This window comes from Anguilla anguilla, chromosome 15 (assembly GCF_013347855.1).
Source record: "Anguilla anguilla isolate fAngAng1 chromosome 15, fAngAng1.pri, whole genome shotgun sequence".
Classification (NCBI taxonomy): Eukaryota; Metazoa; Chordata; class Actinopteri; order Anguilliformes; family Anguillidae; genus Anguilla; species Anguilla anguilla.
This window is the reverse complement of record NC_049215.1, coordinates 30943727-31087905: the sequence shown is the minus strand read 5'-3', so window position 1 is coordinate 31087905 and position 144179 is coordinate 30943727. Positions and strand designations below refer to the sequence as shown.

Below are 144179 nucleotides of genomic sequence, written 5' to 3'. Positions count from 1 at the left end.
AACAACAAATATTTAATCTCTCTCAGATGCACTCTCAGAAATTTTAGTTTTTTAAGGAGCATTTCCAAACGCACCCTGAAAGTACAATAATGTTTTATTTGAGTACTAATAAGTACCTTTTACAAGCAAAAAATGTACAAATAAAAAAATGTATTGCTGCTATGGGGTACAATTGTATGCACTTATAGGGCACCTCCCCAGGTACTCTAGGTACTTTTTCATACCTATTTTCTGCATAGGGGAAGGGGGGGGGAGCACTGAGAGAGACATTACAAGGCTGGGGGGAGGGGGGGGGGGGCACTGAGAGAGACATTACGAGGCTGCCTATTGTTGTGTATTTCTGAAAATATTTACGCTTATCCTCTCATTTAACCTGGCTATTTATGAAGACAGTCACAAATATCTTGTGGGTGTTTAATAGTTATCGGGTATTAAAAATAGTGTTCAGATTCTTTGTTAACTTTTTTTTGGAGTCACACAGAACTTTCATGTGAACGCATTTGTGCCAGGCGAACGAGTGCATTCATACCTACTGCTGATGTTCATTGTTATCCCAGTATGTACAGGAACCACACTCATCATATTCAGTGAAAACAGCCATTACCAGAATATGCTCAATGAATACTAAAAAGGTCGCATGTACGCTTGTTCCTGGTTTTGGTTATACACTTTGTTGTACGTCGCTCTGGGTAAGAGCATCTGCCAAATGCCTGTAATGTAATGTAATACTGTACGTCTTTTCCCTTAAAGGACACTTCATTACTATTTTCTTAATTTCATTCTTCCGGCTAAGCCTGCACTGCAACATTGTCTAATTATATCTTAATCTTATTATACACCTGTCATTCAGTTTTGACCTTTGGATCACTGGAGCAATAGAAAACACAGGGAAATGAATTCATGCAATTATTGTCTTTGCCATGGTTAAAATTTAATCATATTTTCTAGTTAATTCAAAAGTTCACATGTTTCAAAATAGCCATGATAAATTGTGTGGATTTCTTTTCATATTTGTTATTAATTATTAAAGTTAAAAAATATTATGATGGAGAATGCAAACACATATGGAGACTGTACACACTCCATTGAATCTTTAGATTAAAATCAAGCCTTGTGAACATTCATCACATAAATTAAAATGTGTTCACTTTCAATAATAACCTTTTCAGCTGCAAATATTATATTCAGAACCACCCTCTGAGTTGAGGTGAGCTCTATGATTCTAAGGCCTCAGGACCAGGAAAGTTACATCGATGTGATCCTCACTGAAGAGCTCCGATTGGCTGTTCTCCCATATGACCTACATGATGTCACACTGACCCTCCCATATGACCTACATGAAGTCACCTGACCCTTTGTCACTCAACAGATTGCAAGCGGCAGGTGTAGTACGGAACTGGTCTTGTAGCCAAAAGGTTGATTCCTGGGTAGGACACTTAACCTGCATTGCTTCAGTATTATATGGATGCAATGTAAACGCTATATAAAAATTGTGTAAGTTGCTCTGGATAAGAGCGACTGCTAAATGCCTGTAATGTAGCGTAATGTTATGCAAGCATGGCAAACTGCTATGGTGGCATCTCTCTACCCTGTGGTGTAATGAGAAGAGTTTGGGACATGGGATCCAAACCTCCACCTGTTTTAACTGCTTTTCCTGGATGACTTGTTGGAGGCAGGATTACCCCTGCTTAATCACCCCTGAATAATCATCCAGACAGTCACAAATACCGCAAGGGTGTGCCAGTCCCATGGATGACATCATTAATCATCTTTTATTCCACTGTCCACATTCATTGGGCCATGCCCGAAGGGACATAATATATTAGCTGCATACAATAGGCACAAATGACAATTATTTATTGTTTGTAATGTTAAACTGCAATAAAGATGATTAATGAGTTAGTTCTCAGTCACAATGGAGTGTTTTGTTTTTGTCTGGTTTCATTCAGAGCACTTGTGCCTCAATTTACTCCACAAATCTTCTCCTTCTGCAAAAACATTAGAAAAATATTGTTGCTCTGTATCATAAATAAATAAGAGATACACTATGCTGAGAACACGACGACTCTATAATATGATGTGATGTGACGTTCCATTCATTAGAATTAATTGAAGAAATGCATACATTTGCATGTGATGCATATCGCACATATTTTAAAGTCACGGCCATCATGACCTCTGAGTGTAAATTCAACGTCAGAATGTTTTACGAGCTGACATCTTTCATGCTCTGAAACTGATTTGGGCCGACAGAAAATCTATCGACCCAATAAAAACAGGGCACGACAGCAACATTTGTTATGAGCCCACGAGCCGAAGAAGATTCGGCCGTTCAGCTTGCTAACCGATGCACGAGCTGCTCGTGCGACAGGCAACGTCTTCCCCAGGGAAACACGCCTGATGAGATATACTCAGACTCACTGAGAGCCTCTGTTGACTGACCTAAGCATGTCAAGCCCGCTGTGCCAAAAGACCTTGGCATTAATGGCAGAAGTCTGGCATCTCTCTCTGGCTGGAGATTTCACAAAGGACATCTCATTACTGATCTGATGATCCGACAACGAGAATACAACCTCATTTTGTTTTAACTCCTGGCTAGAGATGAGAGACAGAGACACAGTCTCACCACCATCATTCATTTTTTATCTTTATTAATTATGGATCAGGAACGGAATGAGCCATACCACATAATGGTATGTACAAATTAATTATGCATGGATTTATTTGATCTAATATTTATCTCTGACACAAACGCCCCATGGACTGCTAAAGCACAGGTCTTGACATGGTGTTCAGTGTTTATGTGGTATTGGTGTATAGCGTAACTCTGTCCCTATATTGAATATATTTAATAAGAAATATGGCGGAGAACATATCTTGAAACTGACGTGTTCTTAATTTTCACTGAAAAAAAGATTCATTTTCACTTCAGAAACTGACTCCACTCCAGTGGCTGGCCCTGTCAAGCAGCGCCAAAAGAAGGCAAAATCTTAATCCATTTCAGCAGAAACTGAGCCCTGTCTCCTCCCTCAGAAGTCACACTCAGCCACTTTGGTTCCTGTCCTTGCCAGTCACTAACAGATGAGAGGAAGGAAATGCCTCTTTCATTTTAACTTCCCAGAATTCCCCTGCGGATTTAATCTGAACAAGTCCGCAAACTGTACAGAAAAATATAATTTTTTTTTTTTTTTTTTTTGAAGTTCAACCACCAACGAATGTTGTTATTGCACGTGACATACGTACTCCTTGCTGGATTTTCCAGACTTTTTTTTTTTTCCAGATTTCCTCTCCGTGTGTCTGGTGTAGATGGAAAGGGCCTACAGCACTGCGCCCGGGCATTTGCGTGGCGCTGAGATTTATGTGCGCGTCCGAGTTATCGCTCTTCGGCTTCCCGAACATTTCCCTGCTCGGGGCGACACTGGCGCCGTCGTTTTCATGCTCCTCTTACGAAAGGTTAGCTCCAGGAAGATGATGGACTGAAACCTGGGGGAACTGATGAATCACCTGCGTGTGGCCTGGTTGTCATGGCAGCCTTCAGACTCCACGCTCCCGATACTCCGCTCTGCCAAGGCCGTCCCGGAGACCACATTCTTAATGCTCTAGGTTTCCAGTGACAAATGCACATCATTACCAAGAAGCATCGTCGGTTGATGATTTGTTATGCTCTTCAGTGACACTGAGTTTTAATCATTAATATATGATGTAACAGTTTAGATAATGCCTGGTACTTTTTTATTTTATTTACCGTGTTCATTTTTAGTTTCCGACTTGACATCTTGCCAGTGCTGTGAAAATAATATTTGCTTAAGCGGAATGGATTATAACAGCATTAATGCCAAATCATACCCTCTAAGGAACACGTAAACAATTTAATTATTGATTTTTTAAAATGTATTTATTTATTTTTTTTAGTTTGAAGTTTACTTCAGTTTTCACATTGAAAATGCACAAGTGCAGGAAGAGTCTTCTCACTCAGTGCTCAACAGCGCACCTCACGGCTGCCCAACCCTGCTCCAGGAGATCTACCATCGTGTAAGTTTCCATTTCAAACCCCTTATTTGGCACGCCTTTGTCGACTAAACAGCAGCTCAACAAGCTCTCTAGCTGTTGAATGAGGCGCGCTTTGCGAGGGTTGGAGTGGAAACCGACGGGAGCGGGGTTGGGGAGCCCTGGTGTACCTCCTAAGGATGAGCGCTCCCGAAAGGATGCCCGAAAACAGACGTTACGCTAACACAAAAAGAGACGGGGCTCACCAGTACGCAGAGACACTTCAGAGGAAGAAACAGTTATTCGTAAAACCGAACCGTTTCTACGTCACTCACGGACAGTTGCCTGTCCCCGTCCTCTCTGAGATAGCCGGGTTTCTCATTAAATGCGGGTCTTGTTGGGTGGCTGTTCCGTAATGCTGGCACATCCAATGGGAACGACGTTTTTCGCAATACTCCATCTCTGTCATTGTTCTGGGATAACTGCAGAGTTCCTCCTTCTGGGAAGCTTTATGCACTATCTCGCCATGTTTATTCCCACTGCCCTTCTTTGGCCCTTTAATGAAAAATGCGATTTATTTTTGTAAGAGAACTTTGAAGGCGTGTGAATGAGAGGGCCATAAACTCAGAGAGGAGGGGGGAGGGGGTTTGGAAGGGGGTGCGGCGGAGGGCAGGTATAGTGGGGCGGGGGGAATATAAATGAACTCCCCAGATGCTCATAATTTGGCTTGGCGCCCCTGTCGCTGACATTAATCAGGCATTGGGGGGCTCTGGCACGGCACGATAAGCTCTGAAGGAAAAGACTTATTGCAGCCAGCCATGCCAGGAAGCTGTCCCGCAGAATATAGGTGCAAAATGCAGGTGCCACTTGAAAGCAGGACTTTTATATTACCCTAAAAAGTATAGCTTTCCAATGACACATTTGCACTGAGGCGACAGTGTAGACCACGCCATTTTTCAGCCGCACATAACATTAGCAGACAGGAGGAAAATCACAGGGGTTTGAGGCGAATACGTTCACAGGGAGCTTTATCAAGGCCTTGTAGTGCAATAGGGCTCGTAGTGCTTGTAGAAGGATTGCATTCAGAGCCAGCGAAGGTGAATAAAGCACTTTTTTTGAAGCGGTGAAATGCAGGGGTTACTGCACACTCATCTCAATGCAGATGCGATGCTACTTCAATTGTGACTTGCCAAGTTTGGCTAACAATTTCGCTGACTGTGGCCCATCGTTTCACTCCAGGAGAAAACAGATGTGAACTTCGTTGGGACGCACTAACATGGCAGCGGCTAAAAGAGAAAGAGCGGGTGTCTAAGGGAAGGGAAGTCCCAGCGCGCCTGTGAATTACTTAAATGCCTGAGGAAGTAAATACAGAATCACTGAAAGGCAAAAGCATCAGGAAAGGAAGCTCTCTCTTGGACAAGCTGAATTGTTTGTGACTGAAAGCAAACGGCAACATCTTAATCATTTAAATTGTTTATTGATCGGAATTGTTAGCTATACTATAGGAGGATCATTTATAAAATACAAGCCACTCTCAATTTGGAGCTAAAATATTTAATTAAATTAAGTAACAATAAAACCAGTAATAGGCAATGGGGATGTTATTAGAACACGTATCATTTTTGCCTAGTTGGCTTTCGGAGTGGTGAATTTCCTTTTCAGAGATCGTCTTGAAGAAGAGCAGGCTGTGAAGGGTCTTCTGTGAAGCTTAGGGACGGTGACGATGAAAGCAGAATCCAGCATCTGAAAAAGTCCTCTCAGACTCCCATCCGCAGTACCAGGGCTGAACCCAGACATCTGAGAACTGAAAATTCTCTTATGCTAACCCCGAGCTCCCTCCTGTCAGGTCGGCCCTCTCTGTTGAGTCCTTAAAGTCCTGGTTAAAAGTTCATTTTTATTCTATCGCGTTTGAGTGTCCATGATTAGTTTGTTGTTTGTGCACGTGGTATGTGGTGTTTTTGCATTTCCATTTTATGTCTGTCGTCTAATTATTTATTGGTACAGCTGTTTGGTTCACTCTGGTAGTTTTTAAAAATGTGCTTTATAAATAAATTTGATTGACTGATTGATTGATTAATTGATTGACACTAAACTGTCATTTCCTCACATTTAAATATAATGGTGTTGCTGCTGTCCACTCACATAGTTTGTATTAATAAACAGCCAGATAAATGGAAGAAATGTTCCATCCCTGCCTCCATCAGCACTGTCCTTAGTAGTTTTAGTAGTGAGTACATTGCCCATTCAATACCACATGTCTGAAAGTATCAGTCTTACTTTACATTCCTGAAACGGTGTCTGGATACTGTAACACAGCGTTATAAAATCACAGATTTGAACTTGACACTTTTATTCTGTGTTTACCATCAGGAAACTCATCTGCAGTCACTTAAGAACTCATGTTGTGCATTTTAAACTCATCTACCTTGATTGGAATTGATAAAAAAAAACGAGACGAACTTCTGTCACACATTAAACTCATCTGCTACAAGAGAACCGTGGAGATCTCATTATCCAGCATGCCCGGAGAACGCAGACTGGATGCGTTAAAGCCGCCCCACCATGACTGCAGATCTCATGTGCAGAATGTTAATCTCTGATCCTCCAGACTGAGGGTACCTGCATCGTCCAGGTGGACGTGACTGGTGTAAAGCGGGGATGGAGGGGGGGGGGGAGAGCAGGGGTGCGGGAGCAGAGGCGAGGGGAGCAGAGGGACTGAGAACCCCCCCCCCACATACCGCGACGGCCGGGCGTGAGGAGAGAGAGAGGGCCGTGATCGATCAGCGTTTGGTCCGCACCTGGAGGGCTTCCCTGCGGGGGGACTGACAGTCCCAGCTGTTCCAGCGCCTCTCCGCCCCGAAAGGGCATCTGGACGCCCGCCTGACGGACCCGTGCGGCTCCTGTTAGAATATTCATCACCTCCGCGGCGGTTCCGCACGCGCGAGCGAGCAGAACCAGAGGGGCCCGGTGCCCTTCGTCTGAACCGCAGACACCCCCGCGTAAATCACAGTCAGTTCAGATCCGTACAGAGAAATGTGGGTCCGCCGGTAGTCTACCACAGAGAGCAGGCCGCAGAGATCCGCAGTATTACATTCGGTCTCTTAAATCAATTCAGTTCACCTCGTTAAATCGTCAAAAGCGGTATCAATTCACCCATGAAATAACGCACAGTTAGATATTCATTGAAAAAAATAGTGCTAAAAACTCATTTGCTTGAGTGGCAGTTGGCGGCAGGTGCTTTAAGCACAGCGCACCCTGCTTTTAGCTCTCTTGCTGATTCCAAGTGGCTTTAATCAGGGAGCTCCTGATTAGCCGCCGTAGTTATCTCCCTGCGGGTCTGCCCCACGCCATCCAGCTCAGCGCTGTTCCTCTGGGACTGCCGGCAGAGGAGAGGAGAGGGAGCATGCACCTGCTGCCCAGAGGAGGGGAGGAGAGAGGGAGCGTGCACACCTGACGCCCGGAGGAGGGGAGGAGAGAGGGAGCATGCACACCTGACGCCCTGAGGAGGAGAGGAGAGAGGGAGCATGCGCACCTGACGCCCGGAAGAGGAGAGGAGAGGAGAGAGGGAGCATGTGCACCTGATGCCCGGAGGAGGAGAGGAGAGGAGAGGAGAGAGGGAGCATGTGCACCTGACGCCCGAAAGAGGAGAGGAGAGGAGAGAGGGAGTATGTGCACCTGATGCCCGGAGGAGGAGAGGAGAGAGGGAGCATGCGCACCTGACGCCCGGAGGAGGAGAGGAGAGAGGGAGCATGCGCACCTGACGCCCGGAGGAGGAGAGGAGAGAGGGAGCATGTGCACCTGACGCCCGGAAGAGGAGAGGAGAGGAGAGAGGGAGCATGTGCACCTGACGCCCGGAGGAGGAGAGGAGAGAGGGAGCATGTGCACCTGATGCCCGGTGAAGGAGAGGAGAGAGGGAGCATGCGCACCTGACGCCCGGAAGAGGAGAGGAGAGGAGAGAGGGAGCATGTGCACCTGATGCCCGGAGGAGGAGAGGAGAGAGGGAGTGTGTGTCTGTGGCCCAGCTGAAATATGGAATGTGCACATCTATCTGAGGCGCAGCTGAAATATGGAATGTGCACATCTATCTGTGGCGCAGTTGACATATGGTGTGTGCACATCTATCTGTGGAGCGGTTGAAATATGGAATGTGCACATCTATCTGTGGAGCAGTTGAAACGCAGAACACGCACATCCATCTGTGGCCCAGTTGACAGGTAGGCAGACTTGGCATATTAAGAATTCGAACGCCCACGCGCGCTCCTCCGCTCCCAGTAATGCCGTCTTATTCCGAGCGGCGTGGCCCTCGTCAGATCGCTCGTTAAATCGCGCCGTTAAACGGCAGCTGCCAGGCGTCCATTGCGTAACGAAACGAGGAGACAACGTCTCACGTTGGCTCAAATGGGACTTCTAAGCAGGAGCGCCCTTTAATCCGCAGTCTGTCCCCCGAGCGTCACGCTGCCAGGTCTGAAGCACCGCGACCCCTGCCAGACCCCTGCCGCGATCTGGGGGGCTGCTTTTCGGACAGTTGTAACCATGGTGAAGGAATGTACGTCACACTTAAGTCTCATCAGTAAGTGTGTGTGTCGTACCTGAGACAAAAACTAATTTCCTAGCCTGACATTTATTGAGGCTTTGATGGCAGCCCCAGGGGATAGACAGGGAGAGAGCCACTGATCCAAATGATTATACATTTGAAATTTAAATAGAAAATGTGTGTAATTACTTTAAAACATTTGTTATCATTTTTATTTAATTTTATTCTAAATTTCATTATTATTGTAGTACTAGTAGTAGCAGTAGTAGCAGCAGTAGCTGCTGCAGCAGCAGTAGTAGTAGTAGTAGTAGTAACATCTATTGAAAGAAACATCCCCAGCAGATGTTATATATCTGCTGACAGTCTACTGAAACAAACATTTAAAAAAAAAAACTTTTTTTTAGGATCAGAGTTATACGTAATCGCTACAGAATAGAAAATATGAATTCTTGTTTCTGTTCATTTTTCTCATTAAGATCTCTTTCCTGTATGTTCGCTGAGCAAGAATTCCAATTTTACCTAGTTTAAATTTGAATCTTGATATAAAGAATTCCAACTTAAACCAGTGTGACAGAGCAAGGGGCGTGATCTTGGAAGGCAGATACAGTGCTACCTGACATCTTGGCTCCAGGCACCCTCATGGACAGCCTCGCCCCTCGGTGTGAACGCCTCAGCAGTGTTGCTAATCAGCAGGGAGGGGTATAAGGGAGGGTGTGGTGGAGTTTGTGGTGGGGGGGGGGGGACAAAATATGTGCTTTGTGTTGAAGACAGACACTTATTTTGTGTTAGATATGTATTTTGTGTTAAAGATAGACATGCATTTTGTGTCAAATTCAGAAATGTATTTTGTGTTAGATATGTATTTTGTGTTGAAGACAAACATTTATTTTGTGTTAGATATGTATTTTGTGTTAAAAATAGACATGTATTTTGTGTCAAATTCAGAAATGTATTTTGTGTTAGATATGTATTTTGTGTTAAAGATAGACATGTATTTTGTGTTAGATCTGTATTTTGTGTTGAAGACATACATTTATTTTGTGTTAGATATGTATTTTGTGTTGAAGACAGACACTTATTTTGTGTTAGATATGTATTTTGTGTCGAAGATCAGACACTTATTTTGTGTTAGATCTGTATTTTGTGTTGAAGACAGACACTTATTTTGTGTTAAATACACAGTATGTCTGATTTCTTTTCAGAGGCATGTACGCTTTATTTTTAGATGTTTCATTATGCCCCCCCCCCCCCCCCAATGAAAAAGACAGCATGCTGAAATTATGATAATTAGCATCCCAATGACCTGCAAAGCATATTTGGGTCAAATTGACCTGCGGCATTATAGGCAAATTGTGTGCTTTTTTAATCTAAACAAATAAGAATTCATGTTTTAATGGAAGTACTCAAGGAAGTACTCTTGGAAGTACTCAAGTACTGAAAGGAAAAAGTATGAACAATGGCCGCTTTCTCAGTTAAATTCACAAAGCAAAGAATAAGAAAATGTGTCTCTCTGTGAAGCCTGAGGGCTTTTGGGTGGAAGGGATCTTTTTCTTAAAACAAGGAAGGAAAAAAAAAGGAAGCTATAAAGTGCTACAGAAATTAAATTAACAGTCAAAGCATTACTGGATGTTTTAAAACAGTCGTCTTCTGGTATCAGGTGATAAAAGAAGTTGAATTCATTTTGGGAAAACTGTGTTGAATCATTTTTATCGAAGAAGAAATTCAGTTTTGTCAGCTGAATAAAGTCTAATCTAAAAAATAAATAAAAAAACATTAAAATAAATATATTTGTTGTATTTTATTGTAAATTATTAAATTATTCTTTTAAAAGAAATGACTTGCAAAACAACTTTTTCGTTTTTAACTGTGTTGTTCATTGTGAGCAGACTTCTTGATTCAACTTTATCAAGGTTGTGAATAAATACGCAGGGCTCAGTACGTGATAATAATGACGGTAAGATGCGTCCAAAATACTGAATACTTTGTTAGCTAATTCATAGCTAGAACATAAGAACGTAAGATTTGGGGGCCATTCCCATGTTTTCTGAAAGCTAGGTGCCGGACCATACCAGGCTAATTTCCTGTCATACTGACAGTTGGTCATCTATAAAGCGTGGTTGCATCTTGAGGAAATAACCTCTCCAAAACTCTCCAAATCCATCAGACACCACCCTCCATGCCAACGGGCTTTTTGGAAGCACTGTCTGAAAAGTCTCTGTTGAGGGCAATCAACACAAATGACCACTGAATTTGGATAACAGTACCGGAACTATATTTATATATGATACTATAAATATAGTTATAACTACATTATAACAGGGTGTAATTATCAGAATAGAGCAAAAACTGACCTTCTGGGTCCCACACGCCAGCTTGTTGAAAAGGATGTCATACCGCTGATGAATTGTGGATTTTTGAAATATATCCTTGATGTCCTGGGGCTCCTGTTAAGGTCAAAGGAATAATAAATTCAGCAAGTATGCTTTTGGACATTTTGGCCAAGATCATGGCTCCTCCCTCTGTGAGGAAGCTCTTACTAGGGCACAAATGAATCCTTTGGCAAGACAACGATCCCGAGCAAACCTAAAAATCAACCAACAAACAGTCACCTGACCTAAAAAAAAAATTATCATTTTTCAATAGCCCTCTCAATCTCTAAACTTTAAGTGGACGGAAAATGTGCAGCTTGAACGGAAGAGAACAGTCCACAAAGCCCAGCCTGAAGGGTCTGAAAGCATATTGAAAGGAATGGTCAAAGAGCCGCCCCACTCCCCAACATGCTCACCAATATTGGCGACACTTATTATTTTTCGGGGAAATAAATGTGTCATTTGAGAACTGCTATTTTGGTTTGAATGTTTTTTTTTTTTTAAATGTAGCATATTTTCTACATCTCTAACAATTTAAATATAGCTTAGTATTTTTATTTATTTTATGCAGTTGTTTGGTTCATCTTTATCAAAGATGGAGGACATGGGAATATAACCAACAGCAAAGTGCGGAAAAGTTTGGCTTATATCCATTGACACTGCATTCTCAGAGGTTACAGTGTTTGGTCCAATTAACAGAGAGGTTCTCTAAAGGAAAGGGGTTGGCGTACTAAAAAATAAAAAAACTTACATAAATATACAGACAGCATTCATTTTTCAAGTCAAATAATTTCATAAAAATGTGGAAATTGAAAACAAACAGCAAATTTGATTTAAAAATGTACACCTCCTGAAAACCAGCAGGCACTTCTATAAGGCCAAAATATTCTTCTAAATACACTTCTAAATAAGGCGGAAATATTCTACGAGCATAACAGTTAGGGCACCTTAAGACATATGTTAATTCAGGACCGAAAGCTAATCAGCCAGGAATAAAGAACTTAGAAACAGGCCCTCTAATAGACACACATTAACATTTTCAATCCGTTTAATAAGTACCCATAATCCCACAGGGATCCTGTCCTCATAACAAGTATGGTAATTCACAATTAGCAAACAGGTCCACATTTTAGGCCTTTTATTCCTGCAGATTCATTGGACGATGATCTTTCAATGAAGGAAGCTGCTTATTGGACCCTCACAACCACAGCCTTCGATCTCCACTCAGTCCTAACGGGGGTGGGGGAGAGGAACGGGGGCCAGGGGAGAACGCACTGAACGAATTAAAGAGTGATTTTTATCAACAGCCCCGGACCATCTTGCTCTAATGCGTCACAGATATGGCCTCAGGAGATGAGATGGCGCTTTGAAGGACTGGCATGCTTCCTTCCCGCTGATTACAGGAGGTTGGTACAGAGTTCCGCTTCCCACAATTCAACTGATTGCCCTGAATAATTCATGAAAAGAGAAGCAAATAAAAAAAAAATTAAAAATAACATGACGATGTTTAGACAGCTTTGCCAACCCCGACCACCCTACCCCAGCCCCCCCATCTCCCACCCGCCACCCGACCACCACCACCACCACCACCACCACCAGCCCCCAAGATTTCCAGCCCCAATGTTTTGTGTTTGTTTACATCCAATCGATTAATGAAAACACTCCAGTGAGCATGGAGCTCTTTGGAGGAGAATGTGCTTGCCTGGACATCTAATTTGACAGAAAGCCCCCCACTCGCCCCAAAACACATCTTGGGGTTCAGTTGTGCACCCCCCTTCCCCCACCGCCCCCCCCCCCCCCCCCCACACACACACACACAGTACACTGGTCTTCTCTCAACGTCACATTGACTGAAGAGGGGTGGACAATGCCAGGGAGGTGGACTCAGACTCATGACCAGTAAGGTCAGGATTATATTTGAATCCCTGGTAAGATACTAGCAGCCCTTTTTAAGGAGTCAATATCCCTGGACACCCTGGACACAGTGGTGTAATAATCAGACTACTGGCATCTTGCTCTGGAGGTTGAGGTCAGAATGCTAAGTGGTTCAGTGATTCAGCTCATTTTCCCAAAGGTTGTCTTGCAGATCTAAAGGCACTGATTAAAGTGGAGTAGTGAGTGATTTTAGGACACCATGGACCACATGATATTAGTGACACTTTTTAAGATGTTAATTATTCATGAACTACACGGTCATGAATAATTGTACTTGGAACTGTACTTCCCTCTAGGGTTTTCGACACACTTGTTCCTTGTTATGGTTAAACACTTTGTTGTACGTCACTCTGGATAAGAGCGTCTGCCAAATGCCTGTAATGTAACAAACTACATATTTTTTCCACATTTGTTGATCTTCATACGGTGTCATACGGTGAGAATGTTTGCTCACAGAATCATTTTGTCCAAAATTAACGTTAATAAATGTCATAATAGAATTTTTTTAAATATTAGAGTAATATTGGAGTTTCCAGAATGTGAATGAGCAGACCTACAATCAGCAGTGCGTGTGTATTAAATATACACTCCGTTTTTCAGTGTGGACACACATTTATGAACCTCACATTCTGTTTATCCATCAACAAAGCAATATTCAGTGGCGTACAACGTAGCCGTGAGCGCTTAATAAATATTTATAGCTCGACCGTTTTCCAACGTGTTTCCAAGGCAATTCCACTTTCCTGTAAAGAGCCTTTGTGACAGACAACATCTCTGCAAAAAGTACCACCATAAAAATAAAATCAAAATGAGCCAACGGCAATAATGGAATTTCAAACATCCACTGAAACGACAGTCAGATATTGTGGTTCACGCAACGGCATTAACCCATAAATACTGATGAGCTGTTTGTGTTTGCTCCGCACACCCGCATTAAAGTGCCTAAATTGCATTGCTGGGACATATTTACAGTCACGCCTCTGTGGTTTGTAATTGTGTTTGCGGGGTTATATAGCTTAACCTTACGTTGCCTACATTCAGGAATACACAGAGGTTATTTGAAAGATGACAGCCAGGATCCCTGAACAGAGGAATAAAGCTGACTGCTTATGATCTGGAGGCCACATCGATTATAGGTGTCAGCTAAACACTGTGTTTTTCTGTTCACAGTGATGTAAAGATGAGGCGTCTGTTATGGATGGTCTCATAATAAAGCAAGTGCAGTTATTGTTTCATGTGTGTTGAAGGTGGGGGGGGGGGGATGAAGAAGAAACAGGCAGCACTGTTGTTGAAATGTAGGAGCACATGGGAACGCATTACTTTGAAATATGGTTTGTTAATATCTGTGAAACATCGGTAACCGTTTAGGTGTAAATGTGGTTTCATATATATTATGTTTTGTAATTGTTCCAATGACTTCCACTTTGCACTTATTGCACATCGCTCTGGATGAAAGCGTATGCCAAATAAATGTAAAGCAATGTAATGTATATTATGATTGATTACACTCATTCAGCAGATTTATAGTCAATATGTGTAATGTTAATAAACCAAACAGTTTGTATAGTAACAAAAGTAAATACCACTACACAGATAACCTTCACACATCTATATAAGTATCATTATCATACCAAAAGGAAGTCCCAAAGAAAGGATAGCTAAGGGGTCAGGGAAGTCATGGAGCCATCTGAAGAGGTGGGTCTTCAGATTGCCTCAGAAGATGGCATGCTTTGTGGTGACCTGACTATAACAGGAAGCTCTTTCTTGCACTGGGGGGACCAGAACAGACAGAAGATGTTACCTGGAAGTTCAGGCATGCAGGGGCGGGGGGAGGGGGGAGGGGGGACGGGGGTGGCCAGATGCCCAGAGGTAGCAGAACAGATGGGTCTGGCTGGTGTGTAGGATCTGATTATCTTTCGAAGAGTCTTATAATAGAGTCCCTGTCCCTTCAGCTGCCCGATGGGCTAGCAAGGTCTTGAAATTGATCTGAGCTGATATAAGTAGCCATGGGGAGGGAGATGAGGAGGGGAGCGACACGACTGAGCGGTTATAATAATTAAGTTGGCTTGAAAAAGTCAACTAACTGTTCACCTAATTATTTCTTCTTCTTATTCGAATTCCACATCAATATTCTGAACACTACTCCACCTAGGGCTTTAGGGGTTAAAACAAAAACAAATTAGACGAGGAACACCTGCTGCTGGTCGCCGCAAGAGCAGCGCCCGTCCTCCTCTTCAGCCAGATCTGCCAAATTTGGCCGGTAGCATCACCCAGAATGGCATTGCGTAGCTTGAGCCATGTCCATTTCTCTGTTAGCCGTGGAAGCCTCACACTGTAGCTCCCTGTAGCTCCAAACATATTAACCGTTAGCCATGGAGGCTACGCACTGTAGCGTCCTGTAGCTCCAGACATTTTCCTGGGCTGCATAAATTCCGCTTCACACCGTGACGGCCAATGGGGCTGACCAAATCAACTGTGAAAGGACCAGGCGCAGCTGATTTTCTGCCCTAACAATTTCAGCAGATAAAATATGCTTCTTTTTTTCACCGATCAAATCACTTCAAAGCAGTGTATATCGTAACTGTCCATATAACACATACAGAGGGCCATCTTTGAACACAACGAAAGTAAGGGTTTAATGAAACATACTTAACGTCGTTAAGGGCATGTGCAGTTCAAACTAAATCAGACTTGACTGGATTAATCTGGTGCCATGTCTCACAGTGATCCGCTTTGCTTTGCTGTTTCTCAATATGGTGCCAGAAGAGTCTTCTGCCAATTCAAATGAATTTTTTACCAGTTGATTGACATAAAGGATTGCGTCAGGCCAGCTGGCATCATATCAGGCTCAATATTCAATCCTAATCTGGTACTGAAATGTGGCATTACTTCAGGGAGTGAATTTAAACCAAACCAAAGTAGAGTTAATAGTCCTGATTAATCTCTTGTGGGTGGGAGTACAATTAGAGTGGACAATTCCCAGACAAAATATTCTTTAAATAGTGTCCACACTGAACTAACCCTAGCCTTTACTTGCTATAGTAAATATGCTATATAATTATGTAATGGTGTTTATATAGCAATAGTGCTGAATGATGTAGTGGTGTTTATAATGGGGTATTGGTGTTTAAAATGATGTAATTGCATTTTAAATGAGGTAATTGTGTTTATAATGGGATATTGGTGTTCATAATTATTTAAGTGTGTTTATATTGGTGTGCCGTGACCACTCAGTTTTGGACTGCCTGTGTTTTGAAAACTATTGCATGGATCTGGCATCTCTTGAGGGGGAAAGAAAAAACAATATAAATAAATTAAAATCCATGCTGTTCATGATAATCGACAGTGCCCCATTGCCTGCAATACCTGCAACTACCCCCCCACGCCCCCCCCCCACCCCCCAAACCTCTTCCGCCCACCCACCCCATCTGTAACCACGGGAAAACTTCCCCTGGTTTGGCACTTTTTTTTTTTTTTTTTAGTATTCCAGACCTCTGTGACGCTTGGGTCACCTCCCTCAACGTGGTACTTCACGTTCCAGCACCTCCTGATTTACAGAAGCAGAACCGGATGGCTGTCTGTACACTCAGACCATGCCACTGCGCAGAGGGCTTCAACAGTCGTGCGCGCCTTCACAATGAGTAACCGCGCTCCCGCTGTATCAGGCATAAAACACACGAGCGTCGAAACACGCGTCGGAGCACACGCTCGTAAAAAAAACCCAGCCCAAACACTGTCACCGTAAGCTTTAGCCAGAGCCATCTTTGACCCAGATGAAGAACGAGGGACGGAGTTTCCACGCTAGCCTTTAGCACGAACACCAGCCAGAATCCCAGACTGTGCAACGGGATAAACACAGAAGGGCCAGAAGATGGAAACATTTCAACATTATGTAAAAAAAAAAACGCTTCTGTATTAAATCATTAATTTAACACAATTCACAAATATATAACACAACAAAAGTACATCAAACTTGCCATAACAATTTTGTGGGTTTTTTTTGCATGATGAATGACTGGTCAGTTCATTCCGTACGAATCTTCTTCTATTTTTTTAGCCCACTGTATATGCGCCATAGCATAATTTGGCCTGGTTCAAATGGTTTGCTTTGTCAATAACTGGATGTTGCTTGAAGAAAGCACTGAGCTGGCTTTTACTATACAATCATGGTCTATAATTTAACATTTGTTTCCAAATAATACTACAACAGTAGAACAAATGTTGATTGAATACAGGCCACACAGTGTTTTTTTTTACAGGGAAGTTAACGCTGTAGAAACAAATCACAAATCTCTTTGTGTAGACTCATGTACAGTACACAAAGATTAAAAATACTTCAGCAGGAAGAAAATATAAAACAACCTATTTTTAAACCCGTTAAGTTTTGCGTGTTCATATCTGTAAATTGATTTAGTACCTCTGACATGCAAAATTGTAAAATGAAATAAGTGTGTGTGTGTGTGTGTGTGTGATTTAAACAGTGAGTTTGAACCAGTGCCAAATTAGAATGTGTGTGTGCGATTGAAAAAGTGAGTTTGAACCACCACAGTAGGCCTGTTTCATAAGCAAGGAAATCAATTGAATCAGTATAAGGAGAAAAAATAGCATTTCTGGCAGATCTCCAACACTATTTGTTAAAAATGTTGTGGTTCAGTCTAGTATTCACAATTCAATGAATATATTACCTATGCAGATATATTTTATACTACTACTTCTCAAAATCCACACACACATACACACACACATGAATAATGTTCTGCAGTGCACAGTGCGTGTAATAAATAAAACAAGTCCCCATTCTGAAGCTCGGCTCATATTGAAGTTATATTTTAAATTTCTGTAATCGTGAAATATGACCCCAGATCCCTCTGTTCATGGAAGGACGCTAAGTTTTCATTAAATAAGTTCCACCCAAACATAAAACAGATCTGCGATAGCAGCAGCTAAGCTGCAGCTGGTGGGGGGGTGGGGGGGAAGGCTTTTATGGCTCTTTATTCTTTGCGGGGGAAAATATGTCCAAGGCTATCTGACACAGGAGGGATTTCTCCATGCACGTATATCATTTAACACAGGCTCTCAAGTTAAAAAGACACCTGAATAATTGATCTCCTTGAGTTCCTGTCGAAGTGACTCACCTCATCGTGTGTGAATATTTGCGTATTAATCAACAAACTGCTCTGCATAATGCCTCCCCTTCCACTCATTTAGATGGAAAATGCATGCAGATGACTTCTGAATGACAGGATGACTGATGGGGTTTCAGTCAGCGCAGAGCAGCTCAAAGTGTACAGTGTCATCCTAACAATAGTTAACTTTGTGCTACTGTGTAATTAACCGAAAAAGTTTTTAATTTCTCCCCCCCCCCCACCACCACCACCCCCCACCCCCCACCCCACCACCAGCATCCCAACATGAGCCTTTTCAAGTGTGACATGACTCTTTTCGGCTGTCAGACGTCCCGCTTTCTCTTGTCAGCGTCTGATAGATTTCACACCCACAAGTGTGCTGCACAATAGGGCTCTCCGCACACAGCCCACAGTGCTGCGTGCGTTATCTATCTCCTGACAACAGCGCAAAGTGAGTGCGATGATCAGAGCCAGCAATTCACTGTAGTTTTTATTTTTATTTTTATACAATCCACACTGAAACTATTATTGCACCTTATTGCCCTGGGTGCATGGCCTCAACCACAAACCCTTTCATTCTGAAATATACTTGTAATGGTAGTAGTGGATGTAGTAGTAGCAGTGGTAGCTGTAGGTGTAGATGCAGTAATACAGTACCCGTTAGTGGAATTGTAGTAGCAATAGCTGTAGTAGTAGCAGTGGTAGTAACTGTGCTAGTTGCAGGAGCAACTGTTGTAGTAGCAGCAGATGTAGAAGTTTGGGGTGACATAGCTGAGGAGGTAAGAGTGGTTGTCTGGCAGTCGGAGGGTTGCCGGTTCGATCCCCCCCAGCTCTGGGTGTGTCAAAGTGTCCCTGAGCAAGACACCTAACCCCTAATTGCTTCCAACGAGCTGATTGGTACCTTCCATGGCAGCCTGTCACCGTTGGTGTGCTGGTGGGTGTGTGCGTGAATGGGTGAATGAGAGACATCAATTGTAAAGCGCTTTGGATAAAAGCGCTATATAAATGCGGTCCATTTACCATTTAGAAGTAATAGTAACTATGGTAGAAGTAGATGGCTAGCTAGCGATCTGTGATAACAAAAATGCTGTAAGACCATTGAGAGAGGGACTAGTAAGACATGTTTGTAGCTAAAGGGTTTGGGATATTTGCTGGGATATTTAATTAACGTTCTCGTTGCAGAGGAATCACATATTTTAACACGCATGCATTGATTAACGTGAACGGAATAAAGCAAATATATATTTTGAAAGACATGTTTTGATTACAATTTGTTTGTTCTTTTTGTTGGTAAGTTGTTGTATAAGCAGAATAATGACCGAGGGCTAATGACCATGTTTTTCTCACATGCAGGGAAGCTTGTCTTGTGTGTCTGTGTGAATGTGCCAGAGCATCTGATGGTTATTCTCATATAAGGTGTCAGACAATAGACATGAGATAACGTTCCATTATCTGGACATTGATTTCCAGGCCTTTCCCCGACACGGGATCGTCTGTCGCCTGTTATCAAAGCTTATCGTGGAGCTGACATATAAGCCATAGAGCCATGACTTTCTGCTACTCTGTCATAAAGCATTACTGCTGTACCTTGTGTGTGTGTTTGTGGGGGCATAAGCTATGGTTCCAGGAAAATTGCAGGTCTTATTAACAAAAGCTATAATTAGCATTAATGCAACTAACTGCTGCTAGGCTAGTGAAGGAAATAGATTCCCTTACTGCATCAACAGAAGCAGTTCAGCAGGTTACTGCTAAACCATCAGGCAAGAAAAACTAGCCTAAATCTAAAACGAGAAAGAAACACGATGAAGCAACACGACCATGGTGCAAGTCTTTTCTGTAGAAATAGTCAAAAGTTTAGAGTGTCAGTAGCAGCCAGTGGCCTGTGACTGTTGAGTCATGTGTGTGTGTGTGTGTGTGTGTGCGTGTGTGTGTATGTGCATGTGTGTGTGTGTGTGTGTGTGTGCGGGGTGTGGGGTGGGGGGTGGGGTCCATAGGGGAGGTCCACAGGCTGTTGCCAATGCTGTAACTCTAAGCTGGGCAGAAATTCAAAGGCAAAAACGGGTCAGGATTCAATCAACATCCACTGATCAACAGTCCAAACCCATCAGCTTTCAGACCCTGAACAGACCAGGACTCCAACACCTCCCTCGTGCCAGAGAACAACGGAATCTCATCAAAAAACATTTAATATTCACTGACTGGAGAGAGCAAATGTGGAAAACTGAAAATTGGCTGGAAATTTTTTTTTTTTTTGCCAGCTTGGTAATCAACAGAAATATAAGCCATGGCTTGTGGGACACAGGGCAATTTGAAATTTAAATTATTATTATTTTTTTCCACAGATAAGTTCGTCTGGGGGATTTTGGCAAGCTGGCGAACCGTGTGGAGGAACAGAAAATACGACACATTAATTTATTTGCAAGTCAAAGTTAAAGAGAAGCAGTGACTGAATCAGTCCCGGCGGCTACTTGTTACTGTAAGATATTCGAGAGACGAGACGCGAAGTGACAGACCCTCAGAGTATCGCATTGTCCCGTCTCAGCTGTGCACATGGACGCACGCATCTCAGTTAAAAATGAGACCTACGCAGTGTGCACTCTTTCACATACAACTCACTCATACGGTTCAGGTCAAGTACCCTACTTGAGGGCACAATAGCAGCTCTCTAACGTGGGGATTCAAAAATACAACCTTGGAGTTATAAGCTCAGAGCCCTTTATTGTGCTACACTGCCATTCAGCCCACAAAATGTCATTTTCACAAGCTGAGCACCAAAATTATAGCCGATAGAATGATAATACTATGCATGCCCAGAAAAAACATTATTGTTACTTATGATGACACCATGTTGACATTTTGCGCGTGAACCTGTGTTTAAAAGCTGTCATATCTGTGGTCCATAAATAATGTTTCTTACTTCATTTTGCATTCATGGCGGATGCCGTTACCCCCAGCAACAGTCACATAGCATCCATTTATACAACTGGATATAAACTAAAGCAGTTCACTTTAAGTACCATGCTTAAGGGTATAATGGTGGTGTACACGTGCACACAGACTCACAGAGCAAGGGAACGTAACAGCTTCCTTGGAAGAAAACCCTCGACCTTTCGGGTTACAAGCCCATGTCCTTGACCATTATCCTAGAGTAACACCCTTGCAGTTTGCTTTTACATTTAATGTTCAGCTTTCTAAGCCTCTCTGTGCCTGAGTGTATTCCTAGTCCTTGATTTGGATCTGCTTAGTATCCCAACCCTATATAATTGCCCTCCTATTAAGACACTTCGTATCAGATTACAGGCATTTAGCAGACACTCTTATCCAGAGTAATTACATTGCTTGATATATACTGAAGCAATGCAGGTTAAACACCTTCCTCAACAGGAATCGAACCTGTGACCTTCAGAGGTTATAAGACCAGTTCCTTACGTATTATACTATACTTTCTACTATACTTTTGTATATTAGAAAATATTTTCATGCTGCTGTCATCACAGTGTATTTTAGCAGTGAAAGTTTTTTCTGTGCACCCATAGCCAGCCTTACAGATTTGAGGACACAGCTGTGCAGAAACATATTTCAGCAGCCGGACCTCAAAAAACAGCCATGATGACCATTTCGATTTATGCAAGAGCACTACGGAGCATTCACATTCCCTCCCAACCCCACCCCCCCCCTCCCCCCCCCCCCCACTTTGCAACAAATTGTAATTTTATAGTTTAGATGACAAAACTTTGGATGAGAACTTCCGAAAAGTGGACATACAAGGGTTTGGCATGAAACTGACAATATATCCATGTCTGCCACACTGACAAAACACATTGCGTGTTGCCTTTAAAGCCAACCGAAGCGTAAATTACCTCTTTGCAAAGGGAATTGGATGTCGATCAAGGCCATTAACCCCCTAAGCCAGAGGCCAGCTTCCATAAACTGACTGGGCTGGAACATGCAGGTGCCAGAATAAGACCTCATTTTTCCACTGCCTTGGTCCAGGCACCGTCAATGGCTTTAAGAGAGCTTATATCACAATCAACCCCAACACAGCTTGTACGCAGGTGTCTGCTAGCAACTACCAATCAGACGCAGCCATCCAAGAGTTCTTCCATGCATGAACACAAGTTCAATGTACAAACAGCATAGGTTTGGCAGGGGGAGACAGAGACATCCCCCAATATTTTCATATAAATTGACTGCTAGACCAGTAAGTATGCTTGCGAGTTAGTATGCTAGTCTTGACTACGCAAGACTACAGGGCGATCCACAGTCCCCCTCCCCAAAGTTTAAATGAAACCTACGTCTATGTTTATACTTATGTATGAATGTCACCTAAATGATGGTTGCAACAATATAATGCTAATAATCATGCTGTCTTTCCTCTTGGTGTTTTTATCCTAAGCCAACCTCCAGCACCACTATAAGAACCTTTCAAGAAGTTTTCATGACGAATGGGTGCATTTAGTATGCATTTTCAGTCTTAAAATCTTATTTTTTAGATTTTGAGAGCGCGGTGCTAAAATATTCACTGGACCGGAAACATTTTCTCCCTTTGACATTTTTAAATTTCTATTTATCTTTGCTCAAGATGAGAGGAAATGGCTCCTTGTGATTTCCCTGTTGCTGAAAGTCGCTCAGAGCACATTTCCGCCTGGATTGCAGCAGAATAAACAGTGTTTGGCCGTTCTAACACCAGCCTCGATTGCGAAACACCTTGTATCTCTCCTGTCCTCAGCCACTGATGAAGCTTTACTGGTGTGTTATTAAATGTTTTATGTGCGTAAGTAATTTAATTACTTTAAGGTGAAGAGTGAAATAATGTCCCTTCGGCAGTAGTGACCAGAAGAAGCGAGGCAGGCAGGGAGTGTAAGGGATTGCAGCTCCAATCCATGGCTGAGGAGTCTCAGACAGCCATTTGAGTACAACGCCGGGACAGTGAGGTCAACACCACCGCCCTCTCAGTAAGGCCCGTGGGATCTTTGAAGATCACAGTGCGTCAGGAACTCCGTTTAAACTCTTCATCCTGCCTTACTGCACAGACAGAGGAGCACCCCACCCAGCAGGTTCAACGACCACAACCAGCCACCATCAAAAAAAAACACGATCTTCCCAGGAGGTCTACTGAGCTCTGAACAAGCACAGCCCCGCTTTCCCTGAGCTGTTAGTCATTCTGGCAGCCGGTCTGGAAGCAATTTCTCCTGGGCCGAACACTGCTTAAGTGGCACAGCGCCCCTGAACCAAACACACTGCCAAACACCCATCTCTCCATCCCCAAACCCCTTATATAAACACCCTGATAATGATTAGGATCATTATTTAGTTAGTTAGTTGGTTAGTTAGTTTAAACAAATCTGTTTAATTTATTCATGTAGTCGTCCAGTTATAAGATGTCAGGCAAGCCTAAAATGAAAGAGTTCACCACTTGAACGCAGACATGAACTGAAATTAAATCTGTGTTAACTAAATATGATTTCACTTAACATTATTTCATGCGCAGTTGCATTCAACCCCACTTAATTAAAAGAGGAGAAAAGGTACGATGGGAACATTTATGGTAACATGTTAAATTGTTCCAAGTTTGACAGGAATATAGGGTGGAATGCATTCCTGGCTATTACAGTATGGAATTGTGAGAGGATTGCTGAAGTATGAGTCCATCAATGTCAAAGACAGTGGTCATGCTCATTCAGAAGTTATGAAATTGAAATATATATGGAAAAAAAAACTATCCAGTCGCTGCCTGTCAGCTTAGCTCAATCTCATATCTTGGCAGAAAGAAATATTTCAGAATAAAAAAAACATCTTTCCATGTTCAAACAAGACATGGATTCAGACAAGAAACAAGTCAAAGAGCAGCACATAAATTGTGTAAAAACCCCCCAACTGATCCCACTCACTGGCTCAAACTAGAACTGCTGTGGTGCCACAGATGTCAGAACACTTCGTTCTTTTTCCATCAAACAATTCCCTTTCACTTACGCTTAGCTCTATGTGAGGTTTCATGTACAATATATCAAATTATACAGTTTGGCCAGAAAACAGCTTTAATGTGGAGAGGCCATTCACTATTGCACAATATCAGACACAATCAGCCAGTATTTCCCCCTATATATCAAATGGTAAATGGACTGCATTTATATAGCGCTTTTATCCAAAGCACTTTACAATTGATGCCTCTCATTCGCCAGAGCAGTTAGGGGTTAGGGGTTAGGTGTCTTGCTCAAGGACACTTCGACATGCCCAGGGCGGGGTTTGAACCAGCAACCCTCCGACTGTCAGACAATCGGTCTTACCTCCTGAGCTATATCAGAATATAGGCTGTTAACACTCCTGTAGACTGAACTGAACTTCCAGTTTAAATGAATGTTTAATCTTAGACAGACCTCTTCTTTGAACACTTTCTGGATTCGTCAAGCATCACTTCTGTTGTTTGAACTTTCCATTTTTCCCTTAAAGAGGTTTATGGGCACTTATCCAAAAAGATCTTTGCTTTTCCACTTTCATCAGAGCAAATGTGAATTAGTATAATTTAAAGAAATGTGAATGACATAATTAAAGATTCAAAGAGGCACAGATATTCATTTTTCTCTGCAGAACAAAGACTTCACTTTTCAAGTATTCTGCCAATCCAATATGTTGATGCTCTCTTAATGAATAAAATATGCAAAAATAAAATAAAAAACTGGGGGAAAAATAAAATTGAGAATCTTTATATCTACCTAATACATACCAATACCTTACTTATGGATGGCTATGCGATAAGGTTAATGCCTGTGAGAGATCCATTAGCTGTTACAGCTGGCTTTTCCCTTTTTGGCTTCCCTGCAAAATTCTCCGAAGTGTCAGGACGCATTAAATCTGAGACATGTCAGGAGTCCTCCTTTTCAGAGTCGGTATCCCTAGTCCTCCCACCTGCTCCATCCTGCTAAATGATAGTTAACAAAGGGCGACATAGCTCTGGAGGTAAGACCGATTGTCTGGCAGTCGGAGGGTTGCCGGTTTAAACCCCGCCCTGGGCGTGTCGAAGTGTCCTTGAGCAAGACACCTAACCCCTAACTGCTCTGGCGAATGAGAGGCATCAATTGTAAAGTGCTTTGGATAAAAGCGCTGTATAAATGCAGTCCATTTAACTACATGTCGGCGAGTAGCTTGTTTGTGTTTTTGCAAGTCAATGGCTAAAGCAGAATAAATCCTTAAACTTTAAAAGCAAAACATGAAAGGAATAATGGCAGAATATATCCAAATATGTTCCCAAAAGTATTTACTTATCTGGCAATACAGTTTCTTAATCTTGCTCACCAACCTGTTCAGGGCATTAACAAAAGATTTTAAAAACGACTGTACTTGCCTTATACTGATAAACACATAATCACACAGCTGTACTTGCCTTGTACTTATAAACACAGAATCACACACAGCTGTACTTACACTTCACTTAAAAACACAAAATCGCACTCAACTGCACTTGCTTTTGCCCATATGCACCTCTCTATACTCCACATCCTTTAACAGTCGGATACCCAGAATGCTGCAGCGAACACAGCTGGTATCAGGGGGCAGAAACCTTGGGGCAGCAGGATTAAAGAAGCGGTCCCACGCAGACCTCTGCCACACAGGCAGGGGGAATGCCCTCCCTGCCAGCCAACAGATGGCACGTCCACCGTCCAAACGCAACAAACACAGGACAACATGCAGGCGAGGACGGGAGCACCAGCCTGCCTGAGCCCGTCGCTGCGCCCACGATAAGACGAGTAAATCTTTCGCCTTGTTAGATTTCCCTCTGATGCACCCGGGGTACTCCGGCTCCACCGGGAAGCTATCCCACGCACCAGTGGCCTTGTGCTAGCGAGAAAAAGAAGAAGAGAAGAAGAAAAAAAAAAAACACTATGCAGGCGGAAAGGACTTTTGATTTAAACTTTGGATTTGTGACCTGTTCCCTGTGGACATTCTGAGGTTTGCACCGCCATGTGCGTAAGATGATACAAACATCCAAGGGATTATGCATGCTAAGGGATAAGGGATGTGTGGATATGATCCCCCGCTGTGACCTCAGTCTTAATCACCCGAAAAACAGCTCTTTTCTGACACTGGCTCGCCCTCATGGGAGCTCCGTCCTTTCTCCTGTCTTCAGAGATGTTAAGAATAAGTTAGGAAAAGTGTTAAGAAAAAGTTTTAATATGACTTCATCATAAATAAACCAAAAGGGAAATTTAGCCACTGCCAATGCTGCCAAGTACAAACCAGAATGTTGTGCAAATGACTGAAAAAGGTACTCACACAGGGGAAATAAGTGATTTCCCATAACCTGTGGATAGATTAAATGCTCAGAAACACAGACAGGCGTTGGTTCAACACAAAATGCACGAGTAATATTCAAGCCATACACAAAGGGGTTCTTGGGAAACTACTGTATCTGTTTGGGCAAATTCTTGATGCATCTGTAGCAGCCCTTTTGTGGGGCAAAAGTCACTTACTGTAATGGTCACAGTCACGGTCAAAGACTGAACATACAAGCATCAAACTGGAATTGGTTCAACAGGGGGTGTCCAACAGAAGCAACAAAATTGTCTTCACAAGTAAAACACAAACCGCTTGTGAAAATGTACAGTATAGAGTCAAAAATCATGTCAGTGCTGAGGAATCTACAGAAATCCCCTTAAGAGAGAAGAAATAAAATGTTCACTTTATTTGAAACAACACCAAGGGACTGACAGAAAATACACCATGTCTCCTCCTGATGACTTCTCTTTAAAAAAAAAAACAAACAAAAAAACCAGTGCCTGCATACACAACGGCCTGCATTCCATCAAAATGTCTCTTTAAACCTGACTTACAAGTAAACGCAAGCGTTAGGACTTCTTTGCAAAACCAAGTTTGGCGTATCAGTCTAAGTGGATGTTGAACTCTCCAAAACCGTGTTTGTTAAGGGGGGGGGGGGCGAAGAGAACTCGTTCCCTTGAAGAAGCCGCATGCATTTAGAGCAGGCATCTCGGGAACATAAATCTTCGCCGGTCCGTCACCCAGAGTCACATACCGCCGGGTGATTTAGCGTCCCCTCGGTGACGTCGGGAGCGCCGCGCCTCACCGTCCGTCGGCGTTCGACCCGTTCGTTCAATTAAACTATAATTGACGAAACCGCGGAGCGGCGAAACGAGGGCCGAGGCTAATGAAACGTGGCGAAGGCGGATCTTCCACAGGTTATAAACTTCAGCCTTCTGGAGCTCGTCTGCGTCGAGAAGCGTACCGGATGCTCCACCTCTCGTTATTCATGCCCCAGACAGGGGCGTTTTCCGTAGTGGGGGGGGGGGGGGGGGGGGGGGGGGAAGTGGGACTGACTACCCAGGGCCCGAATGGGGGGAGGGCCCTCGAAAAGCCTGGAACGATGCGTGAGAGACATGGATCAAGAGAGGAAGAGGGGGCCCACAGAGACTGCTTATGTATAGGGCCCAGAATTTCGTGCTACACCCCTGGCCCCAGAGGATGATGTCGCCTGCTGCGGTGGATGTTCCGCGACACAAACACGAAGCCATCCCTGCGGAGAGTTCCCGCTAAGACCGGCTGGGATTCTGAGGTGGTGTAACTTGGTTTAAGCCGTGGTTTTCGACACTTCAGGCTGATCGTGGCTAGTCTGTGGCTGGTCAAAACTGGTCTCTAGCCAGGCAAAGCTGGTCAAGCAGGTAGATGATAGAGTAAGCTGGGTAGACTATAGCAGTGGTGGACTAGCTATAGGCCGGTCAGTCGGTGAACAGCTAAAAGCATCAAAAAACACACTGTAGACCAGCTGGACCGGTCTGTTTAAAATTTTCAGCAGGAAAGTATTTTCCTTTCTCACTCGTCAGATTGAATTGAGATGCGGAGCAACATTCTGTAAATAGCACATTGATTTTATTTGAAACAGACATCAGTGTAAACTGCACTTGTTAATCACTTTTCTCACAAAGGTTTTGCTCCCAAGCACTTAATTGCACTACAGCATAAGTTGACAGCTGCGAGAGAGGAGAGGCAGTTTGTCAAACTTCCCATTTCCAACATCAAACCCCCACCCACCGCCGCCAAGTTTGTGCCTTTCCACACGCAGCCATTGTTTTTTCGGAAGCTCTCGCACGCTTAGACTGCAGCAATATCTATCCGAGCAGAGCCTCTGGAGGCAGGGAAAGCTAAGCTAAAAGTGACATTAACAGGAAGTCCATGTGGTTGTACAAGGGAATAAATTGATGTAATCTCACCTCTAAAGTGAGAACACAGAGGAAGTAACCACTTATCCCTTTGGCAGACACTTACCCCTTTGACAGCAGGATGGTTTCCTGGTTCACACGGGACAGTGCGCGTGTGTGTGTGTGTGTGTGTGTGTGTGTGTGCAAGTATGAGTATGTGTGTGTATTTGCATTGATGTATGCATGTGTGTTTAGATGTGCGTGTGCTTGTGTGTGCGTGTGCTTGTGTGTGTGTGTGTGTGTGTGTGCTTGTGTGTGTGTGTGCGCGCATGTGTGTGTGTGTGCATGTGTGTGTGCGTGCATGTGCGTGTGCGTGTGCGTGTGTGTGTGTGTGTGTGTGCGTGTGCTTGTGTGTGTGTGTGCGTGTGTGTGTGCGTGTGCATGTGTGTGTGCGTGTGTGTGTGCGTGTGTGTGTATGTATTGTGGGGGTCCAGCTGACAGAATGACTGATGTGTTTACCCAAGGAAAGCGTTCCACGTCAATATTTTCATCAGCCCTATCAACCCGGAGAAGAATAGCCCAATTCTTCCATCACAAACTGAAAACAGAATGGATGATCTCTCTTTCTCTCCCTCTATCCCTTACTCCCCCCTCTCTAGGGACAAAGCTGTGCATTGATTGAGCAGTGTGTGTGTAGAGGGATGAGGCCCTGTCACCAGGCATGTTTACACTCCCCTAACAGCTACCGTTCAGCGTCTGTTGACACGCTCGGCCTCATGGGTAATCCCACATGCTCTCTATACCCTACTGAGGAACCTGCAGAGAGAATGGGGCAGGTAAAGAAGGGATGAACAGACAGAGAGAGAGAGAGAGAGAGAGAGAGAGGGAGAGGGAGAAAGCCTGGGAATTAATGTCACCTGTCCATGATGCCTGTCAGGCATCACAGAGAGAAAGGGGTGGAGGGAGACAGAGAGAATGAAAGAATGAGAGTGAAAAAGAGATGAGAGAGACAGCAAGAAACAGATTGGGAGAGAAAAAGAGAGAGACTGATAGAGATAAAGAAAGAGAGAGACTTTTGATGTTTCATTATTGAAACACACTTTCTACAATTACCTTAAAACCTATCCCTACCCCTAAAAACCCACACCAGCCCACCCCCCTGAAAAAAAAATAAAACAAAAAAAAACCCCCACTACTACAGTATATCCCCCACCACAGTTAACCTAAACATGTGTCAATTTCCTCTTCATTCACCATACAAACGGCTCTCCGAATACACCAGATTCCTTCTAAACGTTTGTGTCAACCTAACACGACACAAAAAGGTGTGACATCGTTTCTCGGCCTGCGCAAAAAGGGAATCCTATCCCCACCCCAGGATCAACACGAACCAGACACACCTTAGTGGCCACAGCCGCATCCTCCACTGCAGGTCTCCAGTCCTCTTAGGGATGGGGGCCTTATACAGCACCCTCCACCTGTACCCTGCCGCCGTCTGGTCACCCAGCTCCTCCTGCCACTGAAGCTCCCTTTAATCCCCTAGAGCCCTCCTGTGCCTGACTTTAACACACCCCACATACAGGTCTCTCCCCTTCACCTCCTGAAACTTCCCCAAACCTGGAGAAGTGAAAGATAAAAGCTTCCCCTCCTCCTCCTCCTCCTCCTCCTCCTGCCATTCCCCAACTGCTGCCGTCACGGTAACCGTGGGGAACTGGGGAAGCTTGTGTCCAAGTGCCTGCCTCATCACTCCCCTCTCCAGCCCAGGCACATCTCCCAGAATCCTCTCCAGGACCCGAATGGAGTACTGCACCCCTGTGTAATCAGCCAGGCTCTGACCCCCCCCCCCCCCCCCCCCCAGTTGATGCTGCCACAAGAGAGAGACTTGAGAGAGAGAGACAGACAGAGAGAGAAGGTGCCAAAACTTTACACAGACAGTGTACAAGGCCCTCTTGAGAGAGAGACAGAGAGAGAGAGAGAGGGAGGGAAAGAGCGCTTCTACTACAGTCAGCAGAAGTATAATTTCAGGAGTAAACTGCTGAATTATAACATGCAGAACAGAAAGACAATCTGAAAAAAAAACAGTAACTAATCAAAGTAAAATTCATTTGTGAATTGAATAATTTTTGTTTTCCCTTAGTGGTGTAATTAATTGAGGATTTGCGTTTCAAAGCTGCTGAATCAGGGGAAACTGTCACCATTATAAGAATGGGATTTTAGATGTATTAACCTTCAAAAAAATAAATAAGTAAAATGTAGGCTTACCAAAACCAATTCCGCCAAGTACAAATTAGATCAAAGGCTTCTTTAATGCATACATACACATCTGACAATACGTTCACAAATGTGTACACACACACACGCATGCACACATACACAACCACACACATAGAGAGGACAGGAAGTCATTAGTTAAAAGCATAAGGCTCAGACAGTGCATGCAGTACTCACCATGGCGACAGACAGGTGCCGTAATTATTTTATAGTTTCTTTTCCCATTAAAAGATTAGTCACAATCTCTTGTTGTGAACTGTGGAGGTTTTTAAGATCTCTGTGGGTTTTTAGGATCTGGTTCTGCGGCAAGCAATTCCCACAATCCTTTTAGAGGCAGAGGGTTCAAATGCAGAGAAAGACAGATGTCCTGTAAAAGTACACAGTATTACGACCCCAAAGTATAAACAGTAATGGAGGTGTGTCAAGGACAAAATAGCTGTCTGTCTTAATCCAACTCACTCAACGAATACCTAAAGGACACACCTGCACTGCAGGGTGGCAATTTACTAATTTACTAGCGCAAATGAAAGTTGGCTATGAGGAGCCACATGAGGACAGAAACCAAACACGCTGATGTGCCAACTGTGTCGGCCATTTTGCCTCACTCAGCGTCAGGCTAATGCCAACTGATGCCGCACACACATAAAGACTGGACAATCACCCACCTGCCATGCACAAAGCAAGCAAGTTATGCTAAAAGCCCACCTTGTGACCCCCCTAGTGAAGCTAGTGGTATAATAGTAATGTCATAGGCATAGCTGTGTTAGGATAGATTTAGCTATGGAGTGGTATTAAGCTTCGTCTACAATGCAAATTGTGGGTTTATTCAGCTAACTTTGCACGTATTGATAATAAATAGGCCTTCTGTTCCTTGGTGATGTCACGTGTCTGTTTCCCCGAGAGCAACGCTGTGCATTGCTTTGGGTAGGAGCCACCGTTAAGCAAACGCAATGTCGCAAGGTGACGCAACCACGCAGCAATGCTTATTCAATGCAAAAAGACAGTGAACGTTTAAATGCTCCGGCAGCAATAGAGAAGTAGGATCATAAATAAAAAGGAAAACTCTTTTGTGCTTTTTTGGTGCTTTTTTCGGGGCCTTATTAGCAGGCAGGCAGACCTGTGCAGTAAGTGCAGGCTCCAGCAGGGTCTCTGCGGCTGGTCTTGTTATCGTCTGTCGCGTTTCAGCTGAACAAGGTAACAGGTGCGCCACCCGCACCTGCCGTTTCTGAAGTTTTTCATCTAATAAGACGGGACGGGACGCTGCCATCCGGAGCTGTGGAAGGCGCTGTGCATAAGTTCCGTTTTATTCGGCTGTGTGGTACTTTCTTAGATGCTCGCGATTCATTCGGCAAAAAACTAGCAAACGCCCCTAATGTGTGTTGCTTGCTACAGCTTGTTTGCTTGGTGCCCGTGTTCAGAAAACTATTGTAGTATAACATCTCTGTATCTCTAACATCTCTTATTGGCTGTCATGTACAATACACATTTTATTTGTGAGGCAACGGTCTCCCCCTTGGATTACAATGTAAATATTCACATTTCTTTTGTTTGTGTGCAGTGCTTTAACCAAATACCTTAGGGATTCATCCGGCAACATTTACATTTACTAAGCGATAAAGAAGAGGGGAATAATCAGTGCTGGACTGAGACTCAGTATTTCTACAAAAAAAAGGGGGGGGGTGGAGAAAGTTTCAGACACTACCATGGTGGATTTGAACAGGGGGTCCACACAGATAGCTTAGGGGGGCTGCGGGGACACGCTCAACCCCCTACCCCCTGCCCCCTGCCCCCTGCCCGCTACCCCCTACCCCCTGCCCCCTGCCACCTCCCCAGTCCACGGTCACAATCTTAACCCAACCACCTCCCCACCCCAACAGCCCCCCCCCCCCCCCTTCATGCCAGTACAAGGGTCACGGTGCTACTTCTGAGCCAGGGTGGGGGTCCCTAAATTAAAACCGGATATAAATCCTCCATACAATGCCTTGCACTGAGCAGTTACACACAGCAGTGTACATCTCACACCCCATCATTAGGACTGGAATTACTACCCATTACTACCCATGATGCACTGCTCCATAAACCTTTTAAGTACTTAATATTCCACTGTTCCCCCCAAATTTATGGACTACATTCTGTGATAATTACATATATGGACTACAGTATGCAATGAATTATATAACTATATAACGTAACTCTTGTGACTCTTAGCTGAACTCAAAGTGTAGGCATTAATTCTGATAATTAACTGCAGTCTGTAATGAATGCTTCCAATAACTGTAATTACTCCTAAAAATGCAAACAGCACCTATTCCCATAAAATATCGACCTTCATCACCTTTTCCCAAAAATTCAGGGCTTACCAATTTTAAAACATGAGTCTCATAAAAAATGTACACCTCAATAAAGGTTCACATCCTTCCTAACAGAATCATGATATAAATTATTGAAGAGGCAGTTTTTGACAGGGTTCATCAATGTGGCCACACACTTGAGTTTCCGATTACATTCAGAAATCTTTCCCCATCTTAATATCATCCCCCATTATTCATTTTTCCTTTAGATAATAATGAAGAAATAAACATCATAGCAAAAAAACATCATCTCCAGGTCGCAGGTGTACCTCTTCAAAGCCAATGTAGAAATCACTTTTTATTTTTAATCTTCTGTACACAGAAGAGGATTTTTTTTTTTTTTTTTTTTTTTTTTTTTTGCAAGAGGAAGTAATTTCCTCTCCGGAAATGGTCAAAGCGAAACCAGCGAAGGGCATTTAGAAGTACCCCGAAAGAAAATTACTCAGACATCCTGCATTCCCCCAGCTCTTCAGCCCTTCGGCTAAATTTAGCTCCGCCGTATTCTTTAGGCATCGTTGGCAATGTTAAAATTGCCAGAGTGCCAGATGGAGTGCAGCACAGTGGGTAAGGAACTGGGCTTGTAACCGAAAGGTCGCAGGTTCGATTCCCGGGTAGGACACTGCCGTTGTACCCTTGAGCAAGGTACTTAACCGAAATTGCTTCAGTATATATCCAGCTCTGGATAAGAGTGTCTGCTAAATGCCTGTAATGTAATGTAATGTAAAATAACCTGAACTCTTGCTGCTTCATGCTTTGTTCCATTACACAGGCAACTCAGTATTTAGCATCTCTGATGCGTACAAAAAAATACGACAGGGATAGACAGGTGTCTGAATGAGAGCGCTGATTGGCCGGGCGTGCTTTGCCCCGGTAAAGGGTCTCGTACTCTCAGTACCGGTGGGCTTTCGGCGCAAGGCTGGGTCAGCCGAGCAGGAAGCGAAGGAACGGAAGGTAATTACCGCTCCATCTCGTCGTCCCGGGTGAAGTATATTTCCGCGGCGATGTTGGCGGTCCCTCATCAGCGAGGAAGGAGGGGTTACGGGGGGGGGGGGTGGGGGGTTTTGGGGGGTGCGGGGGGACGTGGGCGGGACAGCCGGCGGTCAGGAGGCGGAGAGTTATCCGATGAGAGTGGCGAGGGGGTGACGGGCGCGCGGTCAATTACGCTCTAACCCGAGGCACGTCGCCAGGAAGATCGCTTATCCCCCCGCCCACCTCCCAGAGCATTAGAGAGCGTCTCCGCGCTCACTTCCACAACCCCCTTTCCTCAACCCGTCAGACAGCAGCAAAGCCGCCATCTACAGCCAGGGGCACCATGTCAATGCGTCAGACTGCTCTAATACCGCCATCTACACCCAGAAGCACCATGTCAATGCGTCAGACAGCTGCAATACCGCCATCGCCACCCAGAAGCACCATGTCAATGCGTCAGACAGCTCCAATACCGCCATCTACACCCAGGGCCACCGTGTCAGGCCAGAGGAACAAAGCATTGAGGACGCATTTATGCCACACAGTCACAAAACTCCTTTCCGTTTAACCCTAAATGCCTCTTTAAGCCCCGAGAACAAATGTAAAATCGTATCTTAAAAGAGCAGCCAGTCTGGATGTACTGTAGGTGGAGAGGCCTGGTCACAGATTAAGAGGCAGAGCCATAAACGTTGAGTACACTTGGCACTAACTGACTGAGGTAAACGGGCAGAACTGCCACATCTGTGACCGCGCTGGGACGTGATTCATACACAGGCAGATGAAAACTGACTGAGGGATTTTTTTCCCCCCTCCGCTGTGAGGTGTAGATTGAGCAAAACGAGGTTAAGGGAGGAATTTGATCTCCCTGCTCACCCGTGCATAGACGCGGTAACGTGGGAGGATTCCTCACTAACAATAATATTACAAAGGCACTGAAAGCTATTTGGAGGTCAAATTATTCATGTTGTTTGGGAGCCCGCGGGCCGAGGTGTTTTTTTTTTTACTTTTTTCTTTTTTTCAGAAGGGAAAAAAGCGGCTCTCACAAAAATGTTGGGCTCTAAGCTGAAAGGAACATGAAACAGGAGCATGGAAAATAAAATATTTCAACATTTTTTTTTTTTTACAAAGGGCATTAATGTAGGGGAACTCACCCACACAACGACGGTTTGATAAGTTGCCTCTTTTATCTTTGAAGTACCACAGAAATCTTGTTCCTCCCAGTTCACCTCTACCTGAGCCCGGAGAAGGCTGCCAGCGGTGTGATCACACTTTCTGCCGTTTGACATTTCTCGCTAGGGCTGCTTCTCCTGACTCATGCGACAGAACGGCACCTGACATCGACACGTTCTCAGAACACGATGTGCAAATCTCAGAATCTGCCAGATTCCCCGAACACACACAAACACACGCTCGCAGACGCATGCACATAGACACACACACAAACACACACACATGCACACACACACACCCGCACATACACACAAGTACACACACACACACACAAACACACGCTCACAGACGCATGCACATAGACACACACACACATATTCACACACACATACACACACACATGCACACACACACACCCGCGCATACACACAAGTACACACACACACAAACACACACTCGCAGACGCATGCACGTATATACACACACGCGCGCACACACACACACAAACACACACCCGCACATACACACAAGTATACACACACACAAACAAACATACACGCACATACACATACACACACATAAAAGCAGAAACACACTCACACAATCACACACCCGCACACGAACACAAAAACAAATACATACTCACACACACACACACACACTCACTCTCTCTCTCACTCTCTTACACACACACAAATGCACACATACTCTCTCACACACACACACACACACATTCTCGCCTACACACAAACACACATGCACATTCTCTCACAAATGCACGCATATGCACTCTCTCTGTCACACACACAAACATGCACACACGTTCTTTCTCTTTCACACACACACACACGCACGCAGGCACACACACACATGCATGCACACACACGCGCATGCACACACACAGACCCTCACTCCATTATAAACAATGTGCAGGACATTTGCATTTCTGTATTATATTTTATGTTGGTCGTCTCATCGGTGGTGGAAGCGGGGCTATCCATTCTCTGGATGTTGCTGTGGAGACTCTGATTTTAAATAAATTACCACATCAATCCTTCCTGGTGGTGGGCTAGAAATGCAGGCTGGAATGCCTGTGTGTGTGGGTAACGCTATTACTGCAATGCTTCTGATGTAAAGCCAGATAAATCCTGCAAACAGGACGTAGGCTTACGAGAGGAGTGCGGGGAGGGACTCCGTCTGGATTAACACTCATCAGTGAGGTGTGTGCAAATGTACATCATTCAACTGCAAACTTCCTCTGCATGACAATGCAGATCTAAGACAAAGCAGTGCCAGCGTCGAAGCACTGAATGTGCTAAAGGGAAGCTTTGGAAATGTGGAGGAGGAGGAGGAGAAGGAGGAGAAGGAGAAGAAAAAGGAAAAGAAAAAGAAGAAGAAAAAGAAGAAGAAAAAGAAGAAGAAGAAGAACTTCAGTGACAGTCCACTGGTGATGGGGGGGGCAGCACATGTGTGAGTCAGAGGGTAAAAACGGGCAATTCCAAACTGGGCTGAAAAAAGGGGGTTTGACACTCACTTCTAAAATTATTCCTGTACTGCTCTGAAATACACACAGAGGCCCACTCACAAACTGTCCAGACTGTTGTATTTATTAGAGAGAAGAAAAGGCTGAATGCTCTGATCTCTTCGCATCCCACCTGGGTCAAACTGCCACTAAGTAAATATCTGCCACTGAAGACGAGCCATTTCCCAGTTTCTCCGGGCCTCTCCAGCTAGCTTAAGAACCTCTCCAGAATAACACCTACGAGCATAGTCATATAGCCTATGAACTAAAATATTACAATTTATACAGCGGCTTGGCTGAATGCTCAATTCTGATTGGCTGGGTAGTGCGCATAATTCTTTTCCATATACACCCGGCTATGAAGTAGCAACGACAAAAGCTTAACAGTTCTAAATGAATGCACATAAATGGTCTGACTTGATAAAACCAACATGGACAATGATTATTTTTTGCCATAAAATACAAGCAAGCCAACTGTTACAATTATCATAGTCATTAAGGGATATGTCTAGCCACTGAGAACTCAACGCTTGTTGTCCATGAATGACCGTAGAGCGTAGCTAGGCTGCTTATAACTTAATTTAGGGATGCCAACTGTCTCGTAAAATACGGAATCATCATACGGAATTGGACAGTTTAAGAGGCGTCCCAAATTGAACGCGTACAGGGCACATTGTGTTCCGTGTCTTTGGGAATGATCGCGTTCGCGGTTTAGCCTCTGTTCTGAATACGGGTGATTCGACAGTCGCGGGGGGGGGGGGCACTGTCCTCGGCTTTGCGACGGGTGATTTATGAACCCAGGCATCGAAACCGCGTAATGACCAGCCCCGCCCACGGTCATTATCCCTCCCATACCGCAGCACGTATTAATACAGCGGTGGGAAAATGAGCGGTCACGGAAGCAGCGGTGCGTGCTAAGAGTATTTCAGCTCTGCGAACTCCGCCCCACGTCCGCACGGCCAGGCCAAAACCAGGCGAGAGAAGCTCCCGGGTGAAAGAGTCTATTGGACGGTAAAAAAAAAAAACACACATGAGGATGAAGGAGGGGAACTGACAGTAATAGATGAAAGAGGGTGGGGGTGGGGTTGGGGGGAGAGAGAAGAAATGTCTGTTTTTAGATCTTCTCTCAGCAATTGTTTAAAAAAAAAACTTTTCAGACCGTCTTTGGAAAAGCTTTGGAAACTCGACTACAAACAGAATTCAAAGGTATGGAAATGAACAGTCCGACTCAGCCTTCATCACTGAGCCCAAAACGCACATTTCCATTTTCCAGGTTTTCTGCTTTTAAATTTTTTTTTTTTTGCCAGACTTATGAAAACCATATGAAAGAGCATAAAATAGAATGCTAATTAAAGCAAATAAACACCACTATATCCCATCAGCGTGGACAGACAGCTCCATGCATCGCGGCTGTACGTTATATCTGTGATTATGGTAAATGGTAAATGGACTGCATTAAAGCCGTTACAGCAATACAACTGCATTATTTTTTTGTTTTGTTTAATGACTGCCTCAGTTACGCTGCAATTATTTATTTTCAGCTCTAATGGCTAGTTTCTGAGGTCTGTTTTTCTCTCAGTAAAACGCAATATTAAGGTTGCTGGGTGGCTCATTCAGTTGAGGGATCAGCTTGTGGAGCCTGGACCAGCGCCACGGTCTCGGGTGGATTCTAGACCGTGCGTGTGAGTTCACGTTTGCGCGCGTTCACATTCGTGCGAGTTCACGTTCGTGCAAGTTCACGTTCGTGCGAGTTAAAGCGTGTGAGTTCATGTTCATGTCAGTTAGCATGTGTGAGTTCACGTTCTTGTCACTTAACGTGTGAGTTCACGTTCTTGTGAGTTAACATGTGTGAGTTCACGTTCTTGCGAGTTAATGTGCGTGTGAGTTCTTGTTCTTGTGAGTTAATGTGCGTGTGAGTTCACGTTCTTGTGAGTTAATGTGCGTGTGAGTTCACGTTCATGCGAGTTAATGTGCGTGTGAGTTCACGTTCATGCGAGTTAAAGTGTGTGATTTCACGTTCGTGAGTGCAAGTTTGTGTGAGTTAACGTGTGCGAGTTCTAGCGCGTCTATTTGTCTTCGCAGCCGTGAAAGCAGCTGAAAATGCCCACACTCCTAGAGCAAGTGCGTTCATTACTGTTCCCATCATTTATTTAGTTCTGACTCATTTTTATTCATCTAACAATAATCGCCTGCTATGTTTGCTGCTGTTATTGTTTTAATCACTTCCTCACTACCTCACCACCCTGCCCCCCCACCCCCCCCCCCCCCCCACCCCACCCCACCCTCAAAGCGCTGTAATTAAAATGCAGTCTTATTGCTTTTGATATTGGCAAATAATTAGACAAGATGCATTGAGCAGCTCTGTCGCCAGTGCCATGCCATTGTTATATTGTTCCGTCTCCCTGGGCTCCCTCCACTGCGCTCCTGGAGTAAAGCCAGACATTCACATGGGTTCGTCAGAATATGATGCAAATCAAAACTGGGAATTACCGGTCCCACCTGGAATGTTCACTTCCTGCAATCCTGAGTCACTCAAAGTGCAGGTGGGACTGGGTTAGTGCTGGGCTTTTGTCAAGAGTCACTTTTGAAAGCAAGCATATGAATTTATCACTTCCTTTTTGCTAAGAATCCTGCAGCAATATGTACTGTGCACATGGTATGCAAATGTATTGCAGCCCGATGCCCTTGGGTTTGTGGTACCAAGGCCAAGCCAAGTCTCAGGTTTGCTTGTCTGATTGCCAAGTTTGCTTGTGAACTGTCTTCTTGAATCACACCTGTAACTGCAAGCAGTCTGCCACCTTCCAGTAGAGCTGGAGTTTGTTATTTGTTTGTGCAGAACTTGAATTGTTGCATTTTCATCACCTGAAGATTAACATTTTCCTCCAGGGGGGACAACAAGAACAGGTGTACTTGCTTTGGCAGACAGGTTAGGTCAACAAAGTACGAGGTGTCCAGAGTTAAAATTCACCTGCGAACATGCCCAGCGGTTATGGTAGGTTCCGGTGTTGATGGAGTTAGTCTGTACAAGCTGCTGTGAAAACCTTGCACCCCAGCGTTCTCACAGGAAAACAAAGCCTTGCAACTCCCTGCTGAAGCAGTTTATTTCTGCACCGTCTGTCAGGGTATAAGCGCAGCCTCTCAGCCTCTCCGGGCCCCAGCCCAGTAATCTCCGCCAGTACATCTGAAAGCTGCATCTGGCCGGGTAGTGAAACGTCCTTAAAAGTATCCCAAATTCAAGACAAAGCTCCCACAAGTTTTTAGGGATTTTATGGAATTTTGGGAAGAATGTGTGGAACCCGTGAAACATTCCTGAAGAAATCAATTCAATTCCATTCAATTCAATTCGACTCAACTTTATTTGTATGGCTCATTTTACAGAAACAGCGTCGCAAAAACAAAAAAACGCTTTACAGTGTGAATGGAAACAAAAACTGGGCAAAAGGCCAGGCCTGAACTCCCAAAATGCAAGCCTGGATGGTTTGTAATTTGGTTTGAAAATGAAATAAAATTTGCTATTTTGGGATGTGTAATAACAACAATTCAACTTAAAAAAAAAAAAAAATGTGCATAGAGCTTTTTACAGAGAACAGTCACGAAGATGCTTTACAGAATAGCAAGGCAAGAGGCAGAGCAAAAAGAGCAAACACCAGGCCTGAACCTCCCAAATAGCAAGTATATGAGCTAAAAAAAATAAATTAAATAAAAACACAGTGGGGAGAAAATGGTGGCAAAAAAAAACAATGTTGATACAAAGTTGTGCGGCTGGGTAGGGCTTCGCCCATTTCGAAACACTAGCTTCATGATTGACGGCAGTTATGATTCTTTACATCTAGTTTTAAGTCAAGTTCCAAACACTACGTAGAGTCCCTGTAATACCCATCTCTTAGAGTTACTCTATGAATATAGTATCAATCACCACTTGATTTGTTGTATTCAATGTTCCAGATGTCTCAGTTCATGTTTCTGCAATTCTAGTTCAGTTAGATGGGAGCTGAAGAATGTCTATTATTGATCGACAAGTCTGGTGAAGTGCCCCGTTTGGGGACTAGTTTAAGAAAGGTTCTTGGCCACGACTGTGGAATTGTAACACAAACACTATGGGAAAACAGCACATCAATGCACAGCATGCTTTAAAGCGCTAAATGCCTTTCAAAACCTCTCCCCCACTCTCTCTGGGCACTTTGAAAAGGAATAATAAATCAAACAAATCATAAAAGGCCTTTTACCACTGAAGAACTGGATGTGCATCCATGTTTTGTCTTGTATATTTATGATGGTACTTAAACATTTTGGGCTTGACTTAGCAATGGACATCAACCGGCTATGAGAATATTACACTTCGCCCTTCCTTTTTTCGTCCTTTGTTTGTTGGATACAAAATCAATTCGGAGCGCGTAGGTACCCGCAAATAACAAGCAACTATGTGACTTTCCCAAAGAGATGCAATGTGTGTGTTTAGTCTACAGTGAGTTTAGCCATCCACATGGTGTGCAGCTGCTGGTGTGGTGCATAATTAAAGCAGTTTTTGCTTGGCTCTGTCACTGGCCAGTTTGGATGTCCTTTGATGTGCAGGGCGGGGGGCGTGTGCACAGATTTCAGAGTGCGTGCACAGATTTCAGAGTGTGTGCACAGATTTCAGAGTGCTCACAGACACATTGTTGTGGTGGGGTAGTACAGCAGGACAGGGATGTGGTACTTCCCGTTACAAATGGGGCAAGAAGATGACCGCTACAGTCGAACAGCTGATAATGACACATGGGAAACAAAGGTTGTCCAGAACTCTTACAAGTTCCTTTGACCGTGAACTTGAAGGCATCGTTGATTGGAATCCTACACTTACTGTGATATGGATGTTTGACAACTTTTTTCATTAAATAAATGAAATAACTTTTAAATCTGTTTTGTGTATACTCAGTTTTCCTTCTGAAGCCATTCAGTGTGACCAATATGCAATATTGGCCTTTACTCTCATTTTGTAGCTACTAACCTTAGTTTTAATGAAATGATCTCTTTGGAACATTATTTCAAATAATAAATTTCCTTTTCAGTCCTGCTATTGTTGGCCTCTTAAATTTGATTTTGTTCCATCAAACACAGTTGAGCCTCCAAATGTTTTTTTTATTTATTTATTGGCAGTGCTAAGACAAGCCCCTTGCATAGTACTGCCAGTATTCTGAATGAGTGAAAAAAGTGGCACATTTCTGTTTGGCACTTGCACTTTCCCCAGTGATAATAATGATGGAAAAAGCTGCTTCCTCTACTTCATACCCATTCAGTCGCCTGGTCAGTCCATAGCTCTCAGGGTTTTATTCCATAAGGTTTACTATATAATAAAAATAATTCATCATCATCATCATCATGATAAATTATAGTGCCACTGGAAAAGTCTAGAAAAACTTGTTTTCATTCCAAATCCTGGAATTATGGAATCTGTAGGATCAATGATTGACAGATCTGAGCAGTGATCAGGCAGGAAGAACACCTGTCAGAACATCCTCATTAATTTAATGAATGAATTAATTAATTAATGTATGCGTGCATGAACGAATGAACGAATGAATGAAGATCCAGAAACACTCAATGTTCCCATATTAGCACACTCACGTTGTTGTTTTATATATAGACACGTCATTTTCAAAAAACAAGAAATAATGAGTGACAAATTAAAAACTTTTCCAAGTGATTTCTGCTTTGCTGAGCAGGAGCCATACAAAGGAGAAAGCTATTAAGGGCTTGATTGCCATCGTGAATCTGCTTGAAAACCTCATTCTGTGTGCGTGGGTGTGTATGTGAGCGTGTATTCGTGTTTATATATAAAAGTATTTGGCCACCTGTGACTTTAAAAAAAAAAAACATAAAATTAGGGAGAGAAGAATTCTGTTAATATATGCACATTTATTGAATAACAAACCAAAAGTATTAACTTTTTCAAATTTCTACCTATCTTTTTATCTAATTTCTACCTATCTATAAATTTCTATCTCCAAATCAGCACAGTAAATTATTTCTTTTCAATTTTGTGTATCATTGTCTGTTTTCATTGCTTTATGAATGGCAACCTTCAAGCTTATGATGTGTGTTTTTTCCAGCGCAAACAAAATATCAAAACATTGAGATATTCTTTATGAAACATTAAGGGTGTGAGTTAGGATTTACGTGCATCCCCTGCTGCATTTTGGGCAAACTGCAGCAAAGAAGGACGTAATTAGAAACCCATTTGGCGCTTTTTACTGTCGGATGCAAGGCCGAGATCCGTGTGCGTGTGTGACATCTACCATACCCTGCACAAAGGAAATGGAAGTGCCCAAGATGAAACATTTCCACGGCTATAACTCTGACACTGCAATAATACTCCCGTAATTGAAGAAACAGAATGTTCTTCCAAACAAAAAGTCTTTGGCAGTTATGTGGAAGGGCCTGTAAAATATGAAGCGCTCTAAGGGCACGAGTTGCTAAACATAAATCAAGGCATAGCCATGTTTTACGGGACGTAACAAGCAAGTAGTTTAAAAGAAAAAAAAAAAAGATGATGGAAAACCGGAACTACACCACATACATATAAAGTACTCAAATCCCATCTGCTGGGTACTCAATATTTTATATTTCCCATTATGAATTCTGATGAAATGTCCAAGTAATGTGGAAAGTGTTACTCTAAACATAACTGTTATTAGTGTGAGGTGTAAGCTTCCACTCGTAGGTCCTTAATGGGAAGTAAGGCGTGTTCTGTGCTTTCATCAGTACAGGAAGTACCCACCTGCATTAGCAGGGGAAGGGTAATATTGTGATGTAATTTAGGCATGACAACAGGCCTTTAAATTTTACGGCCAGACTGCAACTAACTTGTCATGCCTAATCCGGTTTTAGGGTTAGCTAAATGTGCTGAAGAGGGTCAGGGCGGTGGAACCAAGGTGTAATCTGAAGAGGTGAGTTTAAAAAATCTAGATTGTTCTAGAAGAGGTCCTGTAGAGTGACTCTATGAACACAGCAGTTTTATGACAGACACCCAGAGGCAATCTCTGGTTCAGGTAAGAAGAACATAAATTATTGGTGTAAACATTTTCTAAACGATAACAGTGTATTGTAGGGCGGGTCGAAATGCTTCATGTCATGTCAGCTGTGACCTTTAGAATTTGTAAGGTAATATTTGCCTTTTATTTAGTCATTGTGGTCGCTCATCTTGCAGTAAGTGTAAGGGATGTTTTATATCAGAACATGGGTGCAGTCACATCTCAAGGTTCCACCACGATTGCAGGAGGTGGAACGACATCGAGTCACTGCTTTGGCGGAGTTACGTCTCCACAGCATTAACTGCGCTTAGCCTGTACTTTAAAGTGCGCTTCTGCCGCTCCGGGCCCTCCGTGCGAACGTACGCTCGTTGACATTTGCAGTGATTATTTTCGACCTCTGCCGCAGTGTTCCCACCCCAGACAGCCTACCCACCGAGCAGACGGACATCGGCGAGGCGCTGAGAAGGTCGGCGGGAAGCCCGCGCTCCCGCGCTCCGCTCCGGCAGTCGGTCAGATGCCAGGTGTCGCCGGCATCGGCGCTAATTACCGCGCCCGCCCCGGAGGGGAGGCAGGGGGGCGAGCCGAAGAAGCCCCGGCTGCGTTTTCCTGTTCCATCCGGACAGGATCCACCCGGCCTCCAGGCCACCGCAGCCTCTCACCACAGGGTTCAATGCAGCTGGAGCTGGATATCCAGCACTGTGGTAGTGTTGGATCACCAGTGTTCCATGATCAGCCCTCTGGTAGTGTTGAATCACCAGTGTTCCATGATCAGCCCTCTGGTAGTGTTGAATCACCAGTGTTCCATGATCAGCCCTCTGGCAGTGTTGAATCACCAGTGTTCCACGATCAGCCCTCTGGTAGTGTTGAATCACCAGTGTTCCATGATCAGGGTTGAATCACCAGTGTTCCATGATCAGCACTCTGGTAGTGTTGAATCTTCAGTGTTCCATGAGCAGCACTGTGGTAGTGTTAAATCACCAGTGTTCCATGGTCAGCACCCTGGTAGTGTTGAATGATCAGTGTTCCATGATCAGCACCCTGGTAGTGTTGAATTTTCAGTGTTCAATGATCAGCACTCAGCACTGATCAGCACACACACGCGCACGCACACGCACACACGCACACACACAGACACACACGCACACACACGCGCACACACACACCTCGGGCTGCTTTGGCGCACAGAGCTATGTAAATTGCATGACTCACACGGCGTTACCGTGGCGATGCCTTGCACTGCAAGTGCTGACATCATTCTGGAGCCGTTAATGTGAAAACTGGCTATTATTAGGCTCTCCCCTCGCATGCCATGGCGGTCCGCTCTGACCGTGCCCTCAGTCAGGCCCGAAACTGACCCGTCACAAGCCTGAAGCCAAACATCGCAATTTCCTCCCCTCCCAGGCTTCCTGAAACTCTGACCCGCCACGAACCTGAAGCCAAACATCGCAATTTCCTCCCCTCCCAGGCTCCCAGTTCCCAGCTCATTTGATGAGGGTTTAGATTGGGGAGGGAGGGGGAGAGGAGGAAAAGCACTTTGGGCAAAACGCTCTACAAACATGACTTGGTCAAGAGGACCAAGCCCCTGATTCTCAATTAACCATTTTTTAAACTGTGTGGTCACAGCACAAAATCCCACTACTTGAGGAGACCCAAGCTAGCCCAAAACAGATCCAGTGTTTCTACAGGGATGTGCTGATTTGGAGATAGAGCTATAGAGTAATAATAAATGACAAAAATCTATGACAGATTGCAGATAAATAAATTTATGTAATGTAAAATGAATATTTAATATACGATACTAAAAGATAATATTCCATTTTTTAAAATCATGTTACAGACGGTACTTTGTCAGATACAATCCGAGACCATGGTGCATCAGAAGCGGTGCTTTTACCGAGTGAGCCACCCGGCAGTCCCACGCGCACACTCGTACACTAGTGCCTGCACAGACACACACATGCACTCGTATGCACATAGACATACACTCCTCTCTCCCTGTTACAAACACACACACACACACACTTTGCAAATGTGAATGAAAATTATTAAGAAATGCAATGTAGTAGCACTGAGAGTTTTGTTTTATTTTTTATGCAATTCAAGGGTATGTGTGTGCTATCATGGCTACAGAATAAGTAAAACAGTAAAATTAAAATGAACATTAAACATGTTCATTGGATTTCAGTGTTAAGAGCAAAAAAGTTATATTTAAAACAATGTATTAATCTATTCTTCAATTCTAGTTGCAGAAGGAAGCAAGTTGGACAGACTGATCAAAAAATGGTGTTTAATGTTTATATGGCATTGTTCCTAGGTTTTTAAGTGCTTGCACCTAAATTCAATTTAGATAATACTATGTCACAATAAATGATTTGCCAAGAAGTCTGAATGTCATTCAGAGAAACAAGCCATTCAGTAACAATGAAATAAAAATATATATTAACCATTTATTCCACCAAAACATCTGAAGACAATCACTAGTGATTGAACAATTTGCATTTTAAAATCATTTTTTACTTATCTGAACTTTTTTCACTTATCTACTATAAAATGGGTAACTGACTCGACAAAAGTAGAGACATTTGCAATAAAATTATTCATATTCATATTTATTAATTGTAATTAATTTGTTCTTATATGGAAATTTGTCTATTATAACAATTTCCTATTTGTTTGATGGTGGATTTTAGTAGTATTTACAATAGTTCTTGAATAAAAAGGACAAGGAGGCATGTTAACTTTTAAAAGTTTTTAAAATTGTTGCTACTACATCATTCATTTTTTGACATTTGAAAACTTAAAACATCACTTAAAACCCAACACTGAAAGTTTCCACTTTGACTGTTACTCTGGATTGGAGCATCTGCTACTAATATAATGTAATCAAACTTTTGTCCTGCTGTGTTTCACAAACGTTTATAACCCCTTTGTTTTTCTAAGTATTCAGAGAGAGATCGGAAGCTCTTCTACTTTTTAACTTCCGTTGGTAGGTTTGTGAACACTGAGGTATCCTGGGGTCACTCTCCTTTCAAGATGTGCTAATTGCTCGTTACCACTCCATCTCAGGAGTTAATGAAACAGTCGGCGCTGCAAAACGGAGAGGAAAATAAACTCAATTATCACCACCGCGCGCAATTCAGTGGTCTAATGAAGCACAACACCCACCGCGCACCAAGAGGGCTAACAGCGCAACAGCCAATGAAGAAAGACTGATTGCCGCACACCCCGAAGAGCTTTTCTTCCATCTCCCTTTGTTGTTGATAAGCGTCTTCGCGTCTTAAGGATCCGTCTTCCCATTTAGGTTCATTGAGCACGACTTATCCGCTAAAGAATGCGATCCGCGCGGAACTCTCTCTCTCGAGTAACGCATCCTCAGATCCCTTTGTGAAGCCGAAGCTCTTCAGAGAGGGCACTTGAATTTTTAAAAATTGTAACAACTCCTTTTATTTAACTCGGGCATATGTCCCAACCAAGCAAAAACGAACAAACCTAAAAATAAGATAAAAGAAAACAAAACATAAACAGGACAAACCAAAAAAAGGTTTAACTGCACTATCAGTAATCACCCAAAGGCACCTGCCAGTATTAACTCACCACCCACTCACGGAGCACACTGCCCCTTGGAAGCACCAAACAGTTTTAAAATCCTCAATGACGCTCATAGCCTTATAGTATGCTAAATCGACTCTGACTCTTGCCTGCTCTATCCTCTTTAAAAGTGCCACTGCCTCTCGCCCTGTTCTCTTGCTCCATTTTGTTTCTTCCTGCCATTATACACTGCCATTTTTCAGAGAGAGAAAATTGCCATGAGGCTTTATATGAAGGTGCTCAGAGACGACAATCTGATGTTACTCTCGTCAAAGGCAGGGAATTTAAGGTAAAGCACTTTGAATGAGAATCCTAATTTTAGTCTTTCTTTTTTCTGAATTTTCTTTCTGAGTAGCCAGTGATGTTGCGGAGGAGAGGGGGGCATCTCTCCACCCCTCCCCTTGTGTGCTAAACCATGGGGGGGGGGGGGGGGGACTGTAAGATCTGCTAGGATGGAGCTGCCCATCCCTCTTTTTTTATCTACAGCCCTGCAGGTTTTCATTTCAGCCCGAACTTGATAAACCTGATTCCTGATTACTAGCAGCACGATGAGATCTCTAGCTGTGGAGGGAGGTGTACTCGGTTTGGGTTGGGGTGAAAACCCACGGGCCGGACGGGAGAACAGGGTTGGGCAACCCTGTGCTAGACCAAGCAGGAAGCGTGACGAGCAGGGAGTCTATGACAGGAACAGTGGTAAAAATCCAGTGATGAACTGAGCCCTCAGTAGAGATATGTAGCTTTACCCTGGACTCTCTCAAACAAGGTCTGATTTCATCCATCTGGTCTGCAGAATCTCTTTATGACCTGGCACAAACCACCATGCCTTAACTGCTATTACCTGCCATTTGCCTGACCGGTATTTAACTTGCTGTCCATTTGTTCAGTGAGATATTTCTAGGTATAATGGTAGCGCCCTACCAGACATATTGTGAATATGATCATTAACTAATTGACTTATTACAACTTAACACTGTACATCTCACGTATGCTGTAAATGGTTTCTGCATTTTCTGTTTTAACAGTAGCTGAGGTAAAGAACCTCTTAGGTCAAGAGTAGAGCAGCTCTGTCCCAACAGGATTTAAACTCTTTCTACTGCTCTAACCATTCGTGTGCAGAGCAGCTTCAGTAGAGGATCAAGTGGAAAAAAAAAAATGAAAAATGTTCAAAGACAAGATATTTTTCAAGAGTCAACATCTGTGAATCAGATTCATTCATAAGCACAAGGCCTTGATCACAGAACGAGAGGATTACGATAATTCAAATGCAAACTTGATACGAACAAAGTATAGAACGACATGAAGGACAAGATGACGTGACTGAAATAACCATGGCAACAATGCTGGAAAAGAAACTGTGAAACTAGCTTGCATCCAACTCGGTGCGATGAGGTGTCCTACAGAAGTCCTCTATCAGCCTGAGGAGGCAGGATACTCCACATGCAGACGCCACACATGAAGCAGAGTCAGTAAGCCCTGTCGATGAGGGCAACTAATGTACCCCAGGCGCATTCCTCAGGAAACAACCTGACAATTTGGGCCAGTCATGCTACAGTACATCAAGAAGCTCACGGAGAACATGCTGTATATGGCAGAGATCACAGTGCCCTCCTGTGGCGAGATCTGGAAGTGAAGAACAGACTTCCACCTTCCCCAAGAATTGGTGCAATTTTTATAACCAAACAGAAGGCAAATTAATACGGAAATATAAGAGCAGACCGAACAACAAGAGTAAAGCAACAATGTAAATCAAAGGAGGATTGCAAAACAGAAGCCAGCCGACACAAAAAAGAAACTGAGGATGACAGAAGCCAACCTTCATAAAAGAAACCACATGTAATGAAGAAAAGGCATAAAACTAACAACATCCCTGCCCTATAAGAAACACGGGACAGGTGGGAGGGACCACACCCAAACGCAACTCGTCCAATCAAAACGGCAAACAGCAGCATGTGACAGTTATTTTAAGTGTGTTTGTAATTATAGCCATTCCCACTGATGTGAACACAGCAGCGATAGACTGTATATATATATATATCACACAGCATACGACAAAAAAATAGTTTACAAAAGGAAGTTAATCAATAACACACACTTGTGAGATACAGGTAAAAATCAGCCAGAAAGCAACATGACCGCGACTCATTTCATCAGAATTCAAGAGCAAGCAGAGCAAGGCCTGCATCACCTATTCCACACTACCTTGGAATAATCTGATAAAAATGGGTAAGCGCTGAAACCTGCTCATTTTCATCTCAGAGACGGACAGACACTACGCAGTTTCTACACGGTGCGCAGAAGCCTGATGTTGTAAGAAGCAAGACGGTTTCCGCTGGTTTAGCTCCTTCAGAAATTACGCACCCACCCCCACCCCCACCACTTTGTCCTCAGGCACGTCATTCAGAACAATTCAGAACAAATTGCTGAACATTCTAAATGCACAATCAGAGTAATTATCCCCAACACGTCGGCCTAGAACATTGCTGTCTTATAAACCCAGACAATGGAAAAGAGAAGAACTTCCTGGAATCCGGAAATGACAGAAAATTGAGGACAGAGGGGGTGGGGGGTAGGGGGGGGGGCATTACTGAGAAGAAGGGTAACTCTTACGCATTTAAAATGAATTTCTGTGCTCCTCCCTTTTTTAGCTTATGCCCATTCAACACATTGCCTCCTAAGACATATACACTCACCGGCCACTTCATTAGGTGCACCTGTACAACTGCAAACTGCACCCGTTAATGCAAATATCTAATCAGCCAATCATGTGGCAAAAACTAAATACATTTAGGCATGTAGACATGGTCAAGACGATCTGCTGAAGTTCAAACCAAGCATCAGAATGGGGAAGAAAGGTGATTTAAGTGACTTTGAACGTGGCATGGTTGTTGGTGCCAGACGGGCTGGTTTGAGCATTTCAGAAACAGCTGATCTACTGGGATTTTCATGCACAACTATCTCTAGGGTTTACAGAGAATGGTCCGAAAAAGAGAAAATATCCAGTGAGCGGCAGTTCTCTGGGCAAAAATGCCTTGTTGATGGCAGAGATCAGAGGAGAATGGCCAGACTGGTTTGAGCTGATAGAAAGGCAACAGTAACTCAAATAACCACTCATTACAACCGAAGTATCCATAAGAGTGTCTCTGAACACAAACCACGTCAAACCTTGAAGCAGATGGGCTACAGCAGCAGAAGAGCACACCGGGTGCCACTCCTGTCACCTAATGAAATGGCCGGTGAACGTATATTCATTTTATCACAAGAACGATCCAGTTTGTTCTGATAGCATTTTTACCCTCTTGGGCTCAAATTACACAATCCAATTTTCAAAAAGCACAATTACATTTCTGTTGGATACAGCCAAGCACTCAGCATTCTTAAAAGTTCTGAACGAGGGACCTGAATAGAACTGCTTACCTGATAAAGGCTTTTTGGTGACACAAATGTGATTCCTAGACCTTCTACATCTCATATAGATAAGGTTTCAAAGAAAAAAGCACAACATTTGCCGTTTAAATGAGCTGAAGTCACCAAGCCATAACAAACAGACTAAAAACGTCATGCGTCATATATTGCCTATCCTTTGATGATGAAAGATACACGTTGCTTAACTTTGAGAACAAAGACGAGGCACATAACGAGACTCGCCAACAAAAAATACATGCATTTGTGATACGAGGATTTCCCATTTAGAACGACTCATCTCCATTCAGCACAATTCATTACACGTGAGCATTTAACGTGTGCAAGTCTTCATGCCGAATGAGGGGGTCCTTATTCCACGTGTGCGTGCTCTGCAAGAAAACTCTACTCCTTCACTTTGAATGATCACCTCCAGCAGGCAGGCCTTCCTTCCCAATGAGCATCTTAATAAAGGCATTAATCATCCCTCTGTGGTGCTAGCAAAGCAGGCAGCGCCAGCTTTTTACCTGGATACAGGTGCCCAGTGGACACACCCTCTTACTGCCCTGCCCTGTGTGGATCTTAACCGCCAGAAACACCAACAGTATTTTGCAAACTTATTAGTTCATATTGCATATGAACTTTGCGATAAATGATGAAGACGCAGATGGTCCTCACTTCTCGTAAATATTGCAAAAACGAGAGGGTATAACGATCGCATCTGTTCTTATTCTCTTGTTTAAACTGTCACCACTGACATAAATCTTTATTAGCTGCCCATCCAACAGTCTCGTATTATAACTTACAGCTATAACTTGTTCAACTGGTGTGTAACAAGCTAATGAACACATTATACAGATTTACAGTTAACAAATATCAAAATAAACCCAATTTATGCTGTATCTAAATTCCCCCTCTAAAAATTCATCGGAGTGAACAGAGCGGAAGGGATGGTTTTCTCTACGACCCCCAAAATGACTGAAAACAGCCGCAACCTTGGGGAATACTTACTCCACTGGTCTATCAAAAGATCTTTTAACATGAGTTTCCTTATTATTTATGTATGAAATGGCCCAGTGCTTTGACAGTTTTGACATGAAAAACCCACAGATTGAAGCTGCAGGAGATGGTTGTAATGTCATTAATATTGGCAACACATCCGGGGCCCGGGGGGGTTCGGGGGGGTGAGTCCTGTCAAGGGGGGACTGTGCCCATCTTGCACAAACTGAACTCATGTTGACTGGCACGAGGGGGCAGTTGCCTTCCAGGTTCAAAATCACATTCCTTCAGTCAGCCTTTCCTGCCCTCTGCCAACACCCAACCCTTAAGCAGCAGTTCCTATCCACACAGGATGCCTGAGTGACACAAATATGCCAATAATGAAACAACCATGCTCAGGAGTGTGTAAGTCTTATAAATATCAAATTACACAGCTCACTTTTACCCTTTTTTTTTACATGCAATCCATTCATACAGCGAAGCACAGGTTATGTGCTTTGCTCAAGGTATACAATGTCAGTGCCCCACCTGGGAATCAAACCTGCAACCCCTGCAGCTGCAAGGCTCAGTTCCCCCAGCCAGCGCCACGGGGGGTTTCTCCCGTCTTTTTTTTTTTGGCTGACTGACCGCCGTCCCCTTGACTCTGAAGGAGCCGCAGTGGAACTTTACAAGGCAGAGCGACGTGTTTCCCCGCTGAAAGGGCGCCAGCCGTTTAGCCTCGACGGTAAGCTATTTAATCAGGGCTGCCCGGGCCGCCCAACCCTGCGGCGGAGGAGTTTTAATAATACATGGCCCCCCCCCCGTGTCCTTTTCCTGAACGGTTCTTCATTAAAACTGCCCTTTCTGGCAGCTTCAGATCTCCCGGCGATAAATGAATATTCCCGCCTTCATTACAAGACGGGATATTAACGCGGGCAAGAACCTGGCTCACCCTGCTGAGGGTTCTAACACAGAGAGCGCCTCATCGGGCATCTGGTGTATTTAAAGCCTGCCTCCTCTTATTAGTGCTATGACTAGCAGCAGTAGTAGTAGTAATAGTAGTAGTAGTAGTAGTAGTGAGGGCTTCTGTGCATAACGCCCAGGCCTGGGCCAAATTCATCCCTGTGTAACCACCCCCTCCCCCCCCGCCCCCGGCCCCCCAACACCCATCCACCAGCCAACTGCTTAAAAAAAAAATCCCAGTCATGTTTGTGCACAAAATCCATCAACGTAGATACAGGATGCATTAAACTTGTAACGTACCACATAAGGAAGATGTTTTCACACTCCAATACAGCACCCATGAACTGAAATAACAAACACGCACACTATCAACCAGTGGCATCAACGTTTTCATCACACTTCAACAACCACGCCATCTTTCAACAGACTTATCGTCTTCCACTGTGTGTGGACTGCCGTTATCTAACCTATCGCCAAACAACAACACAAAACTCATAAATCACCGTGGCAATCACGTAAAGCTGCGTAATTACTGACCAACATCATAGCCCTGGATTCTAAAACCAGCGCTTGAATTGTGTCTTAATGATGCTCAGAGCCATGTAAGTATTTTTCATGGTCGTTTTTTTAAGTCCACGACAACACCATTGTGGGACCATAGAACAAAGACCCATTACATTTACATTACATTTATTTGGCAGACGCTTTTATCCAAAGCGACGTACAAAAAGTGCATTTCATGGTCAGAGACAACTACTAAACACAGCTTCACTAAGACCCAGTTTGTGTCACTCGGAATTCTGGTGTACACGAGGACCTCTGCTTGGATAGTCACATTCTTGGAGCTTTTATGGTTGGAGTTTCCAGACTCACAGCTTTCAGTGGGCTCTTTGTTTCTTTCATAAAACAGGAACACTCCCCACCCGACTCTCCACAGCGAACAGTACTCCAGAGAAATGGAGTGCAGTTCCCTTATCTTGCCACAGGGGGTGCATGCATATGAAAGCCGCTAGATTAGATTCACAGTTGACAGATGGTTTTTCAGGGTGCTTCAACTGGAGTGACCCAGTTTCATCAATAGCAATGCAGCTCTTAAACTAATTATTAAGATTCACTTTGCTCTGTATTCATCTTTTACATGCGTGTTGTTATTTACAGATTTATAGATGGGAGTCCGCGGACGATGCGGCTGATTCTTATTCCATTGTGCTACGTCTCCATCTAGTGGCCACACAATGACATTGCATCAGAGAACCAGCTTTTGTTGATCTTTCCTGGCACAGGGTGCTGCTTTTGCAGTCGTGGCACAATTGTGAAACTAGTAGTAACTCATGAAAGTGTGAAATTAAAATGCGTCCTGCTGAACTTTGACAATATCTTGTGTAGAGTTTAGGGCACCTAACTATTTTAGGTGGAATAAATGACAATAAATGACTATTTTAAGTGGAATAAATGACATGTGGGTGTAGGCTGTTTCATTCCCAAAGCTTTTAACTGTATGTATCAGTAGTAGTGTGCTATAGGTGGTGTGATATACAAGTGTGCTATTGCAGTGTGCATACTTCTTTAACCCTGGACAATCTGACATGTGTAACGGTCTCTCTCAGCAATAAACAAAAAAAGTCTTCAGTGATTGCTTGTATGCCCAGTATGTTCAACATTCATGTGTGCATACTGGTTACATCACTAATGTTCGTATTCAACAAATATGAATACGAATTGCACATATAGGTACATATGGTTTATTACTCAATATTAAGTTTTTACAGCACCAAATCTGTTTATTGACACAACCCCCATTTTGCCACCCAACCCATGTTCATGCAAATGCCTTTATTGCAGACCACGGAATGACCAACCTGGACAAAGACAAAAACTACTATGTCTGTGCAGGACAAAATGAACAATCTCACTAGTACTTGCAGCATGTTTGCAGAACCACTGTGCCCAAATTAGGGACTGTAGGGGACATTAAATCGATTTTTGGAGCAAAGCAAAAACTGATCAGATGGAACCATAAATCTACAGTACATTCTTAATCATTCCAGCCACAAATATATATACCAAAGACCACAAATTAAAAACATACTGCAATGGGAAATTAAACGAAGGAAATATTTTACTGAAAATCAAGCAGACTATATTGCGATTTTAGTCAGCTGTCAGATTCTGGCACAGGCTGAAAATTGGATGGGCTATTTAGTGTGGCACAGGAGAAAATGTTACATAACTTATTTTAACGGTATAATACTAAATAGTAAAATGGAATGAATGAATTACACTATCTGCTTATGTATTTGAAAGGTAGAAAAACAGCTAAATTGCTGCTTGTACTGCGTTAAATTAGAAGGAGCCAAAGCATGCTTAATTGCTCCCAACCGCTGAAACTGAACAGAAGGCATTAGTTGGCTTAGATACGGCTTAAATATCTGCTGAGATGCCCTCGAGGTTTACTCTCAATTGTAAGCACTTAGGACCCTTCAAAGTGAATGGCATGCATTTAATCAATACAAATCCTAGTAATGGATAGGGCATCCTGAAAGTGGTCTGATGAATAAAAGTAAACGTTTTATTATATTTATTCTATATTTATAATTCACTGCAGTGTGGGGAAAATGCTGCATTGTGGGTGAGTGGTGCATTGTGGCGAGTGGTGCATTGTGGGTGAGTTCTGCAATGTGGGTGAGTGCTGTAATCCAGGGGACAGCTTTCAGTTCTCAACCTCAGCACTGGATGTAATGTCGCCCCCTGCTGGTATCTGTGATTTTTGCTCAAAATGCAAGTTTCCCCATTGGGCTCCATTCATCTTTGACAGCAAAAATAAAACATGTCCACTCAAATATTGATGTCAACTCCATGCATAATATTATATTTTTCTGAGGTAAAATATTTTTTTCCTACCACACAGTCAAAGATATGAATTTTCTATTTATTATTTACTTTAGCCAATGTTATCCCTATCCTCGTTGTACACAAGATTTAGGCATGTGACCAAGGACACAAATAAGCATGCCTGTTCACTGAAAAAACTACTTCCTGGTTCTGATGTGCTCCCCACAGGTTTCTATTGGCATCGCTGTCTGTACATATTACATACACTAAGGCTGTAATATGGGTGAGTGCTGCATTGTGGGCAAGTGTTGCATTGTGGGTGAGCACTGCATAGTGGGTACGTGCTGCATTGTGGGTGAGTGCAGCATTGTGGGTAAGTGCTGCATTGTGGGTCAGCTTGATGTCTTTCTACTTAGTAACTTCTTTTCTCCTCAAGGCAGTTACTCTCTGGCAAAATGAATCAGTTATGTCAATTAATTATGCAATTATCCTCTGGCTTCGCCAGAAAAATATGAACAAAAACACAAAGTGTTTCTTAAGCCAGAATAAAATAATGTATATTTACCTTTTTCCCAAATAATATAATTTTATTTAGACAAAAATATTTCTGAACATCATGAATCATGGGCTAAATTCACCCCACGCCACCCCAAATATCACAGGCCACACAACCTTATTGAATATCTCTGTCTTTATTTTCATCTGAACATAATTTTAATAACTGTTGCTGTATTCTTCATTACTTTTCAAAAGATCATGACTCATTTGATTGTTTATAAATTATTTCATCAAAGTTGTTTGTAAAAAAATTAAAGATAGGTACCGAACTAAAGCATCTATCATATTACAATATACTTGTATAATAATAATAATAATAATAATAATAATAATAATAACAACAACTATACGCCCTTGACTTGATTTCAGACACTTGATTTTAAGGGCCTGCTAATAATGTTAACTAATGAGTAATGGTATGTATTATTGCTTTCAAATGAAGCATATACTCTTGGTACACACCACAGGTTGCTGTTGACATAACATTAACAGGTGAATTTACATCACGAAAAAACGTACAAATAAAAATCTGTTCAAACGAGCACAGCATCAGCCAATATGCTTCAGCCATTCAGGCAAAGTCAATCGAACAGAACTGTGTTCAGGGATTTCCTATCTCGTAGTTGGTGTGTGACGATGACGCCAAGTTGGCACTTGTATATTTACTCGTCAGTTGACATCACGAAAGCCGGCCCTTAAAATGAAGCATGGCCCTGTTCAAAGGTTCGCCGCGTACACCTTTCGCTAAAGATCCGAGGACGTTCCCATTGGTCAGTTAACCTCAAAATATTAAAAAAAAAAACAAAAAAAAACACTCTGTCTACTGATTGTTGAAAACGGTCATTTTCACATGAAAAAATAAATTTTAAAATGAAAGAGAAGGAGACAAACGTATAGCAGAGCTCTGGTGACGTATTTACAACATACGGACAGGAGTCACAGCTGCATAGATCCACAGTATTTAGAACATAACAGTTTTAAAAATCCTGAAATTTCTCAGCCATTGATGACAAAGAGGGTGGCGCACACACACACACACACACATTCACACACACACTTATTTTTAAGTGAATACAACTCATGTTGGGGTTACAAGGAAAAAGACCATGTTTGATTGTATTTTTATGTCATTTGCACTCATTAGTTACATTCACTGCTAACACAGTTCCTATTAGTATCAGTTTTCCTCAAAACATAACTGCAGTATATTAATGTGGTGTAGTCACGATATGAAAACATCACATTTTAGCTGGCACATCACCTGCTTAAATTATGTGCAAATCATATCTATCCAATATGGCCTCCATCCACCTGCAAAAGACTGAGCACTCCTAGACCAGTGCACGGCATATACAGAAATGAATGCCTTCTTAATGAAAGGAGATCTCATAACTGCAACAGGCTTTCACTTATGGAACACGAGGGCTTTGAGCATACAGCGCAGAATTTCACCAAAATTGGTGAAATTAGATGTATGGATGGGGACTCCACGAACAGGATTTTTAAAAAATGAATATTTTGTTTTTAATACAATCATAACTGATTAGTGACCCAACCATTTCTTGCCCAGTGCAGTGCATTTGCTAAGATCTGCATCTTGACACAGCTGGTTACTCCCGCTAACACCACTGCTTGTGGTATATATGATCACTTATTTCCCCTCAGATCGTCCAGTGCACGACAACCTTTACCTGCTATATGTGACAACCTAATGTACCCTCCGTATGTTTTCAAGAAGAGCACAATGACAGCATCGCAATAAATTGGAATTCTCTGTATCCTCAGTTGGCTAGTCTCAAAAATTAAGCGTTTTAAATCAAGTATGGAAAGCAACAACAACAAAAAAAAATGACATTAATTTTGCAAACCTCTTATCCACAGACCCTGTCGGTGAATTTACACCATTCCTATGTGCACGTGTGTAAAGAGTGTGTGTGTGTGTGTGTGTAAATGGAGTCGTACTGAAAGGCAGAGGACACGGTGGAAAATGGCTCCGTCAACAAGAAGAGGCCGAGAGAAAAGGGCTCTGAATTTCACACAAACACACTTACGTAAGTGGAGAGCACAGGACGTGTGAGCACCATACCCTTTGTTTAGACTACCCCAGAAGTACGATCGCGCAGTCTGTGTCTGTGAAGAGTTAGGGAAACTGGAACAGGGAAGGCACACACGTATGCCAAGGGTTAAAATAAGAGCGCAACAGTACAGGTCCTGTGGTTAATTTGAAGCCTAAGGACAGTTTGATTTTGTGGTTTTCGGCTGGACCGCAACAGTGGGGCCAGCCCTACAAACATGTCTATGACTGAGTGACTGAGTGATGAAGTTACACCATTGGTCGGCTGAGTTATGAAGTCACACCATCGGCCGGATGCATTAAGTGCATTAGGTCCAGCCATATACTAGGTTTTGACCTGGTCCTGTTCAAATATCATTCAGTTCGACTGTATACTTTTCACTGGTCCTGAATGTTGTTCTGTGTGATAAAGGATATTTTAGATATTTACTTTAGTTTCTGATGCCCTGCTGGGTCATGGTGTAAAGCACGAAAGTACACTTCAAGTGACTCCAAAGCTGCTTCTGCAGTGACACGAGGCCTCAGGAGGTTGTATGCACATTTTTTTTTTAGCAGATTATTCTTCAAAATATTTGTTGAATCTTATTTTTGTCTGGGACCTTTTCCTATGGTGCTTGCAACCTGAGACTGCTGCACTCAAGGAAAGAAGTAGTGGCACAATATGAAAACCAGGATTTATGTTTATGATTTTGAATAAAGGCCACAACGAACAGCGCCTGGAAACATAAGGCCATTGTACAAGCTGCAGTGGAGCTACCTCAAGTGTATCTTCTTGCTTTAGGCCCCAAACACTGAATTCCCAAAATACCAGCCATTGCAAGCCAGCCAGGTCATCAGAAACTTCTCCAAGTATCTAGAATATGCTTCAGTGCACATAAAAACTGTCTATATAAGTAATATTTTCAAAAACTCGGAACGTGGACTACTCCTTTAAGGAATATTAATAATGAATGATAGACATTTATTAAAATTAAAAATTAATTTTGAGGCAGCCTAAATCTCCTTCTGAAAATTAAGTATGCTTCTCATAAATGACATCATTTGGGAAAGGGAGTGACAGAAAAATTATGAGAAACTAATGTATTAATTTTTCACTGACATTTTCTCTGATGTTCAGTGTGGGTTCTCATGGCATGTGCATGCATTGTCCTGGAAGCATCATGGTTGTTAGACTTTAATTACACGAGACAGAGAGTGATCTGTTATTTTTCCCTCACTACACTACTCATTTTCCCAGACTGCCACATGTGGTTTTTACATGGTGGTGGGAAATAGATAAAGAAATGCACTATGGGAGATTGTAGTTTTAGTAAACTGAAGAGGAAGATGCAAGAAAAAAGTAGTCTAAACAAGCTTGAACAATTTGAAAAAATATGTTTTGTACAATTTGTATAATAAGGATGAAGGCAAACATTAAAAATGTAACATAATTACATGTTTTATTCAACATATAAAATTCTGCACTATAAGGTAAATGTATCTGTGGATATAAATCCCCTTTCCCCTATTTTTTTAAGCCTCCCTTGTCCACATCCTCATCCCACAGGTATTTCACAACCTTCAAAACAGTCAGGTTACACACCCGCAGTACCAACCCTAACCACTGGGCGCAGTCTCTTTTATTCCGACCCGGAATCGAATGCAAAGGACAAAATGCATCCACAGCATTCCTGCCCAACGCAAGACTGCAATCTGCAAGCAGTGTTTAGGCTCCCAGGTTCTGATGTGAATGAAAACCCTCTAGTCACTTTACCTTTCTTTAACATTGGCTGATTTGATTTGCTTTGTATGCTTCCTGTTAAATGTTAATATTTCAATAAATTCCAAAACTGCTGAACATAATATGTGGAAAGATTTTTTTTTTAAATTACATTTAGATTGTCTTTTGTTCTGCTCTTCAAAAGACAGTACTTGCAATAATTACCACGTGCACACGCTTGTGATGGCCTTCCTGCACCTCTCCTTATTGGATATAAACATGTATAAACATCTAATTATACTGAATACTGCAGTGACAAGCCTGCAAAAGTAAGGGGTGTCTATATGCCGTTTATGTGACTTGTGTGTCTAACAGTCCTACTCCTGAATTATACAGTTAAGGCAAAAAAGCTCAAGGTTATCTACCTAAGAACATCTACAAAATGAATTACGAAATAAATGTGTGACTGAATAAATGACATTTACCCCATTCTCTTTAGATTGTTTAATACACCAAATAATCTGTTTACCAACACACGCAATTTGCATATTCCATCAGAGATGGAAATGGTTTTTGGACCATGATTAATTAACCATTTTCTGATTTTCTTAAACCCACATTGTTTTAATCGAATTAATTTATTTTATATTTTCGCGATCCGTAAAATATTAGCCCGGTGTCTGTTCAACACAGATTAGCGTGAGAACCTCGGGCCCGCTCAGAGTCAAGCAAGGCTGTAGATCTAAATTATTCACAGCTCCAAGGGTACTAAAACCATACTCGCAACAAGCTCTGGAGTCCTACTGAATAACCAACAAAGAACAGAGAAGATGGTGCGTGTAGCAGCTCATTCGGTTAAGAGGACGAAAGGCGGATCGGGTGGTGACAACAAAATTAAATAATACCATAGTGTCACGATTTAATTATTTCAAAAACAATACACACATTTCCGTTTTAATGTTGAGGTGAACATACACTGGAGTGCTAGAACATACATTTGCTTGTGTTTGAAAGAGCCGCAGACGTTTTTATTTTATTTGTCAAAACAGTACTAGTAGGCCTGCCTGGTAATTTGAGCATGAACCACACGTTGTGCTTGGGCTGAATGAATGACTTATGCATCCAAGATCTGGAGTAAGTTTTGCGTGGACTCTAAATGGCTTCTGTTAGTCTTGATGGGAATTTGAACTACATGCATTTTCTCGAACAGTCGGTAAGTTATAGCGTTTTAATCATAGTTCATTTTATGATCACAATACTCGTTTTCAATTAACCAGGTTGCAGTACATTGGAAATAAACATTCACTCTAATGGAAACGTACCTTTTACCGTAAATGGAGAAACACACCCGTCTTCCAACTCTTCCATTTTAGTTTATTGTTGCTAGTTTAACAAACGGATCCGAGCATCACAACCACGTCCGCCCAAGTATACTGCGCAAGTGCGTCTCGCTTTTACGTTCCTTCATAACGCTATTTAAAAAAGGCTTCCGCGTGCGCCTCGACCACACCGTATAAACGGAAAAGAAAACGCCATACAATCAATCCTTACTGACCGTTTCTGTTCACTCGCCACATAACACCAAAGCTTTTCTCCTCTACCCTCTGCTGCGGTAGTTTCTCTGTAGAGGGGGATTATCAAAAAATAAAGGCTGCCAATTTCACAAGAGTGTCTAAAGCTACATGCATATCTATAAAATAAAAGGTGTGCCAAGGAGAGTGAATGTGTAAACGTTTTGTAAGCCCTTTCTCAATGCAAAATCCTTAAAAACCAACCAAAATAACTGGCTACTCCCATCTACTTCTTGGATTTATGGAGGGTTCTATCCACAGGTCCTAATCTAGGACAGTAGTTGAACCTTTCTCCATTTCTTAGTGGATGTGACATGACATTAAAACTGACACATAGTACTCTGCTAGACTTTCAAGCGAAGGCCCATGTTTTTGTTTTGAGTAGCTTCTCAAGTGGACTGAGAATTCTCCCATTTTATTCTCATATGGAAGTAAACTGGGTTGGGACTAATGGCTGGATACGCTATTGGGACCTTCAAATGCAAACATGCGAGAGAAAACAAATAAGATGAAAAAAAAGTTATTGATTGAAAAGGGGTTTCTTTTTCAAGCTCTTGTCAAACTGGACGTGGACAATGTCTGGTATTTACTTGTGACTGGCTCCCATCATCCACCAGTCTGTTTCACCCCTCATTTCCTGCAGTGTGTGGTTCCACAAGAAGTGATGTCATAATAACCGTACATGCAGAAATCAAGGTCACAGAGGATGTCAATAGGATGTGCTTGAGTTGGTTGTATGTCAGTGTTATATGAAACATTCAAGATTTAACTCTCTCTCTCTCTCTCTTTCTGTGTGTGTTTGTGTGTGTGTGTGTGTGAGCTTTCACATGATAAAAACAACAAAAAAGGACACATGGGGATATACAAACACATACAGACATTTGTTTGCAGGTGTACGTTGGCTTCCTCAATCATATCCCAAAACCACCCTCTTACCCAAAGACTTTATAACAAACAGAACAAGCAAAGATATAAGTGTATTTTTTTTTCTTTAAATAAAAAAATCCTGTAGCAATCTAGTGCAAAATAAATCCAAACTGTCAAACGCAATATAGAAAAATGCTGTGAGAGAACTCGGTTCTAAGAGAAGCCTTTTTGTTTACACTCCACAGGGGCAGCGATGGCGTGTTGTTCGTTTTCGTTTGCATGTCTTTGTGTCTGTCTCCCGTTTTCCCTCCCCGTTCGTTACCCAGAAGGCTGTGCGGGCGTCACGCAGGGTTCGCGGCGGGGCGGCGGGCTTTAAATGGCTCTTGGGGGGGAGGGGGGTGGGGGGGTGGGGGGCTGGGGGTGGGTGGGGGCGGAAGGGGGGGGGTCCCCCCTCACTCCTCACTGGGGGAGGCCTCCTCCATAGGGGAAAGGGGTCCCAGGTCCAGCCCTGTGGAGTTGTGCGCGGCGCTCAAAATGACCACAGTGTGTAGGAGGACCAGGACCAGCACGCACAGCTTGAGTCTGCTGCTGCACAGGCGGCACGCGCCCGAGGTGCTGACGGACGTCCGGTGGAGGCAGGAGGGGTGAGTCCTCTTTAGCGCCCCCGCCCCGGGACTCCGGCTGTCCGGCTTGAGGCTCCACCGGACGTCGCAGCATTCCGTCTCCACCTCAGCCGCGTGGATTTCTGAAAGCCCTGCAGTTCGGTAAAAAAAAACCAAAACAATAATAATATTTATAATAATAATAATATTGGGGGGGGGGAATAAAAATCCCCCAAAACATCAAATAATTAAAAGGAATTTTTATTACAGATGCATACAGCTGGGAATAACAGCAGGGGTGTGCTTAAAATAGGGCAAAACAGGGGCTGATATCAATATCCCATATAACAAATAACAAAATATTTCAGCTTTGTTGTTAAACAGAGCCTGAGTCTGGAGAGTCTCCGTATTGTAAGCTTTGCTTTTGGGTTTGGCCGTTAAAAACTATAAAACCAAATAACAAATAAGAGGCTCTGATGACTATGATTGGGCTTTTTTGAGCCCTCTCTCACACCTGTCTCGTGTAAGTACGCGGTTCCGTTTTAGTAGTCACGCTCTTAGTGCGTTAGCCTTTGCCGATACGCTAGCCCCGGCATTACTGTGCACCCCAAACGAACAGCCCCAAAATCCCAATGGCTGCTGCAAGCCAAGCGTGGGAATAGCGAAGCCCAGCGGCCGCGACAGCGTTTCATTTCATACCCGGCTCTCGTTAGGCTGACAGGCCTTTGTTGCGAATGCAAATGCGAACGAGGAGCCGTTAACCATCGCACAAAGATATCCATTAAATCGTCAATGTATTAGCAATTAAGCAGCATGAAAAGGACCGCTAATTACACCTTTGACATACTTAAAAAAATTTTAATTGGTTTTATTTAAGCGCGCCGCTTCCCCTTCCGTCGTCTCCGAGGAGTCCCATTACCGCGGCATCCGACAGGGCAGTCGGAGCTCTCCGCGAGGGGCGCTCCCTTAAACGGCGTCGTTAACCAGAATTACAGCACCACCCAACGCTGAGAAATGAGTCTCAGGACCCCCCCCTCCTACCCCACCGCCAACAACCCAGGCAATTAAACTCACTGAGCTCTGGAAATCAACATCGCCTGTTCTAACCACCGCTGGCCACTAGATGGCGCCAAGAACACGTTCATACTCAAGTTCTAAGTCGATGTGTTCCTGCGTGTGTGGACAGACGGGCCGTACCTGTACAGATGAAACTGGGACTTCCTCCTTGAATGAGGTCATCGTTGTCCGGCAGGATGAAGGGGCACCTCTGCTGGACCTCCAGGCAGTATTGCTTGCACGGGATCTTGTTGCTGCAGTGCATCTGTGTCGTGCGGAAGTGCTGCGCACACACCCACGGTTTATACACGGCCTGAGAGAGACAAGGGCCAACCAATCAGAATCCGGCCTCAGCTCGCATTAGTGTTACACATCAGCGTCGCCATTAATCAGCCTGCACACTAGCACACTCACTCACACACACACACTCACACACTCACTCACACACACACACACACACACACACACACATTCACTCACTCACAAGCACATTCACTCACACACGCACACACACGCATTCACTCACAAGCACACTCACTCACTCACACACTCACTCACACACACACACACGCGCATTCACTCACTCACAAGCACACTCACACACACACACTACACACTAACACACACACACACACACACACATTCACTCACATGCACACTCACACACTACACACTACACACTAGCACACACAAACACACTCACACTCATGCACACGCGCACTCACACACACTACACACTATCACACACAAGCTCGTGCATACACTCACACACAAACTTACAGACACATGTATACACACACACACATACGGGGCGACATAGTTCAGGAGGTAAGAGCGTTTGTCTGGCAGTCGGGGGTTGCCGGTTTGATTCCCCGCCCTGTCTAAGTGTCCCTGAGCAAGACACCTAACCCCTAATTGCTCCCAAGGAGCTGATTGGTACCTTGCATGGCAGCCTTTCATTGTTGGTGTGTGAGTGTGTGTGTGAATGGGTGTCAATTGTAAAGCGCTTTGGATAAAAGCGCTATATAAATGCAGTCCATTTACCATTTACATACACACTCACTTACACACACACATAGATGAACAAATATGCAGACATGCGCACACACACACACATGCACAGAAACAAACATTCATGTACACAGCACACACTCATACATACACGGACACACACACACATACACACACTCACACACATGCACACAAACAAACATTCACGTACACTCACGGACACTCACGGCCAAATCGTTTATATATGCATGTCGGGCAATTGATAACAGCTCGGGATGCTGTGTTGCAAATTCATATCAAAATGTTCCGCTGTGGTTCTGCTTCAGTCAGTGCCCAGCCCCCCCCCCCCCCCCCCCCCCCCCCCACCCCCCAACCCCCAACACCAACGACCAGTGTCCTCACTTCCCTTGTGCACAGTTAGAGAAATGGCCATGATTAAATATTCAGACGTGCTGAAATGGATTATGGGAAGCCCGCGGAAGGAAACACAAATTAATAGCTTTTTTTCTCCCACTCCTCATGTCACCAACTAAACGACATGATATAATTTGCATTGATCATATCCATGTTTGCTTATTTATGCAGCAGTGAGGACTCTGGAGGTGTGTGTGTGTGTGTGTGTGTAGGGGGGGGGGGGGGGGGGGGGGTGGTTCCCTTAGTCTTGGGGCGATATTATCCAAGTGCCGTTCTGAGCTCAGATTCGACGGCCAGCTTCGGGTTCGGACCGTCCCCTCGTGCCAGAATCAAGCCCATAATTCGGCCCTTAAACGTCTGATGTAATTACGAGCACGATGGATAATCTGCCCGTCCGGGACATTCGCCCGAAAGCCAGTGTCCCGTCTCACCACCGAGTACGCCATCATAGATCACGTCTCCCTTTCCTGGGCACCTGAATTATTGATGGGGCATTAGCCAAAAGCGGAGCCTCTTCAGCCACGGTCCCATTTAGCCGCCGTCCGTCTCCGAAAAAAATCCCATTTCCACTTTCTTTAGGAGGCGGTTAGATTGCGCGGGACAGATCCTCTGCCGCTGCGCGTTCTCCGGGTACCGCGCTTCCGAAAACCCCTCCACCGCGCCAAGGGAGGACGGGATGTCCCGGGTCGAAGTGATTAACACACCGAAAAATAAACCCCGTCCAGTTTGATACTGGCCCTTACCTCAGCTGAGGCAAGCAGCGGCTGGTGGGCGTGTTTAAGGCCTGTGTGCGGTGCGAGACGGACGCTCAGATACTCAAATATGTGAAAAGCTATACACATTCATATATAATTATATATATGTATTGTTTTGTTTTGTTCTTGTTATTATGAGATAGAAACTTATCTCGTAAGTATATATATATATATATATATATATATATATATATATATAAGAGGCTGCTTGGGGCACTGTGACGTGTGTGTGTGTGTGTGCGCGTACATGCATGCATTTGTGTGTGTGAGTACATTTCTGTGTACATCGGTATGTGTGAGTGCACGTATGTAGGTATGTATGCAAGCGCATGAATGTATGCACGCATGTGTGCGTGTATCCGCGTGATTTCTGAACATTTCCTGAATAGGATGGCGACACTGTCACAGTGACATTTGAGTTGGCGCGTGTTGACATTAATCCAAAAGTCATTTGCCTCCGCACATAGGCAAGCCATCACAGGCCAGGCAGAGGATAACGCTAACTCCTCCAGATCTATACAGATTACTGCTCCGTTATCGCAAACAAATTACACCGAAAACAAAAAGCTGTCACCGCGTGAATGCCACATCACTCTCTTCCCCTTCTAATCTGTAGCATCAGCGAAGTTTTTCCCCATCAAACGTGCGCACTTAATGGGAAATAAATGTATTTTCCGAAACGTGAAAGAAAGCATCTCAAGCTCCTTTGAAAAAAGAATGACAATCAATGATGAGTATTTAGGTGGAAAACGTCAACAAAGCTTTGTCCTTTATGCGGACAAATTCAAAGCAGCCTTTCATTTTTTATGATCCTCACTAATAATCGTAAGGAGGGTGTCGCTGGAATTCATTTAAAAATGTGTGGGTATTGAGGAAATGTGACTTTTGCTGACATGTGAAGGCATCAGTTAAGAAAGTAGCACCTTAGTGCTTTTATTGCCTCCAAAATGATACAATTCCACTGGAATTTAAAAATTGAATTTACCGTGGTTCTTTGAAGATAATTGCTTTGTTGTGCACAAAAAGAAAAAAGAAAAAACACCCAGCAGGACAGGTTACAAATTGCTTTGCTGAAGAAGTGGTACAGTATCACTTGAAACGAGAGCTCAAATCTCCTGACGGTGACTTGACGTTATAATACACAGGAGATAATTGTGTACAGTATGTTTTAATGCTGCCAAAGGGTGGGGTGAAATCAGTGGCACTTAACTTAATCTTCCTGCTCCCCCATTCAGCAACAACCCTTCTGCACCCTGTCAATCTACAATTGTGTGTGCACTGAAGTACGCTAGTTTGATTCGGAATTTTTAACCCCTCCAAAATGAATTCTTGACTTCTGCACTGACGTAGATGACAACTGCTGCTCTCCAAGCTAGTACTGGCAAAGGAAGTCCTTAAAATCTTGTTGAACATAAATGCACATTTTAATTTCTTTCAACGTTACTTTGTTTTCTTTCAACGTCAGTTCACATCTGTTGCATAATGTTTAACATTCATATCTGTATCATCACACAGCCATGTTTTCTTTTCTCTATAATTAGCCCTGTGCACCTTGTGTCTCTGCCCGTATTCCCCGCTTCACCACAAGGTGGCAGCACAGTTCAGTTCAGTTGTCCACAGTTAGACTCAGACTTCCTGTTGATGTTTTTTTTTTCTGCTCTGGGTAATACCTCCATTTATACTTCCAATGTCAATGTGGATTTTCCTTCGTCTTTTATAGCAGCTGGCGAGCACGTCTGCACCTGCGTGCTGAAGATAACTCGCATGTACAAATGAGATCAGAAACTATTGTAGAACCGCAGAATGTATTAATATAGTTCAATGGGATTATGGTTGAAATCATACTTTCCGTAAGCATAATGACACAATAGCATTAGCATTTTTCATTCCGTTGTTGAGAGCGCAAGCAAAAAGCATGGCGCTGATACCAATATAGTGATGCAGGTAGCGAGGAAAGTAGTGTTAAAGGCAATGGTGCTATTAGCACTAGTGAGGCAAGTAGTGTTATTAGCAATGCTGCTATTAGCACAATTCAGGCGGGTGGTGTTAACAGCGATGGCTTGACTCTGCTGTACTTTGGCCTACTTACAGGCAGGAACCACACAGATTGCTGCTAAAATCAGTCTCTGTCAGTGTGCAATGATAAATTACGGCATTGTTTGAGAGAGACAGAGAGACAGAGAGCGAGAGAGACAGACAGAGGAAGAGATAGAGAGAGAGAGAGAGAGATGGAGAGAGGGAAAGAGAGAGAGAAAGGCAACGGGTGTAGAGACACAGAGAGAGGGAATGAGAGTATCTACCTCTCTTTCCTGCACCTCCTGTGCAGCCAGCCCAGCCCCTCATTTATTTTCCACCACAACTTGTCGACTTTAACGCCACAGAAGGAACGCACCTGTCTCAGAACACACAGCCTCATACCCCCAGGTAACCTTCCTCTAAGTGTTCAGGTCATGGGGTGCTGCCAACCCATTTATTCCAGTTACCCACAATACTCTGCTGCACTGACTCTGCTGTTTAGCTTAAATTGTCTGCTACAACTTAACTTGCCATAAAGAGCACATTTCAGTGCAGATCCCAGGCAGTTATTTTGCCAGGTCTGAGCTGTACTGTATACTGTATACCTGAATACAAAAAGATGCTATTACACTGTGGCAGGTGGAGAGAATACAGATTGGAAAGCAGCTGAATGTGTCGCCTCATTGTACAGCACAGGTCCAACAGCCGACACTGAACATCCAGCGAGTGTCTGACGACTGAAGCTCAACTTCCACAATCTGACAGTTGAATATACTCTGCCTTCCGACCAGCATTCGTCACCCAACAACAATTTCCACAGTGTCAATAAAGTTTCACCAGACAAATTCTAGACGTTGACCGTTGATACAAAAATATTGCCGCTCCTAGAATTACTTAGATTATGAAACATTGTTTTCTTCCTCTCGTTTTCATTAGTTTTTCTCTCTTTCATTCTTTCTTTGTTCTGCGTTCTGTTTCCACACTCCCCGGCCTCTCCCTGTGGATTTCACCATTTCACTGTACGGCTAATAATACTGTAATTGACTGAGGGCTTTCACCAGCGTCTCTGCTCTGATTGAAGCCCTGAAGTGTCTTGTTAGTAATTTATCTTTGCGGCTTTTCGCGTCTCTAAACGCTTCCCCGTTTGCTGATTCAGCTCAATTTCACATTTTCAACTCCACGCTTGTGTTTTTCCCAACCGTGCATTTCAACATTTAAAGCATTTCCGACTTTGAAGGCCTGTTCCACATTACGCACATCCACATGCTTAAGCTTCAATGCAAAATGCAAGATAGTGCTTTATTCTTTGCTCTCTGTCTAATCACAAGTCACAGTGTTCACATTGTCTGACCATCATTCACCTCTAAACTACTGCAAGTTTAAAGTTGTCTTGGTACATATTCCTCTGAAATGTATGGCAGTGCTGCAGTGTAACCTATACGGTCTTCTTGAAGGTGGAAGCCATTTTCCACCGGAAAGTAATTGCATTTAAAGGACACTTTATTTTCCAATTTGTACACAAACAGTACTGTGGCAAAGGTTGAAAGGTCAAAGCTGGTGATTCCCTGGACACTGCAGTGTAAATGAGCTGCTGATTACCCAGGATGCAGTGGGAATATTGACCACAGCACCCTGCAGGACTCTGTGAGAGTGAATTGCAAAAATAAACTCAAGGTCTAAAGTCAACAGTTTTCAAACAGTTTTTTTTTCTCGAACATGTGCATGGCCACAAATGCAGTCAACAAAATCTGTCAAAACTGGAGAAAATGACAGGCTGTCCTAGGACTCCTTCAGGACAGATGAAGTATGAATGATGACACTTTTCAACTAAAAGCCTTTTCCTAACAAAAAAAGTACAATTAAATAACACATTTCACCGCACTTTCCGACAATGGCAGCATTTCATTCGTAAACATCTACATGCGCAACCGTATTACAGTGTGGTAATGGTGGTTGAGAAACCGATGTGAAATTTGAGAACAGTAGATTGGATTCATGTCCTGTGACAGTGAGCACCGACGCCCCACTGCTCACCCTGAACAATGGAAACCGTAACCGAGTGCTAAGAGATACTCCTCTAAAAACAAACACAGCCAACGAATCATCTTTCTCAGAGTTCTTAGGCTGTCCTTCACTGAATAGACTGCAATTGGAATTCCAGTTCAAGTGCTGACCTCAATATTCAAAACCATAGCATAGACCACCCATAGATGGTACAAGGACCGACTGATTACTTGAACTGGAATGGTTCTTCTGGTACTAGGGAATAGATTGGATAGTACTGTACAGTGCATGCCCCCTATGGCCTACCCCTTCCTCCATCCCCTCCTACAGGATATAGAACATCCTGGCAACTGCTGGTATAGTGCTAGCCCTCTGAGTGCTATGCTAGCCCCCTTCCATGCTATGCTAGCCCCCTCTGTACTGTTGCTTGCTAACCCTCTGCTTGCTATGCTAGCCCCCTTCCATGCTAAGCTAGCGCTTTTCTTGCTATGATAGCCCTCTTTGTGCTATGCTAGCCCCCTTCCATGCTATGCTAGCCCTTGCTTGCTCTTGCTTGCTTTGCTAGCCCCCTTCTATGCTATGCTACCCCCTCCATGCTGTCTGTATATTCTACCATTTTGTAAAATTGCATGCACACCTGATGCATCCTTCATCCCCAAAAAATGTACCTCCTTTCCTGTCTGAAGGGGACTTTTATGCATTCCTGGGAGCTAATGGAACCACAGTTCAGGAATGCTGTCTGTCTGTGTGATCCAGGCAATATTCCAGTAACGCAAAATATTGCAGAAACAAACTGAGCAGAAAGATGCATCACACTTACACTGTCTCAGTCTCATTCAGCACCACGGACAGCACCCAAAGCTCCTAGTGACAGGACAGGAATATTATTGTTGCAGATACGGAAAATATACAAAGAAAATAAGCAAGCAGGAATACATTTGGTGCTTCTGTGGCTTAATCTCAGTACACTGTTGTCGCGTATGTGCTGTTATTATTACTAAAGTGGTATTGCAGAAGGTAATTTCAGAGGTTAGCAAATTAGTCTCCTGTCATCTCTCTTGTGATACATTCAGTCAGATCCACTGAGTCACTTAGATATGCAGTCAGAACTATCGAGTGTGTGTGTGTGTGTGTGTGTATGTGTGTGTGTGTGTAAGGACACGCCACAAATGGGCGTGTTCTTCTGGTAGGCCCATGTGAAACCACCCCCAACTCAATAAAGCTGCACAATATCAAGATTGCATTCGGTCCTCCGGCTCTAAGCATTGTGTGAATCAATGCCTGGCCAGGCCTTAGACTAAAAAGATAAGAGAAACACATTTGCCCATTAATGTGACAGTGGAGAGCGGGAAGACCCCTGGAAAGGGAGCAGAACCAGAGAATCTGAAGCCAGTCCAGTAACATCGTCAAGTGGTCCTGATACGCATATTAATACAAACACATTCAGAAGTTAAACTCAGGCTAGCAAAACACTCCAAAGTACCAAAACTGCTCAAAAGCATGGCTAAGTAACCAACAGCAATCATACTTTGCATTATATAATATTTGACAAGCCACAACATTCACAATATACTCTGTACTGTATATCCAATGCACCTGCGTTTGACCTATTATATATAGCCTAAGTTCTGTATACCAGTAAACAACAGCTGCTAACACAACAAGTATTTGCGATTGCCACAGTTAGAGTACAGTATAACACACAGAATAACAGTATAAGTTACAGAATAACACACATCAATGTAAAAACCGCATTAAAAAGTCATTAGGCATCCAATACTCACTCATGACTGTATCAAAACTTTCAATACCATCAATGTTACGTAGTCATATAGCCACAATAACTTCATTATTTTTCTGGCAGATACAGACTGAGTCTGAGCCTCATCTTAATGCTGGAAAGCGTACTGATCACTATTTGTCAAAATCCTGCATGCAACTTCCAAAATGACATTATGATTGAGTAACAGTTTTACATGATTAATTTGCATTCAGTATTAATTTGATCATTCTTCAAAACTACAGCCACCCAAAAGCCTATTGCACCTACAGTGTCCCCTTGAACTTCTTCCCACTGTGTTTAAGTTCCTGTTACACGTTAAAATTTGAATGCATTAAAATATTTTTACCCTTCCTCAGCACAATAAATGAACACATTTATGATGCAAAACTATTTTACAATTTCACTTCTTTTCGGAAACAAAACAGATGAGTTTAGGGACTGCATTTAATCACATGCACTCATTTGTCCTTAGTTCTGACTTCATATTTAATTATTCACAGCCGAGTTTGGCAAGTTAACTTTGCAAGTGAAAGTCAAAGTTAAGGACAACTTTTGATTGAATCACCTTAAAACAACGACATGAAAAATGGGTTCAGTAGCATTAATTAAAACACGTGGATATGTGGAATCTGGGAAAGCCAAGCAGCTCGGTTGGGGGGCGGTTCCAGGACCAGGAACAGTGGACCATTTTTTAAGTGCGCCTCCTCACCGGGCATGCACCCCCTCTCCTGCTCTCCAGTCTCTGACTTTCTCTGACTTGCTGCAGAGAGGAGAGGAGCAGGCAGCTTTCTAGCACGCCAGATCCCTCGGTGGAAATGCAGTCAGCACTGCTACAGCTAGCAAGCAAGTCCCGTCACACTTAATACACACCATTAGCTGTGCGACCTTACCAACATACAGCTCCTCTCACGCATGTAGGAACTATATAGTGCTGGGGGGTGCAATGACATCAGGGGTTTTGGGGGGGGGGGGGGCGTTGCAATCACGGACTGGGACAGTGGGGGGGTGGGGGTTGCGGCTGCGGACCAGGATGTGGGCATTGCGATCACAATCCTGCTTGTATATGGGGTGCTGGCAAGCTACTCCATGCCAAGCTACCCCTTTCCTTCCTATGCTACCCCCTCCCTTGCCATGCTAGCCCCCTCCATGCTATGCTAGCCCACTCCGTGCTATGTTAGCCCTCTCTGTGCTATGCTAGCCCCCTTCCATGCTATGCTAGCTCCCTTCCATGCTATGCGAGCCCGCTCTATGCTATGCTAGCCCTCTTCCATGCTACGCTAGCTCCCTCTATAATATGCTAGCCCCCTTCCATGCCATGCTAACCCCCTTCCAAGCTATACTAGCCCCCTCTATGCTGTGCTAGCCCTCTACATGCTATGCCACCTCCTCCATGCTGTCTGTGCCCCCTGCACCCCTACCTCTGTCTCATTGATTCCACTGCATGAAGTGATCCCTGTGCACTCTCTCCACTGCAGCGCTGCAGCAGCAGTGCGGAGCATACTGACTGTGCTCACGCAGGATGCTAAACAGCACTGACGGGCATATCCTGGAATGACTGCCAGCTCCTGCACTGCAGGGAGGCACACTGCACAGGCTGTTTACTCAGGTCTTGAAAGGCACTGCTGTAGACCGTCACAGTGGAAACGTAGGAATCTGCTCTCTCTTCACAGTCAGGGCTTCCATGTGGAGAGCTGGCCGGGGGGGGTGGGGGGGGGGGGGGGGGGGGGGTGGGGGGGGCGCTGCTTTTTTCTCCTCCCCCTAACCCCCCTCCCGCTAGGAGAGAGGGGGATACAGCACCGCAGGATGCCCCAGCGCAGTCTGCCGCAGCAACGGCGTGACAAACCGCTCCACAGCAACGTAACCGCCATAACCGCCACCTCCGCTCAGCCCACTCAGCCCCCTCAGCCCACTCAGCCCACTCAGCCCCCTCAGCCCACTCAGCCCCCTCAGCCCACTCAGCCCGCTCAGCCCCCTCAGCCTGCCAGCCCACTCAGCCCACTCAGCCCCCTCAGCCCGCTCAGCCCCCTCAGCCCGCTCAGCCCCCTCAGCCCACTCAGCCCACTCAGCCCCCTAACCCACTCAGCCCCCTCAGCCCCTCAGCCCCCTCAGCCCCCTCAGCCCACTCAGCCCCCTCAGCCCCCTCAGCCCACTCAGCCCCCTCAGCCCCCTCAACCCACTCAGCCCACTCAGCCCCCTCAGCCCACTCAGCCCCCTCAGCCCCCTCAACCCACTCAGCCCACTCAGCCCGCTCAGCCCGCTCAGCCCCCTCAGCCCGCTCAGCCCCCTCAGCCCACTCAGCCCACTCAGCCCCCTAACCCACTCAGCCCCCTCAGCCCCTCAGCCCCCTCAGCCCCCTCAGCCCACTCAGCCCCCTCAGCCCCCTCAGCCCACTCAGCCCCCTAACCCACTCAGCCCACTCAGCCCCCTCAGCCCACTCAGCCCCCTCAGCCCCCTCAGCCCGCTCAGCCCCCTCAGCCCACTCAGCCCCCTCAGCCCACTCAGCCCCCTCAGCCCACTCAGCCCCCTCAGCCCACTCAGCCCACTCAGCCCCCTAACCCACTCAGCCCCCTCAGCCCCTCAGCCCACTCAGCCCCCTCAGCCCCCTCAGCCCACTCAGCCCCCTCAGCCCACTCAGCCCACTCAGCCCCCTAACCCACTCAGCCCCCTCAGCCCACTCAGCCCCCTCAGCCCACTCAGCCCCCTCAGCCTCACCACACCACACCACACCGCACCATACCACACCACTCCCCTCACACCACACCACACTGCACCACTCCCCTCACACCACACCACACCGCACCGCACCGCACCACAACACACCACACCACTCCCCTCACACCACACCACACTGCACCACTCCCCTCACACCACACCACACCACACCGCACCATACCACACCACTCCCCTCACACCACACCACACTGCACCACTCCCCTCACACCACACCACACCGCACCGCACCGCACCACAACACACCACACCACTCCCCTCACACCACACCGCACCACACCACACCACACCGTACCGCACCACACCACTCCACACCGCACCACACCGCACCACACCGCACCACACCACACTGCGACCTTTCATAGACAAACCGTTTAAAAATGCTGCTCCGATGTTACCCCTTTGGTTTACCTGGTTTTCATTATGCAGTGACCCTGCTGGTATAGAGTAAAGAGGAAGGGCTGTGTCAAGTTGAGCGTGCTGAATAATGTTAAGCCTGTCAGAGTAATGTTGATGTGCGTTATGAATAACATGCCACAGTGTCAGCCCCTGGGGTAGGTTCTCAGAACCCCAAACCGCCACCCCGCCACCCCGCCAGCCTCACCGCTGCAGGGCAGGAACGCCAGAAACAGCCACTTCCCGTCACTTCCTGTCCCCGCATGACTGTTCATCACAAAAGCTTTTAATAAAACACCATTAACCATGTATTTCACATTAATGATTCAAATTTAATTACAGCGCTTCCGAAGATCATTAGAAAATATCAATGGCAACTAATTATGTGTGAAAGCAGGTAGTGCGGCATCACAGCTGTGATTAAGTAATGACAGCTACGGTCCGGGTATAACTGCTCATTAACTGCTCATGCATATGCATGACGCTACAGCTGTAAAAAAAATTTTAAAAAATAAATAAATAAAAATACAAAACGGATTTGTCCGTCGATTGGGTATTACAGCCATTTTTCTAAGTCTGTAGAGGATAATTTTTGCTTTTCATTTAATATTTGGAGGGAGGGCACATATTTACATACCCGCTTCTTGTAAGGCATAAACAAGGTCAAGAACCAAAACAAACTCCATCCACCCATCAGTAATCCGTAACCTCTTATTTTTGGTCAGGGTCAAGGGAGGTGCTGGAGCCTATCCCAGCATGCATTGTGCAAGAGGCAGGAATACAGCCTGGACCGTACGCTAATCCATCACTGGGCACACACGCAGGAAACCCATGTGGACGCGGGGAGAACACGCAACCTCCACACAGAAAAGACTGAGATTCTAACCAAGGACTTTCTTGCTTAACCAGCCCAGGATAGCCATATGATGCCCATGATGTCATAGGGGTAGGCATGTAGCCATGATGTCATGAGGTGTGGGTATGCAAGTTAAAAACAGATGTGGGTGATTGTGATGACATCAAGGTAGGCAGGGATGTGGGGCATGCAAGTTATAAACAGGTGTGGGAGATTGTGATGTCATAGGGGTTGGTAGGAGTGTGGGGTACGTAAGTTATAAACCATTGTGGGCGGTTGTGATGTCAAATAGGTAGGCAGGGGTGTGGGGTATGCAAGTTATAATCAGGTGTGGGTGATTGTGATGTCATTGAGGTAGGCAGGGGTGTGGGGTAGTCAATGCAAGTTACTATATAAACATGTGTGGGTGATTGTGATTTCACAGATGTAGGCAGCGGTGTGGAGTATACAAGTTATACTGGACCACAGCTCCCTTTTTTGGTCTGACAGGCTCCATATCAGAAGAATGCTCTTACCATGGCACGGCATGTGTGTGCATTTAAATACATCAATTAAGTCAAATTATACAGGATAGATTACTCTGGCTCAAAAAATAAAATGTGTATGTGTTTAACTTTACATTATAATCAGAGGATGTTATGAAAGAGTCTGCCAGTTCCTTGGTGGCAGTCAGCATGATCATGTTCAGTAAGGCACTTGTGTGTGGGTAAATAAGTGTTTTACACACAGAGGTGCGTACGCATGTAGGTCAAGCTGCAAACTCACACTCTTCCTCACACCCCACACCCCACCGGGACACCCCTCCTCTTTTCCCTGTACAGTCGCCACGGGAACAGTCCGTCTTCCGGGAACAGACGGCATGCGCTACCGCATTGTTTTTTATTCCTAATTACCTGCTTTAATTGAATGTCGTTTCCGTGGCCACGGTCATCTGCAGGGAATCGTTTTGTGAAATTAGATGCGCTGCCTTTTTTTTTCTAGAAAAGCCCGCTGAATAGGAGAATAGAGACAGGAAATTCCACTGGGCAAATCTGAATTCCTACCAAAGCAGCACCGCGTGTTTACGGCAGCGCGAGCGAGAACGGCGTGTGTCGCAGTCACCTCAGCGGCTCGCACGGCTCGTTTAACCGGACTGCTTCCTCGCGCGCGGTGGCAGGACACATCAGAATGGCACTCCGGAGTATATCCGCTCATCGAGCGACTGACGTATCCAAGCAGGAGGGCTATTTACGCGAGCCGCGGAAGAGAGGACAGATTAATTATGCTAATGCGAGAAACGCTAGGCTCTTCCAATGACAGAGACGGACGCGGCAGGCTGCAATATACTGCAAGACGCACACAGTCACACTGCCAGTGGACGATCTCTCAGAATCAGCAACTGCTTAGCATCGAGAAGAAATCACATAAACAGAACTGGAGTGAAAATTTAGGAAACCCAAGTACGCTACAATATGATAGAATACGTGGATGTTAAAGATGATTTCAAATTGGCCGAAAACAATACAGATACTGCATCCGCTAGGATCACTGGATAGAGAACTAAAACCATTCCCATAGCTGCACCATGTATGCTACACAGCGAGAGCATACACTGTGTGCAAATGAACTCATTTAATGGAAAACAAATGTCTATAAATGATGGTAAGGCTGCAATTCCCACAGTGATTTGTGTGGACTCACATTGACAACAGTTCTCCAAAGCCAACTGCTCCACAACTTCAGCAATGAGAGCAAGCTGTATAAGGGGAAGTCAGATGAATAAGGGGAGGGTGCTTTCAATCAGGTGATTTACAGGGGAGGATAGTTTCAGAGTCAGGTCAATTAAAGGGTAGGATAGTTTCAGAGTCAGGTCAATTAAAGGGGAGGATAGTTTCAGAATCAGGTGAATTAAAGGAGAGGGTACTCTAAATCAGGTGGATTAAAGGGGAGGATAGTTTCAGAGTCAGGAGAATTAAAGGGGTGGGGTATTTTCACTGCTGCTCTGTTACACAAACTCTAGTTTAAGTAACAAATGCGGACAAAGAAGGACCTTTCAAATGATGCTTGGATGCATTTCTAGGATTTTGGTAGATAGAAGGAGAGAAAAAGCAAAGTAAGGTGGTCTGAACGTTGGCTCTCTTCAAAGGTACTGAGTTGTGGATAGAGGAACAGCTTTAATTAAGCGAGATCTTAATTAAACGAGATCACCTCTCATTTAGCTGAAGCCCTTCACTGCCGTGGCAGAACTCTTAAAGATCATATCTCACACCAGGGGCCCTGAATATTCATACAACGGAAATAATAGTCATTTAGAACCATGGCATAATGAATTCATGTACACATAAAATATTCAGAGAGAATAAGGCTTTTGCAAACAGCCATACATATTAAACAGGAAAGGGGTCAGACAATCAAATGAAAGAGAACTCTAAATATGCACATATTCGACTTGTCAGTGATACAGAAATAGAACACAGCCCACTGAGGAGATGAAGTGAAAGAAGAATCATAGAGGAAGAGAGAGAGGGGAGAGACATGGGAGAGATAGGAGAGAGAGAGAGACGGGAGTGACAGGGGAGAGAGAGAGAGAGACAGGGGGGAGAGAGAGAGAGGGAGAGAGAGACAGAGAGAGAGAGAGAGAGAGACAGGGGAGAGAGGGAGAGAGATTGAGAACAAGAGAGAGAGAAAGAGAGAGACAATATACGGGATGCACAGGGAAATCAGGAGTTAACCAATGAGCAGAACAGTGCATTAACATTCCATGTTCAGGTTTATGGACAAATGAGCAGCTCCTGTATGAGATGTACAGGTTGCCCCCAACCTTGTGTTCACCCTGCTCTGCTCCAAATGAAAACTGCAATAATATTGTTCATAAGAAAGGTTGCGGCAGCTAAGTATACTGCAATGGACCTTTTTGTGAAACAACTCAGGGGCACAGGGAGATGTTCAGTGAAAATGCTATTCAAGCTAACCTTCAAGAATCGTGTGCGGTAAGACAAAAAAGTTCCATCTTAAGATGGCTCTCTGGGTTTGAATATGTGGATCATGGAACTGCAACAGTGTTTCTGACTGGCGTGCGACTGTTCGCATGTTTACTACTTATTTACAATTGCCCTGGACTTTTAATTGCATTGGACTCCATTTAGGGAGCGTTTCTCTGTGGCTTTGATCGACTCTAAGGCTCAGCTCGCCGGGTCCCTCAAGCCAAATGCACCCAAACAACAGCCAGGGTTGCGGCATCCCTCCACACAAACAGCACTGCATTGCAACACCAGCCTTTTAAGCAATGGAGAATCAATGTGTCTCCGGGTTTAATTAGCCAATGAATAACTCCTAACCAAGGGGGGGTATTAATGATGACATCCCTGCAGTTCCAGCACTTTACGTTCATCAGCTCTTGATCCATTAACTCCTGTGCTGCTTTGGCTAATGCACCTCTCTAACAGGGCATCGAAGTGCAATCTCTTCCTGTGGTAGGTGGCGTAGCTATCCCTGTTTATTTATTTATTTAAAAAAAAAAACTCAGATTAGGGTCTTCCTCGCATATTACAGTCGATTGCAGACGGCGGATGAGTTGTTTGTCCTCCCGATTTATAGATCGCTCCACTCAATTCCGCTCGCAGATAGAAAAAAAAAACAAAAAACACAGGAACCTGTTGCTTCCGCTGGAATTGTCACTTTATTCCACCAAAATATCTTGGCATCTAAATATCTGATGTGATCTCTTGTTGGACATTTTTGGGCTGTGCAAACATGTCGCTGTCTGGACCTCCTTCAGAGCTGTGGGCTGAAGCCTCCCCCACAGCCCACCCGCGCAAATGAAGAATTAACATAAGCGGCTCCTGTACTGACAGTAACAGGCTAAATGGAGCAGATTCATGGCCACATTGCTCAAGCGAACGCTTAGCAGGCTGACTTATCTGGGGCGACTCATTTGCCTCTTATGTTTCATGGAGCCCGTCGGTAGACTGGTTTGTGCCGGATTCGTCTGGCCGGAGAAGCGCACTTCCGTCGCTGCTGTTGCAGCGTGCAGCACGATGAGTTCTGATGGAACCCAGGGCTGTGGCCCAATCATGTTAAGGCTGCCAGGGCTGTGACCCAATCACACGAAGGCTGCCAGGGCTGTGGCCCAATCACACGAAGGCTGCCAAGGCTGTGACCCAATCATACGAAGACTGCCAGGGCTGTGACCCAATCATACGAAGACTGCCAAGGCTGTGACCCAATCACACGAAGGCTGCCAGGGCTGTGACCCAATCATATGAAGGCTGTCAGGGCTGTGACCCAATCATACGAAGACTGCCAAGGCTGTGAACCAATCACACGAAGACTGCCAGGGCTGTGACCCAATCATGCGAAGGCTGCCTGGGCTGTGACCCAATCACACGAAGGCTGCCAGGGCTGTGACCCAATCACACGAAGACTGCCAAGGCTGTGACCCAATCATACGAAGGCTGCCAGGGCTGTGACCCAATCACACGAAGGCTGCCAGGGCTGTGACCTAATCACACGAAGACTGCCAAGGCTGTGACCCAATCATACGAAGGCTGCCAGGGCTGTGACCCAATCATATGAAGGCTGCCAGGGCTGTGACCCAATCACATGAAGACTGCCAGGGCTGTGACCCAATCATACGAAGGCTGCCAGGGCTGTGACCCAATCACATGAAGACAGGCTAAAGGTAAAGTAACATTTGGATGTGATCTAGTGATGTGCAAGTAGTAGATATGATGCTGTGTTTGTATTGCAATGTTTAAGCACAAGACCAGGCACACCTGCTTAAAGCAAATTTGTGCATATTATGAATCCCCCCCCCACCCCCATTACCATTTTGAGTTGCCTGACCACAAATCCACACTGCCAATTACAGCAGTTCTGACGCAAAGACCCAAAGAGCACTTTCACAGGGATCCTGTCAGCTGACTACAGCTGTTTTGCACTGACTACGCACACAGTTTGGAATATGCAACATGTTTATATTCAAATTCCATAATTTCATGTGGATGCAAAACTATATATATATATATATATATATATGTATTGATATCTTTTTGAATAACAAAAGTATTGTATGAATGACACTGCTACTAAATGACATAAGCGCACACATGCAGATGTGTGCTCATTGAATGTAGGCCAACTTTGTACTGCAAATCCATTTCCTTTGCAACGGGCTCGTCTCCCGCAATTCTCAGCTGAGAATTTCTCATTGACTAGCCAGCTGGAACGAATGGAATATTCATTGAGCCTGCTTATAACAGGGCCTCAGCAGGACACTGCCTATCGTGGTATACATGACTGTGTGTGTGTGTGTGTGTGCATGTGTGTGTGCAAATGCCTGTGTGTGAGCGTGCGCGAGAGACAGGGAGAGAGAGAGAGAGAGAGCATGCAAATGTGCGCATGTTTGAATGTTAGCAAGTGTGTGTGTGTGTGTGTGTGAGCACGAGAGAGAGAGAGAGCATGCAAATGTGCGCTTGTGAGTGTGTGCGCATGTTTGAACGTTAGCGAGTGCGTGTGAGAGTGCGAATGCCTGCATGTGTGTGTGTGTGCGCGAGAGAGAGAGAAAACATGCAAATGTGCGCTTGTGAGTGTGTGCGTACGTTTGAACATTAGCGTGTGTGTGTGTACATGCACACGTGTAAGTTTGTGTGTGCATATGAGGAGGCAATCAGAAGGCACGCAAACACGGTCCGTAGTGACAGCTCCGGAACGTACGGGGTTCAGGAATGCTGCTGGTTATCATGGGGTTCAATGATACTTCAGCAAATGACTGAGCATGGATGTCAAGCATAGGCCATGTCAAAATGTCTCACTGAAAGACTAAGGTATTGGATATTCAGGTTTGCACGGTTTGGTCACTGGCCATTTATCATAAATAACAGATATGTACGCACATTTTAAACAGTGCAAGGATTACCTTTTTTTACTGAGGTGATGTCAAAGTAAGCCACAAAATGTCAAAAAACATCTTTGGATTTGAAATTAAAGCAATAAACAAATAAATATATGTACAGTGCTGATCTCAATTACTAGGAAGTTGTTTCCATCTATAACACATTATATCAGACCGGTTCAGATTAGCCTGGATCTGTTTATACAACAGATGTCACATCATGGTACAAATACAAGCACAGCACTGAAAAACATGATTTTGTTGACAGTTGAGCAGCCCATATTACATTACGCACTCATGGGAATTACTATTATTTCATTTTGCTTTTTTAAATTATTTTACTTGATGCTAGTGCTAAGACCAAGAGAGTTCACAAATAATGTAGGGCGCAGTGCATATTTAATTTCTCCAGATTTTCACTGGACAGATGTCATGAAGCTCAGAAATATTTTGCAGTTGACGGTCAATCCTTATTTTGGCTCCAACTGGGTCATTTCTAAAAGGTTTACTGTACTTTTGTGAGGGAACACAAATTAAAATTCAGATGTGTGATATCATCCTTAAAACCATGTTACTATTCAAAGTGTTTCCTGTTTCCCAGACATAGATATACCCCCAAAACTTGGAAAAGAGGAGCAAAAGAACACCTAATTACAAGACCCTCAAGACTTCTTAACCTCCCGACACCCAGCAAAAGAAAAAGCTTTTTCTGACAAAATACAAAGTGTCTTGAATGAGAAAAACATGAAAATACTTTCAACAATAGAATTTTTTTAATTTATAATGTCTCTTGTAGACCAGAGACTCATGTCCCCTACAGGGGACAAAAATGAATTTCCGTGTCTCGGGGGGTTGATCTGTACTCCACAGACCCAGGGAGCACACGATCCGGGAACACCTTATTACTGTGAAAATTGGGAGAAATATTTTTGGCTTCAGACTCTCTTATTAAAGTATTATCCCAGTCTAAACAAGCACAGGGTGACGCTGGAAGCCACCGTTCCTGTTCACAGTCAGGCAGGGACGTAGCTAAGGTTGGGGGGGGGGGGGGTTAAATATCCACGGCCCCCCCACCACCACCACCACACACACCTCCCAGTCAGCTGTGTGTCTGGCATATTCAGAGTCAAGAGCTCATTGGTTCTAAAGATGATGTGTTCATGTACATTCTTCTGGGGGGGGTAGTTTGTGGTTCAGGAGCCACTTCCTGGCATACAGAGTATCCAAAACTGAGCCAACAATGCAAGTAAAGCAAGAGTCTCTACCCTCTACTACAGGAAATGCTGAAAAAATGATGTGCATCACATTTAATTGCCAAAAATGTCCCGACATTCTGCTGACCAACACAAAAAAAAAAAACCCAGAGTCTGTCTCCTCTTTCTAGTCCTGCTAAAATACTCTTTTACATGACTGGTTTTGTAAATGTTTCACTCTGTTCAAATAACAGTTTTACCCTGGGATGTGTCTTACTGTCATCTTTCATTATTACTTTTATTTATCATATTTATTATTGTTTATTATCGTTTGCCCTGCGCAATGCACATCGTGGGTTTTACTCACCGTGAAGCACTTTGTGCTTGAAATGAGCTGCCTGAATAAAAGGTGTTATGACATTATTATTAAAAAGCCTCCACTGGGAGGGAGAGGGCAGATGTGGGGGTGTGTCCGGGCACTGGGAGAGAACCTTCCAGATCACAGCGAGCGGTTCCATATGGAGTCCTCACTCTCCACAGGCGCACTGTCCTCAAATCGCCGAGACAGGGCGACCATCCATTTTTTAAGCAGCGGGTCTCGTCCTCTCCCTGGTGCCCTTCAGCGCTAAGTGCGTTAAGGACAGCGCACCCGCAGCGCGGGCCGCACCTGCCCACGATGCTGCCGCCTGCCGCCTGTGCCTCACACCGGCTTAAACCCAGCACACGGCTACCTCAGGCCCGATGCTGGGCTGATCCATGCTAATTACCAAGGGCAGTGCTAGCACTGCGACTTATTCACGCTAATTCACGCAAGCTGTGCTAATGTTGCTCTGGTTCATGCTAATTACCATAGAGCAGTGCTAGTATTTCACTGACACATGCTAATTCACGCAAGCTGTGCTAATGTTGCTCTGGTTCATGCTAATTACCATAGAGCAGTGCTAGTATTTCACTGACACATGCTAATTCACGCAAGCTGTGCTAATGTTGCTCTGGTTCATGCTAATTACCAGAGAGCACTGCTAGTATTTCACTGACACATGCTAATTCACGCAAGCTGTGCTAATGTTGCTCTGGTCCATGCTAATTACCATGAGCAGTGCTAGCAATGCAATGACTCACGTGAATTCACGCAAGCTGTGCTAATGTTGCTCTGGTCCATGCTACATACCATAAGCAGTGCTAGCACCGCACTGATTCATGCTAATTCACACAAGCAGCACCAATGTTGCTCTGATCCATGCTAACTGCCACGAGTTGTGCCAATTCTGCTCTTGTTTACAGGAGCCATGCCAACACTGCTCTGAATCATGCTTAACAAGATGAGCTGTGCCAACTGTGCTTTGATTAGCACTTAAAAACACGAGCTACGCTAACACCCATGCGCTCCCCGCATGTTTGCACACGCAGTGCCAACTCTGCTCTGATTCGGGCTGATTTGCATGTACAGTGCCGGCATTGGCTGGACTCGTGATTAAGAGCCTGATACGCACCGATCACTGCCCTGATTCCCGCTGACTTACATTAACAGGCTTTGAAAGGGTCAGGGGTGCAGGTGCCTGTTCATCACGCCTAGCTGTGATTAATGACTTTCACCTTTTCGAGAAGATTGGCTTCCTTCAGCACTGCATTCAACTTTTTTTTTTTACAAGACAACCAAGAGAAATGCTTCCCTGTCTGTCCATCTTCACAAATCCAAAGAGGATCTGACATGCTCTTAAACAGGCAGCTGCATCTCAAACGGGCAAATGCACAAGGAGTACAATGTTGGGATATTTTCCAGTGAAGCTTTCAGTGCGATATCACAGGTTTTACTACATCTTTGCGGAGTAATTTTAGGTGTTAACCTACAGCGGGGGGCGACGGGAGCGGAAACAGGGCGCTCCGATGTTAACGCCGCATTTTGAGAGAAATGTCGGACGGCGCCCGCAATTCTCGGCCTGAATCGATGTCGCCATGACAGCGGGTTTTCACCCTCATGCTCGGGAAAAAGCTTCTGTCAGGTGAAAGGCTTAGTCGCCCGAGCCTCGCTCTCTCTGTTCTGAGCGTGTGCCACATTCCTTCGTCTCACGCTGCGTTTCAAACGCAGAACCGCCCGGCACAAAGGTACGGCACGCCATTTTTGCGATCATTATAAACATTATGAGACGTTGGTAATGCTAAAACGTGTGTCGGTATTGGTCTGTTACCCCTCATTTGCCCTTCATACCCGCCCCATGTGGTTCTTGCATGTTGTCCCCTATCCACCGCAATTAGGAAGTAATCAGTATTAGTAATTGCTTTTAATCGACTATTAATCTACTACACAGTGAGTTTAAGCATACTCAAACAACCCCTCCAAAAGGCACGGACTGGATCAGATACACCGCAGCAGCATTTAAAAGTGTGCTCTTAAAAAGCACTGCTAAAAACATCCACCTTGTTTCTTAAAAAGCATCCATTGCTTAAAAAACACGGCTAAAAACATCGAACTCTTTTCTTAAAAAGCATCCACTCTTAAAAAGCACTGCTAAAAACATCCACCTTGTTTAAAAGTGTATTGTTAAAAAGCACTGCTGAAAACATCCACCTCATTTCTTAAAAAGCATCCATTCTTAAAAAGCACCGCTAAAAACATCCACCTCGTTCCTCATAACCACTGCTGAAAGGCAGGTGCCAGGGAGGGAGGTGAAAAAGGGACAGTGGATAGTGTCTGATGATGAGACAGGTGTGACAGTACATGTTTTCCTCCAGATTTCACAGTTTCTCGGTTGAATTACACCAACTCAATAAAGTGATGAGGCTTCTGAAAGAACAGACATGCGATTGGGAACTACGTATGATGTAAAAGTAAATAAATAAAATCAATAATCACAATGATTAGGCTATATACCACCAGTTATGTAATAGCATATTTAAGCTATCCAATTCATGTAACACAATAACACAAATCAGACAAAAAATTAGGCTTAGTTGTCCACATTTGTGCCACAATGACTTGTCCCACGCTCAGCGGAAGCAGCTGTCATCTATAAGCCTCTCCTATGAATTGGTCTGACTCTTCACCAAAAGTATATATATTTTTTTGTTTTATAATGCAATATTTTGCTAAGAATGATTTTTTCCTTAAAAGCTCCATTATTCTCAAACACTTCATACACACATCACTAGTTTTATCAAAATCATTTATCTGAGCACTGGATGGAGACCTCTATTGCGATGACATGCCCTTTCAACACCGAAGATTAATGCCTCAATTTGTACTTCAGGCTTTTTCTTTTTCTTTTGCTAATAACTGCAGCATTCAAACCTCTAGTTGATGGAAATTATTTATGTTTATTATTAATCTGAAAATGACTTGTGTGAGTCAGACACAAGTTGCGTCATAAGAATGAAAGATGAAAGGGAAAAAGACCCACATTCAGCTCAGATACATGCGTAACAGGCCCGCACCTTCTCCCTTTAATACTGGGATCATATTAATCCTTAGACCCTATTCAATACTGGAATCATGCTAAGCCATAGACCCTATTTAATACTGGAATCATCCTAAGTGTTAAACCATATTTAATACTGGGATCATATTAATCCTTAGACCCTATTCAATACTGGAATCATCCTAAACCATAGACCCTATTTAATACTGGGATAATCCTAAGTGTTAAACCATATTTAATACTGGGATCATCCTAAACCGTAGACCTTATATCATACTGGGATCTTCCTAAGCCGTAGACCTTATATCATACTGGGATCATCCTAAACCATAGAATTTATATCATACTGGGATAATCCTAAGCCATAAACCTTATATCTTACTGGGATCATCCTAAACCGTAGACCTTACATCATATTGGGATCATCCTAAGCCGTAGACCGTAAATCATACTGGGATCATCCTAAACCGTAGACCTTATATCATACTGGGATAATCCTAAGCCGTAGACCTTATATCATACTGGGATCATCCTAAACCGTAGACCTTATATCATACTGGGATCATCCTAAGCCTTATACTCTATTTAATACTGGGATCATACTAAGCCATAGACCATATTTACTGTAATACTGGCATAATAGTGACCCTAAGACCGTATTTAATTCTGCGATTACACTAAGCCTGAGCCCTTATTCAGGCACACACTGGGACCACAAGACAGCAAACAGTTCATCGAGGAATCACGCTCATGTGGTGATTGTGCTTGTCAAGCAAAAACTAAAGGGGTTGTCAAATATTTTTATAAGGAGACAATTGAAAGGCTGCCATGGTAAACAAAATGGCTGACCCCAGTAAGCATGTTACACATTTTGATCATCACATTAGCATTATTTTCTGCTGATCTGCAACACCAATATTTAATGAACTGTGATCATTAAATATTGACTCACTTCCTGTGTAAATATCATGCCTTTCTCCACTCACAGTACTGCTAATTCCCATGGGAGGTTTTAAACAAGCGATTCTAGCTCTTAAAACCCTATGTGAAGCTCTACAGAGTACCTTTCATTGTGTTCCTGTCTATAATATTATTTTTAAATGAGACATGGTTTATTCTCATTCTGCATGAGTTTTAATTCCAGGGTTGCCATATCTGTTTATATACCACCAGCTCTCACAGAAGTGATTAGATGGTTTAACTGGTATCATATCTGGCAACCAAAGATTTGACATTAGCATAGTGGATAACTCATGTTTGAGTACACTGATGTTCAACTCTTGACTAGTTTTTTTTTTTAAATTTACGATAGAGCAAACAATGTACTGTAGTTCCTGGTTCATACCTACACACTAAGAGTAAATTGATTTCACCAAAAACGGTGCAGTGACAATAATGTTAATTAATTGTCATTGTTTAAAACCCGAAGGTCTATTGAGCATGATCACTGACACATAATTGTACTTGCTGGCCTTTCTCAAAATATGACAATGTATTCAGGTAAGATATCACTCTATTTGAATAAAAAACAATACACTGTCAGAAATGGCAGACTGAATTTCTTGAATAGGTCTGTTGTGTTCAGCATCAACCTGATTCAACTCATAACCTGATTCAAAATCATACTCAGATTCAAAACCATACCCTGATTCAAAATCATACCGATTCCAAATCATACCCAGATTCAAAACCATACCTGATTCAAAACCATGCCCTGATTCAAAACCATCAAAACCATACCGATTCAAAATCATGCCCTAATTCAAAACCATCAAAACCATACCCTGATTCTAAATCATACTCTGATTCAAAACCATACCCACATATATTTTCTTGTTTTTTTATATATTTTGTTATAACAGGGGTACAGTTGACATTCATGATATGGTTAGTGGGCACCTGAATTGAAGGTGAACTGCATAATTTCACATTTCACAAGTGATCGATTTCATTTGGCTGGACAAGCAATGAAGCGTTCCACAGTTAAGCACCAAACTCATGGGTGAACAAGGGATCCAAATCATCCTGGGGGCGATATAGCTCAGGAGGTAAGCGCGGTTGTCTGGCAGTCGGAGGGTTGCCGGTTCGATCCCCCGCCCTGGGCATGTCGAAGTGTCCCTGAGCAAGACACCTAATCCCTAATTGCTCTGGTGAATGCGAGGCATCAATTGTAAAGCGCTTTGGATAAAAGCGCTATACAAATGCAGTCCATTTACCATTTACCATCCTGCATACTCTCAGCCTGCATCAGAAACCTAATGCATTTCAAGAGCGTTTGGCACTGGGTGAGTCAATGCCTTAGACATTAACCTCTACATTCAGGAATTTAGCAGCACACTTATCCAGAGTGACTTACACAGCTTAAATTCTTTACATGCAATCCATCATACAGCTGGATATTTACTGAAGTGGTTCAGGTTAAGTACATGGATCAAAGGGTACAATGGAAATGTCCCACCTGTAACTTGAACCTGCAACCTCTAAGGGCACTAACGCACAGCACTGCTGGGCAATAAAACACCATCTGTGCGTCCTCACAGTCCGGCACAGAGAAGGGCTGTGTGTATGCGCTGTGTGTATGGGCTGTGTGTATGCGCTGTGTGTATGCGCTGTGTGTATGCGCACTGTTTCGCCAGCATGTGCAGTAAAGAGAGCTGCCCATTTAAGGCTGAACAGAAATGCAACCCAAACCCATCAAGTGCCACACAGCTTCAGCACATCGACACAAATAGCAGATCATTACAGCAGGCAAGGTCAGCAAATGCTGTACAATCACATTCAACCCCGACCCTTGACCTCTACTCCCTGCCTTCTGCCCCCTGGGCTCTGACTAATGCCCTCTGACCTCTACCCCCTGCCTTCTGACCCCTACCATCTACTCTCTGTCCCCAATCATCTGCTCTCTGCCCTCGGACCAGTGTTATCTGACCTCTCCCCTCTGACCTCTACTCCCTGCCATCTGACCCCTATCATCTACTCTCTGTCCCCTATCATCTGCTCCCTGCCCTCTGTCCCCTGTTATCCGACCTCTACTCTCTGACTCCTGCCCTCTGCCCCCTACACTCTGCTCCCTGTACTCTGGCCTCTGCCTTCTGTTCCTTGCCATCTGACCCCTGACCTCTGCTTTCTGTCCCTTGCCCTCTGACCCCTGACCTCAAGCCCCTAACCTCTGACCCCTGCCCTCTGAGCTCTACCCTACCCCTGCCCCTTGCCCACTGACCCCTACCCTCAATCCTCTGCCCTCTGCTTCCTGTCCCCACGTCTTTGACTCTTACCCTCTAATCCCTGTCTTTTGCCCCCAGCAAAAATCATCAATGGCCGTCAATCACCCAAATATCAGAATGCTGACCTAATGGCAACAGGTAGGATGCTTCAGGTAGTACTATATGCATATTTTGTAACTGATTTCTACAAATAGGAAAGGACAAGATCAGTATATATTAACTTGTCAAAAATAAGATAGATAAAGTTGGCAAAACATAGCACAACAGTTATGTCTATGGCAAAACTGTATTTGAATTCATTAGTGTTTAACGATGCAAAAACAAGGCCTTACATCTTTTTACATTAAGTGATATGGATAGATAGTGTAAACTTAGATGAGGTGGCCCACACACGGTACAGGCAGCATGCTATAATTTCATGCATGGTAACCTTTGTTTTACTACGGCCTTTGTCTTTACCACTTGTTAAGGGCAGAATCTCACAATGGTTCCCAGTGTATGCAGTTGTCAGGATTATTCACGAAAACGTCTTTGATTTTCTCCGTCATTCAGCACAGCGAGTTCATGAATTTATGTGAATAGCAAAATCCTTCTACTTTTTTTTTTTTTTTTACAAACAGCAAAATACTACAATCCATTTAACAAAAGTTGGAGGCTATGCTTCACTTCAAATGGGTCATAAGTAGCTTTATGTAACATCTTATTCTCCGCAAAATCCTCTTAGCACTCATGAATATGCGCACGTCCCCCTGAACGCTGCCGTGGCGCTCTGTCGGGTTAGGACGACGCACGGGGTTCGCTGCACTCTTTCTACAGCGCTTGTAATAAACGAGTGTGCATATTTATGCGTATGCTAATAAAGGGTATTCGTGAAGAAGGAAACCCGCGTGCAGTGCAGTTTCCCCATTCAGCCACACCACAGAAGATTTTCATGGCCCAGTGCTCCACACACAGAGAAGAGCGACTCACACAACCCTCAGAGACGCCAGTGTGGCTAGGCTAATAGCTAATAAACTGACGCCCGTTTTCTCTCATTCGTCACTTCCCGTGATGCAGAGGTGGTGGACACGATTCTCTCTCTCTCTCTCACCTCAGCACAACACATGCTGGAGATCCCTCCCACCACTGCCAGCCAATCCTATTTTGCACTAAAACAATGTTTCATTGGATAAAACTAAAAGTTTGACTTTATTTTGTTGCAGCTATATTTTTAGGTTTTCTCAATTGAACATTTTTAGATTCATTTGAATGAACCTACATTTTTTCACTTGAGAAAACCTTAAAAATATATGTGTAACAAACTGAAGTGAAAATTTAGGTTTATTCAATGAAACATTTTTTCACTGTTTTTTATGTTCTCCAGCAGTGCAATTCTTGCTATGCACCCTATGCAGGTTCACATCACGATTTTCTGTCCAATCAACTGAAAGAGGGTAATTCTAGGACGAAAGACTCTCCTGTCTTATTCCGTTTCGATTTTGTCCTCCGCGTCTTCGCGCGACTCCGATGACTGCCGCCATGTTTGGCAGGGAGAATTCCTTATGAACGTGCATTTCATAGGCCTTCGGCTGGGCTGCGTCAGCGCTGAGCAAACCCCCGCCTGCTCTCAGCAGTCCTTAAAATCCGAATGAAAAGAGGAGATCGAGTCACGACTACGCCATTCTTTAGTAAATTAGACAGAATGCTTAATTGACTCATTTACGACGTTTCCTCTTCGCTTTGGTGTCTCCACCCCCAGGCGCACAGACGCGCAAACAGATTTAGCCGTGTTTCGAAAGGAAAGCCGCAGCGAGGCAGTTATCGCGAATCGCATTCTGACGGCGGTTTCGACGTCATCTGACGTGGATACTGTGACCCCGTGGTACCTGCATATGGACCGGGAAAGCATTTGCTGTCCCTTTTAGCTAATCTGGCCCTCAGTACATACTGTGTAGTCGAAGGCAAGTGGAAAAAACCCCCACAAATCGATGATTTTTTCTCCAGTGAAACAAACTGAACCAAACTTTGTTTGAGACTGAAATCGTTTGAAAAGACCCCAAGGCATAATCTTTACTATATATGCTTTCGTGTGTGTTGCTTATTAGAAGTAGTACCTTTATGGAAGGCCTCTTAGCCGCTGATCAATGTGGAATCAATCAGCAACTGAGCTAAGCTCAACCAGGAGCAAGGTCATTACCGTTTACCTGCTGATTTTACAAAGCAGGAGCAACGGGGTGCAGGGGGGGGGGGGGATGAAAATGTGGATGGAGTTGATCATCCACGGGGTCATCGGCCAGTATTCTATTTTCCGGGTGATTCTATGGAAGGCCCAAAAGACATATGTAGCTATCGCTCCATTTCAGAGCGGCGTACAGGTCTGAAGAACAGGGGACAGAGTTTGTTACTAACAAACTTAACCGCAAAAAGTCATTTGTAGAGCGCCCTTTATCTAACATTTGAAGCACAAAGCATTAAAGAGAAAATGATAGTTATGTAGATTAATGATGATAATTATGCCACCAAGATGTAACCCCTCCACGAGTAAAAATTAAAAATCTGGTTTTTAAAAGAAACCCTATTAAAACAGTGTTAAAACAGAGATTGGATAATAAGATGAAACAAAACACACTGATTTTGTCAGTTCATTTCCTGGCTAGGGCACTTGCTGTAGCTCCCACAATTACTACAGAAAATGCCAAACTGTACAAACAGGCAGCAGTCCCTTTCCCCTAACGCCCCTCTCCCACATTCTAGCACTCTCTGATTGGTAAAACATCAAGCAGTTTTAGTACACGGTGTCCTGCACGCATTTAGCCGAATAAATTATCCGGTGATTTTAATTTAATGGAGTTTTGATGGCACGAAAGGACCATTTGAATTCCAGGCTCAAGGTTGTCCACCCTGAGTTATGAAATGTGTAAGATCTGTGTCAAATAATTCCTGCAGTCTGAGAAATAATGCCTACGCTGAGTGCAAGCAGGAGCCCTCCTGAGGGGCTGCAGCGGAGAAAGATGGCTGATTAAGGGTTTGGGCCCTTGAACAGTGGCATATACAGGTAGATATAGGACCTGAGGAAGCTCTAGTTGATGTTCTTAAAATGTCTGCCCTGACTGTCAGGTAAATTAAACAGTTAAGTGCTTATTTTATGTGAGCTATGCAATGTGGTCTCTCTTATTGTAATATATAATTTGCACGCTTCAATTTAAGGCACTCTCTGAGATGCTGCTAACCAATGAAGTGGTTCTATCACAGCTGTCCTTTCTGATAGGCTGATTCACTATGAGGGCCAGGTGCTAAAGACCTGTTTTCCAGGACCTATCCTCTCCGAGTGCTTTTACTTGCAAAGGCAAGACTGACTACAAACATCCCCTACCTGCCAAGATCAGTAGACCAAGCTTCCTTAGATCAAGGCTCTATCAGGCCTCAGGCCTCTATCATACCGCAGCCAGAGATTTAAGTTAATGTCAGCACGCGGCCCACACACACACCGGAAGTAAGACTGGGGGTCTCAAACTCCGGTCCCGGAGTGCCGCAGTCCCTGCCGGGTTTTTGTGATTTCCCTTCGACCAGCAGCCATTTCAGACCATTGAGAACAAGGCGTGCAGACTCTTTAGCCAATCAATGACTTAAATTAAGCACTTAATTGCAGGAACAAATGAAAACACAGCAGACACACAGTGGCCCTCCAGGATTTGAGGCTGAGTTCCTGATGTAGATGGATGTAATGGGAGTTGTTTAAGTCAGTTTAACCAACTTAATCACATCCCTCACAGGGATCAACTTTGCTCACCATGTGTTTTGAATCTTTAGCTTTCTGTTTAAATCAGTGCTGACAGTTCACTAGTAAGAAATGAAATAAGAAAGTAAATTGGTTGAAAGATTCATAATTGGCAAGCTTACAAAGTTTTTAACTTTATTTGACTTTGCAGTAAATTGACACAAAGCTATTTTATTCCCCTTTTGGTGTTATTCAGTTTCCAAAAATCCTTTCCCGACAAATCAGTCAAAGCTATGACGCAGTGCAGTCAAAATATACACCGACGCTGGCAACAGTGTTCACTCTGAAACAAGGCCAAAAACAAAAAGAGCCAAAACTGCAATCTGGCATCTTACAATAAGCCAATGAAACACAAATAAGGCCATTTGAACTTAATTCTCTGTGCTGTTTACAACTTGTTTTTATTCACACAATTTCAGGAAAAAAGCCAAAAAAAAAAGTACATCTCATTACTGCGTTGCAAAAATGTGATGTCAGCAAGTTTAGCTGATGGGGCTGCAAGACAAGACCAAGAAGGATGAAAGCACAGGCGTTTCTGTCTGAGGATTTTTCTGGAGAATTCCACGAAACACCAAAACAGTCGATCCACATCGTCCTCTCCAACGGAGAACGCGCTGCAGTTCCTCTGATTACCAGCCAAAAAAACCGGCTCTCGACTCCTTGTGAGAGGGTGCTGCTGTCCGTGGTGCTGAAGTCTCTGGGAAAACAGAGCCAACCTCTGACAGCAGCCAACGAGGAAAATTATTCCTCTCCTCCGAGCCCCCGCCAAGCACAGCTCCTGACATCACGATATCATGAAGCACTTTAACCCTTGTTTTGCCCTGAAGCTGAGTTTGTAAGACCACTGAGAAAGGGGGAGTTATTTCCAATGAACACAATACCAAACCTTGGTGAGTCACCATTTTTTGGTTGCAAATGATTTTAACGTGGCACTTTTGTGCACGTCACATGTCACACGCTTACGTGATGTCATAGTGAGTGACTCTGCAGCGGCAGATTCGTGCACGAATGGCCGACAGCGGCCCCTTAAATCAGGCATCGCTGGTGGAGAGCACGGGGGCCCTGTTCTCTCCCTGCTCTGTCAGACAGCCCTGGGTGTGTGGGCTGCTGAGGAGAAATCGATAGACAAGCCTGAGCAGCAGAACCCGGCTTGGAAAGATAATGGGAATGTGCTAATGACGGAGCCCCTAGGCTTACCCTATAGTGCCGCTTCACCGTTCCCACAACATACAGCGACTCACAACATCCTCGCTCCCTTTCAACATCCTGCAATCGGACTCCAGAAACAGAGCCGTTCGGTGAACTCTGACCTTTGGCTCTGAAATACAAATGAATGAACCAATAAATAAAATTTAAGACAGTGTTACTGTTATAACTCTCCCTGAAACTGAAGATCCTCTCGATTTCTTTAATACATTATCGAGACATGAGATCAGGCTAAGAAGAGCTTTCATTCCTCCAAGCCTGGCCTTTTCTCAGTTGTGTGTGTGTGGGCACAAGTGTGTTTGTGAGTGTATCCATGAGTGTATGTGTTGTATGTGTGCATGTGTGTGTGTGTGTGTGTGATTGTGCGTGTGTTGTATGCGTGTGCACGTGTATGTGTGTATATGTGTGTGTGCGTACGTGTGTGTATGTGTGTGCGCGCGTGTATATGTGCATGTGTGTGTATGTGCGTGTGTGCATTCATGCTGCGGTCTGCATGGCCTGTCTGGTCTCATTTATTCCATGGTTTAACTTGAACCACCTGGAAGTTGGGCTGCACTACATGGGCATTTCCCCTGGTTCTGTAATTCAGCTCAGATCCTTCCACCTCCTGCCAGTCCTAACGACTGAATGACACCTGAGAATCTCAGCGCTACGGGGCGCTCCGTACTTCACATTCCAGCCCAGCCTCCACGTGTGCCTTCACATGTCATCGTTCGATCAAGGGCTCACAGCTTCATTGCCGGATAAGCAGCTCCGACAGCTTGCACACCGCGCCCATCAGACAGACCTCAGCCAGGTACGGGCGCAAACTGAAGAGACTCGAGCCATTACGGCGATTCTGACAGGCAATTCTCGGCAGCCGAAATAAACTCCGTCCGTAATGAATATTCAGGGGGGAAATTCTGTTAGCAGAAACGGGATTGGCCCAGTTTGCGCTTCCTTGGAATTCTCGGCGATCCCGCGCACGCTCTGGAGCGCCGCCTTCTTCCGGGGATTTTCCCAACCCCCTCCCATAAGGCCCCCTGAGTGGGTGTGCCCCCCCCCCCGATTAAACCTGCCATCCTGCTCTTCCTGTCACATTCCTACTCTTGGTCCGGCCAATACACGATGTCACAACAGCCCAGTTTAAATTAATTCATCAATTTTGGCAACATTTAAATTACGGCGATATATCAAGTTTTTTTTTAAATTACGATTCATTAAGATTGAACCACTTCCTGTTCATATTATCTGATGACTGATATCATTTAATTTATCTCCCCTTTATGGGAAGCATATTGCATTACAGTGTGAAGGAATTCATATCATTTCACAATAGGTGCAGGACTTAATTAAGCCTGCATGGGGCCGGGGGGGCCGGGGGGGCCGGGGGGGGTGGGGGTTGCTGGGGCGTTGGGCCGCCTCCTCTAATTGTTTCAACAGAATATCAATGAGAAAATCCAGGGGCGAACATACACAGGACCAGCAGAGTCTGAGCGCAACACGGAGACACAATAACTCCACTAATCCTGAAGGAGCCAAAAACAATCGCCTGCATCACGGATTACCAGGTCACAAGGAAATTAATCATTTTTATTCATTCATTTTTGCACTGCATGATGCTTTTTACAGCTAAAAGCTCATTTCCAATACCTGCCCTACCCATCATAATATATTAAATATACACTGTACATTAGTAAGAGATTATTACTGTAAAAAAAGTACTGAGAATAGATATTATGACTGATGTTGAGAGAAGTACACACTTGACTGCATATTAGTTCACAGTAATTTTTAATGTTTAGAGGGCTTTTACAGAAAACGCTGATCAACCAAATTTGGATACAGATACAGTATAATAACAGGAGTTATGAGCTTATTTTATCATGACTCAATGGCAGGGAAACCACCAGTGACAATATTCCATACCTTATACTGTAGTCCCTTTAAGAGTGGCCATTTTTATTCAAAAATCTGCCCTTCCTGGTCGGCTGCCCAACCATTCTGAATGAGAACTGTTTATGACTCAAGTTTCACCTGATTGGCCAGATCCGATGATGTCACAATGTGGCATGCCAAAAGATGAGAGATTCTCACTTCCTGTACTCCCAGCCGTCACCCTGCAATCTTCCCCCTTCTGTCCATCAAAAGCGTAATTAATGAATGAGGAAGGACTCATCTGTGCTGGTGACCCACAGAGGTGCTGCAGCACAGGATCCCAGGGGTCGGTTCCAGGAAGTCCATAACGCTCGCGAGCAAACGGACGCGGCTGTTACCACGGTACCCAGATGCACGGGGAAGAGTGCGGCCTGATTGGTGTAAATGGATATCATTACATAACCCTTTTTCTCCCTGAAAATCATATTCAGGACTGGCGGAGAGGGCCACAGCATTGTTATTGTTATTCCCTGGCAGAAGGAATTGCTCATGTTATTCATTAGAAAGAGCACAGGCTGAATCCATCCACACAAAGGACGCAGGAGGAATTATTCAGACACCTGATGCTTTTATGTAGTTACCTGTATAGGCAGCCTCTCCTTTACAGTGTGCAGTATGCAAACATCATCATCTACTATACCTGTAACATGCTGTGTGGCTTCCCAATCAGTCGGATTGATATCAGCAAAGCTTGTACAGCTGCATTGTACTTCCTTCAAAAATAAATTAAACTAAAATGATTTTTAGTTTCGTAACTACAGTGCCGTGAAGACGTATTTGCCGCCTTCCTGGTTTTCCTGTCATTGCATTGCATTTGTTCCACAGAATGGTTGAAAAATCTTTCGACAAAATATAATTTTAGAAGGGCAACTGAGTATACACAAAACACATTTTTTAAAATTATTTCATTTGTTTACTGGAAAAAGTTATCAAACACCCATATCACAGTAAAAAAAAAGTATGCTTACCCAGGTTCACTTTGTCTAATATCACATTGTCTGAAAATCTGACTAATATGCAATAATAGAGAAAATCAGGAAGGGGGTCAATACTTTTTCACAGCACTGTATATATGCACAATAACTTTAAATTGAGTTTTTAAAGTTGCCTGATCTTGCTTTCTGCCTAGTAACAGTTTTACTAACATTTGCCAGGGCTGACAGTTGGCATTTCTGGGATTCACTGTAAATGTTACAGTGTCAGAACACATTGCTAGTACACCAATGATCAGAACTGAGTGCGTGGCAGAAGTTAGCTTAGCTTAGCATAGCATACAAAGGTACTGGTCACCCAGGGAGAGTGGGGTAACTCAGGGCAAGCGGGGTAACTCGGTGAGAGCGGGGTAACTCAGGGCAAGCGGGGTAACTCGGTGAGAGCGGAGTAACTCAGTGAAGGTGGGGTAACTTGGTGAGAGTGGGCTAAGTGGGGTAACTCAGTGAGAGTAGGGTAGCTCAGTGAAAGTGGGGGTAACTCAGTGAGAGCGGGGTAACTCAGTGAGAGCAGGGTAACTCAGTGAAGGTGAGGTAACTCGGTGAGAGTGAGCTAAGTGGGGTAACTCAGTGAGAGTGGGCTAACTCGGTGAGAGTGGGCAATGTGGGGTGACTCAGTGACTCAGTGAGACTGGGGTAAATGGGGCACCTTAATGATTGCCTGTCTACAGGGCCTCAGTTGTTGAGAGGAGTAGAGGGCACACTAGAGAAAGCTGAAAGGTACACTAATAATCTACTGACACCACAGCACCACTCCTCCCTGAAATCTGTGCACATGTGCCTGTGCATATTTAGACTAGGAGGTACACTCCCAGGTTCTGTTAACAGCCAAATGATTCAGAGATTGGCCACAAGCCCACTAAGCTGGTTGAGGTTCCTGATCCGGTGGTAGGCGGCAAAGGCTTATTTATAACATGTTTATAACGTGTTGATAAAGCATTGGTCAAATCTCAGGTAAAACAGCCAGTTCTGTGCCTTCATTGTCAAAGGCAGCGCTGTCAATGTTGCATAAGTGCGTCTTGAACCCGGAACTTTTGTGGGGGGGGAGTGGGATTCACGCACAGAGCGCCACCTGCCCTTGGAAAAGCGATCCACTGCAGAGCGAGTATTTGAATCACACCCTCTGCAGTCAGATAGTAAAAGAGCTCATTTTGGATTCCGCCCACATACAACAGACCGAAAAAAAAAAACCACAGCAGTGGATGCCACAAGCCACCACAGCCAATAGGAAAGAAGGCTAGGCAGGAAAAATAATTCTGCCACTGCCAATCACAGAACGCAGACTGATTTCCACAGACATCAAAGCCTTCTTCCTGTTTAATTTCTACAGGTGCCCAGGTGAATTCATTATCGAGACATTATTACTTTTCAGCAATACGAGCGAAGTAATAAATGCCTTCTCTTTTCTTTTCAAAGCCAACATCTTGTGGGGAAGGATGTATTATCTAATACCGGTCTGTGTTATTAGTGGTGCTGTACAGTAAGCAACCTGTTTCTTCCCCCGGTTCGGTTTTGATGCCTGATATGGGCGAGCCTGCAGGAGCAAGCTTCGGTCCCCGCTGGGTTAACACCGTAAGCTCCTCGGCCCGCATAACGAACGGCCGAAACAAACCCCATGCCGTTGCCATGGATCACTCCTGCTACTCTAATTATCTTAATGCCCGAATAACAAGGGAAAAAAACCAGGGCCTCGGCTTCGCTAAGCCACAGATGAGGAGACACACACGCGTGCGGCTGACCGATACGTTATTATAAAATCGCATTCGTACAGCACGTCTCGTGCAGCATTAGGGCCCTGCGCTGTGGGTGTATTTGCAGAGCTCTGGAGCAGCGGGTCACCTTCGTAATCACACACTCCGGCAGGCCCCCGTCAGGCTCGCTGTGGGCCGTGTGTAATGGCCGTGTGCATTAGCCCGTGCCGACTTAAAGGGGCTGAAAGCAACGCTGTGGCACGCTGCGAGACACGACAGCGCGAGCGTCGAAACCTGAGGCGCGCGCTCACTTCTCCCGAGATGGTCAAACGTCGGACAAATTCCGAGCTGCTCGGTCTGTTCCAAATAGGGGAACTGCATCGCCATGGCCCGCCACAGAGTTCTTCCGTACACGCGCACGAGAAGTCCAAAGGCGCACGTCAAAGGAAAGCTCGCGGACGCTTGACAGAAAGCCGCGGGTGACAAAGTCAACTCTGTGCATTTTTTTTTGGCTCCGCACTGCCTTTTGCAGGAAGTGATGTCACAATGGCAGTCGTCCATCAGGAATTCCCCTCCCCAGAAAAATCCACAGGTCTAGACTGGAGAGCACGTAAAACGTCCAGCTCCTGCGTAATGGTACCGAGGCTAGATCATGGGGTCCGAACAAACTGGAAATGTGGGCCATTGAGCGCAGAAAACTGCAAAAACCACTAAAAACAGATAGTCCTGTTAGTTTGGCAGAACTCATAGATTTGGCTCAAAACACTAACTGGGGCATGTGCATGCTTCTCTTTTTGTGTTTTATCTGTAGTCTTGCAGGTTCATACATATGCAGTGGGTTTCCTCTTGGCCGGTACACCCACACTAAAGAGATATTAATCTCAATGGGACTTCCCTGCTGAAAGGATAAAACATAACGTATAACAGACTGTGTGCAATGCACTGCTGCTCTTTGTAAATGTGCTTTAGACTTTAGATTTGGAAATCTCAGTGGACTGACTCTGGCCACGACACCTCGGTGAGTCAGGCTGTGAAACTGCTGCTTTCACAGGCTGCCTGACAGGCCCTCGGGTCCTCAGGACCACGCCCGGATCACCTCCCCCACGCTCGCAACCAGGGACACGGGGAAAGAAATACACCTGGATCGAAAAGGGAAACGTCCCAGAGACCCCACATGGTGGGATTCATCCAATCATGGCAGTTGGAAGTCCAAACGTCAGTGGAGACCATGCTATCGTCTCTGGGACATAGTGTTATCGTCTCTGGGCATAGTGTTATCGTCTCTGGGAATAACGCTATTGTCTTTGGACATATCACTATCATCTTCAGGCACCGCGTAATCGTCTCTGGGCATAGTGTTATCATCTTTGGCCATAGCGTAATCGTCTCTGGGCAGAGTGCTATTGTCTCTGGAAATAGTGCTATGGTCTCTGGGAATAGCGCTGTACTCTTCAGACATAGTGTTATCAACTCTGGGCATAGTGCTATTGTCTTTGGGCATAGTGTTATCGTCTCTGGGCATAGTGCTATCGTCTTTGGGCATAGCTCTATCGTCTCTGGGCATAGCTCTAGCGTCTCTGGGCATAGTGTTATCCATGGCAGGGCACACACACCATTCAGCACTCACACATTCATACCAACGGGTAATTTCTCCAATTAGCTGTTGCATGTCTTTGGATTGTGGGAGGAAACCGGAGTACCGGACAGAAGCCCACACAGACATGGGGAGAACATGCAAACTCCACACAAGAACACACACAATCATTTAAAAGAAACTATTCCCTTAAAGCATGGTCATGAGCATGGCCGGGTTTTTTAAACACTGTATTGTTTTAAGAACAAATTCACACGCAAAGCTACACAGAAACACAGTGGGTCCCCAGATTCGTGCTGCCAGCTTAATAAAGGAAGGAAAGATTAAATATTTTGTAGTGCAAATGAAAGCTGTCACATTTTTCCTTCATAAGTTAACATCTGTGCTCATCAACATTTTCTATGAACGTGGAAACTTGATTGCAGTTTGCATTTGTGCTCTAATGTCTGGATTCTCAACAGGAGGTCTGTGGACCCCCTACGGGTCTTTGAAGGTCCCTGGCCAGACTTGGTATGCAATTACTATACATAGCCCAGATTTGGGCATTTCATAATATAAAACTTTTTTTTAAATATGACCCTTTTTAACTTTGCTCTAATGTAAAACAGGGCAGCATTGGTATCAGTAATCAATATCACCACTGATATAGACCCAGAAATTCTATATTGTACACCCCTCTATATCGTTTATAGATAATCCAATATTAATCGTCAATTTTTAAAATGTTCATTTCAAGGACATTCAAATGCGTGCCTTTTTACAATATCTCTACAGCATATAGTGTGATGTTCATAAGCCAGAAATACATGAAAATCACTGGCTATGTAATCTATGCGGATTGTGCAGTGTGTGAGTGTGTGTGGTGTGGGGTGGGGGCGGGGGTGTTGGGAATAAACTCATTCAAATTTTTCTAATAAAAGTTAGCTAGAGGTGCTTGGCCCGCCAAAAAGCTCCTGATATCCACCATATCATTTTCATGAGCTTTGTCTGGGCACACAGACGTATCCCAGATCAATATTCAGCACATCAATAGCCAGTAGGGTCTCAGATTCACACTACTGATATCCTCACAGAACCATGCTTCTTTCAATGCTAGACAGGATTTATTTGACTGGTCAAATCTATGACAGAAAAAAAAACAAAACACCTCAGACATCTTGAAAGATGTCTCAAACACAGCCACACATTCTCAACACGTACCCCCACCCAACACAGTCCTACCTAACACAGACATCCCAAATAATTATCATCCCATGTCTGTGAGTTGCCTACCCTCTAAAAGCACTCTTCATCCTGGGAAGGCACGGGTGTGCAAGCGGCCTCGAAATTCTGCTTTTGAGAAGACATCTCGAGGTTTATCCGCGAACCCGCGAAATGAATTTCCGGTGGTGAGAACACAGTTTTGCTGGTGTTCCTTCAGAGCGTTGTCACAGTAACAGGAAAATGGGTGTCGCCCGTCTTCAGACAGAAGCGCAGAAGTGTCGTCATTAAACGACATTAAACCAGCAGAACGTGTAGCATTTACATCAGGGAACATCCATGTCACACCCAATGCCTGGCTGGCTGCAATTAGCAGAGCCCTAACATAGTTCTCTATCGAATCAGTGCAGACTTTAACTTCAGTGCTAAAACAGGGCATCAGTATTCAACATCACCACTGATATTGGCCCAGAAATTCTATAATTCTCTCACTTCTATGGTGTTCTATCATCCAACAGTATAGGCTGCAGTGTAGTTGAGTGATTAGGGAACTGGCCTTGTATTTAAAAAAAAAAAAGCCTTGCAACGCCAAGGTTGTAGGTTTGATTCTCAGATGAGGCTCGGACGTTGAATTACAGTAAATATTCGTAAATATACAGCTGTACAAATGGCCTGTTTGCAAAGAATGTAAACCGTCTAAATATAAATGCCTAATAGAAAAAAATATTTTAAAAAAACATTTTTTTTTAAACTCTTCATAGCAGAACAGAGCAGGCAAAGCTTCAGCATCATAAATCCAGCCCACCTCTGTCAGAGGAAAGTAACAAAATATTAACTAAACAAAACTTAAAAAAAAAAAACATTTTTAAAAAACAAAAAATACTTCCTTACATTTGCTGAGAATGAGACCTAAGCCCATAAATATTTATCGCCACCGATCTGGAGGTGAGCAGTGGGTGTGAACAAACATGGTTTGCTTGCACACAACTTACTAAACTCAGGCAGACCATAAAAGTGTGCAGAGATGATTTCGCACAAACATGTTGACATATAATGAGATCATTTACAGGGGAAAGCTCATCTGCTGCTGTTTTCAGGGTTATGAAAGGCTCTTTAAAAATTATCCAAATCTTTTTTTTTTTTTTTATAAAGGCGTTGGGTGCACTGCAAAGCTGACAAGCTCTGGTTTGTCCTCTTTTGTAGAACATCCATTCTTGCTTACGACGCAGAAGGTATTGATCGCTTGTTATCCTCTCTGGAGCATGTGTGGATCAAAGAGATGCCATAACGACAACCGCCAGGCGGGTTGGGTGGGAGTTCTTTATCGATAGCTGCTCTCGGTCGCTTTCCGTGCGTTTAGTGAGGGAAAGAGGGCAGGAGTGCTTTATCGATAGCTGCTCTCGGTCGCTTTCCGTGCGTTTAGTGAGGGAAAGAGGGCAGGAGTGCTTTATCGATAGCTGCTCTCGGTCGCTTTCCGTGCGTTTAGTGAGGGAAAGAGGGCAGGAGTGCTTTATCGATAGCTGCTCTCGGTCGCTTTCCGTGCGTTTAGTGAGGGAAAGAGGGCAGGAGTGCTTTATCGATAGCTGCTCTCGGTCGCTTTCCGTGCGTTTAGTGAGGGAAAGAGGGCAGGAGTGCTTTATCGATAGCTGCTCTCGGTCGCTTTCCGTTCGTTTAGTGAGGGAAAGAGGGCAGGAGTGCTTTATCGATAGCTGCTATCTGTGCGTTCAGTGAATGAATGAATGAATGAATGAATGAATGAATCATTGCATTTATATAGCATTTTTACAGACCCTCAAAGTGCTTTAGAGTGACGAGGGGGGAACTCACTTCACCCACCACCAATGGGTAACACCCACCTGCACGGCAGCCATTTTGCACCAGAACACGTTCACCACACATTAGCTAAGGGGGAGAGGGACAGAGAAATTTTACACTGTTTTTTATCGATAGTCGCTTTCGGCGTGTTTTGTGTCCCGATGCAACTGCAAACCCAGTGTGATGTTTTGTGGCCAACCCTTTAAAATACCCATGAGGCTCTAGCAGCCTGGAACAAGCCTTATTCACGCTGGAAAAGACTTTGACCCCCGAACCCTGACACCACACACACGCACACGCACGCACGGCACGCACACATATATTCATATACACACAGCTTGTGATTTTAAATTATGCAACTTTGCAAAAACGAAATACGCTTGAACCAGACCTCTCGTGGAGAGGGGCATTTATTTTGTTTATTTTAGGTCACTCGTCAGATGACTGGGTAGATACCACAGTGACTCACAGTCATGACATCATCAGCCATACCCACACACAAGAACTTTATAGTTCATTTTTCAACCAGCTGGCCTCGTTCAGGGTTACTTAGATCATTTTTCTTTTGTTTATACGATTACCAGTTCAACAAATGGAGCACTGCAGCTAATTATGCAAATGTATGCATGTTTATTCATTTTTATGTCATCTGTGTTTTTGAAAAGATATATTTGACACTGAAATAGCCTATACACTCTCCCAGTGCAGTCAACAGTGAGTCAGTGATTATTTTACATTCTGCAGCCCACACAGTACTACATAGCTAATGACTATTTTACACCCTACAGGGCACACACAGTACTACAGGAGAGTCAATTACTATTTTACACCCTAGAAACCACAAAAAGTACTACAGGAGAGCCAGTGACTATTTTACACCCTACAGGGCACACACAGTACTACAGGAGAGCCAATTACTATTTTACACCCTACAAGCCACAAACAGTACTACAGGAGAGCCTGTGACTATTTTACACCCTACAGGGCACGCACAGTACTACAGGAGAGGCAGTGACTATTTGACACCCTACAGGGCACACACAATACTACAGGAGAGTCAATTACTATTTTACACCCTACAAGCCACAAACAGCACTACAGGAGAGCCCGTGACTATTTTACACCCGACAGGGCACGCACAGTACTACAGGAGAGGCAGTGACTATCTTGGTGAGTCAAAAGTGGAACTTTTTGGATGACACGGGTCCCATTATGGTGTAAAGAAAATACAGCATTTCATAGTGAGAACATCATACCAACAGTCAAATGTGGTGGAGGAGTGATGGTGTGGTGATGCTTTGCTGCCTTGGGACCTGGACAACTTGCCATTGTTGAAAGAACCCAGGAGAATGAATATTAATGAGAATGAACGGTCATCTGTCCATGAGCTGAAGCTGGAGCGTAATTAAGTTATGCAGCAAGATAATGATCCAAAACACAAATGTAAGTCTGAGGTCTGAATGGCTGAAAAAAACTAAATTAAAGTTTTGGAGTGGCCTAGTCAAAGTCCTGACTTGAACCCAATAGAGATGCTGTGGCAGGACCTGAAATAAGCAATTCATGCTCTAAATTTTCAATTCATCTACCAATTTGCCTGAATTAAAGTAGTTCCGTAAAGAAAAGTGGGATTAAACTCCTCCACAGCGATGTGAAATTATAAGTAGTGCTTGGAAACAGTTATCGCCGCCAAAGGTGGTGCAACCAGGTTTTAAGTTTAAGGGGGCAATTACTTTTCCACATGAGTGATATGGGTGTTTGATAACATCTGTTCATTAAATAAATGAAATAAAAATGTTAAACATGTTTTTGTGTTTACTCAGGTTCCCTTTGTCTAATATTACATTATATTACACTAAACTAATATTACACTAAAGATCTTGAACTAATCAGTGTGACAATTATACAATAATAGAGGATAACAGGAAGGGGCAAATACGTTTTCACAGCACTGTACTGTATGTTGATTTTGGGAACAGTACACATTACAATAACTGCATTTAAAAAGGCAGTTGCATTTCAAAACAAACATTACATCTTTATTGCTTGCCTATAAAGTTCTAGCACGCTTACAGTTCAGCAATGCTTGAGAGAGAAAATCATTTGCAGTAAGAGGCCGTTTATAGATACTGACTGGTATAGTCTTTCTTATATAATATACCACGTGTGAGCTCACTATTATATTGCTTTTGTTCAAAGGCACAGCCATATTAAAAAGCCACAGTTAATAAAGGCGTCTTGCAATATATTCTGTATATGGTGCTAGACTTTCGTGATGATCCCAGCAACCCCCCCCCCCCCCCCCAGTCCACATCCAGAATGAAGAGCAGAGCTTAAACCCGCGGTGGCAGCAATGTCAGGGGTCAAAAAGACGGAAATGCATTTACCGCAGATATTAAACCAGCCTTCCGCGCGGCAGACCCTGTGCGCCAAAGCAATGCTCACACAGGTGGGAGAGCAAATTAGTACATTTCCAGCGCTATAAAAAGAAAGTGACTCATCCTTGCGAGGTACCTACTATATTTAATTACTGAGATTGCCAGAGAAAAAGCATAAAGGGTTCACGCATTATCACCCAATGCTATTTCTGAACTTAACAAAGTGATCCAAGAATGTACTTACAGGCAGTGTAAAGGGGGAGCTGGTTGGAGGGGGGGGGGGGGGGGGGGCGCGGGGGGCGGCGGAGGGATCGAAATAGCAACAGCAACAGTGCATGTGTATAAAAGGAAAACGTGTGAACCAGCACAACACGTGAACAGGCCGCTGTGTGCAGTTGGAAGGCGTTGCTGTGCTGGTGCAGATTCCCTTGGAGGTTTAGTTGGCAGGCATATCCACTGGCCTACTATAGCCAGAGGACAGACGTTCAGTACATGATGTATTTACTGGCGGACCCGATAGACCTGAGGCCAACTAGAGATACTGTCACTGCAAACGGAGCCCAATCAGACGGACCTGTTTTCCAAAACAGACGGAATAGCACACTGTAATATCCAAATGCCCCACCGAGACGAATAAAGTTTATTGGATTGAATTGAATAAAATAAGCGATTTCATCAAAGCTTTTTTTTTAAAGGGTGAGCCACGGCAGAGTGGGCACCAGGCTGAAAGGAACACCGACTCTCCTGAAAGCGAGCTCCCGTACGACACAGCCACGAGCGGCCGAATAAGCGCTACCCCGCGAGCTGTAGGAAAACAGAAACGAAAAACCGTTGGGGAAAATAAATAAATAAATAAATACAGATCTAGGTAACTTTCAGCGAAGTCACAAAGCAAAAAACAAACCAGATGGCTGAGTGTTCTCTAATGTCGGCTGCCAGGAATATGGTGTGACACTCGGAGATGAACGTATGTGTCGGTGTGCACACACTGGGAAGTTTTTCCAACATGCTTCCCACCAGCATAGCTGTGAGTCATCCCCCCGCCCACACGCGCAAGAGCCGGCTGCCAATCAGAGGCTGCGGCGAACAGCCGCCAGCGAAGAACACCGTTTCCCATCATTCCCCTTTCTCCCACTGCTGCCTGCCACCACACCTGGCTCAAATACCTGTGCATTCTTTAGAAACCGGTGGTGCAGTGGGTAGCAACTGTCGCCCGCCTCACAGCAAGAAGGTTCCCGGGTTCGAATCCGGCCAGGGCCTTCCTGAGTGGAGTTTGCATGTCCTGCAGACATGTCCGCATGGGCTTCCTCCCACAGTCCAAAGACATGCAGGTAGGCTAACTGGAGACTCCAAACTGCCCAGGTGTGAATGGCATGTGTACCCTATGATATAGTGGCGGCCCCTGTCCAGAGCACAATTCCTGCCTTTCGCCCAATGCATGCTGGGATAGGCTCCGGCTTTTCACGCTTCAACACCATTTGCAAAAGCCATAAACTACAGAATATGGCCCCTGCATCGTGTTTCCTAATAAACTAAACAGCGAAGACTGAAACACTACAAACTGCTAATGCAACAGGTGGCTCCCAGTGTACAACCTTATCATGCTCCTGACAAAATGACAGCATCACCCGTGTCATCTCTAGGCAGATCTGTGAGCAGTGTAAAGCAAAATGGAGGTCTGCTCTAGGCTCAATCCTTACAGTGCAGCCACTCCTCACTCCACTGTTTGCCCCTGGTGCTTATCAGAAAGGGCTACAGTCGAGTAATCAGCACACAGGTAATTAAAAAGTGAGGCAAAGGGCTTCAACAACCATGTTTATCTCTGAGTTTTAATTAATTTGTAGACTAAGGTCTCCCCACTTATCACACTCTCTGGCCCATTTTTTTCCTCAGCAAGATGACTTGTTATCTTTTATGTTTAATTCCCCAAATTTAACTATTCCAATATATATATATTTTTTTTTTGCTTTTTAAAACTTCTAATACTGACATCATACAGCTTATCCTTGAAATATACCTTTAAGAAAAATACTAAATACACACTGAATACAGGTGGTAAAACTTTGTGGTAAACATCTTTGCTGAGAGAGAGAGAGAGAGAGAGAGAGAGGGCTGAGGGGAAGAAAGAGTAGGGCTTGGAATTGTTCTCCTCTGTTTGGTTTTTCAGGGAAACATGTCAGCAATGGTGAGGACACAGGAAACAGTAACACACAGGAAGTGGTGAGGACACAGGAAACATTAACAGACAGGAAGTGGTGAGGACACAGGAAACATTAACAGACAGGAAGTGATGAGGTCACAGGAAATAACATAACATAACATAACATACTGTAACATAATTATGAGAACAGGCCATTCAGCCTGACAATGGTAGCATTGGAAACGGTGAGGACACAGGAAATGGTAACACTGGAAAAGGTGAAGACACAGGAAACAGTAACACACAGGAAAAGGTGAAGAAACAGGAAACAGTAACACAAAGGAAATGGCATTTGTGCTGCCCTCTTCTCCACGCCTCACAGTTATGTGAGACCGTAGAGCTTTGAACATTCCCATCATGTTCGCCACATTTTCAATCAAATAATAGGGACAAGGATGAGCTTTACATGGGATTTCCTCCCACTAATCTCACAGACACAACCTTTCCTCAAAGCAAACAAGGTGCACATAATTCAAATATCCTGTGGACAGGCTCGACTTGCACAGCAACGGGTTACCTGGGCACACAGGAAATAATATACTGGATGATAATGCTTTATGACAACTCAACTGTTGACATTTAACATTTGATATTAATGCAGGGAACTAACTGTTCCAAGCGTCCTTCATTGCAGGTAGTAAATATTCTTCTTTGATTTATGAAAATGAATCCAATTGAGAGGGATTATGAAACATATGATCTGAATAATATATTCTAGTCCATAACAAATGTTTTAATGGAGATTTAAAAGGCTACCCGTGTGATACAGGCTACCGTATATTTTTTTCTCACTGCAGGATGATATAGGTGGTTGCCTAGGGTGCCATCTATTTGGGGGACGGCAACCATCTTGGGGGTTGGGGGGGAAAAGAAAAAAACCACCCCCCAATCCAATCCTGCCCAGAGCAGCACAAGGCCTAGAGCCAGCGCTGACATACAGGCAAACAAATCACCCCTAAAAGCACCAACACGCTAAACCAGTATTAACAGACACACACTCTCCAAAACTAACACAAATATGCTCAAACCCCCAATAACACACTACACAACCAATGCAAGTAACTAACAAGCAATAAAACACTAAGCAAGCATTAGTGTACTAAAATGGCATCAAATACCGAAAAAATGTAATACAATAAAAAGCAAAACACACAAAACCAACACTGACTCCCAAATCAAACCGAAACAAGCACCATGATACTCCTCATCCGCACCCCTCACGCTAACGCTAGCAGGCCAGACCCGAGCTCGGAGTCGCGGTTTCAGACGCAAGATATCGCAGGCGGCGCAGCGCTGACGGCGAACGGCCAGGCCCCCCCCCGGCCCTCCTAACCTGAGCGACGGGCCTCGAACGGCAGCCAGACGTCACATGACGCAGGCGCGGTGACCACGGCTACCCAACCTTCCGTGCCAACGTGAAATATCACAGAGTTCGCGGTGTTCTACCGCCATTTCTCTCTAAAACCGCAGTGGGGAAATGTATTACAGGGAATGGAAAAGTAACCAAAGCACCGAAGCACATTACATTACAGACATTACGTTGCAGGCAGGGCACGGCAGATAACCAGCTCTTCTGCATAGATCCATCCAGACGCCACATGTTCATCTGTGTAATAAAGAGGTTGGGATGGGTTCTCAAAGGAGGCAGTGGCCATCGGTGAGTTAGAAATGATCTTTAAGGGTTTTGAACCAATTCATCCTGATGAATAGCCTCGCCTTTTAGACGTGCGCTGACCAGCTGAGGATTCCTTTTCCCCCCCAACTGCACTAATCATTTAGCCTGTCATTATTAAATAAATTTTAATAGCGGTAAGGTTCCTTAAATAATTATGATCATACCAAATATTTGAGGTCAGTTTTTAAATGAATAGCACTTTCGTTCCCTATTAAACTAAAGCCATTTAATGTAAAGCAAACAAACCAAAAGCAGCCATAATAAAGGAACCCATGTTAATATGACTGAGCTGGGAATGAAGTAGTGAGATTGGCACGCGCTTGTTAGACCTAATCATGTGAAAACAACTAAAAACAGATTCAGGGTTATTATCAGATAAAGATATGCTCTCCAGCTCCAGTGTTTGAACAGCTGTGTACTGACTGCCCCTGGATAGAGACAGAAGAGCGTTCACGTGATTTGAGGGGGGGGGGGCTGGAGAAATCTCTCTCAGCTTGAGCATCCAGACCCAAGAGTAAAATGGCAGGTTACTCATTCTTTTGGTATGTGGCTTGAGCACCTCTCAAACCCTTTTCCTGAAAAATAAGGGCTACAAACAACAGTGCAACATACACTCCCGCTTCTGATGAAAACCCAGCGACCTCTGCAACATTCACAATATACAGCTTCCGTCAACACACACTGGCACAGCCACACACACATGCACACACACACACACACATGCACACACACACAAACACACACAGGCACACACACACACACACACACACACACACCCACACACGCACACACACACACACACACACACACACACACCCATACATGCACACACACGCCCGCACACATGCACACACACACTCACACAACCAACACACACACACACACGCACATACTCACACACACACACACATTTTGCCCATGTAAAATGTCAAATTAACAAAAAAAAAAAAAAAGCCTTTCATGATGATAGTCACAATTCAATTTGTCCCTACTGTAGTGTGACACTGAAGCACAGTGTCCACAGAGGCAATGTATATCAAAGCTTTTCAATTCCCGTATCCGTGGAAAACATTACGCAAGAGGGGAAGTACTTTCAGACATGCAAAACTAATGACCTGTGATATGAAGTCATGCCATCAGGAGGCTACGGGAGTGCATTAAACCAGGCGGGCCGCTCAGAGCTGACTCTGCAGTTCTGCTGGAGTGGGGTCATCGCCCCCAGGGGGAATGAAAACCTCAAATCATCACATCGCAGAGTGACGGACAGCTCACAGCTCACACCACCTCAGCTCAAAATAAAACTCTAAGTCTGGAAAAAAAAAACACCCACCATCTGCTCGTCCTACCTAAGAATTAAAAATACAGAATCTATGAATTTAGTGACTTACACAACTTTTTACATAGTATTTACATTGCATCCATTTATGCAGCTGGATATATACTGAAGCAATGCAGGTTAAGTACCTTGCTCAAGGGCACAACGGCTTTTGTACACAATATTGTCGCATTGTATGCAGTTTGTATGCAATGGCAAAACTGACAACAATTATAATTCCTCCTGAGAATTTTAAAGTAAACAATAGAAAATTATCAAGGTTTCTCCTAGTTAACACATTTCTGGGGCTAAAATGACTATGGATTTTGTTCACTGGATTCTTTCCGTGACAAGCATACCAACTTCATGTGGCAAGCCTTGTGTGTGGATTTACAAAAGGTGAGGACCACCAAGCATGTTTCACCACCCTACATGTTACAAAATAAGGAGCTGTCACTAAAACACCGGAATCGTAAAATAGTGAGTAGAAATAGAATTTAAACACTTTCAAACAATGTATCATGTGACCATGTTCATTGAAGATTTAACCATAAAAAAACCAAATGAATAAACCCACTCTGTGACTTGAAGGGGTTAAGTGCATGTACTCAAACTACCCTCCAGCACTGCCAGTCACAGAGAGCCCCGCTATGAGTGTCCAGACCCAAACGCTTCTGCCAGCCGTAATAACGATCAGGGCCTGGAGCTACAGTCTCACGCCGCTGAAAAACTGCACGCAAGTTAATTAGTTAATGAAATATTAACGGCTCTCTGCCTCCATGTGTAATATCTGGCCGTTGCCAGTGCCTGCGCACTGGAGAACTGCGATCAAAAGGACAGCAGATCTTAGCTTTTCATAAAACCTGAAAACGTCCCATTTGGTCGGCATGGTCTTGCAGCCACATATTAGTGGGCCTCTGTTCCATGTTGCTGATATGAACTACAGTGCTTATTATAATACTAGTATTTATATAGTATGCTCTTAGGTAAAAGCCAAATATATATATATATATAAAGCCTAACTCTGGTGTAATGTTCCATAGAATGTTAAAATGGCTTTATTTTTGAATGGGAATGTAATTTTTTTTTTTGCTTTACCCCACTGGGCCCCCTTCCCAATGAAAAACTGCCCGAGCTAAAAGCCACCTGTGAACATATTTTTCAAAGGCAGAAAAGGGTTTGTGACCGCATCGTGTAATGTCAGAGATCCACGCTTCGCGTTTCCGTAACACGCGGCCTTATCTTTGACGTTTCTCTCTCGTCGCCGAGCGCGGCTCCGGTGGACCTGCGCTGCTTTTCCCTCCGCAAAAACAGCCGCCATCTTTTTCAGCGTTCCCGAACGTTCGTCATCGTCTTTCTCTCTCCTCCTCCTCGGCGCGAACGCACGGGCGCTAGCCCACGACGCCGCGAGGACGAATCGCCCCTTCAAAACCGCTCGCGGTAAAGACCGATGCGTTTCCTGCCGCGCGCGGTTCTCCTTCCGGAACTTTCCGAGATATCGTTGCCGCGCAGCGTGATCCAGCTTGTGCCCCTCAGGGAACATCCGCCTTCGGCCTGTCAGATTCTCCAGTCACTAAAAAAAAAAACGATGATTTTTTTTGTTGTTGTTGTTCCTCTGTGACATCGCTGATGTTTTTATGGCATGACAGAAAGGTTACTCACCTCAGACAGTACTTACTTTCATTCTTAAAAAGCCCTTTGAAACAGAACGGTTCAGACACGGTATAGATCAATAGGCCACCTTCAGTTCCCCTCAGTTCCCCTCAGTTTCAATACCACGTGTCAGGTGTTTTTTTTTTTTAGTGTGTCTTAACAACGGTGACAAAAAAAGTGACAAAGATAGCAGGACACTCCTCCACTATCCACTCCACTGATGCTCCCTGACAGCTGCAATTGCCTCCTTTTCATGACGGTTTAACAACCCAGAAGTGTGCACAAAGGACCCTTATAATTCCTCAAATCAATACGCTGCACCGCTGCTCCGATGCAGCCAATGAGGGTCCATTCTGGCTGCCGTCCAGCTGGCCTCTAAGAGGGCAAGGGTTTGGGGGGGAGAGGGAGAGGGAAGGAGGGAGAGGGGGAGAGAGAGAGAGGGAGAGGGAGAGGGAGAGAGAGAGAGAGAGGGAGAGAGAGAGAGAGAGAGAGAGAGAGGGAGAGGGAGAGGGAGAGGGAAAGAGAGAGAGGGAGAGGGAGAGAGAGAGAGAGAGAGAGGGAGAGAGAGAGAGGGAGAGAGGGAGAGAGAGAGAGAGAGAGAGGGAGAGAGGGAGAGGGAGAGGGAGAGAGGGAGAGAGAGGGAAAGGGAAAGGGAGAGGGAGAGGGAGGGGGAGAGAGAGACAGAGAGAGAGGGAGAGGGAGAGGGAGAGAGGGAGAGGGAGAGGGAGAGAAGCTCCCTCCATTGTGTAATTATCGCTCGCCCCAGTGGTGGCAAGTTACCTTTTGTAATCTGCATAACGTCTTCCTCGGTGCCGGGGGACCGTCTTCGCCCTTTACAATGGGAGTTGGCAGCCGTGGAAACCGTCCTATTATTACACGCGCAGAGGTGTATTCCTGCATGTGTAATGAGCGCGCCCAGGGGTTAACCCTTCCCTGCCAAAGTAAACAGTGTAGCACAAGGGGTAAGGAACTGGCCTTGTAACCTAAAAAGATCACAGGTTCGATTCCCGGGTAGGACACTGCCGTCGTACCCTTGAGCAAGGTACTTAACCTGCATTGCTGCAGTATATTATCCAGCTGTATAAATGGATGCAATGTAAAATGCTTCGTAAAAGGTTGTGTAAGTCGCTCTGGATAAGAGCGTCTGCTAAATGCCTGTAATGTAATGAAATGTAATGTAATGTAAACAGTCCCTCAATGGCACATGAAGCAGGGAAGCAGGTATGCGGTCAATGTCGATCTCACTGAATCCTAAATGAAGAATACGTGTTGGCAGTGGTTGCCTGGCGAGGCAGACCAGGTTTCCCAAATGCATCACCGTGCATCACGGCGCAAGCGGAAGCGGCCATACTGCGAGAGTTTCGGGTTTTTAAGGAGGATGAAAATTCAGCTTCCGGTTGCACACTCTGCAGCAGTGTTGCCCACAGAACCGCACTGCCACAAAACTAAACACCAGCCACGCAAGCATATCAATACTTTGTTTCCATTTGAGGACGACGGCTCTTGGACGTTGCCGTTTATTTATTTATTTTTTAAATGCGCCCAATAACAGGACTCAAGGTTATTCAGGCAGGCGGTGAGAACAGCAGACAAATGCGCTGACTGACGCGTCTGCCTTGTTTAGCCGTCCGGCGTAAAAAGCGGTGCCCTTGTACGCACACGCGGCTCTTCCACGGTGTTCTAAGTTTCTGAACGGCGTGTTTGCTGTACCCATTTGGTGAGAAATCTGTTTCCCCGTATCGCAGGCTTCCGTGCTTCAAAATCAGCTCCGATGGGGCAAAGCAGCGTGGGATAGAGAAGCCATCTGAGGGAGGGTGGGGGCGTGAGGGGGGTGGGGGGGGGGGGGCAGGGGGGGGTATCTTTTTATGCGCTAGGACGGTAACTGATTGCATAAAGGGAGGTGTTAGAGACTGTATCTTTTCTGAGCGCTGCTGTGAGACAGCAGCTGTCTTGTGTCTGTTTCGTCAGCAGACAGAGTCTAAAAAAGCTCCCTCTCCTCTCCTCTCCTCTGGCTGCTACTGCTGGGATTACAGCGACTGAACTCAGGAGGTAAATCTGGGAGATCTTTAATCCATCCTCAATAAAAATGTGCCCGCACGCTCAAACCACAATAATTATGGCATTGATAGATAGATGTTGCTCGTATGGGCAGGAAAAAGGGCTTCTCAGACCTATCTAGCGCCAATCGGATCAGGACTCTCATGAACATTCAGTTCTTCAAGTGCCACTCTCCCAATATCTGTACACACTTCTGCTAAAAGCCAAAATACTGACATACTTTATACCCCTCTTACTCGAATCGCGGCCCTCAAGGTCCAAGAACCTGCTGGTTTTGAAAAAATGAAAAAGCTTTCAGGGGTCCTGTAAGTGGATGGGGCCTAAGAGAGGACCACAGTATTCGCAAGCCCTCCCGCCCCTCGGTCCACCATTACAATGTGAGCTCTCCTCCTCTGACTCGCCCCTAACGTAGAAGAATAACATGAGTCGGGGGGGGGGGGGTGGGAACTGAATTTGGCTTTAGTGGGAAGCTAAATTCACAGGGGGTGGGACACACACACACACAGGTGACAGAAGAGGCAGGTAACCCTGGTTAATTTTACAGTAATCAATCCTTCGTTCATTTTATTCATTTAGCCTAACAACGAAAGTCGGCCTAAAGCTAATGGTTACTGCTCCTTCTGAGCGGTTATTACATTACTGGTCAATATTATTACATTAGTGGTTTTTCTGCCTACCAGATAATGTAATAAATGACTAATAATGTCATCATTTGTTATTATGATTTATTGCATAATTTAACTTTATTACATTTTTCTTGGCACTTAAGAGCAACATTTTATTACGTTACTGGTCACTTCAGTCAGTTATTACATTACTCGTTGTTACAGGGAAGGGGCAAAAGCCGGCTCCAGGACAGAAGTGGCAAAATCCCACCATGGACTACCGGTGCGTCAAAGGATCGATCACGTGACCCCTGACCCCTCGTTCAAGTGAGGGCTTTCAGCTGCGACTCTGAGTGCCATGTGTCGAGCCTGTGCTCTCTGTGCAGGCCGGATGCACGCTGACTGCCTCATCAGGCCGCGACTCTGAGTGCGATGCGTCGGGCCTGTGCTCCCTGTGCAGGCCGGATGCACACTGACTGTCTCATCAGCCCGCGACTCTGAGTGCGATGCGTCAGGCCTGTGCTCTCTGTGCAGGCCGGATGCACTCTGAGTGCCTCATCAGCCTGGGACTCTGAGTGCGATGCGTCGGGCCTGTGCTCTCTGTGCAGGCCGGATGCACACTGACTGCCTCATCAGCACGCGACTCTGAGAGCGATGCGTCGGGCCTGTGCTCTCTGTGCAGGCCGGATGCACACTGACTGCCTCATCAGCCCGCGACTCTGAGAGCGATGCGTCGGGCCTGTGCTCTCTGTGCAGGCCGGATGCACACTGAGTGCCTCATCAGCCTGCGACTCTGAGTGCGATGCGTCGGGCCTGCGCTCTCTGTGCAGGCCGGATGCACACTGACTGCCTCATCAGCCCGCGACTCTGAGAGCGATGCGTCGGGCCTGCGCTCTCTGTGCAGGCCGGATGCACACTGACTGCCTCATCAGGCCGCGACTCTGAGTGCCATGCGTCGGGCCTGTGCTCTCTGTGCAGGCCAGATACACGCTGACTGCCTCATCAGCCTGCGACTCTGAGTGCGATGTGTCGGGCCTGTGCTCTCTGTGCAGGGCGGATGCACGCTGACTGCCTCATCAGCCTGCGACTCTGAGTGCGATGCGTCGGGCCTGTGCCACGGTCTTTGCAGTTTCAGTACTCTGGCTTTGCCAGGCCAAGGTTCTGGCACTGCTCTATAAGGATTCCCATACAGGTCTACTGGCCGATTGGGTCGCTCAGTAATCTGGCACTGATCAGTAAGGATTCACATACAGGTCTACTGGCCGATTGGGCCGCTCAGTAATCTCTCGCCATGTTCACCAGTGCTTACAGGACGTGGTCAAAATTGTGCAGCCGCAGTGGAACCTCAAAGTCTGCCGTCCATAAGAAGCGTCCATTTGCACATCTTCTACCATGTTACCGTGGAGGTGAACAGTCTGAACAGGCTGGCTGTCTGGCACAGAAGCTTATGTGAAGCACATGCTACATCACAATGCAAAACTGTCTTTGCTTTCATTGCACTGAAAAAAAATAAAAAAATAAAAATAAATGTGCGCCATTGGCAGTTATATACCAGACATTTTATTGTTGGTTTTGAAAGCAAGTGGCTGTTTAATACTGTTAAGATAAAAATTTCAGGCATTATCACCGAATAGCCATTCATTCTAGGCCGACAAAGCAGCATTATTACAAAAGATAAAATAAATGAGAAAACCCGATTTCCTCTCAAGCCACACACGCTAGCCAGCCAGCCTCCTTCCATGCTGTGGTGTTAAAGAGTTCTTACATTTTCTCTGCATACTGTGAAACCAATTATACACATCGGAGGACAGTACGGCAATCTTGCAATCTACTTCTCCGCTTTGTATAGACACTCCAGACGTGGTAATTACATACACAAGGGCAGCAGACGAATGTTTCAAAGAAACGGTATAATTCAAAAGAGCCATTATACACAGGGAGGTTGTACTTAGCACACAAGCCCACAACACTGCCACCTGGCCATTTCAAGGAGCTTGTCCTACCCTGTAGATATGCATCCCGACCAGCTGGACCGCCCTCCGATGAAACAATGGCTCACCTGGGATGCATGCACCGCCACCCCCCAGGTTGCTAGCCTTGCTCAGGTACCTTAGCCAAAGCCATTCACCGGGCCAAGCCACTCAAAGACGAATACACCAACCCAAATGCTGCAGAGCACATTTCAGCCTGATCATTTCCTTCAGGGTCCACTGATCTTGACCAACAGTCTCAGTCTCAGTCTCTCTCTCTCTCTCTATATATATATATATATATATATATAGTACATATATACACACAGTATATATATATATATATATATATATACACATATACATATATATATATATATATATAATGATATACTATATAGCATGATTTGGCTCAACCTGACAGGATTCTGGATATATGAACCTGATGGGTGAGTGGAAAGGTCACTTTAAGTGTCTACAGTAAGTGTGTGTTCCCGGCTGTGGAGTAACGCAGGGTAATTACAGTTATTTCGCCGCGTGTGGAGGGGGGTGGTACGAACCGCGTCTCCCTGCCAAAGCAGAGATTAACCGAGCGGCAGTTTTAATTGTAAACACAGGCATCGGGGAGAGAAACGGAGGCATTAAACACACTGCTCTCAACGATCCATTCACAGCACAGTGCTCTTTGCGTGCATAAATAATGCAGCGCAGGGCTTCCCCCAGAAAAATAGTCGGGGGTGGGGGTGGGGGTGGGGGTGGGGGTGGGGGGGGGGCGCGGGGGGGATGCCTCAGAGGGTAAGCAGCGGCAGAGCCTGTGGCATTCACATGGTGCAGCCTACACCTGACCTGCTGCAAACATGACCACATGAAGCCAGTTTTTGTTAAATAGCGCCTCCGCACCTTTTTGCCCTCCCGTGGATATCGGAGTCGGAGGTTTTATTTATTTTTCTCTGATGCATGTTGAGGAGCTCGTGATTTCAGCGGTGGTGCTGCCCCTCCTCTATTAATAATACCTGGGAGGACCCATTCACTGACCAGTATGAACACAAAAACCATCAGCTTGCTGACAGGTTTGTTTAATGACAAATGTGCCGATGTACGTTGTGGTTTATGTTGCATATTACACAAAGCTGACATCTCAGCGATACTGCCGATATCTGCACATTCCAGTAGAGAGGCTGACCAATCCATGACTGCAGATGACTGTGTTTTTTTAAAAAATTTAACTCTGAAAGCAGGTGTTAGGGATGTTCTGTAATATTTGAGCCTGATCTCTGTGGATGCAAATCAAACAGCTCTGAGTGGTATTTTTCACCGGCAGAAACGCTGCCAAACTGAGGCATTCCCCATCTATCAAAGGCACAGAGATCCATCTACGGCTTTTCCTCCAACAGCCTGGACTGCTGCCACCGTCCACTAATTACTGCAGAACACACACAAACGCACAAAAACACACACACACACACACACTGCAGAATCACCAGGGGATGAGGTGCTAGCATCCATGCCTCCGTGAATTCCACGCACCCCATGAAATCTCCATGTTTGCAGTGAGCTTACCACTGTACTACACTTTCAGAGCTGCTGGCTGCCTGAGAGCATAAGCGAGACACAGCACCTAGCAGCCAGCCCTGAGGGGAAAGTTCCCCTCACACACTGAGCAGAACCCGGCGGCCCGGACTGGAGAACACGTTACAAAACAAAACACAGCACGCAGTGTGTCGTGCTATGAAGATTCAACATAGGCTACGGCATCATTATCATTTTATTCGCGCGGGGTTCGGGACTGCAAGCGAGTGGGCTCGCGCGATGCCTTCTCAGACATCTGCTGATAGTGTGGGAGACGTTCCCCTTGATTGGACTCTTGTCAGATGGCTGGCTGTTGAAGGCTCAATAATGCCCAAATTATAATATCATCCGAGCCGCAGGAAACCGCCGTTTCCGAGCCATTGTTTTTTTCGGGAAGTTTGGCAGGAGCGGCGCGAAACTGCAGACGGGAAGCGGGGAGCCTCCATATGTTCTCTCCTCAGACGGCTTCATAACGCTGATTAAACACAGAGTTATATTCTGCTGATGCCTCGGAACAAGCAGAGAGACGGTGTGCAAGTACAGAGTGGAAAGCCGAAAATTCAGCACTAGAGCTTTCAGCACCTGCCGTAATGGCACGAAGGTTATCTAAATTCCAAGCCGGTCATTCGAGGAATCTTAATGGAACTGTAGCAGAATTGAAAAGATTACCGTCATGGCAGTGGATAGCACTGCATTACAACAACTAGATGATTTCCCCCTAAAGTCAGAAGAACTCTTTTTCGCTAGCTTTATTATGCATATATTTCGATCAGACAGGAAATGCTGCTCCAGCACTGATTCGATTTTAGCCGTCTAAATATGAATGTGCTGTGTGATTGTTTCAGCCGAAATTAAATCAGATATAATTCAATTAACTCTTTTATTGCATTTCCTGTGTAAATGTATTTAGCAGAGAACACAGCACTTGTATCAATAAGCTCGCACCAACTTTACGTATTCTGTTCAAAGCCACTTATCGTAAATTATTTCCATACCATTAGAAAACAGCTGACAAGTATATTTCAAAGAGTTCAAGAGTATTCGTCACTGACGTCCATTACGGGACTTCAATCAGTCCAAAGATAAACGCATTAACACATTTAATGTTTTTCTCTCACCCTCGTTTCACAGGCTTGAGCTGGCAGCTCAGGTGACTCGGAGTGTGTGACTAAACCATCTCCTTTGTGAGAAATTTTCTAATTTATTAACTGCTCCAGGGACAAAAAAAACTCTTGTTCCATCCAACTTCCCTGGAGCTAGAGCACTTACTTATTGCATATTAAGTTATTATACTAAATCCACACCATTACCTGGATCTCAGGAGGCCTAGCTCCTTCTTCTTCTTTGTTGTCTTCTTCTTCTTCTTCTTCTTCTTCTTCTTCTTCGTCTACTAATTATTCTTCTTCTGGGTTTTTGGCAGTTGTGGTTTTTGTGGATTACACAGAAACCACAATCTGCCACAATCTGGACTGGAGTGTACATGGGGTACGGCTGGATTGGCAGCCTGTCCAGGGTGTATTCCTGCCTCTCGCCCAATGCACGCTGGGATAGGCTCCAGCACTTTCTTGCGACCCTGCTCAGGGTAAGTGGGCATAGATAATGGATGGATGGATGGATGGATGGATGGATAATATAATATAATGCACTATGACACACCCAGTATGCTCATGTTTCCACTCTAAAGCCACTGCACATGTGCTCTCCCAACAAATGCTTAACCTACATTGCTTCAGTATATGTCCAGCTGTATAAATGGATGCATTGTAAATGCCCGTAATGTAACTCAGGACATACAGCAGAAACAGAAAGACTGCTTGTTCGTTAACTTTCTGTAATCTTTCCACTATCTGAACACATGGCTGATGTCACCACTGAGAATGGTAAATGGACTGCATTTATATAGCGCTTTTATCCAAAGAGCTTTACAATTGATGCCTCTCATTCGCCAGAGCAGTTAGGGGTTAGGTGTCTTGCTCAAGGACACTTCGACATGCCCAGGGCGGGGTTTGAACCGGCAACTACCAGACAATCGGTCTTACCTCCTGAGCTATGTCGCTACCCTGAGAACTGAGAACCTCTGGGGAAGAAAAGCTGGAGGCTGGAGCTCTGATTGCTTTATAATAACGTCGGTGACTTTAATGTTTCTGTTCTTAATCTGTGTCATGTTACATATAAAAACGCACACAAATTACTGTCAGTATAAATGATTGCTTCCAAGCAATTGATCACACGGTGGATCTGCTGACATAAGACAAACATGAGGTGTGTCACAGCCTCTGGAGGACTGGCCTGTACCCACAAGCCACCTCATCTCCATCTTCTGTCCTTCACCCCTCACCGCTAATCCAGTAAACCCCTCACATTTCACTGTACGGCATCTCATAAAAAATCTCTCTGTCTCCCTCTCACCTTCAATTCAATGTGCTTCATTGGCAGGAAAGACACATAGTGAATATTGTCGAATCAAAGAAGAAAGAAGAATAACAGTAGAAGTAAAGCATGAACAATGATTAATCCACGTGGTTACAATTTGAGTTCAAATAGCCTAAAATGAACTGGCCAGTTTCTGTGGTCAAACTGTCCTCACTGAGCCTGTACATTGTCAGTATTTTTCACAGCTTTGTATTTTCGATTGTGGTTGGGTAATCTGCCAAAATGTATTGTCTTTTTAGGGGCAGATAGCAATTAAGATTACTTTAAGTTTGGGTTTGAGTGTTCCAATTGTTGATATCATTTTCTTTATGTTGTGCTATAATTAGGTTGATTTTGTGTTCGTATTGGAGTAAGCCTCAGAACCAACTTGTTTTCTCTCTCTCTCTATCTGTCTCTGTCTCTCTCTCTTTCTGTCCGTCAATCTGTATGTCTCTCCCTGCCTCTCGCTCCGTCTCTCTGTCTCAGATAGTAATGATGGATTCAGAACAGTATACATATCGTGTTTGTACGCTGCACGTGCTGTTTTCTGATGAAGACCCGCTCTGTAAACACAGGCAGTTAGAGCGCTGCTCTTTGATGGTGATGTCTAAATCAGCCGTCTTCCACTCAGCCGATGAGATTAATCGGTCGTCTGTCTGAAATGGTTAGCAGACGCTGAATATATCTTTATTCACTGTGGTGCAATCTCAACCCTACAAACGTCCAGGGCGTTTGTTCTCATCCCCTCTATAAACGTGCGCGCTACTGTTATTCCTGACGTAAGAGAAACGTGAGAGTTTTGTGCAAGGCCACCGCGTTAATTTGGGGGGAATTAGATCCACACTTTGTCATCTTTGTGTTCCTGAATTTTTGGGACTGAGACTGCCTTCATCACAGGCGAACCGACTGCAGACTGCACCCGGCGGAGCTCATCGATTTCATGTTTCCCGTGCTCACAGCTTAGAGCTAGCGTGAAATGCGCCCTTACCTGAAAATGTGCATTTTCCATGCACCACCTCACCAGAGGTGTTAAAATGAATGAAGTCCAGCACCCGGCTCTGTTGCCGATTTGTTGCCGATGCTGTTACCATGGTGGCACTTCATTTCCTCTCTCTGCCGCTCTGTCTCCCACTTTTTGTGTTTATATATATATATATATATATATATATATATATATATATATATATATACATATATCCATCTATCCATTATCTATACCTGCTCATCTTGGGCGCTTGGTGCTTACTAGGTGCTGGAGCCTATCCCAGCGTGCATTTGGCGAGAGGCAGGACTACACCCTAGACAGGCCGGCAGTCCATCCCAGGGCTATATATATATATGTGTGTGTGTGTGTGTGTGTGTAAAACCTGAATGCGTCTAATCCTGAGGAGGCCATCACTGAGCCCTTACTATAGCCTCCCCCTGGCCCTTTGGCCCTTTAAAACCCTCCAGCGCTCCCCTCTCAACCTCAGGAGATCTGAACGCTGATCTCACGCTGCGCTTCACATGATCCTCGGTGAGCCACCAGCTTCCACTCCTCAGTACCAGCGCAGGGGGTGAGGATGAGCCCATTTTGCAGCAGAACTCACTCGCACTGTGGAATAGCCTGACCCGAAGCAGTGCTTTCGCAGCCACTGAACGAAAGGGCGGCTATGCTATTCTTGATTTAATGGACAGCCGTATGATATTTAAAGGATTAAAAAACGTTTTTTTTTCTTAATGAAGCACTGTTCTCTCACAGCCAACAGAAAGTCATTTTCCCTGATTTGTCTGTCCGTGTGGAAAACAAGATTATACACAACCGGTATTTTAAACAGAATTAAAGGGCTCCCAGGAATCTGTTATTCCCCAGGAATTACATCAGAATAATCACAGGAGCAGCACAGGCTTTCTTCTTGCCGAATTGCCATGGCAACATAAAGGCACGTTCACGTAAACAACATTACGGATAAACAACAAAGTACCAAATATTGTAGAATGAAATAAAATTCAGATTGAATGCCATTGGCCTTCAAATGATCTCCACCGGATAGCAGATCGCCGAGGCCATTTCTGCTACGGCTGATTGCAAAACTGAGCCGCAATCACTGCTGTTTTATAAGCGCTTGTTACGCCAGAGCTGATTGGTCCGTTTGTGTCCCTGGGTAACTCCGTTCTAGTACAGGAAGTAGCTTTTTTCATGAGAAAAAGCACGCAAATCTCAAAATGCCCAGCAGAATGAGCGGTGTTGTGTTGGGATCCTGTTGGATTTAATTTGAGTTATCTTACTTTCTTACGGTAATTTTTAAGGGACATCTACAACACAGAAATATATCTATACCAAAATCAGTATTTGGTGAGCCCATGGTGATTGCAGTCCTCCTGTGAAATAGCATTAGATTGGTTTTGAAACGGCAGTGATATCAAGGTCCAAAAATTGCTGTTTTACATCAGAGAGCTGACTACCTCGCTCAGTGTAATATCTCTGTGTTTGGGTATATACGTGTGCACAGTTGTGCATGCATACATGTACATATGTATTTGTGTGTTCTGTGTCTTTGTGCATTTTGTATGCATGCTTATGCTTGCACATGCATGCATTCTTATGTGTGTGTGTGTGTGTGTGCATGTTTGTGTGTGCATGTGTGTATGTCATGTTCATCCAATGCAGCTCCAGTGAAAGAAGAGAGAAAAAGCATGCATCAGGAAAGTGTTAATTATTCTTAAAGCATTCCTAAAGTGTCAAACAGCAATAAATAATATTTGTTGAGGATAGGGAGGGTTCCAACTAAACAGCACTAGGCTTTCTCATTAACTTTGAGGAGCACAGTTACAGTAAGTCAGTATCACTACATTTTTCGATTTGTGTATGATTCTCAGGGGTTCAGCCAATTCAGCAGTGCCATGTCATCAACCATCTCTTCTTATTTTATCCTGCCCCATTCTGTCTGACTCTGCTCTCAGCCAACTCTCCACTAACCCCACCTTCTGTCCTCAGACTCTTCTTTCTCCTTCCCTTCCCCACAATCCCTCCCTCTATCCTACCTCATTTTACTCCTTCATCTCCCCCCACCCCCTCCTCCCTTCTTCAGGAGATTACACCTCTTCCAGGTGGTCTGATTCAGGTCTCATTGGTCTGGGTACATGGGGGTGGGCAGGGGGGCGGGGGAGCAGCACGTTCAAGGCCACCTTGAACAAGATGACCCTCTAACCCCAGAGAATCCACCCCTACAGAGCCCAGGAAGACCAGATCACTGTTGACGATCTTATTGGGTTGCATTACAGTACATTGCATTGCCTTACATTACAACAATTTAGCAGACGCTCTTATCCAGAGAGACTTACACAACTTTTTACACGTTTACATACTGTCCATTTACACAGCTAAGACAACTTCAGATTACAAGCCCAACTCTCTAACCATTATACTGCATTGGCACCCTAAGAGGGCTGCACAAAGTGGGGGGGGGATGTTTGGTGACAATGTCATGGTGTTGACAGAGCTTTCTTGCAGGAGCCCTATAAATAATACAGGGCAGCGTGGAGTTATTATGTTATCAGGAGTCAAAGGCAGTCAGCCTGGCCGTCCCCTTCAAGCAGCCACTCAGCTGAAATCGGAGCCCCCAGGGATCATCTGGCTACCCCCCTCCACAGAGTTGTGCCCCAGAGTTCCTTTGGCTGCCCCACCACCCCCAACACACACACAGATTTGTGCCCCTAGTGATAATGTGCTACCAACCCCCCCCCCCCCCCCCCCCCGCGGGATTGTGCCCTCAGAGATCATTTAGCTGCCCCCTTACCAAACCCCACAGGGCTAGACAGGCTGCACTCTCTGCCCACCAGAAAACTCAGTTTGACTGGAAAGGCAGCAAAGACTGCAGCACATACAGAGCACACTCCCACACACCGCTACCCCTGCTTTCTGTCTCTCCTACATGTCTGTTTTTTCTCTCTTTCGCTCTCTCGCTCTCTCACACAGACACACAGACTAATATACACATACACCCACCCACACATGTATATATACACACACATGCACACACACACACACACACACACATATATATATACACACATAAGCTCATATACACACAGAAGCACATGTTGACACATGCACAAACACATATTTTGAAACACACTCACATGCATGTGCACACTCAAATGCATGTTGCCACACACAAAACACATGCATACACATTCAAAAGCATGTACACAATACACGCAAACACACATGTAAACAAGCTCATGGCCCAATTCACAGCCACAGACCTACGTACATACACACAAACACACATGTACACAAGCATCTCATGGCCACATTCACAGCCACAGACCTACGTACATACACACAAACACAGCCACACAGGTTTCTCTGAGCACAGCGCTTTCGCCACAGAAATATTTTCCACGACCTGAGCTGCGAAGACAGAAAGGTTATCGGCGTCCCAGGAGATGCCTTTTAGTGGAACCACCAGGGTAAACAGCCAATCAACATCCAGTCAAATCACAAGAGGTGCTGAAAGGGCTTACAAGAATAAGCACTTAAAAATAACACTCTGTGTCTGTGTGTGTGTGTGTGTGCGAGCGTGTGTGTATGTGCGAGCGCGTGTGTGTGTCTCTCTCTGTGTATGTGCGCATGTGTGTGTGTGCGCATGCGTGTGTGTCTCTGTGTATGTTTGTGTGTGTCACTGTATGCGTGCATGTGTGTGTGTGTCTCTCTCTGTGTATGTGCGCATGTGTGTGTGTGCGCATGCGTGTGTGTCTCTGTGTATGTTTGTGTGTGTCACTGTATGCGTGCATGTGTGTGTGTACCTGTGCATGTATGCGTGTGTGTGTCTCTCTCTCTGTGTATGTGTGCACATGTGTGTGTGTGTGCAAGCGTGTGTGTGTGTGTGTATGCGTGTATGTCTCTGTGTATGTGCATGTGTGTCACTGTATGCGTATATGTGTGTGTGTGTATCTGTGCATGTATGCGTGTGTGTGTGTCTCTCTCTCTGTATGTGAGCATGTGTGTGTGTGTGTGTGTGTGCGAGCGTGTGTGTGCATGTGTGTGTGTGTGTGTGTGTGTGTGCGAGCGTGTGTGTATGTGCAAGCGCGTGTGTATATATGTGCACATGTATACGTATGTGCCGGTCATCTTGTCTCTAGAATCCACTTCAGAGGAGAATCTAAAAATGTTTCCATCACCATGCAAGAGCCAGACTTCAGGAGTGTGTATACTATATGCATAAATCAAAATAAATACAGCAAAACAAGAAACAAAACTAGCTAGCAGAAAAAAAGCTTCCGTGTTTTTTCATGATTCACACTGTGTTCTTGAATACAGACGAGTGAAGTAAAATGTGATGGCAACCATAAAGAGAGAGCTCTGTCGCTATATTTCACACAGCTGGGGGTTTACTGAAGCAGTCTAGTTTAAGTACCTTTGCTCAAGGTTACAACTGCAGGGCCCCAGCTGGGACCCAACGCAGCAGCCTTCAGCCTGTTTCCTCACCCCTGTGCTGCACTCACTCCATGAAGTGCTACATGACGGCAGAAATCGGGAAGTCTGGCCTGGCCCACCTTCCTCATCCCTGGTTCTGGGACTATGACAGAGAAGAAGATGATGATGATGGTGATGATGATGAAGATGATGATGATTGACGGCCGGTCATGGTGAGACTACAATAATACAGTGGAAGGGCGAGTCCCGCACACAGCATAAAATTCAGACATAACCCTGTGAGGGAAAAATCCGGCAGGTAGCAAACTCACCAAGCCATCAGGCCAAGCCGCTTGGCCGTGTTCAGACTCAATCTGAACTCACCTTGACCAAGAACTTCCGATTCCACCGACAACAGACCCCCCAGGAACATATCAAAGCAACATTATCAATGTTTTAACCGCTGAGAATTCTCGGCAAGCCCTCTAACTGTCCAGAATGCAAAAGAACAGCTAAATACAACATAAAATAAAGAACAACAGAGCAGTTTGTGCTGAAATAAAACAGAGAAATGTAGACCAATACATAGATTGCACTGATGGCAGAGGGGCTATTGATGGTCTTTCAGGTATTGACTGGTGCTAATGTCTAATACCCAGACATGATTATTCCCTGAGAGAGCAAGTTTCTCTCATATCATCATATGTGGTTATTCTGACTGGTGCTAGCCGAGTTTGACAAACATCACAGGCCATGACTTTTTGGATGAAAGCATCCATATATGGTAAAGCTCACTCAGGATCAGAGAGAGAGCTGGGGTAATGAGAAGGTGCTGCCCTCTGGTGGTGGGGCCTGTGCCTGGGGGAATCATCCACAGATTGCAAGTGCTGTGAGGATCCGTAGATATCTATACTGCCAGGACAAGGAAATCAAATCGGGTCTATCCACTCTTAGGAGCTGCATGGAGCTGCCTCTCTCGCTCAACTGCTTCACTGTGTAACCTCGAAAAAAACAAATTCAGAAACTCCACCGATAAACAAACCTTGTGTGAACACCCCCGTTACTTAGCTGTTTCAGGAACGACCGAAAAACAAAAACTCCATTCTGCAGAGCTCTGCTTGTTGGTTTCTGCCTGATTAAAAAGACTGGGATCGGGCAGGCAGAGTCGTCTACACGGCCTGCCTGATGGGAAATATGCCAGCGAGGCTGGAAACGTTCTGAATCCTGCCCAGCGATAGGGGGCAGCTGTCGTGCCCGGCGACCGGGAATGTAGGTCGTCATGACGACACATGCCCTGCAGGGGGCAGGCTGCACCTCGCGTCCTCTCTTCCTCTCTCTCTCTCCATCCCGCTGCGTTCCGTCTTTCTCTTCCTCTAATGTTCTCTCAGTGTCAAATTCAAGTTCGAATATGCTGACCTTGGCTGGGCAGTGTTGCCAGAGCAATATATAAACACGATCATAACTGCATCTCAAGTTCAAATCATACTTGCGTGCGAGCCAAGAATCCCTAAAATGTAATCAATAATTTCTACGTGCTACAGCTTTCTTTCATTTTTGCCAACATTAAACATATATGTTGTATTTTTTATTTATTTATTTTTTTTAAATGAAACACTATATAATGTTCTGGCCCAACGCTCCTGGTAAGTGTGATCTGTGAGTCAGATGCTGTTTGTTTACAGGCCCTGATGGTTCCTGATAATTCCACTTTCATCCCCAGCAGCTACATTTTCCAGTCTAGACATGCACACACTGGTTTTACATCCAGATCCGAGGCGGGGCTAAAGCCAGCCGGGACCCGAAACCAATTATCATCTGGGAGACCCTCCGGCTTGACGAGCCCAGGAGGACAGTCTTAAGCACACAGAGCTGTAGCAGGGAAATAACACGTCTGCATTATGAAGAGCCAGGAGATCTGAACCTGTCCTCCAGAGCAGGCTTCATTGGGGGGGGGGGGGGGGGGGGGGGGAGAACCAACAGAATCCGAAGAGTAAGCTTCAAGTAGTGAAGATTGAGACACCCAGAGTCTGTGTGCGTGCATGTGTGTGTGTGTGTGTGTGCATGTGCGTGAGTGTGTGCGTGTGTGTGTGTGTGTGTGTGCTTACGCTTTCTCAGTTAGCGTTTATATTTGTCCATGTACATCTCCGTGTACATACTTGTCAGTCAGCCTGTGTCACAGAGTTTTTTTGGGGATTTTACTCTGTCAATTTTTGGATTTGTGACAGGTTATGCAGACATCTCCCGCTCTGACGGAGACAAAGCACACGGATGATGGACACGTGACGTTCAACTGACAGCGCCGTGGAGTGTGTCAGCCTCCCGACTCCGGGATCCGAGACGATCAGGAGGAAAAATCCCTAAAACTCAACTGATCTCTGTCAGCAGACAAAAAAAAAAAAATGGTTTCTTACTTCCAAAGCTCACTGAAGAAGACAGCGGAGTCAAACCGTTCCCTGTCCACCTGTTTCGCCGTCTCTCCACATCGCCGTCCGCACAGCACCCCGGGCTCACACAGTGCAGCGCCTGGTAAAACCTCAAAAGGTGCGTTTTTTCTAAACTCCGTTACCCTCTTGAGCCGCTCTCCGGTCTACGATGGCACCAGCCTTTCGCCGTAAATATACAGCCCGTTTCTGTGCAGTAGTCAAACGCCATTTGAATTTCATATCGGCTGGTTCCCTACTCTCGTTTTTCAAGGAAACAGAACCATCCCCCCCAACCCCCCATCCCCTTATCCCACTTTGAGTGAGTTCTCCAGGTTTATACTGTTCAGTCATATGAAGAGCTGGAAAAAATATTAAAAACACAACATTGCTGAAGGGCTGAAGATTTCTTATAAATAGAAAGAATCCTTAAAATAATCTAACGTGACTGGAATTATAACTCTGCAGTCAATGGCTTCACAAACACAAAGTGGCAACATTAGATACGAATGCAAACAAAGACGCTTGTTGCCTCTGTGGGCTTGTTGCCCACCGCTTTCATAACTGGAATATACGCATGGTCATATGCATAACGTGACTCAATATTTGCAAGTCAGGTTCTAACAAGTGAAAGAAAAAATGGAAGTGAAAGTGAAAAGTGTATGACAGTATGCTTCCCCCCCTCTCCACTGGGTGTCCACTTTATTTTGTGCTCTTTCCCCCGCCTTTTCCGATTCTTTTCCGTTATTAGCCTAAATTTAAAAATTATTGTCGTTGCCTGATCAGTTCTGAAAGCAGTACCCACTTATTTGGTGACAGAGACTAATCGTGCCAGCCATTCAGTTTCTTTTTTGTTTAGATCCTTTTATAAATTACTAGGGACAGTCGACACAAGATCGTACGTGCAAAGAACACGTTTCTTTTTTTTTTTTAATTGCAGTCTTGGCACAGGTGATATTCGTGTTATTCGTTCATCAGCCCCGCTGAGCCACTGGGCCGCCACCGTTGGCAGGGTGAGCCAATAGCAATGAAGCGAAGAGGCAGCGGTGACATCTCTGATGAATAAAACATCCCGGCCCTGTTGAGGAAGAAGGGTGGGCGAGAGCAAGAGCAGAAGGGCTAGGAGGCAGGTGTGCATGACGACCTGCTGAACGCATTACACAGCCAGGGCGGCGGGAGAGAACAGCCAGGCAGCCTGCATCCTTTCCGACAGACACAGAGAAAAACAATCACTGTAGTAGGATGACTAATGCTGAGCAGTTTGGGCTGAAGGCAGGAACCACCAGCGAAAATAATGGGTAAATACTACATAGGGATTTCCCCCCGCTCCGAACACAAACACGCTCGCGCGCGCCAGAGTGCCAGTCCGAAAATAGGTTTTTAATCTCTAATTGGAGAGATGCGGAGCGCAATTTAAATCCACTCAGGCTGCGACCGCTCTCCATAAACCAAACTCACGCATGCATTTTCACAAGCCTCTACGTTGCGTATGATGCGTATCCATGGCAACCAAGTTAAAGCCTCACTCATCCAGCGTATATGTCATGTACAGTCTCATATACAACAGGGTATTTATTTATTTATTTATTTATTTATTTATTTATTTATTTATTTTTAACAGACTTGCGTTGCGAGACACCTGGAGAGATGTAGGGTTCTGTGGAAGGCGAAAAGCTCCAGGTGTCTGTGTTCCTTATTTCCGGTCTGTCTCTCTTGGAGGGCCCTGGGAGGGAGCTGACGAGCCTGAGCTGCACCTTTTGTTCTTATATTTCATTTCCATCCATTCCGCCCGTGGCCCCCGCTCCCAAATTCAGGACAGCGGAGACAAATTTAAGAAATATGATCGCTGTTAGCGTGTTAGCTTCGCCCTGGGACATGGGAGGACACAGGGGCCTCTTAACTCCACAAAAACAAAGGAATATTGAGTGGGTCATTAAAGAGGAGGGAAGGTAAACAATCTTCCAAAACACGGGCCTCTTGCTTTGTCTCTCTTAACTTAAGTGGGCTGTGAAAGGCACAGGTATATCATAACCTGAGAACGCGGACTCCCAAACTCACCCACAAATCACTGCGGAGAGACAGGACTAAACACGCATGCTTACAGACGTACGGAGCAAGTTTCTGATTCATTCTAACCTCACTTCGGTTCACTTTTCAGAACCGGCAACCGCCACGATGCTGCAGAAATGCTGACCAAAAATGGTGGTTTAAAGATCTTTGAAATTATTAGGGTGGTATAAATTTGCCGAGTGCATGATAGTCACATCAGGTGCTCGGAGTCGCAAGTGTTGTGACGTGAATAACAGTCTTCAGTCTAACAGTCTAATTTAAATCACCTGATGTAAAACTCAGTTTATAAAGGTACAATCCAGTTTATATTCTTTGACGACTGTCAGCCGACTGTTTCAGTTTGCTAATGCAGCTGAAAGTACCCAGTGAACATTTTTGTGGTGAAAAGTTGGTGAGAAGTCAGTGAAAATATGATGAAACGCCATCAAGGCATTCAGGTGAAAAAACAGCTACATTTGGATGAAAAGTGAAAGTTTTCTAGCTGACTAGGACATAGCCAGGCTACATCCGTCTACATTTCGGCTGTAGACGGATACTGGCTGCTCGCTGCTTAAAGCTGTTAGCTGAGATTGAGAGACACGCTGGCACGTCCGAAGCTCCCCCTGATCGCAGAGCAGCCTAATTCCTAAAGACTGTGACGTATCCTCACGCATGAACCACACTCCTGGGCCAACGATGACATCACATGCACACGGCACCGAGTGGGTGCAGCGAGCGCAATGAAACAAAACGCTCCGGGCACACATCAGATTGCATTCTGGGCCAGGGGGCGGGGGCACCCTGGAGGCCGGCCTGGTGGAGGGAGAAGAATTATAGGGATGTAAATTTAATTACAGTTAAAAGCAGAGGCAGGTCTGGACTTGCAGGAAACACCCTGGTGTGTGTGTGTGTGTGTGTGTGTGAGTGATAGAGACAGTGAGGGGGGGGGGAGACAGAGGGAGAGAGAGATTCTCTTTCATCCTTTGCTCACCCACTGCTGCCATGGCAATATCATCCCTGATCTCTTTATCAGGAATAATGGCTGGTCACTGGCTCCCCCCCCACCCCCCAAAGCCCCATTTGCACAACAGAGGGCTGGAAGGCCATCAATGAATCGCTCACCATTGTATTATTTCCTAATCCAGCGGAGGGCCTTCTCCCAGGTGCCACCCACACTCACTCACACGGCAACACTTTAGCAAGCTTGGATGATTTTTCACAAACGAGAACCGGTAATGTATAACATCATGGCTGCTAAAGAAAACAAGCTCAACGTAAAGTGAGTTTGGATTTGCTCGAAATGAAACGAGCCGGCAGCCCTATTCCTTGATGCCCATTGATGATGTCAGAGGAATGGATCTGCCACAAATCACATCTTTAGGTTAGTAAAGATTTTCCAACAACACCCCTACTTTCACAAACTTCCACCAAAAATAATTTTTGTTCAAACATTTCTGTTTTGTGGTTTTAATAGCCTGCCTTACGGTTTTATGTGGGTGTTAGCTAAATCAATCAAATTTTTATTATGATTCTAGGTGGGCATAACTTAACATACATTTATTGCTTTCTTGATGTTGCAGTTCAAGGTAGCTAACAAGCATTCTTTGCTAGAGGAATGAAAAACATTAAAAACCTATGATGCAAACTCGCTTGGCTATAGCTACTTAATACTGGGCCACTTTCTATAGCCTGCACAACCATCATATTACAGACAGGCATGTAGTTCAGTGCGGATGAAGGTCAGAGGTTCTCAAATCCCAGGGACCCCACTGGTTTTGCTGGCTTTTATTAAAATTCAGAAAAACTAAGTTTGAGGACCCCTATCTAGCACTTGAGGACCCCTATCCAGCATTTGAGGTCCCCTGTCTGGTGGTACAGCAGCGGTCAGAGCACTTCGTCTTTTACGTTTCACGTTCGTGATGATACACATGAGAGCAACCAGGTACCCAAATTCTGGCAGCTACTGGAACAGCTACAGACTCATCATCAGTGTGTGTGTGTGTGTGTGCGCGCACACACATGCGTGTGTGTATGTTTGTCTGTGTGTGTGTGTGTGCGTGTGTGCATTGGGTGTGTCTGGGTGTGTGTGTGTGTGTGCCTATGTGTGTGGTTCGTATGTCCATATGTGCATGTCCATATGAGAAGGTTACAGGTGTGTGCAGGATGTAATTATACGATGACAGCTGTGTGTTTGGAATAACACCAGGATGAATTATCTCGCTGAACAACTCTCCTGTCACTCAGATCAATGGCAGCAAGCACTGAGACCACAGCAGCTCAATGATGGTAGTCACAGCAAACAGAGACGTTTTAGACATACTACTACATACTACTTCCCTTCCAGAAAAACTAAGCCTCCCCCCACAACCTTCCTACTTCCTGTGTGACGGTGTGTTATATTGACCAGAGTAGTGGTCTTTTCCTGTGTGACGGTGTGTTATACTAACCAGAGTAGTGGTCTTTTCCTGTGTGACGGTGTGTTATATTGACCAGAGCAGTGGTCTTTTCCTGTGTGACGGTGTGTTATATTGACCAGATCAGTGCCCTTTTCCTGTGCGATGGTGTGTTACATAAAACCACACCGCACCGATTTGGGCCGCACTGAAACATGGTTTGAACGCACGGAAGACGTTCGGGGGTAGGAGTGCTCTAATCAGTCCCAAACCGGGACTTTAAAACAGTTAAGTCTCCACTTTGACCTGGCCCCTGCCCAATTCTGATTGGCTAACCCACTCAGGAAGTTAAACCGTCTCCAGGGAGCAGATGTGGCCGTTCTTTTTTTTTTTTTTTTAACCCGGAGCTGCTGGACTGTGGCCGGGATGATTCACTGCTTCCCCTCACATTCTTGTACAAAGGCAACAAAACTAAGCAGGGATCAGCAGAGAGGACAGAGAAATCCACTGAGCTGTAAAAGATTTAGCGGGTACCTGCCATTCCTCTCGCCACAGCGCCAAGAAATATGGTCTGACTGGAATGATGACCACCCCCTACCCCCCCCACCCCACCCCCACCTGCCACTGTTGCCTTCGGTGCCCACTGGCACAGCCTCCCGTACCCTGCGGGAGGAAACCATCGGATGCCCCAAATCAAAGGCGGAGCACGACTGAGTCGCAGGTGGAACCAGCGGCGACGAGGCTGCTGAACACGCGTGGAGACGCACGGGTCAAGGGTCAAACACATGCACTCATGCATGCACGCGTGCAGCCGCGCATGTTCCGGGGAGGCCTCAGTGCAAAGCACAGCCGAAGAACCCTTTTCTCTGGGGGGGGGGGGGGGGGGTGGGGGGGTTCGGCGCATTTTGAAGAGAAAGGATGTTTCTCTGGGCCTACAAAACCACACTACTCTCTCCAAAACCCCTCAGTGGAAGACTATCCACGCCAGGGCATCCAGGCTGGCCCTTCAAGATATGGTCAACCTTCAGCTTCCCTCTGACACTGGTCTAGAACCCCGCTGTACCGACGGAACTTAGGGGACACTCCTTTCTTCTGAGGAACGTTTGTACTGAGGAATGAAAAGGCTTTTCCGTATCCAGTAGTGGATGACACCCACAGATCCAGAACCACCATAGGTCTTCTCAACCAGCAGACACTGTTGATGTCAGTGTTCATGTGCAGTGGAAATGGTGGATTTCCATCCCATCAAATCTCCATACAGGGCCTGTTCATCAGATCTCAATGGGACATCCTAGTATTATAATAATACTAATACTAATACTGCTACGAATAATAAAAATCATAATCAGGGCACCAGCACATCTCCACCTCACTGCCGGCCAACAAGGCACCTTTTGGCACAACCGGTGAATCAGGCAAATGATCAGCTCACCAAAACCACCACTATTCCTCCACTTGTCTCCAGCAATACAGAGCCAAGAAGGGAATTCAAAAAAGAAACGACAAAACGAAACAGCTTCTTTTTCTCTCTCCCCTCTGAATTATTATTTCAATTTTTAAAAAACCGTGAGTTATTAAACTGACATTCAGCCATTCAAACACAAAGTGCTGTGCTTGTGCAAAGGTCAGGCTAACACAAGAACACATTTGCAATTCAGATTTGTGTCAAATGGCCGCCAGCTCCAAAGATCCGGACTTTTATTGAATTACGGGGGGCGCCGAGTTTGAGACCAAGTGTTGAGCTTGCATGTCTGCCGCTTATTATTCGATGAGACGAGAGATGTTCTTCTCAAACACAGACACTGCAACACATCCCACCTTCACCTGCCGCCGACTTCTTGTCTTACCCTCCGCCACCTCCGCCACAAATAAATTCTGTCGGATCTCATTGATTCAACTACTGCAGGAACCGGTTACTCTTTAAAACAGCGTGCGATGAAATCGGATCGTTCGTCTGAAATTGATCAGCTTCGCCGAAGCAAAATAATATTTTTAATCAACAGAACATCGGTAGTAAAAGACAAAAAAGTGTAGACAGAGCATCGCTCAGAGGCCTCTTCCAGCTTGCAGCTTTACGTTGCGTTTAATAACGTTACGCTTTGTATTTCTTTTGCAAACTCCCTTATCCAGAGCAGCCCGTACTACATACATGGTGAATAAGCTCCATTACATGACCAGCATTTCTGCAGGACAGAATTTTTTTATCTTTCATTACGTTTCATTACATTTATTTCGCAGACACTATTATCCAAAGCAACGTGCAATAAGTGCATGCCGAAGGTCACTGTAACAACTACAAAACACAGGTCCGATAAGGGACAATACTCATTATGTAAGTTATTCATAGCCATGAACACATTAAGTCCAGTTCACTCAGTAAGCATCGGCTGGGTCAGAGAGTAATGCTAAGTCAAACTAGGAGGCATGACAACAAGCTACAATATCAAGACATTCTTTCTCAAGAATACAACAAGCCCTCCCTCCAAGAAGAGATGGTACCCTGTTGACAAGCCCAATGTGAGTCAACACTCTTCCACTGGGACCCGCAGTGCGTTAGGGTGATGACAGAAACTAGGTTTGCAGGTTTGAATCTAAGCGCTGCTGTGTAACGCTCTCCACCAAAGTCTCTGACCTGAGTTTTTCCACTAAACACCCAGCTGCGCAGTGTCTACAGCCGGAGTAATGCATTTCATGCAGGACAAACACATTGCAAGCAGATGATTTCAGCAGCTGAGAATCGTGTCACCTGCTCTGGAGTTTGCCAGCTGTGCTCTCCCTGCTGGTAGAAACTGCTGTCTTTCTGCAGATGATTTTCCCCTGGCTGATAGCTCACCTGTAGCTCACCTGTGGCTCACATGTAGTTCGTCTTCACCTCCCTTCCTTCCTTCCTTGATCCAACTCACTCCACCAAATTAGCCGGAATAATAGCATTTTGGCATGGAGTCCGTCCGTCGCCTAAAATCACGTGCCATTCCTGTTTTTCAAACTCTGGCTTGATCACTCGCTGCGCACAGTAATTAGAGCCATTCCAAATACCACCTGTGGTTTGTTTTTGGAGCAGTTTTACAGATCATTCCCTGAACAAAATCAAGCTTTTATCTGGAGCAGTCTCTTGCAGAAGAACTAAGAACTGAAGACAGTCACATCCTGCAATATTCCAGGACTTTTTGATTAAAAAAAAAAAAAAAAAAATATATGGAACAAGGCGAATGATTTAATTTTATTTGCAACATTACTCTTCTGGATTTTTATGAGTCGCTAATATTCACCTGCTCTAGTGAAAATCCACACACGTAAATATATAATAAGCTGAATGTAAGCAATGCAACAGTGAGTGTGCATGTGTGCATGCGTGTGTGCACGTTTGTGTGTGTGTACAAGGGAGTGTGTGTGTGTGTATGTGAGAGAGAGAGAGAGAGAGAGAGCGTCTGTCTATGCTAGTTCTACCATGACTCAACAAGAACCAGCATTAATGCTACCTAGAACATCTGTGACTGTCCAGTCATTCTGCATTATAAATAAATTGAAGTCTAGCTTCACAGCATATTAGGGGTGGAGAATGTCTTCTTCTCTGGGCAGCCACAATCACCAATAGAGACAGTACTGTTCAATGTGCTATGTCCTACAACACATTTTTATTGAATGGTTCACCGGATGCTGGTACGTGCCCTGGGATAGCACCTTGTAAGTAATATCTCATTATGCCCTTATTTGAATTATTTCCCCCGTGCAAGTATTGATCTTTGCGGGTGACGCGAACTCTCCTCGTGGCCTTTTTCAGGACCAAGGACAGCGGGTGAACTTCACATCTTTGGCAGGCCGAGGCAGACAGCGACGCTACAGCAGTTTCCCGGTGTCTCACGCACCAACAGCAGCGAACAACCCAGACATTTGCACGGTGTCCTTTGACAGCCTCGCGCGCCTTTGCTTTTAACCGAAGGTGCACGTAAAATTGCTGAGGTCAAGTTAAGCAGGTTTATTGTCCTGCAAATGCAGGGCGCGTGTGCGAGCGTGTATTGGGGGGTGGTGAACTAAACAGGCAAACCAAAACACCAATTACGGTGTCAATTCGGAAATTGGTATCTGTATGTGTGGATGCGTTTGGATAAATAAGCATCTCATTCCACGTTGTAGCTGCCCGACTTTCGCACTTAATAGCTTCGCTCGAAAATCTGGATCAATCCCATCTATAGGCCTGCATCCATTGTCGAGTCGATGGATGCATTATATTTTCTGCAGCAGCAATAGAATGATGTGTTAACCTGGAAGAACGAACCATCAAAAATCCTTCCGGTGGATTAAGATGGAATACCACCGGTGCACTATTAACGTTATTGAAAATCTCTCGCCACGCAGTAGTGCAGTGCGCTATGCATATCTCCGTGGTGATCACCACACACCTGAAGTACTTCCTGTTTTTCTGCACCGGCTGAGAATGGGACCGGGAACAGGCTTTGGTGTAATACGTTAACTTGACGTTATGATTCACTGTGATGCACTGTAGGCCAGGATTTTCAGTGCTTTAACCCTTACACCGCCACCCAACCCCAGCTAAAGACCGCGCGAACAGGCATGGAAGAAGTAGCATCTGTTGATTTACCGCAAGCGTCAAAAATACAGGCATGTTAAAATAATTTAAATATCGTAAATCTACTTGATGCGTCTGAACCACAAACAGTAGGCTATTTGGAAGTCTTCTATTATATCCATCCCGATAACAATGTTAAATAAAATGTTTTCCGAAGTTCTAACGGTAATATAGGCTATGTTTCGTTATTTTAACGATTAATACATTTAACAAATCAATAATCCCCTCCTGAAACTCTTCTGACTCCAAACACACGATTATATATGAAGACACACACACATTCACGCTCTTTCAGTCGCGCATGCAGGTACGCACGCATTCACACACACACACACGCACTAACACAAGTAAACATGATTAACAACATGCCGTTGTTTGAATAACAGCGGGGACACGACGTGTTTTTTCAGAAATACTTTAGTTTACAGTGAAGTATCCACCTGCGGGCTGGCTCAATCGACACCAGTTACCATGACGACTGAAAGACCCAAATACCGGTATCAGTTGGGAGAGAAAACTGTCGAGGGAGGGGGGGCATAAACAATTTTACCCTACCTTGCACTCTTCCATGCATGTTCTCACCGAATATGCATCCGTTTCATATTTCTGAATCATAATCTCAAACTCTTCATATCTCTCCTGAGCATACTGGTCATAGCGTTGGTACGCTTGGACGCACTGACTGCAACCCAGAAGATTGCCATCCATAAACACGTCCAGGCTGCAGTTCAAATTCTCCGGACTGGATAACCCGTAAAACAAATCCAAAAGAGAATAGGAATTACAAAAAGAAAGATAAAAATCGCTTAAATTCAACTCTGCCGACTGCCTCCCCGCCATCTCAGAAAGGCCCCTGCAAACTGTTTCAGCGTCGTCAAAAGTAAAACAGTCTTTAGATAAACTATCGGGATGACAAGTTTCTAGTCGCCACAAACGCTCGGTAGAATTTCCTATAAAAATAGCATTTCCCTTTTTTCTGAGGCTGCTGTGTGGGGGATGAAGGCTGGATGAAAGTATATGGTTTGCGGTTTGGTAATCGTCCATGTCCGTGAATGCTAACTTGTCCAGCCGCTTGTCTCGGGTTCGCGTCAATTTAGCTTCGGCGCAAAACCACAAGTGATCAGAGAGCAGAACGGTTAAAAACAAGAGCGATGCCAAGGACAGTCGCCATTTCTGGGCCCTCTCCGAATCGGTAAATGGCTTTTCGTTCTCTCGGGGTGCACACCAGATTTTTAAGCCGTCATCTTGCTGTCGACACATCCAAGCGCCCCTGGTCATATTTTGGGAAAGCGCAACACCGGCCGACTCCACCGTGAGGGCTCCTTTGCCACAATATTCATTGACTTCGGGATTGTCTTGTGTTATTCCCCTCTTAAACGTTGGATTGGAAGCGGTCCTGCTTCACTTCTAGCGATGCTACGATCTGCTATTCACATCCAATTAGTTCGTTCAAGGAGATTAAGCCAAGCATTGTCATATCCACGGTCTCCATGACTCTCCGGAGAAAAATCCCAGCTCCCTGTGACAACATGCCTCTCTCCCTTCCTCTCCGCGGGGCTGAGCTCTCCCCCTCTCCGAACACCAGCTATACCACAAACCGCCTGTCCGTGGGTTTTATTCAATCGAGAAAAACAAGGTACTGTTGTCACAGCCTGATTTTCTCCCCCGTGTCTGGGCAAAATGCCTCGGATCTTTTCTTTTGATAGCCGCGGTCATCCTGGTCCTGCGTTAAGTTGCCGCCATGTTCGTCTTGAAACACTTTTTGGGGGAGCTGGGTCATTTGCGTCATCTCCAGCGCTGAGATCTCTCCATCCTGGCGCAGTTGCAGATGTGCTTACAAGCAATTGAGACGCATTAATGCACATGGGTATGTTCGCTAGCGTACGCTGGCCATTCTAGTGCAAGAGACGCATGTTTGAAACCTCCATCTATACCTGTAACAGGTAGCCTATTTTGAAGAGTGCCCCTATACTTTTGACATTGCGTGCCACTGCACACGTATTTAGTTCGTATGAATCTCAACAGAACAGCTAACACAATATTGATTTCAAGTCTTTGTGAAATTTTATGAATTGGTTTTTGACAAGTGTAATATCTGGATTCGGCTGTATGCAGATGTTTATAAATAACTCGTAGTTAATTACACTGCAATGCTCATTAATCTTTTTAATAACAAAACAACATACTCACAAAGCGATATTGCAAACAAAATTATCTGGATTCTGCTTAATTGAAACGCCGTTTCAATATGAAGGTTTTTTTTTCTGGCTTCAAGAGTCAACGGTGCTATTATTTAACGGTTCGTTTTGTATATATAGCCTACAGGGTAAGTCTAAAATATATCCGCGCATTGCTTCGCGCTCTAGTCCCTCGTTGGTTTGGCTTTTAAGCCAAGTTTATATTCATGCACGGAAACAGTAGATGTGCACGTTTAAAATCGAGGCATTTGAATTATGAACAGGCATCAGGTCTTCAGGACTACACCGTGTTGCACGTTGTCGTCAAGCGCGGAAACGTGAGGTTTGTGTATGTTTGCACGGGATGCCTGCATTTCCTGTAACCTTGTATGGAGCCTGTTTTTCCTGCAGTGTGGACTTCTCCGTGGCTTCGGTTTGAAATCACACAAACAGCTCTCAGTTGCGCAATCCCTGTCTCTCTTAATCCACTTAATTTTGGTGGGAGGTGCACGTGAGACCGAATGCGAGTTCTATCTGGCTATATGAATGTTATCTTTAACATTAAGAAGCTGTCGTATAGATTGGAATTTCTGCATTAACATTTAACCTGTCAACATTGCTGACAAGCTAAATGTCATCAAGCCGCCGCACTGTTCTTTCATTTTAAAGAGGCATATGATGAACAACAAGAGGTTACTATTTTAACAAAAACAAATGGTCATGACCGCTCAGTACGACCGGCCGTCCGTTTCTCAAGTAACGTGAGGTGAAATGATCTTTAATTACCGTTCAGAATGTGTCAGTTCACGTGGCAAATTTCGCTACCCTTAATAGATATGATATTTCGTGAACGCTAAACACTAAAAAAATTCTCAATGTTATTTGAGTATAGTGTAGTATTGTGCTGAGAATGCAGTTAGTCCGGGTTGCAGAAGAGCCGCTCGCCTAAAGTCAAAACTGGCAACCCATCTATAGCGTCAATCGGCTGGAAAGAATGTTCGGATATCGTATTTCATCAGAAAATAAAAGACGATTTCGGTGTCGGAAGCTGTGAATCTGTCACATGAACCCTGAAGAGGGTTCGATGAGTGCGTATTAACGACAAGATTACATAATTGCTTATGTCTTTTGCTGGGTTCACAATAATGCTAATTTGTCACGCCACGAGCGTAAGACAGAAGTAAGCTGTATTCCCCGGGCCAATGGGAAACGATGTTATGCTCATGGATTTTTAATCAGGCCATTATTTAAAGAGAAAATTACTACTCTGATCGAAATATTCATATTTAATGTTTGCGAGACAAGATTCATTTTTGTTCAGTTTTGGCACCCCTGTGATTTTGTTGTTTGAGCTTGTAAAGATTTGCGTTTAATCTTTACTACCAAAACGTTTCCAACATTAGTCCAGTTCTTCAAAGCAAATATACTCGTACAAACCACAACGTAAACCACAATCAAAGAAATGTTACCCTACAACATGACCATCTGGCGCACCGATTTCATCACACATTAAACTGTTCAATGTTAATTCAACTCTTGACAAATAACACCAAATGCTGTATGTTTAGTGTTGAATTAGCCTAACACTGGACATTTTACCGTGCAGTGTAAACATACAATTTCATTTTAGCAATGTCCAAAAGCGTATTGAATAGTTTACCCAGATGCCAATTACATTTTTAGAATTACATGCCAATTACATTTCATTGCAATGTAAAAATAACTATGAGAGAGTAAGTAGTAACTATAACTAGAATGGGAGTCGAATGGTAATCACTGGGATAACTATTTAGTTAATTTGAGTAGCGTCATACATTTATCCTATGATATGCCCGTTACACATTTTGCGATTTTATAAAACAATTAGGTCTTAAGATTCATCGGAATGTTTCGACTGATTCAGGTGTGCAGCATTCGACGTATGTTGTCTCCTGCCATTTCCCGGCTCGTGCCCTAGGCCTACTCGTGCTGTTTGTTGTTCCGTTTAATTATGGGCTGTCCTACGTCTAGGAGAAAAGTATCCCCTTTATTTTACTTGTCGATACGCGTCTCGGCTTGTATGTTCAGGGTGTAAATGATGTGTCTGCGAACTAGGTCCTTAGGGAGGGAAAAGTTAATGAGATATGAGCTCGACAACGCCCCGCCCAGTCCGAGCAAGTCCGGGCTTTGTTTGGCGGAGAAATCCCCGGCGAAGGACCCGGGCCCTTGGACCTAAGTGCTATCGGTAATGACATTAGCAGCAGGATTACATCCTTCCGACAAAAGGATGTATCCTTGATGACTGACACTTGCGTTTTTTGAGCTTTATTGGACACTGTTCAGCGGCACGTGTGTTTCCATAATTTGTTGTGGGAGGTAAAAAGATTCCAATGCTGAGTGGTCCAGAGAATATGGAGGTACATAGAGGAATACACACACACACACACACACACACATATGTGTGTGTGTGTATATAGCACAAACTGGGGTGATGGGAGGAGAGAAAGAATTGTGTGTCATCAGTACAGCAATGGTAAGACAGGCCATGGAAGGAGATGATAGAACCAAGAGACTCAGTATAGGGAGAGAAGAGGAGAGGTGCCGGGCCTGAGCCCTGGGGGACACCTGTTAAGAGGTACCCCCCCCCCCCCCCCCCCCCATGCGATCTGTAAGGTGTGACTATCAAGGAAGAATAAAACTTAAATACATTTTAGTTTTTGCTGAAAAATTGCAAAGCTAATGTCTAACTAAAAGGGATATGGAAGCAGACCTCTGCATGTAGACAGCCACAGGACTTTTTTATGGAATATTATGTTGTTTCTGATGTCTTTTAGCAGCACAAGGGACCCTGAACCGAAGGAAAGAACAAATCAAACACCTATCAAGCTATCAAACCACGGGATCAGTTGATAAAGAGGTGTGAAGTAGTATTGTGAAAGACACCTGCCCTGTCTGAATTGATCTTCTGTGAATTACACTCCCCTTTTCAGAATCAGAACATTCTGGAACTATGAGTCTAAAAGTGACTATGGCTTGATGTGGTAAAATCCAAAGGACTTCTAATGAATCAAGATAACATAAATAGAAGGTTTGCCTCCAGTCTGAGGTATACCGCTGGCTAAAACTTGCTAATCGGTCATCTTGCAGAAAAGAAAGTGTCACAGATTTCAACTTTCTAGACATAAGAGCAGGGCCTCCTAAACTAAGCCCTAGAGGCCCAATGTGAGTGCCAGTTATCTGGTCTGCTGTAAAACAGTGTGCCACTAATCTGGTCTGCTGTAAAACAGTGTGCCACTAATCTGGTCTGCTATAAAACAGTGTGCCACTAATCTGGTCTGCTGTAAAACAGTGTGCCAGTAATCTGGTCTGCTATAAATCAGTGTGCCACTAATCTGGTCTGCTATAAATCAGTGTGCCACTAATCTGGTCTGCTGTAAAACAGTATTCTACTAATCTGGTCTGCTATAAAACAGTGTTCAACTAATCTGGTCTGCTATAAAACAGTGTTCTACTAATCTGGTCTACTCTAAAACAGTTTGTCAATAATCTGGTCCACTGCCAAAGTTTGAGTTAACTAGCGGTCATCTTAGTGCCTTTGTCCAGTCATCCAGCTCTCCATGGAAAAGGCCCCCCTCATTTAATTTATTTACCCGCGTTGTTGTGGCCGTGGCTCGGCGGGTGAGAGAGGAGATGCTGGTTTGAGGCTTCAGCCGAGTCTGTCTCGCAGCGTCCCACCTGCAGTCCTCGCTCGCGGGACTGACGGGGGGTGGGGGGTTGGGGGGGGGGGGGCGTGAATTCGGGGAGCGGCATGTGACCCGTCCAGTGCCGACGGCTTTCACGGTCCGAGCCCGCTGCCGTCGACACTTGTGCGCTGGGGAACGAGGCATTCTGTGAGATCGCCCGTGTTTGTGGATCTCCTCTC

General features: G+C 44.6%; 1 protein-coding gene and 1 long non-coding RNA gene across 4 annotated transcripts; one reads left to right on the top strand and one right to left on the bottom strand.

Moving 5' to 3' along the window:
• Positions 1–62356: 62356 nt before the first annotated feature.
• On the bottom strand, positions 62357–140945 carry LOC118213692 (transmembrane protein FAM155A-like). Of its 2 annotated transcripts, none has more exons than XM_035392729.1 (3): positions 138657–140945; positions 63721–63892; positions 62357–62675 (listed from the first exon to the last, which is right to left on the bottom strand). In XM_035392729.1, the coding sequence occupies exons 1-3, from the start codon at positions 139377–139379 to the stop codon at positions 62374–62376; spliced, it is 1197 nt and encodes a 398-aa protein (XP_035248620.1). In that variant the 5' UTR covers positions 139380–140945; the 3' UTR covers positions 62357–62373. The 2 variants fall into 2 exon arrangements, with proteins under 2 accessions (XP_035248620.1, XP_035248621.1); XM_035392730.1 differs by lacking the exon at positions 138657–140945 and adding an exon at positions 120149–120398.
• Positions 67413–68726, top strand: LOC118213693. 2 transcript variants are annotated; one of them, XR_004762488.1, is made up of 2 exons: positions 67413–68183; positions 68467–68726. It is a non-coding gene; the product is annotated as an uncharacterized LOC118213693 (long non-coding RNA). The 2 variants fall into 2 exon arrangements; XR_004762487.1 differs by having other exon boundaries at positions 68415–68726.
• Positions 140946–144179: the final 3234 nt, after the last annotated feature.

Coding starts and splice junctions, on each gene's coding strand:
- LOC118213692 (XM_035392729.1), bottom strand. CDS start 139,379: ATGACCAGGGGCGCTTGGATGTGTCGACAGCAAGATGACGGCTTAAAA. Junction 63,893..138,656: donor CATGCATGGAAGAGTGCAAG/GTAGGGTAAAAT, acceptor TGTCTCTCTCAG/GCCGTGTATAAACCGTGGGT. Junction 62,676..63,720: donor TCCCAGTTTCATCTGTACAG/GTACGGCCCGTC, acceptor ACCGAACTGCAG/GGCTTTCAGAAATCCACGCG.